Source organism: Petaurus breviceps, unplaced genomic scaffold, assembly GCF_028583685.1.
Source record: "Petaurus breviceps papuanus isolate PSGF00001 unplaced genomic scaffold, PetGlider_PUasm1.0 90752, whole genome shotgun sequence".
Lineage (NCBI taxonomy): Eukaryota > Metazoa > Chordata > Mammalia > Diprotodontia > Petauridae > Petaurus > Petaurus breviceps.
The window spans coordinates 7,422,247-7,566,425 of NW_027187336.1; the positions used below are offsets into that span (position 1 = coordinate 7,422,247).

The 144,179-nt window shown below is 37.0% G+C and overlaps 1 protein-coding gene and 1 pseudogene across 1 annotated transcript; both read right to left on the minus strand.

Moving 5' to 3' along the window:
* Positions 1-2,980: 2,980 nt before the first annotated feature.
* LOC138146099 (actin-related protein 3-like) lies at positions 2,981-83,703 on the minus strand. The gene is given in 14 exon segments (XM_069067779.1): positions 2,981-4,180; positions 7,874-7,957; positions 23,731-23,856; positions 24,217-24,309; positions 30,195-30,368; positions 32,748-32,891; positions 37,108-37,215; positions 39,583-39,678; positions 40,804-40,914; positions 43,974-44,098; positions 50,064-50,119; positions 83,198-83,309; positions 83,312-83,493; positions 83,495-83,703. Coding segments are annotated over 14 exon segments (1,701 nt in total). The 5' UTR covers positions 83,689-83,703; the 3' UTR covers positions 2,981-4,084.
* Positions 83,704-129,577: 45,874 nt separating this feature from the next.
* LOC138146059 (large ribosomal subunit protein eL18 pseudogene) lies at positions 129,578-130,111 on the minus strand (annotated as a pseudogene).
* Between the last annotated feature and the right edge of the window lie 14,068 nt (positions 130,112-144,179).

Genomic DNA, 144,179 nt, shown 5'->3' on the forward strand with positions numbered 1-144,179 from the left:
CTTAGCCCATTAATATATCAACTACTATTATTACTGACCCTCAGATAAATAAAAACTTGTCTAATCTACTATATTTAGTCAACCCTAGGCAATGTTCCAAAATCCCATCCACTTTACAGACCAGGCCTATATGGTACAGGTATTTGTTACTTATCCTGTCATTAATTCCCCATTCTACATATAACTTTAAGCAATGCTACTGAAAATGCATTAGTAATAGTGTTCTAAGGTTGCTTTTGGTTTTGCATATGCCTGATCTTGACTTGGTAACCACTCCCAAAGTGTTGCATCCTTTTATTAGAAAGTACACTCTATAAGGGCATTTTCATGTGGGTAAGTTCAGCAATGAACACAATGCCTAGTATACAGTATACACTTTTTAATAAATGCTTGTTGATTGACCAAGATTAGCTATATCTGAGATACATTTAAATTCAACTACTGACTCCAAACCCAATGATCCTGATTCTTCAACCCACTCCTATAAAAGCCCAAATCAGTCCCTAGACTGAATATTTCAAAATAACAAAATGTCAAAGCTTAAAAAAATACTAGGAACATCTGAAAATAGGCATGATTGATTACTCATTCACATTAAGTAGTGGAATAACTTCCATTTTAAAGTAAGATTCTGGTGGGAGATTTTTTTTCCAGTGGTAGATAAATTACAATATATTATCAGCTTAGTAAAGAGTTGAAGTAGTAAAAAATACATTATCCATCAGAGAGAAATGAAGGCATGGAAGGGAGGGGTCAGGATGTATTCTGTTAAGAAGCATATTCACATTGACTAGATCAGAGATCAATGTAAGTTAATTTCACATTGAAAATTCATCAGTTTTAATTGGAGGCATATTGTATGAAGAAAATCAACTACTAAAGATTTGAGTTCTTTTTCCTTAAAATAAAAAGTCTAATTATAACAAGATATATTGAAAGGCAACTCTTCATAAGCAATGCTCCACTCAGATGCATAGAAAGCCCCTTTTACTAAAGCAGAAAACTGTCCCAGATCAAAGTTGCCCCACAACAGATCAAAAAAACATCAGCTACAGGGTCAACTCCAACATGGGGCTTGAAGGCAATATTTTCAGCTCCTACTGTCACCACCTTCATGCTGCATGATGTCACAATCAAGAGTATAAATGGACTTTCCTCCACATTTAAAGGATTCTCTATCCAAATAATATGGGAACAGCAAAAGTTATCATCTAGATATGTTTACAAGTATCCCAGCCTATATGGTTGGATTTGAAGTATCTGTGCCAGCATCAGGGAGAGAATCCCACAAAACCCAGAGAAATGGCATCAGGATGAAACTCACAGAAGAATACATAAGCTTTTGATGGAAATATATATATTATCTAAGAATACAAGCCACTATAGTCAAAGTTGTATGGACAAAAATAAAATGTGAAATTTCCTGGGTATGTCTGTGTGTAGAGATATAGGTATATGTTTGTGAAGTGTTACACAGTTCATTAATTTTTTACATATATTACCTCATTTGAATTGGATATTTAGGGATACTGCTTCATACAATAGCATAAGGAATCCTAACTACCTACATAAGTTATTCCCTGATAATTTTAAAAACACAGATATCATTTTTTAGTTTATTTAAAAGAGCAAAGTCTATTTTTCTAAGTTAATTTACTATTAAACAAAAACAGATACTGAAAGGTTCATAATAAAATCAAATATAAATGAGATATAGAGGATCTTTAACATGTTTTTAAAGATGACTTAAATGTTTCATTTTCTATAAATATCTGGAAGAACGGCTCCTAGATCTCCATCATTTCAAACTCTACTGAAGCAGGTTTTTACAAGTAACAGATTCTTGGTCATGTGAATATATGCCCATCTTATAACTCTTTATCAGAAGGTGCTAAGGAAAGAAATAAAAGAATATGGGCTGTATTTTGGATAGGTTTTGTTTTCTAAATGGACTCACAAGTTTTCCCCATATTCTCAAATTCCATCTATTCTGAGAAAGGAAATTTAAATTACTGCCAATTTTTACTGAGAATGAAATTAATGGAAATAATGGTTTACTTTCTTACATTCAAAAGAACATAGAAGGAGGAGGTGGTAAGGAAAAGGAAAGGATGGAGAGGAAGACAAGGAGGGAAAGGAACAAACTCCAGTGTTCTTTTCAAAAGGCCACTGTAAATATTGTGTGCAATGAAATGGATTTGTTCATCTTGATTCAACATTTGCAATAGTTATCAAACAGCTGATTTCTGACATGGTTTGGTTTTTTTTTTTTTAACATTCTAGAGAAATTTTTTCCCATAAAAACATTCACTTATAATCAACAACTTAGTAATAAAACATGTAGTTCCAGTTCATTTCCCCAAATTATAAAACTAGTCCTGAATGAAACAAATTTAGGGATTTAAACAATCCTTAAGTGGAGGGGGAGAGGGAGAGAATTCTTTTTCCACCATTTATCCAATTTATTTCTAAACCACAGGATCTTTGAAAAATGATTGCTACAAAGGATACATGACATACATTCTATTAGCATTTACTCCCATTCTCAAAGAATGAAGTTTCACATATATTTTTTTAAATTCTCACATTTCAGAATCATTCCAAATGAAAACTAGCTTTTTTACTCCCAAATTCTGTACCTAGACTAAAACATATTGCAACTTTTAGAAAAATTGGTCTTCATCTTTTGTATAGATTTACTTTAATGTTCTAACTATATATTATTTTCAAGGATAACACATTTTACAGTTCAAATATTGACATTACTGATGCAATCATACGGTAGAACAAAAAACTATCTAAAAGATTTCCCTCTGGTGGTCTTTTGTACATAACAGGTATAACTGAGTTCAAGATAATTTTTCCCACCACACACACATTATAAAGATTTTGATTTCCACAATTTCAATAGAATGTAGAAGAAATCACATCTAATATACATAAAATGAAATTATATTGCTTTTTAAAAAACATTAGAAAAGGTAGTTCAGTTTCAATTTATTTTTTTTTTGTATGATCCAGAGATTTAAAAATGTAATGAAAATCTAACTTGCATGATATTGTTGGTGACTGGGAAAAAAATTCAAACTGTGAAAATTCATTATGCAAATGAAAATATCAAATGTTGGTACAATTATCAAAATGAAAGCAGTCAATATTTTAGTTCTAAAATTACACACTTGTTTGTACAAAGCACATAAAAAAATTCATCTTGCTAAACCAACTGTTGATTGTGAGGTCTTCAGAAAAGATTTATCATTCAGCTTGTAAGGAGATTGAAGAGCTTCAAACAAACATCAAAAGAACTTTTTTGTCTTTATTGGAATGGTGTTAGGCTTAATACACCAATTTTGATATCCAGATTTGATTTTTCATCAGAAATGACACTACATAACTGCAATACTGGTCCAACAATCTTGTCTTTACTTTTCTTTTAAAGCAAGAAACAGAATGAGAGTATTCAGAAAGCACTAGCAGGCATCAGTTAATCCAACATACTAGCTTTAGTTCCAAAAAGCACTTGCAAAGACAACCGATTTTTTTTTTTTGGATGGTTGAAAATTTTAATAACTAGAATAACATGAGTGTGTAAGCAAGTGTCATGAGGCTTTTTTTTAAATTTACCTTAGAGTTGGTCTCTCTTTTCCTCGAATATGACAGTTTTTCTTTGACATTTTTTTCCTCAAAGTATAAAAAAGTATGAAATATAAACAAGCTCTTGCATTATACACTTGGAAGTGTACAATTCAAGCATTATAGAGCTATCTACATACCGTTAAATTCCATCAAATCTTGGATAATCCATTAATATACAAAATATCCAGTCACAGAAAGAACTAAAACCCACTTCTTTTTGTTACACACAGATTCAAACATTATCTAAAGAAAAACACTTGTAATCATTTTGGCTTTCTTCTACATTCGTATGTTGATACATTTATTAAAATATTCCTGTTGAATTATGTTTGGTCTTTTTCTTGTCAAGTCAGTTTGCTATCTTAATATCAGCCATCCAGACAAAACAGGTAATCAGAAAGGTGAGCTCTTCCTCACTTCCCTAACTGTCATAACTATGAAGTCAATTTTAAGACATGACCCCAAACACTGGGTTGTGGCGGCAAATACTAGGTCCAATTTCTTCATAATCCTTTTTGGTGTGGCATACTTGGTAGAACTCAGGCTGGAAAAGAAAATACAAAAACTGTCAGCATTTTGTTACTATGCAATATATTTTTAAATGAATGTATTTTTATCTACATCATCTGGCTCAACCAGGTCAACTATGATTGCTTTGGGGGAAAAAAAATCTCTGAAATCGAATTATTAAAAGTACTACTATGAAAAGATTTACATCATAACCTTTATTTCACAGATGATGAGTCTAGGTCAAAAAGAAACATAGCTCAAAACATTTTGTTGCTGCTGTTTTTTAATAAAGGCTTATATTCACTGTCTATCTCCAAAAACTTTTTCTAATTATTTTTCAAATTTTATTTTTACAAGCATTTAATATCTATCCCACTATCCCCCTTCCTGCTATGGACAATTAAAAACAAAATAAAATTCAAAGATAATACTCATAAGTCCAATAAAACAAATTCTAGTATTGGCCATCTCCAAAATTGCTTTCATTCTGGATTTTAAATACACCATATCTCAAGTTATGCACTCAAAGAATTATAAAACTGACACAGCAATACCACTCTTAGGACTGTTTCACAAGATGATCAGGGAAAAAAGGAAATAATTTATACATTCTAAATATTTATAGCAGCTCTCTTTGTGGCGGCAAAGAACTAGAAATTTAGGGTAAGCCCATCAACTGGGAAATGGCTAAAAAAATTGTGGTACCCAAGGTGAATAATATTTGTTTCATTTAAGGTCAATATTGCTTAAAAAAAGAGTTGTGGTATACTACTATGATGTAATACTACTGGGCTATAAGAAATAAGGGTTGATTTAAGAAAGACATAAGAGGAGCAGCTAGGTGGCCCAGTGAATAGAGAGCACTGGCCCTGAAGTCAGGAGGACCTGAGTTCAAATCCGACCTCAAACCATTCAACACTTACTAGCTGTGTGACCTTGGGCAAGTCACTTAACCCTAATTGCCTTGCCTTCCCCCCTCAAAAAAAAGAGACAAAGAAAGCCTTGCATGAAATAACAGAGTGAAATGAACAGAACCAAGAGAATATCGTATACAGTAATAGTAATATTATTCAAAGAACAACTGTAAATGACTACATTATTTTGAGTGTTAGAAACACTCAAAATCAACTACGAAGAACCTATAAAGGAAGATGCATCCACCTCCAGGGAAAGAACTGATAAATAGAAGCATGTATGGTATGGTTTTACTTATACATATACACAAACATGTTTAATAGGTGTGTTTGCCTTCTCTAGTGTAAGGTGGGGAGGGAGAGAAGAAAAAAAGTGCAAAGCAGAGAACACAAGAAAACTAAGAAGGAAGTAAAGAAAAGTAAGGTAGTTGTGAAAATGATGTGTAGTATTTTATTGCATAGTTGCTTTTTTAAAGTAAAAAGTGAAAAGGAGATTCAGAGTTTCATATTTGAATCCTCTCTTTGTATTGTGTTGTGTATATGGAAATTTTTCTGTATTTAAATTCAACATGAATTTTAAAAAATTAAGCCCACCATCTCTCTGGAAGGAAATGGGTGGCATGATTCATGCTCAAATGTTCTGCAAGTATCAATGCCGAGACAGCTGAGGCATAGGTTTTTGTTTTGGGTTACTTTTTTAGGTTTGGCTTTTTTGCTTTTTTAATTGACATAGTAAACTAAGAACATGAAATATTTTAGATAAGGAAAGTGAACTGCCTCTTAATATTTTCTGGCTATACTGACTGAAGGTCACTTCCTGAAACCTCAGCTGAATCAGGGAATGAATGTGAAAGTGGAGACAAACCTGAAATCTATATACTAGCACAACCAGCTTCCGAACTTCTTAGTCTGACCTCCAATTAGATAAATATCTCTAAGGGCAATGGTAATTTGAAGATCTTCCCTGCCCCTTAATAAGCATAGGGAAATTTTGAAGATCTTCCCAGCCCCCTAATAGGCCAAATATAATCACATGGAGTCTGTGGTGGGAGGAATTTGCTAAAGGGTGGGGCAGAGCCCATGGGAAGCTGTAAGTAGGAGCAGTTAAAGCTAGAGGGAGGAGAAGACCCACCCAAGGAGACAGCTAGTGTTGTGAGTGTTTGTTCCTGGAAAGGGTAAAGGATGATGTGCCTATCTGTTGTGTTATGGTATATTAACTTCTTTGTTGCTATGACAGATTCAGCTTTCTGGTTTGGGGATTTGGTTTTCTGGTATCTGAATAAATCTTTTGCTTCTGTCTTCTATATGGAGAATCAGTTATATTTTGCAATTAAAAACTATGCCAGCATATCCACAGTCGCCATTGGCACTGTTTATATTGTGTTGGTGCTATTATTTCTCTTTGACAGAAATAATACTGGATACTCAAGGCCAGATAAGTGCAAATGTCCTCTTTGCTTCCCTATTTCCTAAGTGCCAGAAGAATGTTGGTTGGGTTATATCCCAAATGAAAACAATCTGTAAAATGAGAGGGTTGGAACATATGATTTGAGGTCCCTTTCTATCAATAAAATTTTATAACCTATGACTTGAAATCTCTCATGGAAACAAATTATGTTTTTCCTTGCAGGTTCTTAGCATGCCTGAAAACAATATGAAGACATTTTTTTATAAAAATTGTTTTTCTTTATTTTACTTTGCCAAAATTTATATTTCATAGCATTATATATGTAGAGCTGAAAGGGACCTCAAGCGCCAACAAGTGCAAACCCCTCATCTTCAGATCAGGACACTGAAGTCTAAGTAGTGACTTGCCCAAGGTCAATGGTAATAAGAGACAGGATTTGAACCCAAGTCCTCTGGCTCCAGAACCAGTGCCCTTTCAATGCCATACTTTGATATGGAGTGGTGAAGAATATTTGTTTTAAGATATTTCCCTCAATGTCATGGATAACATTTTTAGCCTCCTGTTTATAAAAGTAAATGAGTTTTTATTTATTTTGATTTTCCTACTGACTAAGTGGGGAGCTGAATTTGTTGTGAAAAGCAACAATTCAGAATAATTTCATGCTCTATCCATAAAAGTTAATAATTCTCATTTTTTATTGTAATATGTTAAAGCAGCTAACGTTGCTACTGTCATATGTCTGAGAGGAAGGCAATCTTATTTAATTTTGTGGGAGATAACTCGGTCAAGTGATTTGCCCAGTCACATGGCTAAAGTATGTTTAAGTTGGGACTGAATTCAAGTACTGTGCTTATTCTGCTACACCATGTTCCCTTTCAGAAGAGAAAATATTGACACATATGTCCTTACACTTCCACAAAACTCAATAAATGAATCTCTCCTGGGCTCACTGAGATGTCTATCCTTGAACTTCCATATAACTCAACAAATTCTAAATAAATCTTTCCAGGGCTATAGAGCAACAAGTTATCAGTTACTACAACAGAAAACTGTACCTTAATTTTTTTTTTTTAAGTAAAGAAATAATGCCAAACCTTATCCTTTTAAAAGTACATATGGATTGGGCAGTAGGCTCGTTATCTTGGGGTGGGGGTAGGGAAAGATGGGGAGAAAATTTGTAACTCAAAATCTTGTGGAAATGAATGTTGAAAACTAAAAATAAATAAAAAGATTATTTTTTAAAAAGAGTACATATGGAGACAAGTGGTATATGAAATTAAAAGGAATTTACCTAACTAGTAAGAATTTATAGTATATTACTGACTGTATATTAAATTGTACCATCATATTTATATCAAGAAGAAAAGCAAATTAAAAATAAGGATAATGTTTGTTACAAACTTACTGTGGAAGCCAGCATTGATCCCCCAAACCATACTGCATATCGCTGCATGTGGTGTGTAATGACCTGCACATCAATAGGCTTGGGCTGAAACAGGAAAAAAAAAGTATTTTAGGTATTAAAGCCAAATGAGAATATGTTTAAAGGTCAACATATGTTCTGAAACAGATGCAATAAAAAGTTAATGCTTACAGTTGATGGAGGAGGGGGAAAAAGGAAAAATGATAAATCCATTTTACAAGCTACTTTTGTGGACAATGGGTCTAAGATGGTGACAATCTATATATTTTATATACAGGAGATAGTCACAGATTTATAAATCATCATATCTTAAGATATGAAAATGAAACAAAATTAAAAAGCTTTTCCAAAACTATCATTGGGAGAATTAATAATGCAATGATTTTTTTAAATTCTAAACTTTAAAAAATCTTATTTAAGCAGTTACCAAGAAATAAAAAGCTTTCAAAAACATGTCAAAAAATATTACTGATTTTTTATGTGGCTGAAAAAATATAAATATGGCTTTTAGGGAGATTCATTTTGATTTGTTAGACCTCCAGAAAACAAGTTGGTAAGAACTAAAATCCAGTAACTAAGATCACTTACTGTTACGCTTCAGTATTAAAAAGTGGTATGAATGTAGAAATTACACATGTCAATTATTTGGAATAGCAGAAGATCAATCAAACAATCATTTACTTAGCAACTCATATATGCCAAGGAGCTAGAGTTCAGGGAATACAAGTACAAAAAGTTAAACAATCCCTTCTCTCAACGAGCTTACATTATAATGGGGAAGACAACAAGTACATATAGAAATATATTCAGCATAAATATAAAGTGGAGAAATACAAGTATATACAAAGTAGTTAAATATAAAGTGGTTTGAAAGGGAAGGCACTAGCAGTTGTAGGGATCAAGAAAGGCTTCATGTAGAAAATGGTGAATCTTAAAGGAAGAGAGGGACTCTGTAAGGTAGGGTTAAGAAAATGTGGGACACACCAAAGCCTCAAAGAAAAATATGAATTGGTCTCAATCCATAGAAGAGATTAAAAATGATTTTAAAAATCAAGTAAGAGGGGTAGAGGAAAAATTGGGAAGACAAATGAGAGTGACATGAGAAAATCATGAAAAAAGATTTAACAGCTTGGTAAAGGAGACACAAAAAATACTGAAGAAAATAACAGAATAGATCAAATGGTAAAAAAGGCACAAAAATGTAATGAAGAGAATAATGTCTTGTAAAAACAGAATTAGCCAAATGGAAAAAGATATATAAAAATTCACTAAAGAGAATAACTCCTTAAAAAGTAGAATTGGCTAAATGGAAAAAGAGATACAAAAGTTCACTGGAGAAAAGAATTCCTTGAAAGTTAGAATTGGGCAAATGGAAGCTACTGACTTTATGAGACATCAGGAAACAAACAAAATCAAAAGAATAAAACAAAATAGAAGAAAAATGTGAAATAACTCATTGGAAAAAACAACTGACCTGCAAAATAGATCCAGGAGAGATAATTTAAGAATTATTAGACTGAAAGTCATGATCAAAACAAGAGCCTAGACATCATCTTTCAAGAAATTATCAAGGAAAATTGCCCTGATATTCCATAACCAGAGGGAAAAAGAGAAATTGAAAGAATCTGCCAGTCATCTCCTGGAAAAGATCCCAAAATGAAAACTCACAGGTATATTATAGCCAAATTCCATATCTCCCAGATCAAGGAGAAAATATTGCAAGCAGCCAAAAAGAAACAATTTAAATATTGTGGAGCCATAATCAGGATAACACAAAATTTAGCAGCTTCTACATTAAAGGATTGGAGGACTTAGAATATGATATTCAAGAGGGCAAAAGAACTAGGATTACAACCAAGAATCACCTACCCAGCAAAACTGAGTGTAATTCTTCAGTGGGGGGAGGAATGGATATTCAATTAAATACAGGGCTTTCAAGCATTCCTGATTAAAAGATCAGCAGAATAGAAAATCTGACTTTCAAATACAAGATGAAAAAGAAGCATAAAAAAGATTGACACAGCTCCTTTGCTATCTTTTCCTAATGAGAAGATAACCCTAGGTTCTCCAAGACCACGGGCAGTAAGTGGGAAAAAAAAGCTCTGTTGAGTCCTACCATACTGGAAAGACTTTGGTTATGGGCCAATGAAAGGTTTTTTTGTTGCCCAAGCATCAGCTTAAGTATTCTGAGATTCACCATCAAAAATCACTAGCTATCAGTGTCTGAACTTTGTTTTGGTCTCAATAACAGAGTGTCTTCTAAGACATGAAGAGGCTACAATCTGTGTTGTTGAAAGGAGCGACCACTTTGAGGAGAACCATAGATCCTTAAAATACGACACTGCATAAAATACAAGTTATAATTACTTAAAAGAAAAAAAAGAAAATGTGGGACACAGGCTGTGAAAAGGCAAAAGAGCCGAGTGTCGTGCATGAAGAACAACCCAGAAAAATAGGCTGAAATCAAGTTGTGTAGGGCTTTAAAAGATAACCAGACTGAATATAGTATGGCAGAAACTGGGCATAGACCATTATCTAACACCATATACCAAAATCAAGTCTAAATGGGTGCATGATCTAGGTATAAAGGTTGATACTGTAAGCAGTCTCATAAAACAAGGAATAGTTTACCTGTCAGACTTGTGAAGAAGGAAAGACTTTATGACTAAACAAGAATTAGAGAACATTATAAAATGGAAATGGATAATTTTGACTACATGAAATTGAAAAGCTTCTGTACAAAGCCAATGTAACCAAGATTAAGAGGGAGGTGGGAAATTGGGAAAGAATCTTTACAACCTATGTCTCTGACAAAGGACTCATTTCTAAAATATACAGAGAATTGAGTCAAATTTATAAGAATACAAGTCATTGGGGCGGCCAGGTAGCACAGCAAGTAAGAGCACCGGCTCCAGTGTTGAGAAGATCTGGAGATCGAATCCCGGGCTCAGACACTTAGCACCCACCCAAAAACACCTGGCCGTGTAACCTTGAGCAAGTTACTTAACCCCAATTGCTTAGGGGTGGACAGGTGGCTCAGCAAGTAAGAGCACCGGCTCCAGTGTCGGGATGACCTGGATCAAATCTGGGCTCAGATACTCAGCACCACACCCAGAAATAATAACTGGCCGTGTAACCTTGAGCAAGTTACTTAACCCTGATTGCTTAAAAAAAAAAAAGAATACAAGTCATTCCCCAATTGATAAATGGTCAAAGGATTTGAACATGCAATTTTCAGAGAAAGAAATTAAAGATATCTATAAGCACATGAAGAAATGCAAATCAAAACAACTCTGAGGTACCACATCTCACCAGTCAGATTGGCTAAGATGACAAAACAAGAAAATGACAAATGCTGGAGAGGATGTGGGCAAATTGGAACACTAATGCATTGCTGGTGGAGTTGTGAACTGATCCAGCCTTTCTGGAGAGCAATCTGGAATTATGACCAAAGGGGTATGAATACTTTCATATCCTTTGCCCCAGCAATACCACTCTTAGGGTTATATCCCAAAGAGATCATAGAAGTGGGAGGAAGACCCATATGTACAAAAATGTTTATAGCAGCTCTTTTTGTGGTGGCAAAAAACTGGAAATTAAGGGGGTGCCCATCAACTGGGGAATGGCTGAACAAGTTGTAGTACATGCATGTTATGGAATACTATTGTGCTATAAGAAACGAGGAACAGATGGTCTTCATATTTACCTGAAGAGGCTTATACAAACTGATGCTGAGTGAGAAGAGTAGAACCAGGAGAAATTTGTACACAATTACAGACACAACATATGTGTGATGACCAACTTTGATAGACTAGACTCTTCTCAGCAATGCAGTGATTTCAGTCAATCCCAAAAGACTCATGATAGAGAGAAATATGTGCATCCAGAGAACTAACTAGAAAGAACTTAGTTTATATCCAGATGGAAGCAAAATACCTAATCTTTTTCCTTCTCTTGTTTGGTTTTATGTCCTCTTTACCATTTTTCATTTCACCTGATACAATCTGTCTTTATAACCTGACTAATGTGTAATGTGAAAGTATTTACAGATTCTATACTTGACTATAAGCCGCCATGGGGGGGGGGGGGGGGGGAGTGGAACAAAATGTGAAACTCAAGGAATTGTGGAATTGAATCCTGTAAACTAAAAGGAAACAAAAAAAATTAATTAAAAAAAAAAGCTAACCAGACTATATAAGATTGCATGCCGCCAGGGTGGCCAGGTAGCACAGAGAGTAAGAGCACCGGCTCCAGTGTCGGGATGACCTGGAGATCGAATCCCGGGCTCAGACACTCAGCACCACACCCAGAAATAACTGGCCGTGTAACCTTGAGCACGTTACTTAACCCCGATTGCTTTAAAAAAAAAAAACTGCATGCCGCCTTGGGGAGGGCAGGGGAGGAAGAAAATTTAGAACTCAACATCTTATAAAAGTAAATGTTGAAAATTAAAATTAAATAAGAAAATAAAACTTTGGGGGAAAAAAGGCTAACCAAAGGAAGCTAGAGGTACTAGAATGCCACTGGAGTCAAAGATGTGCTGAAGAAAAATTACTTTGGTAGTAATGTCTAGGATGGCATGGAGTAGTGAAAGACTTGAGAGAGGGAAAATACTTAGAAGGATATCACAAAAAAAAAAATTAAGCAAGAGATGATATGGGTTTTCTTAAGAGAAGATGATGGATGAGAGTGATATGGAAGTAGAAAGATCAGTATCTGGCAAATGACTGACAAGGAGGGGAGAAAGGAGGGAATCAGTCAGTTAATAAACATTCAATTTTGAGGTTGTGTTATGAACCTGAGAAAATGGAATGATGGTAGTACCTAAAAATCAAATACAGAAATTTGGAAAGAAGTAGTGTTTGGAGGAAAAGACAATGAATTCTGATTTGGACAGGTTAGTTAGTTAGCATGACTAGTATGTTTCCCAAGTCAAAGAGACACACAGATGGAAAAAATATTTTTTGTACAAGACAAAAGCTGCCTATCACAAAGAATAATGAAACTGGCTGAAATTTCAGGTTATGCCATTATGGCTTCACAGTTCAATAATAATTAACCTCTGCCATGACTCCACCATTCACTTTTCCATTCCACTGCACTAAAGGGAATATGTTTACATGAAATAATGAAATGTCAGATAATAAAAGTTATCAGCTATCAAGCATTTCTCTCACTAAACACCATACCCCAGAATGCTTTAGTTTACATTTAAATAGACAACTACTATTTGTCTCAAGATCCCCTTATTTATTTTCCAAGAGAATAAATATAAAATATCATCTATAAACCAACAAATGTAGAAACATTTATATTTTCTTATATATTCATTAAATAGTGCATATTTTGTAAGACAGCCACTGTTACAAATAACTTACAAGTTACCAATATCTTCATCTGGCACTCTATTTTCTACAGATATGTAATGTAAGTAAACAATCTGTATTTTAAAGAACAAGAATTCATGGCAGAGCAAAGATGGTGGAGTGAAAGCAGGAATGCACTGAATTCCTCTGTGAATTCTTTCAGTAACCTCTAAAAAGTGAATCTGAACGGATCTTAGATTGGCAGAATGCAGTGAGAGATTGAGTGTAGTAGATTTCCAGTCTAGTGAAGTGTGGTCAGTAGGGCCGGGCAGGAGATGCTCAGAGTGCAGAATGTGGGGGTTATACCAGCACAAACCAGACCACTGTGGAGCCAGAGTGAGCTAGCCAAGTTGATTCACTCACCACAAGGGAGAATCCCAGAACTCTCACCTCATCTGCTGGAGCTCAGTAAGAGACAAGGGCAGGGCCTGCAGCAGCAAACAGGTACTCCTGGGGCTATCAACCCACAGTCTGGATGTTTAAAAATTACCTACCTGAACTTCCAGGAGCAAGATGGTGGAGTAAACCACAGCTGTTCTAATCTCCCTCTCTGACCCTGTAAACCCAGAATATATTGCTCCAGTGTAAAATCCTGAAATAGTGGAACCACCTGGAAGTTTGGGAGTCCTAGAGGATGGGCATGGCTATAGCTATGCTGAGGCGAAAGTGCAGGACATGAGGCATCCCAACAAGCCCCATCTCAGCCAATCAGCAGGAGATCCTGAACCCCAGGGGAGTGGAGCCTGCAAGCGCTGACACCAGAACTCCAGGTGTGGCTTCACACAACTAGGGGAATCTGCAGACACCAGCAGCTGAGCCTGCCTGAGCTCTAGCCCTGGGCACAGAGGCAGAATCCTGAAGTGTCCAGGTCAGCCCTCCCTGACACATTACACTGTGAGCTTCAGTATAACTCCAGGGCAATGCAGAAAGTCTTGGCCTGGGCCTCATTCTAGGCACTCAGAGTTCACAGCACACAAAGCCAAGAACCAAGTCCCTAGTACCCAACATAAGAAGTGTGGGTCCGGGCGGCTAGGTGGCGCAGTGAATAGAGCACTGGCCCTCAAGTCAGGAGGACCTGAGTTCAAATCCAGCCTCAGGCACTTAACCCAAAAACTAGCCGGGTGACATTGGGCAAGTCACTTAAACCCAACTGCCCTCCAAAAAAGCAAAAAAACACAAAGAAAAAAAAGAAGTGTGGGTCACAGTCCTCTATACACCAGAAGCAGAGAGCGCTGTTAAAAGCCAGGAAATAGGCAGTCACAATGGGGGAAAATTGGAAAAACAAAATCCTTAGAATACTATCATGGCAAGTGCGAAGAACCAAATTCAGAAGAGGACAACAATGAGCCTACACACACATCTGCAGCCTCAAAAGGTAATACGAACTGGTCTCAAGTCCAAAAAGCATTCCTGGAAGAACTCAAGAAGGATTTTAAAAGCCAAATTAGAAGTAGAAGGTAAATTGACCAATTATTTTAAAATTACTATTGCCAAAATGGAAAAATAAATGTCACTGGGGGCGGCCAGGTAGCACAGCGAGTAAGAGCACCGGCTCCAGTGTCGAGATGACCTGGGGATCGAATCCCAGGCTCAGACACTTAGCACCCACCCAGAAACACCTGGCCATGTAACCTTGAGTAAGTTACTTAATCCTGATTTCTTTAAAAAAAAAGTCACTAAAGTTTATTTAAAAAGTAAAATTTGTGAAATGGGAAAGGAGGTTCAAAATCTTTTTTTTTTTTGGCCTTTTGGAGGGCAATTGGGATTACCTAACTTGCCCAACGTTACACAGCTAGTTTTTTTGTGTGGGTGTTAAGTGTCTAAGGCTGGAACCGAACTTGGGTCCTCCCAACTCTGGGGCCAACACTTTACTCACTGTGCCACCTACCCACCCCTCAAAATCTAACTGGAGAAAATAATACCCTAAAAATAAAATCTAAAAAAATTGGAAAGGGAGCTTCAAAAATTAATCGAGGAAAACATTTCACCAAAAATCAGAATTAGTCAAACTAAAGTGAATGATTCTGTGAGACATCAAGAATCAGTCAAGGGGGCGGAGCCAAGATGGCGGAGTAGAAGCACTACTAGAAGAACTTCCCGCGGCTCCAGCTTCCACCTTCCCCAATCCATGTAAAAAGGGGACTCTAAACAAACTTTGGAGTTGCAGAACCCACAAAATGACACAAAGAAGCTAACCTCCCACTGAGGACATCCCGGCAGGCCAGCAGTAATCAGCCAGCACAGCGCTCTGGGAGCCAAGCCCAGCCCCACACAGAGGCTTTTAGCCCCAGGGCAGGCTTGACCAGCCTCGGCCAGAGGGACTCCAGAACTGCAGCAGCTGTGGCTGTTTCCAGATTTATCAACACATACATGCGAAGGACAAAGTGACAGGCCATTGCAGTCTGGACTTTGGGACCAGTAAGTGGAATTGGGGGCTTTTACCCCGGGGGCGAGAAGCCGCTGAGACGCTAGCACAGTCAGCCAGCACCACACAGAGGCTTCAGCTCTTGGCCTGCAGAGTGTAGGGGGACCAAGCACCAGTCTGAGGGGTAATCGCTCTTCCTTTCACCTGCTTGGATCTGGATTGCAGTCTAGGGTGGAGGTCCTGGGGTTTGTGTACAGCTTGCCACAATGTGTAAGACCTCAGAGAGGGCACCCATCTAATACCTCCGGCCGCGGAGAAAACCCCAGCGTTTGGGACAAAAGCTCCCCTGTCTGGTGGCAGTCCTACTGTGGCAAAAAGCCCAAAAGTCAAGTAATTGAATGGCAAAATGAGCTGGCAAAGGAAACGAAGCAGACAGAAGATTCCAACATTACACTCCTATTTTGGGGACAAGAAGGAGCAAGGCATGGAACGGGAGGAAAACAGTGAAGTCCCAACTCCTGCACCAAAAGCTTCAAAGGAAAATACAAGCTGGTTACAGGCCATAGAGGACCTTGAGAAGCAGATAAGGGAAGTGGAGGAAAAATTGGGAAGAGAAATGAGAACAATGCAAGAAAATTATGAAATGAGAGTCAACAGCCTAACTGAGGAAAATAATACCTTAAAAAACAGACTGACTCAAATGGCAAAGGAGGCTCAAAAAGGCAATGAGAAGAATGCCTTAAAAAGCCGAATTTGCCAGATGGAAAAAGAATCTCAAAAGCTCAATGAGGAGAATCATGGCTTCAGCATTAGATTGGAGCAAATGGAAGCTAATGACTTCAGGAGAAATCAAAATGCTGTTAAACAGATCCAAACAAATGAAAGAATAGAAGGCAATGTGAAATATCTCATGGGAAAAACCACTGACCTGGAAAATAGATCCAGGAGAGATAATTTAAAAATTATTGGACTACCTGAAAGCCATGACCAAAGTAAGAACCTAGAAAGCATCCTTCAGGAAGTTTTCAAAGAAAACTGCCCTGATGTTTTAGTACCAGAGGACAAAATAGAGGTTGAAAGAATCTACCGATCACCTCCTGAGAAAGATCCCAAAAAGAAAACTCCTAGGAATATTATAGCCAGGTTCTGGAATTCCCAGATTAAGGAGAGAATATTACAAGCAGCCAGGAAGAAGCAATTTGAATATTGTGGAAACACAATCAGGATAACCCAGTATCTGGCAGCTTCTACACTGAGGGATCGAAGGGCTTGGAATATGATATTCCAGAGGTCAAGGGAACTGGGATTAAAACCAAGAGTCACCTACCCAGCAAAACTGAGTATCATGTTTCAGGGGAAAATATGGTCATTCAGTGGAATAGAGGACTTTCAAGCATTCTTGCTGAAAAAACCAGAGTTGAATAGAAAATCTGACATTCAGATACAAGAAGCAAGAGAAGCATGAGAAGGTAAACAGGGAAAAGAAATCATAAGGAACTTATCAAAGTTGAACTATCAACATTCCTACATGGAAAAACAATAATTGTAACTTATGAAACTTTTCTCAGTAGTTGAAGGGAATAGAAATATATATGTCTATATATGAGGGTATATGGGCATATGAATACATATGTGAATGTGTGTATATATGTTTACAGGTATACATAGAGGGCACAGGACCAATTTAACAGGAAGGCATGATACTTAAAAGGTGAAATTAAGATGTGAGAGGAATATGAGAGGAGATGGGGAGAGACAAATTGGGGTAAACTATCTCATACAAGGGAAAATGGTTACAATGGAGGGGAAGAATAGGAAGGCAAAAGGGAATGGGTCAACCTTATTCCCATTGAATCTGGCTTGAGAAGGGAGTGAAATACACACTAAATAGGGTATCTCACCCTCCAGGAGAATAGGGGGGGAAGGGGATGAGATGGGGGATGATAGAAGAGAGGGCAGGCTGGGGGGGAGGGAAGCTGGAAGCACCCACTTTTGAAAAGGGACTGGATCAGGGTGGAGAGTGGAGTGGGTGGGAGGTGGGATGGGAGGGAGGGAAGTGTAGTCAGTCTTTTACAATATATCTACTATGTTGTTGTTTTGCATTAGCCACATATGTACAACCTGTATTGAACTGCTTGTCTTCCCAGTGGGGGTGGGTGACGGGGAAGGAAGGGAATGAATCTGGAACTGAAAGTTTTAAAATCAAATATTAAAAAAAAAAATATATATATATATATAAAGAATCAGTCAAACAAAATCTGAGTGGAAAAAGTAGAAGAAAATGTAAAGTATCTCATTGGAAAAACAACAAACCTGGAGAAGAGATCCAGGAGAGGTAATCTAAGAATTATTGGTCTACCAGAAAGCCAAGATGAAAAGAGTCCAGACAACATGTTTGGAAAGAAATCATTATGGAAGACTGCTCTAAGGTCCTAGAATCAGAATGAAAAATAGTTATCAAAAGAATCCACAGGACACCTCCTGAAAGAGATCCCAAATTGAAAACTCCAAGAAATATTGTAGCCCAATTCCAGAATTATCAAGTCAAGGAGAAAATATTGCAAGCAACCAAAAAGAAACAATTCAAATATCGCAGAACTACACTCAGGATCACATAAGACCTAGCAGCTTCTACATTAAAAGATTGGAGAGATTAGAAAATGATATTTCATAAGGTAATAGAGCTAGGTCTACAACCAAGGATCAACTATCCAACAAAATTGAGCATAATACTTCAGGAAAGGCGATGGTCATTCAATGAAATAAGGGACTACCAGACCTTCCTGATGAAAAAGCCAGAGCTCATTGGAAAATCTGATCTCCAAATACAATACTCAAGAGAGCTATAAAAAGGTAAACAGGGAAAACACACACACACACACACACACACACACACACACACAACTTGTTATTCAATAGGAGCAAACTGTTTACATGCCTATATGGGAAGCTGATAACTATCAATATTGAGAACTGTATAATTATCGTGACATTTAAAAGGGATATACATAGATACAGGATGTGGGTATAAATTAACTAAAGTGATGACAAAAATCCTTTGCACCTCTTAATAGAGGTATTGTATAAGGGATTGTAACAGGAGAAAAGTAGGAGGTAGAAAAAAAGTAAATTATGGCACATGAAGAGGCATAAAAACATATTATACTAGAAGGAAAGAAGGGAGGGGGAAGAACATTATATGAGATTTACTCTCATTGGTTTTGACTCAAGGAGGAAATAACAGTTAAATACAGACTTCTAACATGAAGAGACACAAATACTTATTACAGTAGAAGGAAAGAAGGGAGGGAAAGGAGCATTGTTTCAGATTTACTCACAATGGTTTTGGTTCAAGAAGGGAACAACATGCTCTGTTAAGTATTAAAATCTATCATGCCCTACAGGCAGTAGGAGGGGGAAGGGAAAAGAAAAGTGGGGAGAGGGAAGTGGGAGTTAGAAGAGAGGGAAGAAGTAGTAAGGGGAAAGGATAGGAAAATGGAGTGGGGCTAATAGGGAGGGAATACTGAGGGAAGCAGTGGTCAAAAGGAAATTTTAAGAAGGGGAAGGGAGAAATAAAAGCAAAAACAGGGGAGAGAATAAGAAGGAGGGAAAGACACAGATAGCAATCACAACAGTGAATATGAATGGGACGAACTCTCCCATAAAACAGAGGCTTATAGCGGAATGGATTGAAAGCCATAATCCTACAATATGCTGTCTACAAGAAACACATCTGAAACAGGGGGATACACACAGGTAAAGGTAAAAGGTTGGAGTAGAATGTATTATGCTGGGGCAACTAGGTGGCCCAATTAATAGAGCACCAGTCCTGGGGTTTGGAGATGAGAGTTCAAATCCAGCCTTAGACACTTAACACATACTAATTGTGTGACCTTGAGAAAGTCTTTTAATCCCTATTGCCCTGCCTTCCCCCCTCAAAAAAAAAAAAAAAGAATATATTATGCTTCCACTAAAGTAGAAAAAGCAGGGGTAGCAAGCAATCCTTCTCTCAGAAAAAGCAAAAACAAAAATAGATCTAATTTAAAAAGATAAGGAAAGAAACTATATCCTGCTGGAAGGCACCACTGACAACGAAGCAATATCATTACTAAACATATATGCACCAAGAGGTATAGCAACCAAATTCTTAGAGAGCTTAAGGAAGATGGGGAAAAAATAGATAGCAATACTATACTAGTGAGAGACCTCAATCTCCCCCTCTCTGAACTTGATAAATCTAACCTCAAAATAAACAATTAAGAAGTTAAGGAGATGAACAGAATTTTAGAGAAGGCAGATATGGTAGACCTCTGGAGAAAACTGAATGGAAATAAAAAAGAATATACCTTCTTCTCAGTGGTACATGGCACATACAAAAAAAACTGACCATGTACTAGGGCATAAAAACCTCAGAATCCAGTGCAGAAAGGCAGAAATATTAAATCCATCCTTTTCAGATCATGATGCAATAAAAATTATATGTAATAAGGGCCATGGAAAGACAGACTAAAAACTAATTGGAAACTAAATAATTTAATCCTAAAGAATGAGTGGATCAAACAAGAAATCATAGAAACAATCAGTTACTTCATTCAAGAGAATGACAATAATGAAACATGTCAAAATACATGGGATGCAGCAAAGGAAGTTCTTAGGGAAAGTTTTCTATCTCTGAATGCTTACATGAATAAAATAGAGAAAAAGGGGATCAATTAATTATTAGGGCATATAACTGAAAAAGCTAGAAAAAGAACAAATTGAAAATATACAATCAAATACTAAATTAGAAATACTGAAAACCAAAGGAGAGATTAATAAAAGTGAAATTAAGAAAACTGTTGAACTAATAAATAAAACTAAGAGTTGGTTACATGGAAAAAAAAAAACAATAAAAATGATAAACCTTTAGTCAATTTGATAAAAAAAAAAATGCCAGTATCAAAAACGAAAAGGGTGAATTTACCTCCAATGAAGAAGAAATTAAAACAGCTAGGAATTATTTTGCCCAACTGTATGCCCATAAATTTGACAATCTTAGTGAAATGGATGAATATTTACAAAAATATAAGTTGCCCAGATTAACTGAAGAGGAAGTAAATTACTTAAATAACTCCATCTCAGAAAAAGAAATCAAAGAAGCCATCAATGAACTCCCTAGGAAAAAATCTCCAGGGTCAGATGGATTCACAAGTGAATTTTATCAAACATTTAAAGAACAATTGATTCCAATACTTTATAGACTATTTGACAAAAATTAGAGGAGTCCTACCAAATTCTTTTTATGACACAAATATGGTACTGATCTCTAAATCGGTAAGAGCCAAAACAGAAAAAGAAAATTGTAGACCAACTTCCCTCATGAATATAGATGCAAAAATTTTAAATAAAATATTAGCAAAAAGACTACAGCAACTTATCATAAGAATAATACACTTTGATCAGGTAGGATTTAGTCCAGGAATGCAAGAATGGTTTGATATTAGGAAAAATATCAGTATAATCGATCATATTAACAACAAAACTAGTAGAAATCATATGATTATCTCAAGAGATGCAGAAAAAATTTATGACAAAATACAACATGCATTCAAATCTATTAAAAACATCAGAAAGTACACGAACAAATGGAGTCTTCCTTAAAATCACAAGCAGCATCTATCTAAAACTGTCAGCAAGTATTATATGTAATAGGGATAAGCTAGAAGCATTTCCAATAAAATTGGGGGTGAAACAAGGATGTTCCATTATCACCCCTCTTATTCGATTTGGTACTAGAAATGTTGGCTGGAGCAATAAGAGAAGAAAAAGAAAATGAAGAAATCTGATGAGGCAAAGACGAGACTAAACTATCACTCTTTGCAGATGATATGATGATATACTTGGAGAATCCTAGAGAATCAAGTAAAAAACTACTTGAGATAATAAATTTAGCAAAGTTGCACGATATAAAATAAACCCACATAAATCCTCGCATTCCTATATATCTCTAATTAAGAGACAGCAAGAAATAGAAAGAAAAATTCCATTTAAAGTTACTTTAGACATTATAAAATATTTGGGTATCTACCTGCCAAAACAAACTCAGGAACTATATGGACATAATTACAAAACACTTTTCACACAAAGTCATATCTAAATAACTAGAAAAACATCAGTTGCTTGTGGCTAGGTCGAGCTAATATAATAAAAATGACAATTTTACCTAAATTAATTTGCCTATTTAAGTGCCATACTAATAAATCTACCAAAAAATTATTTTACAGAGCTAGAAAAAATAATAACAAAATTCATCTGGAAGAACAAAAGGTCAAGAATATCAAGGGAATTAATAAAAAAAAAATGCTAGGGAAGGTGACCTAGCCATACCAGATTTTAATCTGTATTATAAAGCAGCAGTCATCTAAATTACTTGGTACTGGCTGAGGAAAAGAGTAGTGGATAAGTGGAATAGACTAGGTACACGAGACACAGCAGTCAACAACTATAGTAATCTACTGTTTGAGAAACCCCAAGACTCCAGCTTCTGGGATAAGAACTCACTATTTGACAAAAACTGCTGGGAAAACTGGAAAATAGTATGGTAGAAAGTGGACATAGGCCAACATCTTACACCATATACCCAAATAAAGTCTAAATGGCCGTATGATCTAGATATAAAGGCTGATATTATAAGCAATCTGGAAGAGCAAGGAATAGTTTACCTATCAGATTTATAAGAAGGAAAGAATTTATGACCAAACAAGAAAGAGAGAATATTATGAAATGGAAAATGGATCATTTTAAACTGAAAAGTTTTCGTACAAATAAAACCAATGTAACCGAGATTAAGAGAGAAGTGGAAAACTTGGAAAGAATTTTTGCAACCAGTGTCTGATAAAGGCCTCATTTCTAAAATATACAGAAAACTGAATCAAATTTATAAGAATACAAGTCATTCCCCAATTGATAAATGGTCAAAGGATATGAACAGGCAGTTTTCAAAAGAAGAAATTAAAGCTATATATAATCATACTATAAATATATAGTATACTATATATTTATATTATATATAGTATTTATATTATATATACCACATCACACCTATCAGATTGGCTACCATGACAAAACAGGAAAATGATAAATGCTGGAGAGCATGTGGAAAAACTGGAACACTAATGCATTGTTGGTGGAGTTGTGAACTGATCCAGCCTTTCTGGAGAGCAATCTGGAACTATGCCCAAAGGGGTATAAAAATGTACATACCCTTTGACCCAGCAATACTACTTCTAGGGCTGTATCCCAAAGAGATCATACAAGTGGGAAAAGTTCCCATATGTATAAAAATATTTATAGTACCTCTTTTTATAGTGGCAAAGAAATGGAAATTAAGGGAATGCCCATAAATTGGGGAATGGCTAAACAAGCTGTGGTACATGAATGTAATGGAATACTATTGTGCTATAAGAAATGAGGAGCAGACGGACTTCATAATAACCCGGAGAGACTTTTGTAAACTGATGCTGAGTGAGGAGAGCAGAACCAGGAAAACTTTGTACATAATTACAGACACATCATATCTGTGATGACTAACTTTGATAGACTGGATTCCTCTTAACAATGCAAAGTTATAAGACAACTCCAAAAGACTCATGATCAAGAAGGCTACCCACAAAAAAAAAAGGGGGGGGGGGGCCCTACCCACATCCAGAGAAGGAACTAGAGTCTGAATGCAAATTGAAGCAAACTACTTGATCTTTTTTTGTTTTGTTTTGTTCCTTCTCTCTCATTCATTCCATTGGCTATAATTCTTCTTTACAACTTGACTAATGTTTAGTATGCAGGTATTTGTAGAACCTATATCGAATTGCATGCTGCGCAGCTGGGGGGGAGAAAATTTGGAACTCAAGGGATTGTGGAACTGAATGTTGTAAAGTAAGTAAATTTAATGTGAAAAAAAGAATAAGAATTCATTATATGGTTCATAGTTCATAAAAATTAGTCATAACTCTTCTAACAATCTTAATGATTATGAAGTTTAACCAGGATATAAATAATCAAGTCATATGATTAACCTATTCGTTAATATCATGTACATATATCCCACCCAAAATGTAATTAAGAAAACCAACCTTCAGTCTACCACCACTTAATTCTTCACTTAGTTTCAGCCTTGCATCAACAGTTCTTTTCAAATCCCGTTGTAGTCGACGTCCAAAATCCCTGAACATAGTTGAACCCCCAGAGAGGACAATATTCTATAGTGGAAAAATTGAAATAAGTTTAAAAACTTATATTAATGAGACCATTTTAATACTGAAAACTCTATTGTGTACTTTTCCCAAAAATGTTTGCATTTTAATGACGTTAAAAACACTTTTTTTTTGGAGGGTGGAAGGCAAGACAAGTGGGGTTAAATGACTTGCCCAAGGTCACATGGCTAGTAAGTGTGTCAAGTGTCTAAGGCCATATTTGAACTCAGGTCCTTCTGACTTCAGGGCTGGTGCTCTATTCACTGCGCCACCTAGTCACCCCTTAGAAACACTTTTCAATATTTAACAAACTGATTATCAACATTACAGGATCACTCTACATGAAACTTTCACTAAAACACTAACCTTGTAGAGAGGACGTCTGACATCGATGGGACAATTCTGAATTACTTCATCTACTACTTCTGAGATAGGTTGTGTGAAATCTGGATTAGCAAACTGAAAAATAAATTGCACAAATCTAGTAATTATTGAACTTACTCATTAAAGTTAAGAAAACAAAGTTTTTAGTTTCAAAATAATAGGAATTTTATTAAACAAAAGTACAGTATTTGATCAATAAATAATAAATACAATAGCTGTTGGGTGAAAATATATCAGACTAATTACAATGAGTTCCCAATTTTGTTTTTTTATTTGTGAATATGTTAACACCCAAAAGTCACATTAAGTAACTAGATATTCCAGAAAATAAATAAACCAAATGTCAGAGAGAAAATGCTGATTATAGGTTAAGTTATTATATGGAGAGAGAGAGAGAGAGAGAAATGGAAATTATTATGTTGAATTTAAAAAGAATTAAGTGAGAAATAACTAATGAATGCTTGTCAATATTTTCATTCAAAAGAAAAGCATTAATCAATACTGATATAAGATGGAAGAAAAATTTTAAATCATTTGTTACCTAACTAATGAGGGACAGGTTCCCCTCTTTTCCTATGTGCTTAAACTATAAACTGAAAAAATAATAATTATTTTACATGTTAGCTCTAGGAACCAGATATAATCAGCAAGAGAATGGGAATAAGTATTTATTAAGCACCTACTATATGCCAAATACTGCACTGTTTTAGAAACTGGATCTCAGTTGACCTTCACAATAATCTATAAAACAGGTTCTATTATTATCCCTACTTTACAGTTGAGGAAACTGAGGCAGACATAGGTTAACTAACTGCCAAAGTCATTCAGTTAGCAAGTATCTAAGGCTGAATCTAAACTCAGGTCTTCCAGACTTCAGGCCAAGCATTCTATGCATCGCCTCCTAGCTGCCTCTTTAAGAATTCCACAGAAGTACAAAGATAATCTCAATTAGTTGAGCCTTTGAAAAAAAGATACATTCAAGTGGTCATATATCCTGATCTATACGAATTAAAAGGAATATTGCATTTTTTAAAGGCTAAATTTTAAAAATTAAATGTGAAGACTGTCTTATAAATGAAATTGATCAAGTTCTATTCCACTTTTCATTCAACAGTAGATCTACAAATCAGATTGGCACTTCGTAGAGAACTGCCAAAAACTCCCAGTCTGCTGCCAGAGAACATTTTACTGATCATAGAAATTTTAGAACTATTTATTATATGGTGACAAAAGGTACTAAATGATACAGCTTCTTCGACTATTAAGCATAATGGGTAAAATGGTTTTATGTGAAATATAACAGTTCTAATTAACTTGAATTATATAGTACTCTGTACTACGATATTAAAGGAGGGTGGGGAGAAAAGGAAATCACAGAAGTGATATGTAGTAAGAAAAAACAAGCTGAATGGGTGTCTCCCTAGGTCTTTGCCAGCCCAAGTTGCTGGGATGCCCATGATAGAAGCAAACCACATTGTATCCTGGATAAAGAAAAAAGAAGAGGATGAAACCTGGACTGAGTTATCTCACTGTATATCAAAATGTATCACCCAACTCAGATAATAGGGAAGGTTCACAGTATGGCTATCTTCCTCTTTCTTAGGGGACTTCAACATTCACGATACTATTCACTCAAACATCTTCTCAGTTCCTCAGTATCCTCCCAAGTCTGTGATCTACTTACTATTCCACTCCACCTCAACCACTTAGGGATGGATCAAGCCCTTAATCTGACTAACATTCAAATGTTTCCTCCTTCCATCAACAAAAACTGACATTTCTGTAATCATATCGTTTCATTCAATTTCTCCTTATACCTTACCCTTTCAAAACTTATTCTTCATCTTCCTACAATACTGAATACCTCCATCCCTCAGTTTTTTCTCAGGACACTACCTCTGTTCTTGTTTTATTTTCTTCTCTTCCCAATCTCAAATCTAGACCTTATCAGTCCAACTAAACTCTCCTCTCTCAAACTGCTTCTGCCCTTTTTTGCTACTCTTCATTTTCCTAGACATCTAACTCTTTAAGTTTCCTTTGCTTGCTTATAATCCATATCATGTACCCTAACCCTTACTTGAGACTTTCTCCTCTTCTCTCTCCATATATGATCTCACTTTATGACCTCATTAGTCCCCATTGGCTTAATTATCTCTGTAATGATGACTTCCAGATCTAAATATGCAGTTTACGTTTCTCTCCTGAGCTCTCTTTCAGTGGATACTTCAAACGGGATAGACATTTCAAAATCAACATGTCTAAAGAGAACTCATCGGGGTGGCTAGGTGGCACAGTGAGTCAAGTGCCAGCCCCAGAGTCAGGAGGACCAGAGTTCCGTTCCGGCCTCAGACACTTAACACACACACACACAAAAAAATAGCCGTGTAACCCTGGGCAAGTTTCTTAACCACAATTGCCCTCCAAAAAAAAAGGCAAAAAAAAAAAAAGAGAGAGAACTCATCTTCCTATTTTTTTTATTTCTACCAATCCTTTCAGTCTCTCAAGTTTGAAACCTTGCTATCCTCATTCCTTACTCACTACAAATAACTAATCAGATGCCAATCCTGAGATTTCTACCTTGACACCATCTTTCACATCTACCAATCACACAGCCACCACCCCAGGTCTTCATCATCTCTCACATGACCTACTGAAATGTCTTCCTAACTGGTCTGCCTGCCACAAGTCTTTCCCCATTCCACAGAGCTGCCATAGTGATTTTCTAACTATAGACAAATGCCCTATTTTTGTTAAATTTATTAAATTCCAATGGGTTTCTACTGCCTCTATGATAAAATATATATTCTTCCATTTGGCTCTCAAAGACTTTCACAACCAAGCCCAAAACTACCCTTCCAATATCATTAGGTTAATTCATGAACTCCAAGACCCACCAAAGCGACCTTGTGGTTCCTCATTCACAGCTCTCTATCGCCTATAGGTAGGCCTCTCTACTGAGAATTGTCCATGCCTATAACACATTCCCCTCTTCATCACAAATCCTAAAATCCCTTACTTCCTCCACTACTCAGCTCAAGGGAGCTGATTCTCCAATTGCTAGTTCCCTCCCTTTTGAAATACTTTATATTTATTTTGTATTTATTTGATATATTTTTTATGTATGTACACACTGCTTTCTCAGACAGAATGTCAGATCTGAGGATAGGACTCAAAAGCAGATAGAAGAGGGGCATCTAGCCTGAGGAAGCCTCTAAAATTCACAATAGGAAAAAGTACTGAACTGGGAACAGGAGTCCTTAGGACCTAATTCTGCTTCTATCACATAGCTATTTGACTTCTTAAAATATGCAAGCTATTTAATATCTTTAGACCTCAATTTGCTTTTCTATAAAATCTAGAATTGTTATTGTTCAGTAATGCCAGACTCTTCAATGACCCTGTGGAACACAACATGTTAATACTGTCCATGGTGTTTTCTTGGCATCTTGGAGTGGTTTGCCATTTTCTATTCTAGTGGATTAAGCCAAAGAGAGGTTAAGTGACTTGCCTAGGGTCACATAGCTATGAAAAGTCTAAAGTCAAATCTAAATTCAGGTTTTCCTGACGTGGTAGTGGTAGTGGTAGTGGTAGTGGTGGTAGTAGTAGTAGTGGTAGTGGTAGTGGTAGTAGTAGTAGTAGTAATAGTTGTAGTAGTAGTAAAATACTGAACCACTAAACTATTTCTATATAGGATTAAATTATCACCAAGGACCTTTTTAAAGGTCTAAAAAAAAATTTTTTTTTTGCTTTGTGGAGGGCAATTGGGGTTAAGTGACTTGCCCAAGGTCACACGGCTAGTTTTTATGTTAAGTACCTGAGGCCAGATTTGAACTTGGGTCCTCCTGACTCCAGGGCTAATGCTCTATTCACTGCATCACCTAGCCGCCCCTTAAAATTCTTGATACTGTCATAATAACTCAGCCAGGACAAAACTGATATCAGCTCATCTCTCCAAAACAAAAAGTATGGCAAGAAAATGAATACTCGGGGCGGCCAGGTAGCACAGCGAGTAAGAGCACCAGCTCCAGTGTTGAGAAGACCTGGAGATCGAATCCCGGGCTCAGACACTTAGCACCCACCCAGAAACACCTGGCAGTGTAACCTTGAGCAAGTTACTTAACCTCAATTGCTTAGGGGCGCCAGGTGGCTCAGCGAGTAAGAGCACCAGCTCCAGTGTTGGGATGACCTGGATCAAATCTGGGCTCAGATACTCAGCACCACACCCAGAAATAACTGGCCGTGTAACCTTAAGCAAGTTACTTAACCCTGATTGCTTTAAAAAAAAAAAAAAAAAGAAAAGAAAATTAACACTCCATCTGGAAATATTTAATTTATGAGACAAGCTGAGTATTTTAATAGTCATTAATTTATTTAAATGAACTACTGATTACAAATGAATCTAATCTGTTCACTAAGTTCAGCCTTAGATTCTCTACTTGTTACCAGTATTAGTGGTTTGCTCTGATACATGCTTAACAATAAATACAGAATGTATTTTTATTAAACAGTTAAACTCTAGCAATAGTACAACTACATGGATATTTTAAATGACTGACTTTCCATAAAGGTTATGAATTCTACTTCAATTTAAAAAAAAAAAGCAACCTTTGCTTCTGACAGTTTCATCACCCTCTTTTCCTTGATAACTCTCTTTTCTCTTGGCTTTTGTTACAAGACAATTTCCTGGTTCTCCTACTTAACTGATCTCTTTTCAGTTTCCTTTGTTAAAATTTCAATTCAGGTTAAGTCTGCTTACCATAGAAACAAAATGTCTCATATGCCCTTTTCTCTTCTCCTTCTATACTATATGCAATATTAACTCTTCACTATCTCTCACTACTCCCCCTAACCCATTTAAAATTTGTTGCCCAGGCCTACCAATTTGAGCTTTGTGATATCTTATTAATATGCCTGCTTCTCTCCACTGACATTGCCACCATTATAGTACAAGCATTCTACTCACTCCTGGACTGCTAAAATAAGACTCTCCCCCCACTCCAATCCACGCTTCAGTTGCCAAAATGATTTTCCTAAGTACAAGTCCAAACATGTCACATCCTATTCAGAACACTCCAGTGGCTCCCTTTTACCCCCAGGATCAAATTCAAAATCCTCTGTCATTCAAAGCGCTTCATAACCTAGCCTCCTCCTACCTTTCCAGTCTTATCACATCTCACTTCCCACCATGTAATCTTTGATCCAGTGACACTGGCCTCCTCACCAACCAAGGGAAAAAACCCTCCATCTCTGGGCTCCAGCATTTTCTCTGGTTGCCCTTCATGTCTGGAATTCTGTCAGTCCTCATTTCAGTCTCCTAACTTCCTTGGCTCGCTTCAAAGACCAACTAAAATCTCACCTTCTACAGGAAGCCTTTCTGATCCTCTTAATTCTAGCACCTTTCCTCTACTGTTTATTTCCTACTTATTTTATATATATATATAGCTTGACTGTATATAGTTATTTGCATGTTTTCTCCCCAATAAGGTTGTGAGCTCCCTAAGGGCTGGGACTGACTTTTGCTTTTCTTTATATGTTCAGCCCTTAGCAGATTGTCTGATATATAGCAGACATTTAATAATTTTAATAACAAAGGCACAGTAAGATGTATACTGTCAAAATATTGTTTTGAAATGTCAAAAAAAGAACTGCAATATAGGAAACTTTTCTTACATAGAAGTATTTCAAAATCTTTATAACCTTACAACAATTAGACATTATCAACAATTATTTCAGAAAGTAACATACAGTTTCTAAAATTGTAACAAAATAAATCACATCCATATCTTCATATTTTTACTCAGGTGCATTTATTACAAAAGTGTGACTGATTTGGGTTTGTTTCCCATTTAGAAATAATCCTCTCCTTAAAAGAAATCTTTGTCAAATTAACTGTGAATATCTAAAACTAAAGTTAACATTTTCTTACATTTAGAAGCATGATTCAATCTAAGCAAACTCACCTCTGGGTGAAAGAAGATTTCTGGACCCAGGAACCGTTCATAACCAACATCAATGGAAAATTCTTTTTTTGAGATTGCATTGATTCCAGTATATTGTTTAATCCACTTTGACCCATCTGTATCATACTTGTTAAATTCTTTGACTAAATCTGGGCAGACATAACTATAACGTTCCTAAATCAAAAAAAAAAAAAAAATTTGATCTCCAAAATAAGAAACATAACGAAAAGGAATAAAGACAGGCATTTTCAGTGAGCTAGAAACAGGTAAAGAAAAAAAACTACTTTGGAGAACAGTTTAGGATGTAGGAAAATCAACAAGGCTGCTAGATAATTTCATAATTGAAGTTTATAAATTTAAATATTTTATTTTTCTACTATTTTATTTTCATATTCCATGGTATAAATGAAATACAGGAGAAAAATAGTTTTCTTATTTCTCTTTTTCATTATGAAACATGCAAACAGTACTAAATTAAACCACTCTACTATCATGAAAGCAGTCAGTATAGTACTGTCTTCCTTTTGTAGTACTCATTAGTAATAAGTATAAATGTTTATAATACAGAAAGGATGAAGTATATGCCACGTATTAAAGAAAAAAAAATCTTCAAAATTCACCAATCCCTTCACAATAGGTGAAAGAACAACATAAATCAGCACAGATCTTTGAGTTCTAGTATGAACAAAATCAAGAACATAAGCTATTGGGCAAACAAATTTCTTCTAAAGATTTTATTTTCCATTTTTCTCAAACTGGGTGGTTGAGGGGAAAATGAATTGTGGAGAAAGAGAACTATGAATAAAGCTGCATCCCTAATAGAGGAAAGAAACCTATTTTGAAATACTTCTAAGTTTTTTATGAAATACTTAGGAGAAAGCCAAAAGGAGTTACAAAAAGTAACATACTGAATCTATTATACTTAAAAAGAAAAGCAAGTTATAAAGAATAGAGATTTGAAGTTATAAAGCCCTCTTCTGATATACTATTGTGTGCTTGTTTTAGTTAATGCTTGCTAAGTTCAAAATTTTTTAAATGAAGAAAAACATTGCTTAAACAAGGTTAATTTTTATAAAATTTTAAAACAGGAAATGATTAAAACCAATCTCTTTAGGCTACTCATGAACAAGAAAAATGAGTTTATTTATTTTCAGTGGCAGTCTACTTCTTGGTATTATAAATACTAGTATAATGCATGCTAAAATGCAGTTTTTTTTTCCTTCAAGAAAAATTCAATCTAGGAAAAAATACAAAATGATGACATTCAAACAAAACTGCTTTTAAAAGGCTCCACAAAGACTTTATTTTAAAGAAAGAATGCAGAAGACACATTTACTTATTATTTTCAGGTCCCTACCCAAACAACTTGATGTGACTATCTTTATAGAAGGTAAATAAAAGAATGAAGACAATGGACTGATGAATGGTGATATGCCTTACAACATGTCCCCTAAGGATATAGATGGCTAGCCTCTATGCAGATTAAAGTCTCACAAGGAGATGGAGGCTCATTTAAAAGTTTAGCTTAGTTTTGCCCTGATCATTTGTCTGCTCTAAAGTGAACCTGATATATGTAACTTTTCTGGTTTCCCCACACAGAGTTTATAAACAGGAATGACATAGGCCAGTCACAGTCACCATAAGTAACAGCAAACAAACAAGACTAAAGTTGGCCTACTCATACAATATACTTGGGGCAGTTTCGTGGATAATTTATGAAAATTTTCAATGCTCCCAAAATAATAAGCACCTGAAAAATGATGAAAAAACAGAAATGATATTTATATAGCTTGGATTATCTTCCATTTGTGACATATGGGGTGGAATAACAGAAGAACTTTGTGATATACAAGAGAAAGGGGAAAAAAGAAGGGAAGGACATTCTGCTCAGGTAAGAGAATTATTCCTTAGCATTACTGAAGTGTATGAACATACCTTAGATATGCAAATAAGTGCCATTTTTAGGGCTTATTAATTTATAAACATGATGCAAATGTTCACATAAATTAAATAAAATGTGTATTCTAAGAGAGACTTATGGTAAATGAAAATATTTAAACCCGAATTGATTTTTAGCTTCTATTTGCCAAAATACTTAAACTGATATAACTTCTTCAATTTTAAAATCTACTGAAGAGTACAATATGGCATCAATCAAGGCAACGTGTAAAACAATGTTAGGGAGAACACAAGGAATTTACTGAATCAGATGAGAAAGAATTTGCATTGAGATAATTATTTTTACTTTTAGCAAAGGAATACATATAAACAATGTGCAATGACACAGTTGTATAAATGTTTTCATTTCCAAGTTTTGCCAAATGCTTCATTAAAAGAATGTACTCACTTAAAATGCAACTATTTTAGTGTTGAGAAGGACATAAAGGTGCTAGTAACTTTCAAGGGTAAGTAATCAACAACAATTTGGTGGATAGATAACTTAAGATGAACAAGCATTATTATTTAATTAGGAAATTTTTATATATTATAAATTTAATTTTCAGTTCCTAGGTAAGTCCTATCCTTACCCCAATCAATAAATTTCTACTTTACCTTCACTGCCTTAGCTGTTTCCAGGGATTGTTCAGGAGGAATTCCTACTTCTCGTTCTCTCAATAATTGCTGAATAAAATAGGTTATATCTCTCCCAGCAATTGGAATGTGCTTGATACAGCTGCCAATAACATATCCTTCAGCCTAGGAGTAAAAAAAAACAAAAACCAAAAAAAGGTCAATTCAAATTAAAATAAATACTTATTAGGCACCTTTTAGACATAAGATCTGGTGATATGAACTGGGGAAAACAAAAAGACAAAAATCATAACTAAAAGATAAAAAATCATACCTCTTGGGGCCTAATAATCCAATGAGAGGTAAGATATAAAGACAACCAAAACAAATGACATTATAACACAAAAGCATTACAGGGATGCAAAACAATCTGCTACATAAGGGGAAAAGTTGTTATTAACGGAAAACATCAGGAAGGTGGTATTAGAATAGGGCTTTAAAGAATGGGCACAAATTCTCTATTAACAATTTAAAAACAAAGTTAATATCTATTATCTAACTACTGGAATTTCATCTATGCACCCTCTAAATCCGAGAAAACTTTCTTTTTTAAAAAAAATTACGTCATTCTTAATTACTACTTCTAATAGTAATAGTAATACTGAAAATTAAGACAGCAGAAATGAAATTTTCCTACCTAGGTAATTAACTATTATTTAAGATTTTCTTCCATTAATATGTGCAGAATTTACAAGTATACTTCAACTATTCAAGAAAGAAAGTAACAAGGTTGAAAGAATGAATGTTAAGCATAATTAAGCTTAAGGACAGTCCACTTACTATCAAATAGTATACTTTAAAAAGCTCTTGGAATGAATATACATAGCTTCAGTAAAAGGCACTAATACTTTTTTATTCAACCAAAGGCAAAATTATTTGCCTTTTTAAAAATAAACTAAACTTTTCACAATACAACAGAGGTAGCCTCACTCCATCTGTAAAGTCTATAATGTCATACAGAATGCGACCAAGTCTACTTTCAATTCCAAGTTGCCAGAAATAGTAAAATTTGTCCAGTTTATTAAGTCAATACTAAAACAAATATTCAAAGGAACAAAGAAAAAACATATAAGATTATCTATCAATTTGTGTGAAACAACCTTAAACTTTGAAGTATCTATTGAAATTATGATTGTTTCAAGTTAAACATTAATATAATTTCCCTATCTAAATTTTTTTTCACCTCATAAAACATTAGTGCCATATATTTGCGTGAACAAATGGTTGCATCATGCATGCTATGACTTAGAGATGGAAGGTCTAGTCATTTTGAGGTACCAAGCTGTAGATTATCAGTGTATTTTTTGTTGTATTAAACCATAAACATCTTTAACCCTCCCACCCCAAATTTTTACCATGTTACACTTTTAATTTCAACTTTACCTTCTATCTATATGGTTTTGTTTTTTTCTCCCAGCTGTATTTTCTCTAGAACTGTTGTTGTCCTGACAACAATTCTGTTTACTGCTGGTTCTTGCTCAAATCAACAAATCATTGCTATGATCCTATTTTTGAAAGTAAAGGTTCTTAACCTTTTCTGTGTCATGGACACCTTCAGAAGTCTGGTGAAGCCTATGAACCACTTCTCACAATGTTTTTAAATGCATCAAATGCACAGAATTGCAAAAGATACCAATTATACATAATTTCTTTTAAGTTTATGGACCCGAAGTTAAGAACATTTGTTCTAAACTGTTGGCAAGTCTATCCATTTACAAGTCACCTCTAAACTTAATACACATCCTACAGATAATAATCACTGGCCCAAATTAGACTCTTATAAATGCCATTTTTAAATTCTAATCCAGTGATAGTAACCATCTGGATATATCCAGACTCTTAAGTCATAGGTTGCATTAATACAGAACCTTAAGATATGCAAAATATTTTACATACATTTCATTTTATCCTCACATAACAACCTAGTGAGATAGACTCTTGTTACCTTCATTTCACAAATAAGAAAACTGAGGCTCAGAGAAGTTAAATAACATGCCTAAAGTCATAGAGCTAGCTAGAAGTTGTCTAAGACATAAGCTGATTTCCCTAAATCAGTGTCTAACACGCTACATGCTATGCTTCACTGCCTCCTTTTGGAATACAATATAAAAATGGTATTATTTTAGGAATATTATTAAAGCAGCAGCATTAAAAATATAAATGAGGATAACGAAGTAATAAAATGTAAATGGGAAAACATAGTAATGTCTCAATACTCAAATTGCTCTGTGATCTCTTGATTCTGGAGTTCCCTCCCACAGTGAAGATCACAGCTCATTCATGTCTCCCCATCCTGAACAACTCTTCTTTCTAGTCTCCCAAAAGTTCACTACAGAAGTCCACCCAATTTGCTAGAGGCCTTTCTCACTTTATCCTAATATTGCAAGGTTGCCAGAGGAGCATTCTGACTTGTCCATCTGTCCTTCCCTCCCATTGCCACAAGACCAGTTTAACTTCTCTTCCTATCATACAATCCCTGATAAAATCCTTTATCCTGTTCTTTGGAGTTTCTCATTGGTTACACAATGGAGCTTGCTCATATTCACCATCAGCCTGTCTGTTGCCCTGGTTATTATTCATCTTTTCTGCCATAAAGCAACATCAGTAAAATGACAGTACTGAAAAGGCAGACCTTTGCTTTCATGAAAAGCTTGGAGGGGCAGCATAAAACTTTGAAATTTCCAGAAAGCAATCCAGCCCACTTTCTTACTTTTTTTCAGCTGTGGGCACAGCTCAAGGCCCAAACTATACAGTGTCCATCTAAATGAATACTGCTATCTGGGCAAGAGATATTCTACTGGGTCTTTCCTAGATGGATGGATAAGTCAAATTCCTTTGAATGATGATCTCTTTTGCTCTCTTTTTTTCTTTTTGGAGGGCAATTGGGGTTAAGTGACTTGCCCAAGGTCACACGGCTAGTTTTTGTGTAAAGTGTCTGAGGCCGGATTTGAAGTCAGGTCCTCCTGATTCCAGAGCCAGCGTTCTATTCACCGCGCCACCTAGCCATCCCGAGTGATGATCTCTTGAAGAACATTCTGCAATGCCTTGGAACTTGATACAATCAATACAATGTCTTCCACAAATAGGAGCAGCAAGAGAAACTCAGCATCCACAAAGAATCCCTCCTCAACCCAGATTCTGTATTAGATTTTCCTCCATCACAGTGGCAAATACCTTTGATGTATACACATCTGTTTCATATCTAACCTGATGCTTAGAATTGGGTAATTCATTGAACAGTAAAAATCTTCTGAGGAATCTTGAATGATTTTGATATATGAGTGGAAAATAACTTACTATAAAAGAGCCTCTATCAAGTCAAATGCTTGATTTTTTGCAATCAACAATAAGCCCCATGAGATCTTATATTCTCTACATCTTTTCAGTTAATTGTGACATGGTAAAGATTTGTTCTATTGTTGACTATAACTAGAAAAAGTCTGTTCCATCCTTACTAAGAATAAACTCACTGAAAATTCCCTCAGTTCATGAATAGATGACCCTTATAAAAAATTTTTATAGACAGCAGAATAGGTACATGGGTCAGTACTTATTCATGTGCCTTTGGTCACGATTTTCAGTCACGTCCTAGATTTTTTCCCACATTTTTAGAATCTTTCCCACATTCAGATACCTTGTATATCTGTCCCTTAGTGCCCCCACAACTGTATTTTAATGAAGTAATTATCTATGAAAAAAACTGTTTCTTTAAAAGATTACTTCAATTCCATAAAAATATTAAAACTATAAAGGTCCTTACTAAGCTCAGTCATTTTCAGCAGTCATTTTAAATCCACTCAGCACAATAAAAAAACAATATAATTTACCAGTAAGCACTGGAAACTCAATGGTTTAATAAACAATCATAACTAACATGTCATTTTGATAAAAAATAAATCACTATGAAAATTCACTTACATTGATATGCTTACAATTAACTGTAAAATATCCTTTGGTTCTTTAAATTGCTAAATTATGAATGGAAAGTCATCAAATAGTTACAAAAATATCTAAATATAAAACAAGCTAATTTCTTTGCTGATTAAGGTAAGAAATTACATATTTTAATTACATATTTTGCAATGTGTAATAGTCTAAAATGCAATGCCTTCTTACAGCAAGAGTAAGGCGTTTTTTTAAAAACTTATTTTGGCATTTTTATCTGAATATAGCAGCAACTGAAAAAAAATTTTCAAATAATTATATAGTACCTAAAGGAGCATTTGGGGATCTTAATAAAGTCAATTTTTATATTCTAGATATACCAGATAGGCTTTTGCTTATGCCATATGGCCTTTTAAAACTAATATTCTCTTATTCAATATTTTAAAAATATTCTTACCACAGGTATGACATGAGTGACACCATCTCCACTGTCTATAACTGTACCAGTCAGTGTCCGCTCTCCTACCTGTCTTGATGTCCAAGATGCAGCTAAAGCAAGGACAGCCTTGAAAAAAATATAAAAAGAGAAACCAATTAGAAATATCAACAGGCATACTGTTTTTATTTACTTTATAATCTCAAAAGCAAAATCTTCCAAAAATGAGAAAATTCAAAATTGCCCATTATTTTCATTTCAATAAAGGAATTTTAATTCATACAATCTTACTGATTTCTCTATTTCTTTTTTAAAAAACAAGGAAACAATTACATTTAAAATGCAGAGATTTCTCATGAAATATTACATGCAAAAGAGGCTAGATTTTTTTTTTAAATATTTAGATGGGTTGTGCTTACAAAAAATTTGGTGAAGGGAACTCAGACAACTATGTGAATTATTCAGGTCATAAATGTTCTAATTAATTAGTCATTCCCTTACAGAAAGATCAACTTAAAAAGAGATTTACAGATTTTAAAGAGTTCCATTACAAAGGGCCTTTGAGAGAAGGAGGAACTGTTTCTTGGGAAGTCATTGTGTACAAGAAAAAAGTAACAATTTTTAAAAAACAGTAAGATTAATGACTATAAGGCGGAAAAACTCCTTTACATGTCTCAAAATTATCACTATGGCTTATTCAATGGCCAAATTACCCTTTCTTTCCCCTGAGGAAGGACATGGAAGAGCTAATACTAAAACAAGGCTCATAAAATTCAACCTGGGAAATGTATGTAGATATTACTTAATTTTTAAATTTTCACAATTTATTCACAACAGTTTAGTGGGATGTTATTCACAATAGCTTTGTGGGAAAAACACAAGGATAACACTTGAATAAGTCTATATGAAATATGCAATGCCATTAAAAGTTAGCATCTACTTTGTTTTATTCATTTGCAAAACATTAGCTGAGATGAGAAAATATCCTCTATTTCAATCCCTATCTTTAGGGAGGACCACAAAAAAAAAATCTTTGCAGATAGATAGAGACCTATCCTATCATTAAAATTCTCAAATGAAGAATACTTATGTTTCCACATTAACCAGTTCCTCCTTAAACTACATTGTACCATAACAATAAAGTTCCTTTCTCTGTTAATTCCTTCAATTATAATCATGGGATGTGATTGCAAATGTTTAACAAGTCTTTTTTCACATGTATACATTCATATATTTTCAACTAGAAGGGTAGAGATGATGCTATTTCTTTATTTTCCAATAGTTCAGTACTCTGTGAAAGTCCAAAAGTTATCGTTGCCTGACTTTCACCACAAAGGTGCTAGGTGATAAAGTTAATAACATTTATAACTATCACTAAGAGTCAAAAGGATAGAAAATTACGAACCTCAAATTATCAGGGGGGGGAATGCTCAATTTTGTGGATATAAAAATTAAATGGACATTTTAGATCAACCAGAACTAACAGGGAATAATACCTTTAAAGATCACTTTTAATTTGAAAAACAAATATATTTTCCATTGGCACATTGACATGATACTATCTCTCCTTCAACACAATTACAATTGAACCAAAAAGCAATGGAGTGATGGATGTGATAGGACAAAAAAAAATTTATTAAGCACTTACTTTGTGCCAGGTACCATGCTAAGAGTTTTACAAATAGTTTCTCATTTGATTCTTGCAAAAATCCTGTGAAGCAAGTGCTATTATTTTCCACGTTTTTACAGCTCAGGGAACTGAGGCAAAAAAAGGTTACATGACTTGGCAAGGGTAGCACAGCTATTAAGTTTCTGAGGCTACATTTGATTCCGGTCTTCCAGATAGCAGGACCAGAGCTCTATCCATTCCCCCTAGCTATATAAGGAAGTCAAATTTGCAATGACTCTGGCTCAAAAAGAGGCATAAAAGTTATTCAGGCAATGAATGAAAGGAAAAGGAGGCAAGCCTGTCATTAAGTACATCAGGTGGAGAGCTAAGTACCCCAGATAAAAAGACTTACAGAAAGGCCTCCAACCCTCTAGGAGGGTATAATGGAGAGGATTTATAGAAGAACACAAATTGTACAATAAATATTTAGGAATGAAAGCATGAATGGGTTGAGATCTGTACCAATGGAAGAAGTTCTAGGATCTAATGGTATATATAACACTTTTAAGCAAAAACTCTGAAATAGCTAATAGACAAGTTTTCAAAATAAATTATAATTATAAAAAATTTTATATATAAAGGATATTTTAAAACCAGTTAGAAAAACAAGAGATTTACAAAACAACAGTACATTATAAAAACACAAGACAGACTAATAGCTATAACTTAAAATTCACAAAGGATACTATGATCAGAACTAATTAACATCTATTATGAATTTAATTTTTGCTGTGAAAAATACAGGGAAACTGACATTCCAAAAATAAGATTTTAAATGTTCAAAATTCTCAAGATTTAGATTTAAAGAAACATAAGTACATGCTTACCTGTACAGCTATGTATAGGCCTGGAACATTAAAGGATTCAAACATAATTTCAGCTGTATATTCCCTGTTTTCTGGCGTATTTAGAGGAGGTTCAGTCTATTAGATAAAGAATATTTTAAAATAAGTCAAATTAAAAAAAATTTTAAGTCCCATTAATGAAGAAATTTTTTTAAGCAAATAAATACAAAAGAGAAAGAATTTATTACTTTGCACAAAACATCACTGACTGATTTAATTAACTTCAACTATTTGGCAGAGTTATGGAATAGAGTATTTTAATTACCCAGATATACTGATTAACAAAAAGTTACCATGCATGAATTAAAACATTCTAAACCTTTGGAATTCAATTAAATATGCTTATTACAAATAATAATAAAGATAATAGCATGTAACACACTGATATGTTACTTTGTTGGACATAGGTTACAAGAAAAATAAATCTATAAAATGTGAGTTATTATTCACTCAGCAAACATTTAAGTGCTTCATGTTCAAGCCACTGTACTTAGCACTGAGGGAGATAAAGATAAATAAGACACACTCATTATTTCAAAAAGTTTATAATCTACTATAGCAGGTATGACATGAACATATATAACTAAAATACAAAATAGAAAAAAGGTTTAGGAATTAAGAGCAAGATTCTAAGATTCTATGAAAATTCATAGAAGGTAAGATGAGGGTGAGGTAAGAAGGTGAGAGAATAATAGAAGACTTATAAGCCAGAGACAGTTTTTTAACTGGGCCTTAAAGAATTAGAATTTCAACAGATGAATATAGAAAAAAGGAGAGAAAAATAGTCATGGAAGAGAAACTAGAATGGAAGCAGTAGAAATGAAGAGTAGATGAGTAGAAATAATGCAAGAAATAGTGCAGAGGTAAAAATGACAAAATTTTTTAATAAATGGATATGAGACTTAGGAAAAAGAAGTCAAGAATTATTAATGTTCATGCAAGTCTTATTTTTGTTATCACCTCATAATAAATTAAAGTACCTAAATTAAAGCTTCATTATAACACTACTCTTGTGATATAAAATATCAAATTAACTTATAGGTAAGACTATTTTAATGCCTCTTAAGTCCAATCTAAACTGAATTTACTCTGAAAGAAACTTAATACAAAAGAAAAAAACAATGTATCTTGCAAACTAACTAATAAAAACTTTCATGAAATCTTTTCTAAAGTGTACTCAAGAAAAGTGTTATTTGAACTCACCAAAAGAAAATAATGATCTTCAGGTTCTGCCCTTAGGTATTTAAAGATCACTTGTTCCATAAATCTCTCCATCAAGTCCCAATCTTCAACTATACCGTGACGGATTGGCCACTGTCAAATAAACAAACAAAATAAAATCTTGCTCTAATTTTAAAATAGCACCAATTTTAAAAGAATAAAAAATTCATCCAATTGAACTCTTGTCTACAAGAATAATCCGTGGTAATACTCAATTACAAAATTGTATTTAGGTATTTTGTTAGATCATTCATCCATTTAATAAATTATCTCTTTAAACAATTACCATGCACGATGCACTTTGATGTTAAAGAACCTGAAAAATCATAAACCAAAAATACTCCTGCAAAACCATGAAGTACAAACCCTTTTTTACATTTTTAAAAAGAGTCACAACAGCATTTAATATGTACAGCAGTTACTGAATATACTTTTTTTTTTGAAGCAACAAATGACTAGTAAGCTGTGGTCATGATTCATTGCTCATTTGTGCATACACACTCCTATTTATTTCATTGTAACTATCCTCCATTTTCTCCAATTCTCAACTCCTAAAATCATTTCCTGGAGCTAACACTTCACAATTCATTTTTCCCTAGGTATTTTTAAAATTATTTTCTCTACTTTGTTTAATACTTAGACATAACACATTTTATAATTAGATACCTTCAGGGAAAGAAAACGCTTTTCTATATTATTATACTTTTAAAAAATAACATTTTTTGTATTAACACTGTATTAACATATATTAATTTTTGTATTAACATTCCTTTCAACTCAAAAACCATTTATTAAAGTATTTACTAGTTCTAAACACTATGAATTGAAATAGATTAACATAGAAAAATTAAATAGTCCCTGTCCCTGAAGAGTTTTCATTCTATTAGGAGATATGAGATATAGGTAAATATAAAGTAATTTAAGGGAAGACAGAGAGCTCCAATAAGTAATATTGGCTAAGCCTACACACAAGAAGGTAGCACCTCAGTTGAGCTTTTAAGGCAACAAAGGATTTAGAGAAATGCATGTATTTTGAGGTGAACCTTGGATATCACCTAGTATAAACTCTTCATCCTACAGAAGAAGAAACTAAGTATCAGAAAAGTTAAGATAACCAAAGCAGTTAAGACTTAACAGGCAGGGGGAGGAGCCAAGATGGTACAATAGAAGCACAAACTTGGTGTGGGCTCCAGCTCCAACCACTTCTAATACCTGTAAAAAAAGATGACTCTAAACAAATTTTAAAGCTACAGAACCCACAAAGTGACAGAGAGAAACAAATCTTCTGTTGAAGACAGCCTGTAGGCCAATAGGAAAGGTCTATCACAGCACGCTGGGAGCCAAGCGCAGTCCCTCAGGAGCCCCAAGGTTCCAGCCCCAGGTGCGGCCCAAACAAGCGCTGGCCAGCGCAGACTTCAGGAGGGTGAATCACCAGAAGCTGTAGGGCTTTTCAGACTTTTCAACCCATAAACACCAAAGACAAAGTAAAAGGTCAGTGGGGAACTCTTTTGGAACAGAGGGGGAAGAAAGAACACAGTCTGCCCCTGTCCCTGGGCAAGAAGCAGCACATGGCTGCCTCAAGAGCTCCTGGCCTGCAGATTGTAGGGGGGACCAAGAGACCATTCAGAGGGTAATCACTCTTGCTTTAACCTGCTTAGATCTGGATCACAGTCTTAGGTGGTGGTCCTGGGGTGTGTGGCCAGTAAGCCAAAATTTTGGGGGGCTATAGAGATGGTACCTTCCTAATAGCTCTGGCAGCTGCAAAAACCCCAGTGATTTGGAACAAAGCTCTCCTCTCTGGAAGCCAAGTTCTACCGTGGCAAAGAGTTCAAAAGTCAAGTAATTGACTGGCAAGATGAGCAAGCAGAAGCACAAACAGACCATAGAATCCTTTTTTGTGGATAAAAAGGATCAAGGCATGGAGTGGGAGGAAGACAGTAAAGTCAGAACTCCTGCATCAAAAGCATCCAAGAAAAATATGAACTGGTTATAGGCCATGGGGGAGCTCAAGAAGAATTTTGAAAATCAAGTAAGAGAAGTAGAGGAAAAATTGGGAAGAGATATGAGAATGATGCAAGAAAATCATGAAAAGCAAGTCAACAGCCTGTTAAAGGAGACCCAAAAATACAATGAAGAAAATAACACCTTACAAAATAGACTAATTCAAATGACAAGAGGCCCAAAAATCCAGTGAGGAGAAGGATGCCTTAAAAAGTCAAATTTGTCAGATGGAAAAGCAATTTCAAAAACTCACTGAAGAGAATAACTCCTTAAAAATTAGATTGGAAAAATTGGAAGCTAATGACTTTATGAGAAATCAAGATACTATAAAACAGATCCAAACAAATGAAAAAATAGAAGGCAATATGAAATCTCTCACTGGAAAAACCACTGACCTGGAAAATAGATCCAGGAAAGATAATTTTAAAATTATTGGACTTCATGAAAGCCATGATCAAAAAAAGAGACTAGACACCATCTTTCAAGAAATTATTGAGCAAAACTACCCTGATATTCTAGAATCAGAGGGCAAAATAGAAATTGAAAGAATTTACCAATCACCTCTTGAAAAAGATCCCAAAAACAAAACTCCTAGGAATATTATAGCCAAATTCCAGAGTTCCCAGGTCAAGGAGAAAATACTGCAAGCAGTCAGGAAGAAACAATTTGAGTACTGTGGAAATACAATCAGGTAACACAAGACCTAGCAGCTTCTACATTAAGGGATAGAAGGGCTTGGAATATGATATTCCCGGAGGTCAAAGGAGCTAGAACTAAAACCAAGAAGTACCTATCCAGCAAAACTGAGTATAATGCTACAGGGGAAAATATGGTCATTCAATGAAATGGAGGATTTTCAAACATTCTTGATGAAAAAAACAGGAGGATGCTATAAGAGATAACAGACTGGGGGAAGGGATATTCAGTAGGCTTGCTATTTTGGGGTGGGGGTAGGGGAAAGATGGGGAGCAAAATCTTGTGGAAATGAATGTTGAAAACTAAAAATAAATAAATAAATTTTAAAAAGAAATTTAACAGGCAGAAAGTGACAGAGACAGAATTTATGACGGTAGAAAACAAATACTCTCAGAAATACCATGAAATTTTTTAATAAAAATTCTCATTTATCTTGACTAACCACAGGATCATACCTTTGTTGCATAAGTTGGCTTTTCTATTGCTTCATCCCCAATAAAGAAGTCTAGATCATCAACACCCTTCATCACCCTCCTTTGTGCTTGATCTCCTACTTTTGCAGACTCCTTGATAGCAATACCTTTTAAAAAGGAACACAGGTACTCAGACATGTTAGAGGTTAGCATTCCTCAAATTACACTTATACAGTATCTTTTATCACTCCCATCCTGGATATATATACCAAAGATAATTTTTCATTTTATCACAAACACTCACATCTGAGACTATATATAAAACTTTAAACAGATAAGTAATATCATGAAAAAAAAACTTTAAATATAATAAGAAGCTGTGATAGTAATGGCAATTAAAGATTCCCCTGTATTGGCTTGGTTTTCAAATTGATTATGTTAAAACCCAGAGTTTGTTAATCCCACCTGTGGGATGGACTTTTTGATGTGAAAAGAAAGTCCTGAACTGGGAGGAGCTGGTGATGTAGATTTGGAGAGACAAGAGAGAGGCGGAAGATTTTTTTGGAAGCAGCACCTCGTGGAGAGAGAGAGACTAAGAGATTGCTGGTGGCCGCTTTGAATTGCCCTGGACTTTTGAGACCTGCCCCCTGAGCTGCCAAGGACTGAGGAGACATGGCTGTTTTGCTGGTACTTTGTCTGTCTGTTTTGATGTTATTTTGCCAGATTTGTCCACTGGTGAAAGACTGTCCTGTTGAAGAAGTCCTTGAACCTGGCATTTGGTTAAGAAGCCCTGAGACTGTCCTGCAGACAGAGAGTGAATACTGTCCACTGGTGAGGGACAGTGCTGTTGTTGCAGGGGTCTGGGAGCCTTTCTGTTGGTTGAGAAGCCCTGAAGAAGGATTTTCTTGTTGTATGTTTACAGAAATCCTGGGAGAGGGCTTTGCTAATGTGTTCAGGGGTTCTAGGACTGTTCTACAGACAGAGGATAAATTCATGAAGGGACTGGCAATGTATCTTATGGCCTTGCTAAGCCTTGTCTCCCCAGGAACTAAGATTGCTGAGAACTTGCCTCCTGTCAAGATGAAGAAAAGACCTCCATTTGGGTATTAAGTGCTGTGTTTAAACTTGATGTAACTCTGGGGTAGATTCAATTGTGATCCAGGGGTGGGGAACTTTTGACCTTATTGTGCTCTGTGATTGACAAATGAAGGTACTTTACCTATGTTTGGAAACTAATCTCCATTTGAGAAGAGGGGTTTTGTGGTGGACCAAATGAAGGTATAGCCTAGGGGTGGAGAAGTATTTAGAACAGGGACTTTGTAATTGATTGAATGATTGGAAGGTCCTGGGGTGGGGTAGTACTTGGAGATTATTTAATCACATTTAGTAAATGCTGTATTTGGAATGATGTCATGTTTTGATCTTCTCTGTTCTTGGTTGGTCACTGAATAAAATGGAGAGCACCTATGCTGGTATTCTGAACCTTGGGAAGTTGCCTTTCCTTTGGCATTATATTACAGAAGCTAAAAATGTATTATGCAGAAAGATTATTTTTAAGTATTTCAATAACCACGAGATTCATTTCAATTTTAAACAGCAGACATTTCACCACCTCAAGTCATCTGAAAGCCCAGAAAGATAAAGGTGAAATATACTGACAAAAAAGAGCTAGAGGAAATGCAAAAATATTTTCCCCTTCAAACTTTTCTATCCTATTATTTTGTGTTACAAATCATGAACCAATGACTTAAACTAAAAACACTCAAAGGATTTAGTTGTAAATGTCATTTAAAAAAAAATAAAGCTATTTTTCAAAATCAACAATAATTCTCAAACAACTTAGCAAATTTAACATACCACTTCACAGCTAAAACTTAAATTATAAAATTTCTGAATTCTTCAAGTTTTAAACAGTTCTTCATTCAAAATAGTTCTTATCTGAATGTATTTAGGTTGATCTGGAATTCAACTATGGTACCATCATTTTTTAATAGTTATATTCTTTTTTTTTTTTGCTTTTTGGAGGGCAATTGGGGTTAAGCAACTTGCCCAAGGTCATATGGCTAGTTTTTGTGTTAAGTGTATGAGATTGGATTTGAACTCAGGTCCTCCTGACTTCAGAGCCAGTGCTCTATTCACTGTACCACCTACCTGGCCCTAATACTTACATTCTTACTAATTTGGGCAGAGAAGACTGAAAGAGAAAAATTCTAAATCCACAGTCAGTCCCTTCTAACTTTTATATTAACACCTGACTATTAGAATTAGGAAATCTTGTAAATATGAAGGGGACAATATGTCCAAGATTCCCTACAAACCTGCCCCAAAATTTGCCCAAATCGCTGTTATTTAGAAAGCCAAGTGAAGAGAAGCAATTATCTTGAATTTATTTCAGTATACATTGTTTGCTAATATATGTATAAAAAGGAATGTTACAATTGCATAGTCTAAGGTTTAGTATTTCTGGAAAATATGGCAATTCAAGAAGACAGGTTAAGTTGGATTCAGGGTTTGAATTTGCCAAAAGTCAAGTTCATACTTATCAAACCAATAGTATACAGCAAAATAGAGAGGTACTACATGACCTGAGAATAAAATCTTAAAACCCATGAGGGCAGAAATGGTGAAAATTGTGTAATTAGTAAACTTCTGAAAGCTATAGACAAAACTCTCAAATGGTATTTAATCAAAAATGCCATGCAATTCTGTATATTCTATCATACAGACAGAAGCTAAAAACTACCAAAAATTGCTAACGGTATGAAAATAAAAAATTGAGAATACCATTTAAAATTCAAAAAGCAATTCATCATCTAGGTCATAGTACTTTCATACCTCTTAAAAGAAAATGGTGCTCCAAAAGATTGGCATTATAAACAAAAATGTGTAGCAACAAGGCTTAGCTTACCAATGTTTTCTGAGTGTAATTTTTCAAGTGTAAGGAAGGGGAATAAACAATATGGTGCCAAGCTTATTACCATATGAAATATAATAGCAGCTATCACTTCTACTACAGTCTTATAAGCCCTTTAACTATGTATAATTTTTTTTTCATTTTAATCCCAACTAAAAACTTTTAAGAAGACAGAAACAGGAAAATCTTTATAAGATATAATTATCCTCTAGAATTCCCTATATTCCTTCAGCAACTCCAGTGATTTATGAAGAAGATCTGTACCATCAGTTAACATGCTTTACATTCTCACAAGCAATATATTTCTAATTTATAATGACATCTATGTGGCTCAAAATAAATTAAGTTATTCCAAGTATTACTAACAGGCTTTCTTTGAAATACTCTGATTAAATGACAAAAATAATTATAAACATTTTAAAGTAATTATAACACTAAGTCAGCAGCCTTAGAATTAGTTTGGTGAGAAAGACTTTTGAAAATTCAATTGTTATTTGTAGGAAATAAAGAAATTATAAATATTTCATATCCTCATAAGAAAAAAAAGAATAAAAATCAAGTCTGGACTTTGATATGAAATGAAGCAGCAAGAACATGTAAGACCAGAAATGGGATGCAAAGTCTAAAAGATTACTTCTATGAAGCTTTCTAACAAATTAAACCTTCTAAATCCTCAAAGGTAGAAGCCTATCTAATGCCACTGGAGTTACTTAGGAACAAAAGCAGGAACTCCATGGAGATTTTAGTATTATAGGATTTACAGTTCAAAGGAACCTTAAATTATCTAGTCTTATCCTATTTAACAACTGAGGAAACAGAGCTCCAGAGAAGTTAAGTGATTTGCCAAAGGTCACATATGTAAAAGGAGCTATTCCTGTTAATACACTTACAACCATCACATTAAACTCAATGGATCATAGAATAAGACTTGGAAGAACCTTTAAAGGCCATCTAGCCTACTATCCTCATTTTATATTTGAGGAAAAGGAGGCACCCAGAGGTTAGTGGCTTTGCCCAAGGTCACACGGGCAAGCCACAGTAGAGATTTCAACACATTCAGCAACAGAAAAGTAATCTATAACAAAATTAAAAGATAATATGACAGGCACGGCTAGGTGGCGCAGTGAATAGAGCACAGGCCTTGGAGTCAGGAGGACCTGAGTTCAAATTTGAACTCAGACACTTAACACAAAAACTAGCCATGCGACCTTGGGCACATCACTTAACTTCAACTGCCTTGCCTTCCCCCCTCCAAAAAGAAAAAAAAAGATAATATGATATATAAAAGTATAAACAAAGAAAACTAGGGCATCTTTTGTTAAAACTTAAGACCTGACACCAATGAAGTACAGAAATAAAGTTCTAAAAAACATTATTAGCATCAAAATCAGAATAATAAATCCAGTTGAAAAGACAATTTTATTAGCATTCAGTCTGCAACCATAGCAGCTTAGTGGTGCAGTGGATAGAAAATTGGGCTTGTAGTCAGAAGACTGATCTTCTTGAGTTTAAATCTGGCCTCAGATACTAGCTGTGTAGCCCTCACTTCACCTTCTTTTTATCTCAATTTCCTCATTTGTAAAATGAGCTGGAGAAGGAAATGCCTGAAACATAGAGGGGTGCTATATCACAGGATATGTTATAGATATCTTTGGGGCAGCAAGGAGGTACAGTGGATAGAACACTGGGCTTGGGATCAGGAAGACTCATCTTCATGAGTTCAAATCCGGCCTCAGACATTTACTATGTGATTCTGGACAAGTCACTTAACTCTGCCTCAGTGTCTCTCTCATCTACAAAATGAGCAGGAGAAGGAAATGGCAAATCACTCCAGTATCTCTGCCCAAGAAAACCCCAAATGGGGTTGGAAAAAGTTGGACACAACTAAAAGTGACTCAACAAACAACTTCAAACATCATTAAATTTAAGTCATCTTTAAGATTAAATGGCAATACATTGTTCAATATTACATAACACTTCATCACCATAATGGCCCTGGTATACAAACTATCAAAATTCAAGGAATGCTTCTTGCAGCACTGCTCCACAAGGCTATAGGGGAGGACGTAAGAAAGCAGGACAGCTGAGGTGCTATAAGCACAAAAGAGACAACAAATATACTTTAGAAACATAATGATAAACAACTTCAAATAATCAGCAAAAACCTGTGGTGGTGGAAAATATATCAACTGATAATGAAATGGGATACCTCATTTGAAATAAATGGAGCCTAAAATGAGAGATAAAGGAATGACAACAGATACAAGTTCTGCAAAAAAGTGGTTACTTAACCATAAACCAAAGGACAGTCCTCCATGTGTCTGTAATGGAAAGGAATAAGCTGCCCATACCCATGAAGAGCAATGTCAACAGTCCTGGAGGAAGACAACCCAAATACGATTTTTTTTAAAGGAGGTTTTTTCCCCCCCAATTTAGTCTGTTTCTTCTTTCACACATGATTAATTTGGAAATATGTATTACATGACTGCACATATATAACCTATATCAAATTGCTTACCATCTTAAAGAGGGGGGAGGTGAAGGGCAGAGAGAGAAAATCTGGAACTCAAAATTTTTAAAAATTTGTCTTTAATGTAATTGGGAAAAAAATATTTAAAAATAAAAATTTAAAAAATTAATAATAATTAATTATATAATAATTATATTATTATATATTGTATATAATAATTATATTATAATAATTATTATATAATAATAAATAATATATAATAATTAATAATAAAAAATAAAAATATTTAAAAATAAAAACAAAAAAGAGGTGCTCAGGAAAGGAAACGTGGGAGACATTTTGTCTAAAATTTTCCTTTCTTTTTGGAGGCCAGGGCAATTGGGGTTAAGTGACTTGCTCAAGGTCACAAAGCTAGTAAGTGTTAAGTGTCTGAGGCCAGTTTTGAATTCAGGTCCTTCTGATTCCAGGGCTGGTGCTCTATTCACTTCACCACCTCACTAATATTTTCTAACAACTATTAATCCTATCCTTTCTTCTTTTAGAAAAACTTTAATTCAAATATATTTTAATTCTAAATGTATGATTTGTAGTGAATTCCTTTATTCAGTCAGAAATATGTAGCACACTTCAAATATGGCAAACTATATGCCTATTATTCTGGCAGAATTATTTACTAACTAGACAGAAGTTTACTACAAACAGGAACAATATTAAATCTGTTTATGCATTCATTTGAGGGAGTACTTACATGACGGGATGATAAACTGTGGTTCTGTATTTCCAGCATATCCAAGTTTTGTATACCTGAAAAAACAGACAGCATTCTGTAAAACCCTTCATTAGCATATGAAACTAATTCACTACAATACTGAAATTTAATAGTCATCTCTCCCTGGGAAAGAAATCTATATAATGGCATGTACTACAAAGTGTGTGAAAAGTATCATTTTTAAAAATTTGAACCTTGCTGTAGTGGATCCCTTATTATCATCCTAAATATTTTAAACAGGTCTTTCTTTTGACTATTACAATTTAAAAATGTAATGGCTGACATTTAATAAGCAGCATGCCTTGAAACTGTATGCCTAAGGTTAGAAATTAATTGTCTTGGGGTCAATGTCTCATGAATCCATCCAGGATAATGGGTGTTGGGAGAAGAAGCTATTCTCCTCAACCCCTTCCTTGCCTATCCAGAATCCACCGGGAATGTCAAGCAGCAGAAGCCTCTACCACCAGGGTTGGCCTGCCTCCTTGTATTTCTCCTTTGTCCCAAACTCCATTTTTTTCCTTATAAGAGGAGGACAACTAGGTCTTACTATCTGTCTTACTACTGCCTCCTAAAATCATTCAAACCTTATCATCTGTCTTGCTTCTGTACCCTGAAGTACCCTGCCACTATCATTTTAATTACTTACATTACATAATCCAAGGTCTTTGGAGCCTTTCAATGCACCAAGAAGCTGAACTTTCTTACATATATATATATACAGAGAGAGAGAGAGAGAGAGAGAGACTTCCCCCAATAGGGCTGTGAGCTGCTTGACAGCAGAAATTGTCTTGCTTTTTCTATCTTAATCCCCAGCACTTAACACAATGCCTAGAACTGAGTGTCTGATAAATGTTTTTTCGCTCATTCAAAGATAAAACAGATTTTCACCTGATCCTGAAATAAAGCTGATGCAATCTTATGAGGCAGTTAAAAAAAAAAAAAGCCTATCTTGGGGAGTGTACTGGGAGGGGATGGGGTGGGGGGAATGCTAGAATCGAAGTGAATTTAAACATTTATTAAGTATGTTCCATGTATGTACATGGCACTGGAGACACAAGGATAACAACACAAAGTTCCTGCCCTCAGTGAGTTTCTATTCATATTGAGAGATGTGAGATAATTTTGGGAGTGGACAGAGCTTTCAGGAACCCTTTACTTTCAAATGGTGGCACACACCAGAGTCAAGCCTTGAAAGAAGAGGAAGAATCTCAGACAGACATGAGGAAGGAAAAACTTTGCAGGGATGGGAGAGTCTGAACAAATTCTCGGAGGCAGAGAAAAATAACTAGTACAACTACTTCAGTTTGGCTGAAATGTAGAGTAAGTGAAGGGAAACAAGGATAGAAGATTAGTTAGAACCAGATAAAGGACTTAAATTTCATGCTAGAATCTGTATTTTATCCTATAAGCAATGGGGAGAGCTATGCAAGTTACTAAATCACAAAGTCAGACCTATGCAATAGGAAGTGTTTTTGGCAGTTGTATGAAGGATGGATTAGAAAGGAAAGAAATGTGAAGACAAGGTGACAAAGTCAAAAAGCTATAAATACTATTTTCAATCTCCTCCCCCCTCCGTCTCCCCAGTGATTCCTTCCACTCTGCCTTCAAACATGCCGAGAATCAACTCTATCTTAAAAATGAAAATTTAAAAAAAAAACCTCCAAGAATCCTAAGTAATTACCCTATTTCTCACCATTCTTATTTTTCTCAATGGTGCTAACTAGCAATCTCTTAACAAATCATCTTATACTCATTCTTCTTTCTTTTCCTTCACATGCAATACACCAGAATCCTCTGTACTCTTCCTCAGCTTAACCCTGACATCATCATAGTAGTTAATTGTTCAATAATTTTAGTCATGTCCGACTCTTCATGACTCCATTTGGGGTTTTCTTGGCAAGGATACTGGAGGGGTTTGCCATTTCTTTCTCCAGTTCATTTTACAGGTGAGGAACTGGGGCAAACAGGCGGGAAGTGACTTGCCCAGGGTCACTCAATGGTTAAATGTTTGAGGCCAGAGTTCAACTCAGGAAGATGAGTCTTCCTAAATTCAGGCCCAGCACTCTGTATACTGCACTACCTAACTGCCTTCATTATAGTGCCTCATTAAATCAGAATTATTGTAAGTCTCTTTTTCAAGTACCTGTCCCTCCCTTTTTACTCTATCCTATGTACCACTGTTACTAAACTATAAGTTTCATGAGTAGACAGGAGTTGTATTGTATATCAATATTTTTATATCAATATATTATATAACAATAGTCTTCCGGTGATACTATATGGTAAGCTTTGAAATACCAAAACTCTCAAATTAAAATTTTAGGTCACCTAAATAGCAATGAAGAAGTACATGGTAGTTTTAAGTAGCCAGTACCATATTATCAATAAAAAACTCCAATAGACCTAAGTCATACTACCAAAAACAGAGAAGTCACATAATATGAGCAAAGAATAACCAATGGTCAGACCCTAAGCAACATGCCCATATCTAGAGATGCGCAATATACCGAATGAATCCCCAATGGTGATTTATGAGAAAGCATGGGCAAGATTCACATAGGATGAGACATAAACTTTACCATAGGAAAGGCAATTATACTCATATGAGATCAGAATCAAAGATATTTCAAAGTATTCTCTCTAGCAACTATCACAGTGTTCAGTATAGGGTAAGAGCTTAATGAAAGCCTGTTGAGGGAATAAATGTTAAATCTCCCTAAAACATTGTAAGGTACTCCAACCCATTCAAAATCCTGCAATAGCCCCATATGGGCAAAAGTCATTAGTTTAGCATTCAAAGAAATCTATAATCTGGTCTCTCTCTGACTTTTGTCTCCCACTATTTCTCCATACTACCCTTTTGCTCCAACTGAAACATTCTACTCATTTTCCAAAAACATGATGAAATGATCTAGAAAACTGTGCTATGTTTCTTTGTTTCATTTTCTCCATTTGGAATTTAAGTTCTACTCTTCCTTAAAAGGACCATATGATTACTGAACCTTAGATTTAGAACTAGAAGGGGCATTAGAGACTCTCTATTCCAAGATTTCACTTTATGGAAAAAACTAAGGCCCAAGAGTTGAGGTGACTTGCTCAAACTCACACAGTCTCAGAGGCAGCTTTAAACTAAGGCCTCTTCATTCCAATCTAGTCAGTCAACATTTATTAAGCATCTACTATGTGGCAGGCACTGTGCTAAGTAAGTACTGGAGCATACAAAGGAAGGCAATAGCCAGGCCCTGGTCTCAAGAAGCTCACAATCTAACGAAGGAGACAAAATGCAAACAATTATGTATAAAACAATATATGGCATAAATTGGAAATAGTCAAAAGAAGGAAGTCAATGGAATTAGAAGGATTGGAAAAGGCTTCCTATCTATAGAAGGTATGATTTTAGCTGAGACTTGAAGAAAGTCAGGGAAGCCAGGGCAGATGAAGGACAGCATTACAGGCCTTGGGGGGATTGGGGCAAGGGTGGGGGTGAGGGCAAACAGGACATGTAAGAAGACTGGAAAAGTAGGAGGAAGTCAAGTTATAAAGGGCTTTAAACACCAAACAGGATTTTCTATTTGATTCTGGAGGTAACAGGATGCCACCAGAATTTGTTGAGTCACATGACCAGACCTATGCTTTAGGAAGAACACTATGACTGCCAAGTGGAGGATGGTAGTAAAGTGGGAAGATTCTTGCAGCAGGCAGACCAAAGAACAGACTATTCCAACAGTACAGAAGTGAGATATGAGGGCCCTCACCAGGATGCTGGCAATTTCAGAGGAGAAGGGAGCATATGAAAAAGACATTAGTTACAAAGGTATAAAAATCCACAGGTCTTGGTAATAGATTGGATATGTGAGTGTTATGAGAGGGAGGAGTAGAACATGACCCCTAGGTTGCAAGCCTGGCAGGCTGGGATGACTGTAATTGACAACTGAATATAATTGAGAATTTTGAAATGCAGGAAAGGGATTGGGTAGAAAGACAAAGGCAGTTTGGGATATGCTGAGCTAGAGATATTTAAAGGACACCCAGTCTGAGATATCTAATAGGCAGCTGGAGATGTAAGACTGAAGGTCAGCAGAGTTTGGGCTGGATAAGGTGATCTGAGAATCATCAGCATAGAGATGATAATTGAATCCATAGGAGATAACCAAGTCAAAACGTATACAGGGAGAATAAAAGAGAGCCTGGGACAGAACTCTGACACACACAGATAATAAAAGTGACCTGGATGAAGATCTAGCAAAATAAATTGAGAAGATATGATCAGATAGATAGAAGAGAACCAGAAGAGTACTGTCCCAAACACCAGAGAAATAAGAGTATCAAGAAAAAAGTGAATGATAATGGCAAAGGCTGCAGAGAAGTCAAGAAGGATAAGAGTGGAGATGTGTCAATTAAGAGATCCTTAATTGTACCTTTTCCAATGTACCATGGTTCTTCTCAAACGGAAGCTAAGTCCCACTGACCCAGTCTCTTCCCCACCAACATACAATTCATATTGCAGGAAAATAGTAAAGGGTAACATATACTATTTATTTTTATGTATTCCAACTAGACCTAACGTTCCAAAGGGCAGGAAACCATCTCTCTGAAAATTCAGATCAAAATAAGAGCATCTTACAAATAGTAAGTGCTCAGTGAATGGGCTATTGTTTGTTTTGTTTTGTTTTTAATGATTCTATGGAATAATTTTTTTATTCAAGTCAGTGAATAGCTGGGGAAATTACCATGAGAATTAATGATGATAACTGAAAACTCATACTTTTTGGCTTGGAGGTGTAGCGGGAAAAGTATGGGAGTCAAAAAACAAATATTCCACATTAAAAATTCAGCATTACAGTGCAGAGTATTAATATGGCAGCATTCTTAATATGTAAAATGACTTCTTATAAAAATTAGAGCTTAAAAGAACCTAATAAGTCATCTAAACCAAGCACTTTGCTCCATCTTTCAAACATAAAAATTACAAATAATAGCTATTTTTATTCTTTTTTGTTCCCAATAGAAAATCTTTAGAAAATCATTTTCAGAAGAGTATAAAATGTAATCAAACATTTCATCTGAATGAGAAAAGTAGTCTAAGACTATATTTTAGTTTAGAAAAATAAATTTAACCAAAGTTTAATGTGGTTGTTATTATGCTAATACAAAAGACAAAGACAGAAACAAAAATTTTATAGTTTCATGGCCACAAATCTGTTTTATAAATGAAATTTTTAAAGCTGGAAACTGTTCTAAGTTATAATTTCAGCTACAAAAAATCTCCAGTTTACAAAGGTTCAAGTAGCAGCACTCTCATAAAGAAAATTAAAGTATGTTTTTAAGTTCTATAAAATTTAGCTGCTCAGAAATACAACTCTACTAAAACAGTAGAAGTACAATTAAAATAAGGTCAAACAATTCCCCAATGAAATATATGCTAATCTTCATGAATACAGGGAGTCTCCCTCACTTCGAAGTTCCCTATACATAGGACCAGTTGATATCCCTATCCTATTCCCCACTGCAGTCAGAATCTCAATTTTATGTAAACAAGCAGCTAAAAAGCACAATGTCCCAATTTACATAAAAAGAAAAGATAGTGTAAGTGATTTTGATTGATTCCTGGAACAATTCTAGAATGCAATATTAAAGCTATAGTAAACATATTGAAGAGAAAGCAGTAATGACAAAGACAGCAAGGCTCTATCAAGAATAAACTCACACCAGATTACCTTCATTTCATTTTATAAGAGGGTTATAAGCTCAGTACATCAGGCAAATGCTTTGGATAGAGTTTACCTAGATTTTAGTAAAGCATCTGACAAAACTCTCATGCTATCCTTGTGGAAAAGATGGAGAAAAGGAGGCTGTATTATAATACAAGTAAGTAAGTTCAGAAGTGCTTGAATAGCAAAATTACAAGGGGGAAAGAAGTCTCCAGGGGACTGCCCTAAATAAAGTCATAGATGTTGTGCTTATGATATCTGTGGATCACACAAAGTTGGAAGGGCAGTTAATATACTTGGTGATAGGATAATAAAGTATGATGATAGGCTAGAACCAGGCCAAATCTACTAAACTTAAAAAGGATAAATATAAAGTCTTACACTTGAGCTCAAGAAATCAATTTCACAAATATGAGATGAGAGAAGTATGACTACAGAGCAGTCTGTCTGAAAAAGACCTGTACGTTTTAGTGAACTATGAGCTCAATGAGTAAATAATATGATAAAGCAGTCAAGAAAAAGAACGCACTTAGGCTGAATTAAGATAATGCCTAGGACTAAGGGACAATAGTCCTGCTGTACTTTGCCCTAGTCAGATCCCTATCAGAATGTTATGTTCAGTTCTAGGAATCACATTTTAGAAAAGATATCAGTAAGTCTGAGAATATCTAAATGACAGCAACACAGAAAGTGAGGTGCCTTAAGTTCAGGTCACATGAGAATCCACTTAGGGAAATAAAGATAATATACTTCCAAGAAAAAAGATTTGGGTAGAATATACTGTCTACAAATATCTGAGGTGCAATTGTGAAGATGAGGGGTAAGACTTGTTCTGTTTAGATTCAGAGGCAGGATTAGGAGGAACAGATACAAAATGACAAGACAAATTTGAGCTTTGATGTAAGGAAAAAATTCCTACAAATAGTGTTCCAAAAGTAGAAAGGGCTGGCACAAGAAGCAGCAAATTACCCTCTCACTTGAAATCTTCAAACAAAAGCTAGATGACCACTTACTAGTATGTAAGGGTTCATGACCCCACACACACACAAAAGAAAAACAAAAAACCCACAATTTTTTTGGACAAAAGCCATCATACTTTCTCTAATGAGCTGTATAAAACTTTTTCAAAATCTGTGTACAAAGATGGCAAAAGCATATGTAGAAAAATGAATCATATATATCTATATCTATATATAGATATATATATATATATAGATACATATATACACACACACACACACACACACACACACATTAAATTGCTGTTGGAAAGGCCAAGCATTTAGTACGGGTAACATCTTGCATTTAGAGGAGAAAAAAAACGAAGTATGAGTTCATAGTGCTTTTCAACTTATATAAAGTCAAGACATAGTCGAGAAAGGGAAGACTCTGAGGACATGGAGCCCACTTAGAAAAGTATTACAACAGGCCAAGTAAAAGACAGTAAAGGCCTGAACTAAGGTTGTCACAGTGGGAATGTAAAGGAGAATACTATTAAGAGAAATAATAAAGAACTAGAATTGACAAGACTTGGTAACAGAATGGAAGTGATAAGAGCAAAGTGAAGAGTCAAAGATGACTATCAAAGTTTGGGGCCTAGGTGACTAGGAAATAAAAGTGGAACCATCCACTTATACAGATACAGATAAATAAGAAGGACAGAGCTACCAGGTGGAAAAACTACCAAGTTTATATTCAACTTTTCTTTTTGCCATTAAAAAGTTCCTATCAAATAGTTTCCTAATCAAAATATATGCTAAGTGGGGTGGCTAGGTGGCACAGTGAATAGAGCACTGGCCCTGGAGTCAGGAGGACCTGAATTCAAATGCAATCTCAGACACTTACTAGCCATGTGACCTTGGTCAAGTCACTTAACCCCAATTGCCCTGCCCTTCCCCCTCCAAAAAAATAAAGGCAAAAAAAATACACGCTAAGCAATTCTTTCCTATATGATGGTGGTTATTTCTGTGATCAATAAACCTTAGACTTTTTTATATCCATGAATGAAAGAGAATCTTCTTTTGTTCACTGACTCAAAATATTTAAACACGATTCGCTAAATAGTGAAGGGATACCAAAGAAATACAAAATGCAGTTCCTGATTTCCCAAGTACTTGTGATCCAGTTATAGACGTACAATTGCTAAGTGGAAAAAAAAGAATGGAAAATTATACTTGTGTTATAAGATACTGTCCAGAATATACAATGTCACAAAACTCTTAAGCAAAGGGTAGCATATGATTTAAGTGACAAAATGAATTACATAGTTAACAGGTAAAATTGGAGTTCAAAGAACTCCTGACCAGAGTAACTGGAAAAAGCCTGAAAGACAGGATTTAGAGAGGAATAAGGAAAAGAGGGGAGAGCCCACTAACTGCATTTCTCTTGGGCACACTGCTGTCTAGTCAGGGCAAACAGCAGAAAAAAGCCCTGGAAAGAGCAGGGTATATTTAGAGATAATGAAAATTCCAGAAAGGAAAAAGGAGGTTAAATTTATTGAAGACTAGGGAGATAAGGTTGAATCTTCAATCATTCTCACTTTTTACCAAAGGTATGGCTATAGCAAGCAAACTGGTAGTCTGTAGTGAGGAACATAGGAATACACTAGGCTGTAGATACTATAAAAACCCTAACTTTTAAGCTCACTTGTATTGCACAGTAAGTACGTGAAGCATTAAGTGCTAGATTATCAAAAGATTTAAATTCACTGAAAGCAGTATCTACTGTCTATTACAAAACTGAGGCCAGAACTGAAACAGGGAAAGAGAGGATTTGAGAAAGAAAGGATTTGAGAAACTATATAGCACTTTAAATGATCCAAACTGCACCCTAGAGCAAGATAAGCTAGAAAGATAGATAGCATTAATGTTCTCCTAGTTTTGTTATAAGGCTGCAAATCATGAAATGCCTTTCTCCAAAGAATCAAAATTTTAGGTGATCCAAAATGAAATGAAGAGAAACAGTATGTGTAAGCAAGCTGCAAGCATATAGCTGATTTATGCATGAGAAATGGAACAAAGATGTCACAGAGATATATAACTTAAAAGAGTAGGTGGACTGATCATTCAAGGAGTATGAAGGATAACAAATGCTGACTGAAGTGCTGTATTATTACCTACAAAATATTAAAAGGTCCAGGTAAAGGTCTCCAATCTACTGGGTAGATATTATTTGGCTGATTTATGGGAAGTCATATACAAGAATACGCAGGGTAAAAAGGGAATAGCTGTAGATCACTGCTACTTGTACTTCTATCTGAAACACAGTCATATATTTTATTTCCTAAAATGTGGTATAATAGATAGTGAACTATACATGGAGTCAGAAGACGTGAACTCAAGACAAGACTTCTTATCTGTGTAACTGAACAAATCACAACACTGAGTCTCACTTCATCTAGGGTTAAAATCAAGTATCACTTTGTAAACAAAATATATGTAAAGGAAGTATTATATAAAGGTGAAATTTTTGTCCAAGGTAGTGTAATCTCTTTCCAACTTTGTTTGTAAATCTCAGCTTCAAACTACTTTTAATGTGGTAACAAAAAAACTTCTTAATTTCCTCTAAGCCACTGATAAGCATTATGTTAACTTCAATGCCAAATTCAAACATTACAGTATTTGTGACAGCAACCCACTCTACATACCCCAGCAAAACCACAATAATTATAATAGGTCAGTAATAGTTAACATTTTACAGCTCTGTAAAGTTTGCAAAAAAAACTTCACATAAGATTTATCTCATTTGATTCTCCTAAAATTACTGTAAAATAGCTAATATAGTTATTACAACCCTATTTTTACAGATGAGGAAATAGGTTCAAAGATATGACATTAACATTCTAGTGTACTAGAGAAAGGATAAGAACTTGGTTCTGCGTAACTTCTAGTCTAACACTCTTTGTACCATGCCACTAAGAATATAGGCTTATAACACGTGAAAGTACTCAAAATAGTTTTTGTGAATTTTTATGAATATGTGGGTGGGCAAAACCTGGTTTAACACATTTTAAAAGCTACTTAAGATAAAAAAAGAAAAAAATGCAGCATAAGACACAATTCCAAACTATATTCATATCCTTAAAACTGAAGGGAAAAAAACTTGCCATCCCATATTAGATAATTTTTAAAACCTTTAAAAAAAAGAATAACTTAAAAATTCACACATAGAAATGAGCAAATTTCAAAATACACTTTACTTCTACAGAAAAAAGACTCCACTAATAGAAGAAAATAAGATCATTCTCAAATTTAGAAACTCTTCCCAACAACTTTAGCCTTTCATAAAACCACAGATTTTGAACTAGAAAGGACCTGGCATAGCAAGTCATCTAGTCCAACTCCACCATTTTCTGGCTAAAGAAACTAAGGCCTAAAGATTAAGTCACTTGCACAGTCTCACGGGTAGTTACAGAGTTGGCATTTGAATGCAGGTCTACCGACTCTGTTCCTGAGACTGTTATGAAGGAAAAGCAAGTTTTTCTGTTAGCTCCATTGATGTCAATCACTGCTTTAACGAAACTGATTTAGAAGGATTAAGTGGTCCATATCCTTTGAATGATAAACTCCATTACTGGGTTTATAACCCAAGGAAGATAATAAGAAAGATCCAATATACACCAAAATATTTATAGCAGTATTTTTTGTGATAGCAAAGAATTAAAAACAAAGCTATTGGGTAATGGCTAAACAAACTGCAGTATATGAATAAAATGGAATGTTACTGTGTTGTAAGAAATTATGTGTGTAATGAATACTGTACAGAAAAACCTGGGAAGATCTACATGAACTGATAAACCCTGAAAGACGCAGTCAAGAAAATAATACACGGGGGCAGCTAGGTGGCGCAGTAAATAGAGCACCAGCCCTGGAGTCAGAAAGACCTGAGTTCAAATGCAGCCTCTGACACTTGACACACTTACTAGCTGTGTGACCATGGGCAAGTCATTTAATCCCAATTGTCTTGCCTTTCCCCCTCAAAAAAAAAAAAAAAGAAATAATACACAATAACTACAACAATATAAGTGGAGGGGCAGCTACGTGGCGCAGTGAATAGAGCACCGGCCCTGGAGTCAGGAGGACCTGAGTTCAAATTCAGCCTCAAACACTTAATACTTACTAGCCATGTGACCTTGGGCAAGTCACTTAACTCAAATTGCCCTCCAAAAAGCCAAAAAAAAAAAAATATATATATATGTGGAAAAACCATACACCAAAAAAATCAAAAGTGAATGTAACAAAATTATACTGATTAAGCAGTAATTAAATGAAGAAATGAGGGGACACTCACAACCCACCCCTTTGTGGGTTAAAAACCCCCACAAGTTTTACATATTGCACATTTTTTGGACTGTTTTAGCCTATTCATCAGTTGTACTTATTTTTTTCCTCTTTAAACAATACTACTTGTTATATAGGATGGCTCTCTGGGAAAGGGAGTAAGTACAATTGTTTAAAAAACAGAAGACATCAATAAAAACTTATTTTAAATAAATGACAAATTATATTTAATAAAATATATAAAATAAAGTATACATTTTGTAGGCAAAAAAAATACAATCCTGTTCATAATATTTTAGACACCAATTAAACAAAAATATTCAAGCAATGTCCTATTTGAAAATGGGTGTACAGGTAAAAAAGGCAATTTAAAACAATATTATATTTATTTAAATATTATATATAAGGTATTATATGTCTAATTATAATTATATGTTAAATACTACATTTATTATATATTTAAAGCAATGTTATGAAAATATGCTTTTAATAACAAAAAACAAATCTTTTAAAACTCAGATTTTCCAAAACAAATGTAAATTAATTGTTTACTTAACAATGGAAAATTATAAGGTTAAAGGAACTATATAAAATTAATGCTTATAAAGTTAAAATGCAAACAGTAGTCTGTAATATATATATGTCCATTCAATTAGCATTAATTAAGTACCTAAAACAGAATCTCTAGTCCTCAAAGAGTGAATTTCATTCAGCAATATTTATTAATTACCTACTGAGTACAGAATGCCTTGCTAGAGCTGAGGGAAAACACAAAACAAATAAAATGAGATTCCTGCCCTCACAGAATGTATAATAGACAGTTAGGTGGAACAGTATATATACCACTGTACTTGGAGTCAGGAAGACCTGAGGTAGACCCTTAGTAGCAGAGAGACCCAGGGCAAATCACTTGACATTTCTTTGCCTCAGTTTCCTCATCTATAAAATGGAGATAATAATAGCACTGTTTATAGTAATAAATGTAGCATATAAATAACTCCTATATAAACAATATAACAATAACCACATTTTAAAAGTGCAAATAAAGTATCCTAAGTTTAAAGGGAGAACCAAAGCAATCAATAAAAATTAATTTTAAAGGAAAAACAATATTCAAGAAGGTTGTGAGTGAAGGGTGGAGAAGCTTATTTCTAATATAAAGAATTTGAAGTTTCATTGAAGGGGTGGCATTTAAAGTTGTTTTAAGGGAATTCACCTATTAACTTTAATTTTAAGGAAACATAAAGAAGACAAAAAGCAGCACAGGCAACTGATGTTGTTTTGGAAGTACAGTTCAAGGTGAACTGAGTCTGGCAAGTGAAGTATGTTTTTTTGTTTTTGTTTTTAACTGGAGAAAAGAGGAAGATTAAAGAGAATAGCATTGCTGCTTAGTATGAACCAGACAATAACAATGCCACCAGGGAGAAAACAACTCAACCTTTATTTTGCTTCTATTTTCTCTGCCAAGGAGAACAACTTTTGTCCTGGAAGAGGCAGAATGAAAAATAGCTAATAGGTAGTTGACACCCAAGACAGGCAAGAAGATAAGAGAACACCTAGCTGCTCTTCACTAATTCAAGTTACCTAATCCAAAAGAAGAATATCCTAGGATTTTTTAAAGAATTGGCAAATCTGATTGCTGATTTAAGTCAGTGGTATTTGAGAGAATGGGAATACCATAGAAATGGGGGAAAAAAGTCTTGATTTTCAAAAATGGGAAAAAATGAAAATGGAGTCTGAAAACTATAAGTCAGTGAATTTAACTTCAATTCCTAGCAAAATTTAGAAAGCATTACTAAAAAGATAATTAAAAAACATCTGGAAAAGGAAGCAGTGTCACAAAGAGCCAGTATGGTTTCATTGCCAACTCATGGCAGGCTAACCTCAATATCTTTTTTATGTCCTGGATACAAGACTGGTAAATCAAAGGAATGTTACAGATATGGTTCCCCTAGCTCCGTAGTCAAAGGACCTAAACTGAAATTCCAACTCCCATACTTAGATTATTACTAAAATTAGGTGACCTTGGTCAAATCCTTTTTTTAATCTGAGTCTCAGTTTCCTTATCTGTATAGTAAAAAAAAAAGTACTCAATGATCTCTAAGGTCTTTCCCAGTTATAAATCCTAGTCTATTTTCATGGCCACCAACCTTTTTAAAGTGCTCATCACCTCACACCTAAAAAACTATAACAATCTTACCTCCCTGCTCTAATCTCTTTTCTTCAGCTATCCACCATACATACTCCACAGCTACACTTATCTTTAAATACCACTTTTGTTCTGTCATTCCTCTAGTACTTCTAAAAACTATTTTATTGGTGTTATAAGGAGCTCCCAGGGAAGAAGAACTCCAAAGCAGATGGCACCTTCTCTAACTTCTCATTGTTTTGAACAGAGACCCACCCCTCCATTCAGATTAATCTCCTTAGTGTCCCAACAGGTCACATATTACTACTGATAGGTCAAAGGGTTGTCATGAAGCTCAAATGAGGTATCCTTGTATATATAAATGTAAGTGTATATGTAAATGAAGTAAGTTTGTATCTTAAGAGCACTGCAAACTTTAAGAAGCTATATAAATATCACTATTATATCTTCTCCCATTCTTTATAATAATAAGCTTGAAAATTTTTCCTTTTTGTCACAATGTATCAACCTCTCATGACCCTGATCTAGTTCTATCTACTGTATGAACTTCTCTATTTAACTCCAGCCCTCACCTATATTCCTGTTCTCTGAATTCCCAAATACCTTGTCATACAATTAAATATTTACTAACAACCACCATTTATTGTTTGTTATATGTACTAGAATTCATACCTGAAGACAAGAAAACCTGAGTTTAACCCCTGTGCCTCTGACACCTTAAATAGCTTTATGTCTCACTTAATTCTCTCAGCATCGTTTTCCTCTTCTGTAAAAGGGAATATACTACCCATCTCAAAGGACTTGGTTGTAAGGATCAAACAAAATAGGAAATCATCACAATATCTGTCACTTGTATACCACCTTAAAGTTGACAATCTCTTCAGTTTATATAGCACATTAGTCATACAATAACTGTGAGATAAATTCTATAGATTTTGTTATCCCAATTCTACATATGAGGAATTTGAGGCTCAACAATTAAATGACTTGCCCAAGGTCACACAACTATGCATTAAAGGCGGATGTGAACCCAAGCAAAAGGCAGTCTGGGTAGAATTAAAAAAACTGGAAAACTGGGAATTTAATTTGCAAGTAAAATATGCCAGAACAAAGTAGAGAAATTCAATGAAGATAAGCATACAGGGAGCAGAAAAAGAAGACCAGCTTGATAAAAAGCAAACACAGCAAATTGGACCTCCCAAGGTTGAGAGAAGCAGATAATCCAGTGACATTATGACCAGAAAAAAAAAGCAAAAAACTTTTTCCCTCAAAAATCTCTTTACCTCTAGATTAAGATCTACCTGGAGATAACTGTTTATCCCTCCAAAAACTCTAAATTCATAGCTAGGGAAGTCATAATCAATCTAACTAAAGGAACAGAACAATGAAAAATGATAAGCCTTACACTAGCAGGTGCAAAGAACTCTTTTTTTGCAGGTGCTGAGCTCAAGAGCAAATCTCCCAGATTCCTATCCAGGCCTTACATGCCCTCCTTTGACTTTCTTCAAGAGTTTTAAGAATAGCAGCAATGGTCATGCTGAGATGCTGGGCTATTTTTTTAACCTTATAGATACAGTTGAGGTCCATCTCCCTTTCCCCATACTCCTACCAAAATTTCAGAGTTGAAAGGGACATCAATCTTTAATCAAGCTTTCTAAAGGCTTTCAAAAGCTAGGTGGAATAAATAATTTGATAATAATTACTGATGCTAGCTAGCATTAATACAGCACTTTAAGGTTTGCAAAGCACTTGACAAATATATCATTTTATCCTCACAACTCTGGGAGGTTATTATCCCCACTTTACAAATGAGGAAAATGACACTGAGAGAGGATGACCTGCCCAATATTGCCTGACTCCAAGTTCAATATTTTATCCACTGCACCACCTAGCTGATTTGATGACTGTCTTGCAAAGGATAATTATACACAGGGGCACTGATCTTATCAGTAAACTAAATGAATAAAATATTTAACATTTCTCTGTGATTTTTTTTTGGAGGGAGAAGGCAAGGCAGTTGGGTTTAAGTGACTTGCCCAAGGTCACACAACTAGGTTAGTGTCAAGGGTCTGGCGTCAGATTTGAGCTCTGGTCCTCCTGACTCCAGGGCATCTCTGCAATATTTTAAAACTGGAGTAATAATACACTAAGACTCCAACTGTGTACAGGTGCTAAAATGGGTTCAATTCCTAGGACTGATTGAAAGCCCTTCCTCACAAGATCTTGTTTAGTGTAAAATTAATTATAATGTGTTAAACATATAAGTGTGAAATTATATTGGTCAGGGAAATTTTTAAATAGATGTAATGCCTGCCTAAATTCTGAGTCCTAGAACAAAAAGGCATGAAATTTCCTGGGCCAAAGTTAAATTTTGAAATTTTCAATTTGTCTTTGGCAACCTCCTATACCCTCAGGTCCCCTTCCCCAATTAACATCTTTTTTTTAATGGGACCAGTTTGTTAATCTGCTAATGCAGATCTGTAATTTCAATCTCAAAACAGTTGCCTATTGCACCGAGTTAAGTGACTGGCTCTATAGAAAAGTCAGTTAAGTGTCAGAGAGGTGCCAGGTCTTTCTGACTAAAAGTCTAGCTCTCTCTCTATACACTCAGAGAGAAAACAATTTCACCAAACTAGTTATAATGCCCAAACAGCTATTAGTTCCATAACCTTCCCAGGTGCATACTTATACACATACATACACACACACATATACACAATGCTATATTAACTCAGAGGAACCTCTGGTGGCATTTTAGTAAGATATCAAAATAAAATGAAAATTTTACTCAATATGCTAAACTCTCATGACCTATTCGTCCCCTCCAACTTTCAGTTTATAATACATAAAGATAGGGATAGCTTGATCTTGCTATCACACATAAATGTTCTACTTCCATGCCCAAAAATACCTAAAATTCCTTTATCCTATCATAATCTTTGGTCATTCCATCTCTCCTTCTGCTTTAATTGCTCCTAAATCTACCTTCTGTCCTCATCCTAACCTCCAATCCCTCCTTCCCACAGTATTTTCCAAGGTCATCCATCACCTTTGCTCCTGGTTACATTCTCTTTCCAATCAAATTCTTGGTGAAGCAATTCAATTCAACACCATTCTCTACTCTAATCCTTTTGCTCTTCTGTCCTTTTATAGATCATACTGTACCAAACTCTAACACTAGATTACTCCCAATCACATGCTAGTAGTACAGAGCTGGAAGAAAACACAAAGCCATAATGACTGAATCCACCACAAATTTATGTTATGTAGTCTCCACTAGGTTCTCACAGCAGCAAGATAATCCTACTTCTCCGGAATTGATCTTTTATCTCACTTAATGAAGTGGCTTTTCTAAACCTCTCTTCTCAAACCCCCTATTGCATTCCCTCTCTCTACCTTCTTATTTAAGGATCTTACCTCACTGAAAAAACTGAGACCATTCCACTGAAACTTCCTCTTCTCTCCTCTCCTCTCACATTCTCTTGATACCAGTCCCTACTTATCTCCTCCTTTAATTTAATCTCTGAAGAAGTGATTCATATTGCCAAGACCAATTTCCCTACTTGTACCTTTAATATTATTTACTTCTCAGCTTCTCCAAGCTGATTGCCCCCATTACCCGATATATCCAATCAGTTGACAAATATTATTAATTTTCTCTCCACATCTCCCAGAAACATCTTAGTCCAAGGGTGGGGAACCTGGGGTCTTGAGGCCACATGTGGTCTTCTAGGTCCTTGGGTCCTTTTGGTTGAGTTCAAGTTTTATAGAACAAATCTTTTTTATTAAGGGGATTTGTTCTGTGAAGTTGTGGCCTCAAGGTTGAAGGTTCCACACCCCTGTCTTAGTCTCTCCACTATCCATCAGTAACAACTGTTGACCAAATGCCACCAATAGGCAAATCAACACAAGAGCCCTGGGAGTGCCAGCACCCTCAAGACTACCATTTTGCTTTTAGTTCTACTCTCATAGCCATCATCCTAGATAGCAATTTCTGTAGAAACAGGATAAGCCATCACCCCCTAAATGCCACTCACAGGGCAAGGTTCCCATGGGGATGGGGGGTTGGGGAAGGAGGGAGCACTACGTGCCAGGCAAGTCAATCTACCACCACCAACTTCACCACCATCTCTGCTCAGACAATGATGGACCCTGGACCTGAAATCAAGAACCTTAGAAAGAGCAACACTTCCAAGTCCAGTACCCTCAGCCCATCATCCTGGGAAGTGACCTATGTGGAGACATAGCCTGGCAAAGGCTCCTACAGGTACTGAAGCAAAAGCTACTGAAGACTGAGAAAAGAAGTTCATGCAAATAAAGTACATGGCTCTGTCAAATGGTTAAACATCAGAAAGTGACATGATTTCATCAGCAGAAATGACATTAAAGAAGCATTACTATCTGCTTTGCCTCTATACACTAAAGATCATCACCTTTCCATCTGACTTGAAGCTGAAATCTTCCATATGTGATAGAATTCTATTAGAATGTGAACTCCTGAAAATAAAGATTGCCTTACTTTTCTATTTGTACCCCTAACACTTAGTAGCAGGGCGCTTTGAAGAGATTAAAAGTTTAATAAATTTTTTTTTAATTCATTCATTCATACAGCCACCACTTTAGTTCAGGTCCTGGAATACTGCATTAGCCTCCTAACTGGTCTCCCTGCCTAAAGTCTCTCCCATGCTAATCCAGCCTCCACAGTACCATCAAAGGAAATTTTCTTAAAAGCACAGGCTGACAATGTCCCATCCTTCAAACTCCAGTGGCTCCCATTACTTTTAGGAACAAACATAAACTCCTATTTGGCACTTAAAGTTCTTCACAACCTGGCTCCTAACTTTCCAGTCTTCTTACATATTATTCCCCTCCACACACTCTACAATCCAGTCCTACTTGGTCTACTTGTTGGTCCTCACTCGCTATCTGGTGCTTTTGCACCGGCTGTCCCCCACACATATTATCCCTCTGCACTTCAACCATTCAGAATCCCTTGTTTCCTTAAGACTAATATCAAGAATCATTCTTTTACAGTCCTTCTTGTAGTTCTTCCCCTCCACAATGAGACTCTCTCCACCCCAGCTGCTTGTATCAGCTCCACTAAGGTTACACAATAATAATGAAATAATAATATTTATATAGTGCTTTAAGGTTTACAAAGTACTTTACATATATTATCTTATTTGTTTCTTATAATGACTCTATAAGGCAGGTGGTCTTATTCCCATTTTACAGATAAGGAAATTGAGTCTGAAGCCCAGGGAGGATCAAAACCCAACAGCCAATAAGTAACCGAGGCACAATTCTTAATGTTTCCTAATTTTAAGTCCAGTGCTCTATCCACTACATCATCTAGCTTCCTCACAGGGATGTTTCTATCCACTAAGGCTTAATCTTAAATATACCTATATATGTTGTCTCCTCCTTTAGAATGTAAGGCTTCTTAAGGTCAAATAATGTTTAAATGTGGTCCTTGCATCCTCGGGGCTTAGAAGTGTCTAGTACATAGCATATGCTTAATAAAGACTTATTGACTGTATAAGAAAATTTAGGAATACCCCCCCAACACCCACAGCTCCTCTGAGTTGTTCCTGTCTCCTATATTTTCTTTCCTCCCCTGTTTGAGCCCCAGAACTTCTCTACACCATCAAGAAGTCGCTGCCTCCTCCCAGCCCCTTTGGCACTCAGCAAAAGGCAACAGAGACTATTTCTTAGTATTTTTAAGGCAGTAATTTCCTGTCCCTCATTAGTATTCTTAGTGTCTTGGACTGTTGCAATTGCTTTATGTCTTATGTCTAATTCCTAGTTTCAGAGGTCCTAAGGATCCAAGAAATTGTCCAATCTTCTAAATTGTTTGGTCATGTAGTGCAGAAGTCCCTGGTAATTGCCAGTAAATCCTATTTCCAATACAAACAAACTAGAAAAAAGATTTACAATTCCATCATCTATATCCAAAACCTATGAATCAGTGATCAAACCACCTCTGAAAGGTTAATAAGTATGAATATTTCTAATTAATCAGATTCAGAGCTAGAATGGACCTTAGAGGCTACTTGATTCAATGACCATCGTTTTACAGATCAGTACTAGAGAGGTTAACTGACTTGTCCAAAGTCATACAAGCATTCTCTGATTTCAACTTCAACCTAATTTCCACTATATCATGTCTTCTCTCTAGTCTTAAATCACAACGGCAAATTCTCTTGGAAAAGGTAAACACTGCTCTTCTCTTCCTTTTCACTTTTGACTTCTCACCTCCTAGCTAGTGGACTGAAAAATAAAAGTATCCAACAGAGAATCTATGTGTTAATAAAACCTGACCTTGTAAAAGCATTCAAAATTCATCATAAGGAATTTACATTTTAAAAAGTTACCTGGGACTCTTGGAGGAAGCCCAGCAAGATACATTTGAAATTCTGCATTATATCTGTTGTAAGAAAGAAGCATATTGTTATGATGCAAATGAAAAATGAATATACTCCTAGAAGGCCTGATAATAATCACATCAAACTATTTTCTTAAACTAGTCATCCCAAATTCCACGATTAAGCTTCTGATATCCCTGATAGGTCATTGATACTATAATCATTACAATAGTCTTAAGAAGAGAGCCAAAGCCTATGGAAGAGTCAGAAAAAAATGTGGGGAAAATAGGAAGCTCCTAACAGAGAAATGCGGCATATTGAAAACCAAGATAGTACTCTGCCCACCACAACCCCACAGTACTACACAATCCCTAAAAAGAAATCATCCTACTGTTCTCATTTTGAATACTCATTACCAATTTCACCCAATAGATTCATTTTTTTTGTCCAAAGTAATACCATATAGCAATCAATAAAGGAGCCACAATGAGTGATAAGAAATGACACTGACAAAAGAGCATATCCTTGAAGAACTTAAGTACTAGTCAATGTCATTTTGTCTTTATAACCTTTTTCAATGTTTGAGGATGTCCACTTGATGAGTGGAAAAAAAAATTCAGATCAAAATTAAAGGTGTCAATTTCCTTCATTCAAAATGCTCCTTTATAACTATCCTTTATTATACTATATTAGTTCTTACTGCAATATTAACAACTAGCAATGCTCAATTTAACTAATACTTAGTTATTAAATAACTTCTCAATGTTTAAGTTGGCAAAACTATCCTAACAACTCAGGAGACAAAATTAATAAAAATTATCCTAGTGGTGAGTAGGCTTCCCTATATATTCTATATTTGTACTAAATCTAGGTCTAAGGATAATGAGATTTTTAAAAATAATTATTCAAGACGGGTAGTCACTCATTACAGTTGGCCTACAATTTTAACTGTTGTTAGAAATACCCAAAATAACCACAAATAAAAGTCATGCAACTTTAGATTGCCGTTAAATTTTCATACAGTATTTTGAAAACTGCTCTTATTCATTTAACACTGCTTGTTAACAGATGTATAGGGTGAAAAAATTCCACTATATTAAAAAATTATGAGATTTAAATCCTTGAGATAAATAGTACATTTGCTTAAATAGCAGATTTATTTTTAAAGGAGACTGTCCTAGAATATATAAAATGTTGCATTTCTTATTACCCAATCTTCTGGGAGTTCAACAGGAATTCATTTTTCATTTGCACCATACAGTACACTTCTGTATTACAGCAGATACATAATACAGAATCTCAAATGTATCACACTGAGCTTCAACCAAGCTTCCTTCTCCTATATGTAAATATCACCAACTAGCCAAGCAAAAATTTCTACTACGAAGTGAAAAGTTTACTGAAAGAAGCATAATTATCCTGAAGAAATTATACTAAAGAGCATCTTATTTCTATGTCTTGTTTCATCTATGAAACAAGACTAAAAATGATGTCTAAAGTTACTTCCAGATTTATAATTCTATTAGCTATTAGTTACATCTACAATTTGCTGAACCAAGGTTCACAATTTATACATAGTAAATGGTATTTTAACACCTTTTACCATGTCAGATGCATTATAAAGTTTATTCTTAGGAAAAATAAAAAAACATTTTTCCCATATTTCCTGTATCTGTGATTGTATTAATAAACCCTCTTACTTAAAGTGACAGGAAAAGTCTTACAGAATTAACTTCACTTAAGCATTAACTTTATAATGTTCTATCAAGTTTCATGGTATATGGAATCAATGCTGAAAAGTATTCCTTTTCTTTAACTTCCCTCCCTCCAGCTGTAGGTACCCTCCCTTACCCAAACTTTCATGTCCTCTCTTTGTTGTGGAATATCTGTTAAGTGCCTACTAGGGTGCCACATTATCCCAAACTTCTTGAGAAAAGAGGCTCTACCATAGTCTGTGCAGAACTGACACTTAAATATGCAATCAATTAAATTGTAGAGTAAGCCCTAAATTCTAAAGTATGAAAGAAGTGTCTCCCCTCTCCCTCACAGCACATTCATGAATCGTCAAACCTTATAGCTCCCACCTCTACAATACATCTGCTCCCCTTTCTCTTTTCATGTTGCCAGTACAAGTATTCAGAGCTGTCCTTTCACAGCAGCCCCCTAACTGAACTCCTTGCTCCCAGTCTCGACCCTCTCCAACATGTCCTCCACACAGAAGCCAAAATACTCTACCTAAAGCACATGTGATCCTGACATTCTCCTGCTCAAGAAGCTTCAGGGGTTCCCACTGCCTCTAGGATAACATGAAATCCTGTTTGACATGTAAAGACTTTCACAAACCAGTTCTTACTTTTCAAGGCTTATTTCATATCATTCCCCTTCATACACTATGTTCCAGATAAAGTGATTGTCTTGTCATTACACACACACACACACACACACACACACACACACACACACACACACATATATATACCTTATTCCCAACCTCTTCTCCCCTCTCACCACTACAATGTTTGGTTGAGTCAAATGCATACTGGAGGAGCAACGCATTAAATTTATCGTTCAAAAGAGATCATTTAAAAATCCATTCATGAAAAGTCAAATAGTCAGTCAATAAACATTTAAGCGTCCACTATGTTCCAGGCATTGTGCTAAGTACTAGATATACACAAAGAAGAAAAAGATAGTCCTTGCCCACAGGAGCTCACAACCTAGTGAGGGCAGTAACAAGGAAATAAATATGTACAAACAAGCTATATAAAGGATAAATATGAAGTAATTTAGAGAGGGAAAGCACTAGAAATAAGGAGGGCTGGAAAAGATAGGATTTTAGTTGAGGTTTCAGAGAAGCCAGTAAGCAGAATGAGTGTAAGCATTCCAGTCATGGAGGACCAGAGAAAATGCCTGGAGCCAAGAGATGTGAGGTCATGGAACAGCAAGGAGGCCAGTTTCACTGGATCAAAAAATAGTACCTGGTAGGGAATAGGTGTAAGAAGACTAAAAAGGTAGGAGGAGGCTAAGGTATGAAGGGCTTTGACAAACAGCAGTATTCGATCCTGGAGATGATAGAGAGTTGTGTTTTGTTTGGGGTTTTTTTTTGGGGGGGGAGGGGGGACATTTACATAGTCAGACCTGCTCTTTAGTAAAAATCACTGGGAGCTGGATGGAAGATGGATTGAAGTAGGGAGAGACTTGATGCTTGCAGATGCACCAACAAGCTACTGGAATACTCCAGCCATGAGGTGGTAAGGGCCTATACCAAAGTGTAAGAATTATCAGAGAAAAAAGAGCAATCATTTTAGAGATGTTGAAAAGACGCAATTTGCAGGTCTTGGCAATAGCCTTGACCAGAGGGCACAGAATAATGAAAAGTCAAGGATGAAACCTAAGTTTCAAGCTTGGATGAATGGGAAGATGGTGATACCTTCCACAGTAACAGAGAAACTTGGAAAGCGGGAGGGTTTACAGGTAGAAATAAGTTGTTTTAGACATGTTCAGCTTAAGTTGTCACTGGGCATCCAGTTGAAGTCTAAAATACAGCTGAAGTTGTGAGATTGGGTAGGGCAGGAAAAGTAGATTTATAAAACATCAACCAAGCAATAATCAATCCATGGGACCTAAGGAGATTGTGGTAGTATAGAGGGAGAGAATGCTTATAGTTAGAAAGTAATCTGAATGAAGATCCAGCAAAGGAGACTGAAAAGGCTCTGCTTGCTGCACAGACATTCAGTTGCATGGGCAATCCACTAAGTCAATCTATCAGTATATCCATCCTGGATAGTCAATGTAGAAAGACAAGGATTGAGTCAATGGATAATTAAATAGAAGATTTAAATAGCAAGCTGAAATGCATTTGGGAAATTGTACAATACTTTCAATGATGAAAATCAGTCCATCAAAAAGCATTTATAAATCAATTTCTATGTGCCAGGCCCTATGCAAAGGCACTGAGGATATAAAGGCAAAAACAATCCTAAGCAACTCATACTCTAATGGGAGAAACAACATGTAAACAGCTAAGTACATACAAAATATACATATAGCAGAGGGTGAGCAATCTCAGAGGAGAAGGAAGCAGCAACTGAAGGGACTTAGCCTCCTGCCGAAGATGGTATTTCAGCTAGAATTTGAAGGAAGCCAGGGAAGATAAGAGAAGTATCTAAAGAAGGAAGGAATTACAAGCAAGGAGGAACAAGTTGTGCAAAGGCACAAGGAAAAGAGATGGGTCTATTATGTGTGAAGAACACATGTAGACTAGTGTAGCTGGATTATAGACTACCTGAAGGAGAGAAAAACACAAGAATGGAAAGGTAGAAAGGGGTCAGTTTAAAATGAGCTATAAATAACAAGAGAGGCTTTTATATTTGAAGCTAGAATAATAGAGAGTTACTGGAGTTTACTAAGTAGAGAGATGACATCGTCAGATCTAAACCACTTGAGTGAAGGATGGATTGGAAAGGGGAGAAACCTGAAGCAAACTGCTTCCCAATGCAAAACCCACATTTTCAAGACCAGTGTTTTCCCATTATGGCTTCAAATAAAGAATACCACAGTCTCTGAATAAAATCTGAGGTGACCCAAAAAACAATGGAGAGATTTAAGGTGGGTAGAGAAGATCCTCTAATGAATATTTAAGAAAGATATAGACAAAATCATTTAGGTAAGTTCCAATCTACATTGCTGGAGAAGTAAACATGTGGGATCAAAAGTCCTCTGAAATATGTTGCCTAGAAGAACTAAATTTAAAATAAAACACATAGCTGCGAAGGATAAAGTGAAAGGTCAGTGCAGCCTGGACTTTGGGACCCAGTAAGTGGGAGTGAGTAGCTTTTGCCCCCAGGGCGAGAAGCCACTGAGCCACCAGCACAGCCAGCACCATGCCAGCACCACATGGCAGCTTCAGCTCCTAGCCTGCAGAGTGTAGGGGGACCAAGCACCAGTCCGAGGGGTAATCACTCTTGCTTTAACCTTCTTGGATCTGGATTGCAGTCCAGGGTAGAGGTCCTGGGGTGTGTGTCCAGCTTGCCAGAGCATGTGGAGACCTCAGAGAGGGCACCCATCTAATACCCCCGGGCAGCCAAGAAAACCCCAGCGTTTGGGATGAAAGCTCCCCTGCCTGGTGGCAGAGTCCAACTGTGGCAAAAAGCCCAGGGGTCAAGTGACTGAGGGGAGACATGACCAGGCAAAGGAAACAAAGCAGACAGAAGATTCCAACATTAGACTCCTATTTTGGGGACAAAAAGGAGCAAAGCATGGAACAGGAGGAAGGCAGTGAAGTCAGAACTCCTGCACCAAAAGCTTCAAAGGAAAATACAAGTTGGTTACAGGCCATTGAGGACCTTAAGAAGCAGATAAGAGAAGAGGAAGAAAAATTGGGAAGAGAAATGAGAACGATGCAAGAAAATTACCAAATGAGAGTCAACAGCCTGATGAGGAAAATAACACCTCAAAAAATAGACTAACTCAAATGGCAAAAGAGGCTCAAAAAGGCAATGAGGAGGGGCGGCCAGGTGGCTCAGTGAGTAAGAACACCGGCTCCAGTGTCAGGATGACCTGGAGATCGAATCCCGGGCTCAGATACTCAGCACCACACCCAGAAATAACTGGCCATGTAACCTTGAGCAAGTTACTTAACCCCGATTGCTTTTAAAAAAAAAAAAAAGGCAATGAGAAGAAGAATGCCTTAAAAAGCCAAATTTGCCAGATGGAAAAAGAATCTCAAAAGCTCAATGAGGAGAATCATTGCTTCAGAATTAGATTGGAGCAAATGGAAGCTAATGACTTTAGGAGAAATCAAGATGCTATTAAACACATCCAAACAAATGAAAGAATAGAAGGAAATGTGAAATATGTCATGGGAAAAACCACTGACCTGGAAAATAGATCCAGGAGAGATAATTTAAAAATTATTGGACTACCTGAAAGCCATGATCAAAGTAAGAACCTAGAAAGCATCCTCCAGGAAGTTCTCAAAGAAAATTGCCCTGATGTTTTAGAACCAGAGGGCAAAATAGAGGTTGAAAGAGTCCACCCATAACCTCCTGAAAAAGATCCCAAAAAGAAAACTCCTAAGAATATTATAGCCAGGTTCCAGAATTCCCAGATTAAGGAGAGAATATTACAAGCAGCCAAGAAGAAACAATTTGAATATTGTGAAAATACAACCAGGATAACCCAGGATCTGGCAGCTTCTACATTGAGGGATCAAAGGGCTTGGAATATGATATTCCAGAGGGCAAAGGAGCTGGGATTAAAACCAAGAGTCACCTACCCAGCAAAATTGAGTATCATGTTTCAGGGGAAAATATGGTCATTGAGTGCAATAGAGGACTTTCAAGCATTCTTGCTGAAAAAAACCAGAGTTGAATAGAAAATTTGACATTCAGATACAAGAAGCAAGAGAAGCATGAGAAGGTAAAGAGGGAAAAGAAATCATAAGGAACTTATCAAAGCTGAACTATTAACATTCCTATATGGAAAAACAATAATTGTAACTTATGAAACTTTTCTCAGTAGTTGAAGGGAATATATGAATGTCTATATATAGAGAGAGAGAGAATATATATATGTCTATATATGAGGGTATATGGGCATATGAATACATATGTGAATGTGTGTATATATGTTTACAGGTATACATAGATAGAGGGCACAGGACCAATTTAACAGGAAGGGATAATACTTAAAAGGTGAAATTAAGAGGTGAAAGAGGAGTATAATGAGAGAAGATGGGGAGAGACAGAATGGGGTAAACTATCTCATATAGAAGAGGTAAGGGAAAATGGTTACAATGGAGGGGAAGAATAGGAAGGCAAAAGGGAATGGGTCAACCATATTCCCACTGAATCTGGCTTGAGGAGGGAATGAAATCCACACTAAATAGGGTATCTCACCCTCCAGGAGAGTAAGTGGGGAAGGGGATGAGATGGGGGATGATAGAAGGGAGGGCAGGCTTGGGGGGAGGGAAGTTGGAAGCACCCACTTTTGAAAAGGCATAGGATCAAAGTAGAGAACAGAACATATGGGAGGTGGGATAGGAGGGAGGGAAATATAGTCAAGTCTTTTATAATATATCTACTATGTTATTGTTTTGCATTAGCCACACATGTACAACCTATACTGAACTGCTTATCTTCCCAATAAGGGTGGGTGACAAGGGAGGAAGGGAATTAATCTGGAATTCAAAGTTTTAAAATCAAATATTTAAATATATATATATATATACTATTATTAATACTATTTTACATATAATTGGGAAATAAGATATACAGGCACTGGGGCATAGAGAGCCACTGGAAAAGTCGAAAGGGGTATGGGAGAAAATATGGGAGAGAGCAGATTAGAAGAGGGATATCCTGTGGGACTGCTATTTTGGGGCAGTGGGTAGGGGAAAATCGGGGAGAAAATTTGTAATTCAAAATCTGGAGGAAATGAATGATGTAAAATTTAATTTTAAAAAAAAAGGGGGGGAATTAGAGAATCAAGTTGAAAGGGACTGACTGGGTAATCTAGTTCAACCCCTGCCAAAAGCATGAATTCCATCTAGGATATCCCTTGTAAGTGATCTTCTAGCCTACAATTAAAGACTTTGATTGACATAGAACTTGAAGCCATTGCCCAAAATAGATCATTCATTTTGGGACAACTCTAATTGGTTGGGAAGAACATTTCTCTAAAAAGAAAAAGTAAGCAAATTAGAAAGATTACTTTGCTTGGAAAGATAAAGATATGTGATAAGATAAAGAGAAATGTGACATCTTCCACATGCTTGCCATAAATTACTTGTTGGGGCACCGTCTCAGGAAAAAAAAAAAAGAATAGATTTCTGCAAGAGACAATTTCTCACAAAGCATTATGTGTAAGTCTTGTCTTCTCAATGAGATTATAATTTTACGGAAAAGGTACTATTAGATGTTTTTTTATCTCTTCAGAGCAATTAGCAGTATTTAGCATACACTCAATTCAATTTAACTTTAAGCTTACTGCCATTTTTGCCAGCTGTAAGCTTGTAAGCACATCAATTGGGCATTATTTGCAAATATTAAATTACTTACATAACTAAAGAAGATCTATTATCAATTTAAAATCCTTTCCCAAAATTCCATTCTTTTATTAACAAAACTGAAAAAAGAAAGCTAAGTAGGGGGTCACAGTAACAAATATTCTGAGGAGTCACACATCCAAAATATCAAGATCCAAAACACTGTACAATTTGATAGTATGTCATGGAAAGACTACTCCAACCAAATTAAGTCCCAAAAAACTAAGACATCAAACTCTTAAAAATACTCATATTTTGATAAAGTGGTAAAATGGGGCAGTTGCAGTCTAATGGTCATCACTTCCAAAAATTTTTTAAATAACATGTAGAACTCTATACAAAAAAGTTCCTTAAGTGGGTTCCAGAGTAAAGTAATATTTATTTACTAAACATATAGCTAATCTAAAATAATACTTTCTACCTAGGGTGGAAGAAAGAACAAGAGTATAAAGAACTAGAAAGTCAGAATGTAAACCAGAGAGCAGATGACAACACTCTAAACTTATTTATATGCTAATTGGTACAACAGGAACAACAAAGAGCACAGGTACAAATAAGCACTAATAAATACATTTAATGATGACAACAAAAGAGACTACAAATGTTTCAGTCCCTTGGGATGGAAGGAGAGAGCACATGACCATTCATTCAATAAACATTTACTAAAGTTTACTAGTAATCTGTATTAAGACTGAGACAAACAAGCATTTCTTTTTTCAGAATCCCAAATTGTGCTCACATCACCCCATACACCGCATGAACTTCCACCACACAGGACAGGCAAGAAGACTGTGGCAATACAACCAGGGGAGAAAAAAAAGCCTTTATGAATTTTTTCTTAATGCTTCACCCTATCACGAAATGTACATATTCTCATATGTTAAATACATTTGGAAAGTTTAACTGTTTATCGAAAAAAACTTTGTCTATTCCAAAGAGTCCCACAGTAAGGAGACAGAGTTCTGGCATTAAACCCAATGAAAAAATATTTTTACTAATACAATTTTTAAAATGACACGGAAAAAGAAAAATTTAATAATTAACACTGAGGATATCTAAAACAAGATTTAAATGTTGGAGAATCTTGAATGCATACAGGAAATAATTTAAAACTTTACAATGTTCTACAGCTTTAATCTTAATTCTTTATCAATTAAATTTTGGGTAATTGAAAAAATTAGCCTCAGACTAGGGAATATTTTTATGTTCTAATTTTAATCTACAATGAAAAAGTACAGAAGTTGATTTTTACTATTATGTAAGATGAATTATCTAACTTTTTTCTAGGTGGTTTAAAAAAATGATCATTATAATAGATACAACTTTAGGCTGGTTTGAATCCTGGCTGCTCATTTCTTAATGTAGAAGGTCAGAGTTACTTCTGCTTAAAGTTCCCAATTTTTTATTGTTAAGAAAAAGGAGCTGGGGGGTGGCTAGGTGGAGCAGTGAATAGAGCACTGGCCCTGGAGTCAGGAGGATCTGAGTTTAAATCTAGCCTCAGACACTTAACACAAAAACTAGCTGTGTGACCTTGGGCAAGTCACTTACCCCCAACTGCCCTCCAAAAAGCAGGGGAAAAAAAAAAATAAGGAGCTGGGATTGTTGGTACAAGTCTGTAATCTCTGCCATTTAGGGAGCCAGAGGCTAGAGGATCCCTTGAACCTGGAGTTCTAAGCCCCAATAGAGACAAAACTGATGGACTTAGGGTTTAATATAAGTCTGGCACCAATATATATAGTTATTTACATATTGTCTCTACATCAGAATATAAGTTTCTTAAAAAAAAAAAAAGGAACTGTATTTGCCTTTCTTTGTATCCCCTGCACTTAGCACAGTGCCTGTCACATATGTGCTTAATAAATGCTTGTTGATTGACCAATATGGTGAACTCCCAAAAGTAGGAGGCCTCCAGACTGCCTAAGAAGGGAGGAGTCCACCCAGGTCAAAAACTAAACAGGTCAAAACTTCTAAGATGGTCAACAGTGGGATAAGGCAGTAACCCCCACACTTCCATCCTAGAAGAAATAGAGAAATACAGTATTCAAAAAAAAGGGGGGGGGGGGGAGAAGTGGCATGGTACTTGCTGCAACTAGCAAATTTTGCTGAAACATTTTTCAATCTCTAAAAACATTAAAGTTCTCTCTCTCCTCTCTTTTGATTCAAGCTTTGCCCAACTAACAATGGAAAGATGGATTTGATTCATTCGTATGTTTTATTTCTATCAAATGGTTTAAATTTATTTAAGTCTCTAAAACTAGCAAATATGTTACAAAATAGGCAAAATTTGTCCTTGACAACTCCTTTTAAAAAGAGCATATTCAAAATGTTTTGTTGCATTTCAGCAGTCTTATCCTCAGATGAAAACTAAAATGTGAAGAATAGCAAGGTTTTCCACTTCCCAGGGGGAGAGGACCCAAAGAAATGAATCACTAATGGTATGTCAGACACCTGAGGCAGATTCTAGGGTAATTTTTGTTCTACTCATATCCATATTTCGTTCCACTAGGCCAATATCTACTTTCTCTTGCTGTCAAATATTAGCTAAACAGTAATAATATATAGACACATTGTCATTTGAACAGTATATTTATATAAATAATATCTAGTATAGGGACTAGAAAATATGCCCTGGAACTGAGAAAACCTGGATTGAAGTTCAAGATTTGACACATCCTAAGAGGCTGTAGATAGATCATAAGATCATAGAACTAGAGAACCTTAAGGCTTTAGACTTCTGAAATGCAACAAAAAAAAATTTCGCCCAGCCCTCTATTTAACAGAATAGGTTATAGTATCCACTACCTGTTAACTATGTGGATGATCTGCTCTAGATGTTGTTCAAAGTCCCTGCTCTCATTCTATGAGGTTAAATGACTTGTTTGAAATCAGAGTACCATAGGTGGAATTTGAACCCAAGTCCTCCATTTATGGAATCACAGCTCTTTACTGTATCAGCTTCTCAATTCTCTAAAACTAAGTTTCAGAGGAGTTACAGATGTGATGGAGACAGTTTCAAAACTGGGTGTTCCAAAAACAATGAAAATACAGAGGTGTACCTCAACCCAGCCATGCCAAAAAAATCACTTAAATATAATACATTATGAGAACTGTCCCAAGAGTTATATGAGATGCCTCTGGAAATGATGGATTGTCCTGCCCCACCCCTAAAAGTTTTCAAGCAGAAATGGAATAACCACTTGTGAGATATGTTATAGATTTTCCTTTCATTTATGGATTGGGTGAAATGGCCACTGAGATTCCTGTCAAGACTCAAATTCTATGATCCAATGAAGATAGAAGTCTTGATTTTGCATTTCATAATTCATAAATATAAATGAGTCCTAATTACTAAGGTTCACAAATGAGTTTTCTATGAAAATTTTTCTTTAAAATTAAATTTTAATTAAATATTTTTGCAATTCAAAACAAATGGACTTTTTCTACTGAGCACACAGGTTAAATTCAAGGAAGCCCCCTGGAAAATGGGGTCATATGAGGACACAACTTCAGCCTCATTATACCAGGATAAAATAACCAAAAAAATTATTACAAAGAAAATAACAAATAGACTAGGACTATGTCTAATTTGAAAATGCCGTAGTTATTTCAACAATGATATAAAATGTTCTACAAACTGTAGTACTTTTCATTCTGAAAGAGATTTCATCAGAAAAAGATAAAAGATAAATTCAGATACAGAACTCCTATGTGCCCACTCAGTGTTAGGAATTCTGCTGTTTCTCTGTAACAACAGTGTAACTTCTGAAAATGTCATTAAAGCAGTCACTGTGGACATCAGGGTAAAGAAATTTTATGTTAGTGTAACAGGAAATATATAGGAAAGGGATCAACACTTTGCAAGAAAAGTAAATTTTAAAGAGGAAAAAATACTGGAAACCAAAAGTTCAAGAGAATGTTTGGAATTCAATGTCAAGTCAGACAGATGAGAAATACTATAAAATGGGAAATAGAAATGGACTTGCCCTAAGAAGACAAGACTCCAAAATAGTCTACTACAGGCTCCAAAACGTACTTTGCCCTGTTCCTACTTTGACAAGTCACTTACCACAGGGCCTTCAGTTTTCTCTTCCATAAAACAGAGACAAAAATACTTTGAACCACTCTGGCTTGCTGGGGGGAAAATAGGGCTTTGAAAACCATGAAGCACCATACAAACAAATAAGTATAGCAATAAGAGCTTATTTTTCTTTGACATACCACAACTTACTAAAACTAAAAGATGTTTAATATATGAGGTGCTCTGTAATCTATTTTCTAAAAACTCTCACAAATACTGGCCAGGTTTTCTTTATTCCAAATTTTAGTAAATGAAACACTTCCGAGTTTACCAAATTTATTGTACCATCACCTAGACAGCTTCTCTTTTTAAAAAAATATTGCAACAGAGACAATTACTAAAGAAAATGTTTTCTGTTACTTTTTCTAGGTCACCGATGCATTTTATTTTAAGTTCATAAAAATGTCTAACACCTGCAACTCACTCCACCGTGTATCTAAACTTGCTTAATTAAAAAAAAAAATCTAGTAGATTTGTTCAGGTTTGAAATCGAAAACTACCTTATAAGGATATAAAAGATTTAAAGCAGGAAGAGGCTTTGACAAAACTAAGGAAGTTGCTTCGCGCTTGCTCATTCAGGGACTTTTTTCTTTCAGACAAGAGAAGTAATACATGACATCTTTCAGTCTAAATTAAAAAGTGACTTGGTTCCCTTACAAAATATGTTAAAGGGAATGGAGACTGCTACAACAGACTAGATTGGGGGGGGGGGGGCGGAGAGGGAGATGATGTTTATAGCTTTAGTAAGCGAGTTTTGATTCTTTTTTTCCTTAAACCCTGCTCTCAATTCCCATGAAGGAAGCGCATTCCTCCCTTTCCCCAACCCACACCCTGGGCATGAGTCTTGTCAGAGCAACCTTGCAAAACCCACAACGTGGGCTTGCCTTCCCCTTCCCCCCCCCCCCCCCCCCGTCTAGTCCTCTTCCTCCGGTCCCCACCCCTCCTCTCTCCAGCTCTCCCCGAAGAGACAGAAGGGAGGGTTGAGAGAGACACAGAGAAATGGGTGTGGGCTTTTGATCCGAGAGAAGACCCTCCCCCCAATCTTTGAGAAGCAAGGGGGTCTGCAGGTCTTCTAAAGCAGGAGGGGGGGGAGGGGCAGGCTCCGGAGGGGGGAGCGGGTGGGGGGGGGGGGGGTCCTCACATTATCTCTCCACTGTACCCCTGACCCTGAACCCCAGAAGAGTGCTCGTCCCCTCCATCTACCCCCACACTTAGCCTGGGCCGAAAAGGGCGAGGTCGGAGGGAGCCGAGGGAGGGTCCCTCTCTCTGGGGCCCCACCCCTCCAGAACCCAGCAGAGCCGGTGACTGACACCCCGACCCGCGGCGGCGGCGGCAACTCCCCACGCCATTCATCTCTGCCCCCACACCCTCTCTCTGCCTCTCTCACACATCCTCGCCCCGCCATTTTTCCTCTCTGCCGGAGCTCCCCCCGCACCCCCTTCGGCGCTGCTCGGTCCCCGAGGGGGCCCGTCCTCGCCGCTCACCCGGTGCCACAGTCCACCACACAGGCCGGCAGCCGTCCCGCCATCTTCCGCCTCCTCCTCCTCTTGCTGCAGCCGCCGCCGCCGTCGGGTCCGTGCTGGATGCGTGGAGGACGGGGGGCTGGCGGCGGGGGCTATCTAACCATCCACAGCCGGGCCGGCCTCGCGCTCCCGGGAGGCAGAGAGGAAGCTGAAGCAGAGGCGGGCGGGCAGGGAGGGAGGGCAGCAGCCTCAGCCAGCGGCTTCCACTTCCGCAACCCAACCAGTCAGTCAGGCCGGCAGTCCCCGCCCAGCCCGCCGCGGCCGCCTCCCTGCTCTCCTCGCTCTCTCTCCCCGCCCCACTCTGGCCCTCCCCCTCTACAACTTCTCCCCTCTCAGTTCCTTTCTCGGGGAAACCAAGATGGCTGCCGGCGCTGACGCCCAAGGCCGGCCCCTCCCCGCGGAGAACCCTGCCACAGCTTCCTCCCACCCGGCATGAGGAGGCCAAGGAGCATGCGCGCGTCCGGCGGAGGCGGTGGCAGCTTCCCCACCCAGGTCCCTGGCTCCGGTCCGAGCTTGCTCGGTCTAATTCAATGCCGGGTTTTCCAGGGGAGGCGGAGCTGGGAAGTCAGCAAACGTGAGGAGCCGCCTCCTTTTCTTACTCCTCCTCAATTATCTGTTCTCTGGGTTTCGAGAGCTTCCTGGTGCGAGGTTGCACTTACTGCGACCAGGGGTGGCTCTGTCTTAAAAAAGCAAGAGGGGAGGGAGGGCTGGGGGAGAGAGGCGTAGGTTTTCTTGGGAGTCCAAAGGAAAAAGTATTCTAATAGAAAATCATCTGCACGTGCTTTCCTTGACTTAAGTTGCTACTTTTCACATTGGGAAAAAGAATATTGAAAGAGACTCTGGGGGCGGCCAGGTAGCACAGCGAGTAAGAGCACCGTCCCCAGTGTCGTGATGAACTGGAGATGGGATCCAGGCTCAGACACTTAGCACCCACCCAGAAACACCTGGCCGTGTACCCTTGAGCAAGTTACTTAACCCCAATTGCTTAAAAAAAAAGAGAGAGAGACTCTGGGTGAGAAACGGATGAGGCAAAATGTGACTTAAACTCTGTATTTTAAGTGTTTCATTGTCATTCGTGGGTTTTTATCTCTTTTTTTGTGTCAACCCCCCCCCTTTTGATAGTCTAGTGAAGCCTATGGACCCCTTCTCAGACTAATGTTTTTAAGTGCATAAAACAATGGACGTACCAAGGACATAAATTATATTGGAGTAGTTATTAAAAAAAATTTAAGTTGACAGACATCGCTCTGCCTCCCCCCCCCCAGGTTAATAACTCCTTTCTAAATTCATCTGAATTATTGTTTAAAATAGCGCCCTAGAGGGCAAGGGTCTGGCCAGATCGGGTACACAAGTTGGACAGCACCTTCTGGCAAAATTGGGCACTTAAGGCTTTTTGAAGGTGATGACCACCACCACCATGACAAGGATAAATTTCATGTTGGAGTGAATAATTAGACCTTCCTGATAAGGAATTTTTGTCCATATAAAGACAGAAAAGGGAGAGGAAGAGAAGTGCAAAGAGGAGGAAGTAAAGAAAGATTATTAAGCAAGCATTTTATTAACGGTCTACTATGTGCCCAACAGGGTGCTAGGCATCCTGGATACAAAGACAAATGAAAAAATTTATCCTGGAAGAGCTTAGAATACATAAAATTGATACAAGGTAACATGGAGGGAAAACACCAGCAATCGGTATGCTGGCAAGGCTTCATGTATAAGGTAGATAGAGCTGGAGCTGAGACTTGAAAGAAACTTGGGATTCTGAGAGAGGAAGTGAGGAAGAGTGTATTACAGGGCTGTGCAAAGTCAAAGAGATAGGAGATGTATTATAATGTTCCCTAAGAGGAAAACAAAGTAAGAAGGCCAGTTTGATTATACTGTAGTGCTGGGGGTTGGGGGAAGTTTCTAGCATTTAATAAGTGCCTCTTGCTTGGGTAAAAGAATAATAAGCCTGAAAAAAGTAGGTTGTTGCAAGGTTGTAAACAGCTTTAAAAGCCAAACAGAAATTTATCCTTTGTTCTAGAGACAGTAATGAGCTAATGAAGTTTATTGAGTAGAAGAGTGACATAGTCAGACTTGCACTTACGGAAATTTTATTTAGAATCTATGTAGAGAAAGAATTGGAGTGGAAAGAGGAGGCAGAGAGACCGATTAAGGTACTATTGCAATATTTCTGAAGTGAGGTGAGAAGGGCCTGAATGAAATCTGTGATTGTACACAGCACTAGAGTTCCCACCCTGTAGCTGTGATCTGTCAGGTTGTTACTTACTCAAAATAATAGGACTCAGATGCTTAACATGCTGTAATTACGTAGTTTATTAAATATAGCAAAAATGAAAGCAAATAAATCAAGTGCCCATGTACAGAACCGTTTTATAAACCATTGACCTTGCCTTCTGTTTCACAGAAACACTCAGGAGGCACTGGAGTTTTGGGACTACAGCCTCTAACAAGTTCACTCTTCATCTGTTGAGACAGGCAGATACTTTCAGAGGGGTTAATAATCAGCTGTATTCTAGTCTAGTCTTCTCAGAAAGGTTTTGGATAATGGGAGCACTAATTCCTACAGAATTCCCTAATCATCCTTGGTGGGGGGGAAGCAAAAAAAGCAAAAAGAGGGGGCAACTACCCCTACCTCTCAGTGGGGTCAATTGAGACAGGTACATCTTGTGCACTCCCTTAAATCCCCTCAAGCCTCAATGGAGGCCAGTTGAGGCATATACATTCCTCTCTGCATTACCTGTAGTTTTCCCCATGGGTTCCCTGCAATTTTTCCCTCCTCATTGACCAGTGCCTACCTGCTTTATAGGACAACAGACAAAGAAGGCATCTTGTCAACATTAAGCTCACAAGTTAACTTTAGCAATATCATCACTCTCCACAAGCATAGTAAATATCAATTGTCATCCCTGTATCTCATGGTGCAGCCTCCATAGGACTGCCTATCACTATGATTCTAGAAATTACTATCCTGAATCCCTGGAACTATTCTGGAAGTTATCTAACACCTGGAAAGTAGACATTGCCATGGCCATGGATCCTGAGAAAGTAAACTAAAAAGGATAACAAAATTCTCCGTATATATGCCTTCCCAGATCTTCATCAGTGACAGAATGAAATTCCACTCCAGGTTGTTGTTATTGTCATTTGCCAGATGCTATCAGTGAAGGAATCAAACCATCAAAGTCCAATGGAAGAGAATTAGGTAAAGCTAAAGATTATTATAATTTTTTAAGGTAAACCCAGTTCTGTCTATATATCTAATCAAAGAGCCTCCTATTAATCATATGGTTGCCAGACCAGTACCAATTATAAAATATGTATCTATGCTCAAAGGCACTTCCATTACACATCATCATGACTCTTCCAGAAGCAGGTTCTTCACCAGCCTCTCCAAGTAAAAAGGCAACATCAGTTCTAGTTATATTAGTATAAAATGGGCAAAAATTATTGGCCCAAGCAATCTTATCTCTTCCTAGCCTATATGGTTACAAAGTAATCTTCATTTTTGGCAAGAAAGCTAAGAACCCAGAAACTCAAGTCCTCTGTCCAGCAACTCCCATAGGAAAGTAGCAATGTATCTATTTCTAGACTTTCCCATTTAAAATCAAACTTCATGGAAGAATAAGTGTCCACTCCATTTTACTCAGGTACTTCTACTGGTCTCACTTAAGGTAAGAAAGCTAAGTGTATATCACTGAACTCTCCTCTGCTATCTCCATTTGTGATGTTTAAAAAGTTTGAGAGACATAGTTTCTGGGTACTTAATCATTTTATTAATAATGCTAGCATATTATTAATAGAGGTCAATGACACCCTTGAACCCTCATGGAACCTATTTAGGGCTTATATGCCCTTGGAAGGGTAGGTGTTCCTGAGGGTGGCAATTGACTTTGATTGGTTAACAAATAAAGAGGTGGACTTAGTCTAATGATGGATTGGGGAATGTGACTTTGATCATGTCATTTATTTTGAAATCACCCCTAGCCTTGGCCAATTTAATCAAAGAATTTATCCCCACTCCAAATTAAGTACAACACAATGGGCAGGAATTCACCTAGATAAGATGGTCTAGGTGGGGTAAATTTTTGGCAGAGGTCAGTAATGTCCTTCAAAGACTGAGCTTCTAACAAGGAAATAGGACATGGAAAAGGCCTGGATCTCCCCCATAACTGGTTATTAATAATCACTTCTTTCATATTTGTTGCTGCTTACTGATCTAAAATTTTAATATAAGCCAATTAATCTAAGTTGATTTGTCTATATAATCTCCTAGAAGTGTATGTAAAAAAGCTCCCAGTTTTAGCCAAGTGGCTGCCACCTATAAATTTAGCATATCCACAGCAGTAGAAGAAACATGGCTTTTTCCCATCCAGTTCCTTTTCCTTTCACCATCAAAGGCTCTACCATCTTTTCTTTATTATTCGTGGTAAAGATTCTTCTTGGTAAAGTTCAAGTCACAAAATCTTTTGTCTTCACATCATCCCTGGTACTCAACCAGTCCTCTTTTTAAATGCATCTTCCCCTCAGTTTCTTCCACCAATTCATATCCACTCATCCATATTTGTGCCCAAGGTACTGCAAGTAAGTGCTATAGAAGAAAAGAAGAAAGCAATTAGCTTGAGTTCCTTTCCTCCCAGACCAGAGAAAATTGCCATCCTGGTTCCCTGGTTGAAACCAGCCTGGCTAATTCTTGCTGTGACCCTACTGCCCTCTTTTTGGGGACACTTTTTTAAGATCATTGATAACTAACCACTGAAAGCATCTTAGAGAGGAGTGACACCAATTCTCTACAATATTAACAAGAGTCAAGTCTAGAAAATTGGAAATGTGCAAGTAGAAATTCTTCACTTCCTCATCCTCATGAGATAGTTATAATAACATTAAAATATTTTTAAATATATAATTAAATTGTAAACCAAACAAGCCTGATTGCCTATTCAATGTCAGAGAAGTCATGGAATGATAGGCACATTAATACATTGCTAGTAAAGTTTCAGATAATTGTATTAATGTAAATAATTTGGAATTATGCAAACAAAATGATTAAAATATTCATGGCCTTTGAAGAGAAACTCATTATTGAGATTATAATTTAAGGATGCTATCAATAAGGGGAAAGTCCCCAAATACACCAAAATATTTTTTAAAAAATTTTTTCCAATTTATTTACTTATTTTTAGATTTTAACATTCATTTCCACAAGATTTTGAGTTACAATTTTTTTCCCCATCCACTCCAAAATAGTGAACCTACTGAATATTCCTTCTCCCAATCTGTTCTCTCCTATATCCTCCCCAACTCCCCCCCCCCCAACTTACTAGTAGGGCAAAATGGGTTTTTATACCCTAGTGCCTATATATCTTGTTTCTCAGTTACATATAAGAAAAATTTTTTATTTTAACATTTATTTTTAAAACTTTGATTTCCACATTTTTTCCCTTCTTTCCTCCTCGCTCACCCCCATGGAAGATAAGCAATTTAATATAGGTTGTACATTTGTAGTTACGAAAAACATTTCCATAGTAGTTATATTGTGAAAGACTAACTATAGTTCCCTCCATCCTATCCACTTATTCCATTTTCTCCTTTGACCCTGTCCCTTTACAAAAGTGTTTGCTTCTAACTATCCTCTCCCCCCATTTGCCCTCCCTTCTATCATTGCCCCTTTTGTCCCCCTCTTCCCTATTTTCCTGTAGGGTAAAATACCCAATTGAGTGTGTATGTTATTCTTTAAGCCAAATTCAATGAGAGTAAGGTTGAGCCATTCCCTTTCATCTTCCTGCTCTTCCCCTCCATTGTAACAGGTTTTTCTTGCCTCTTTTATATGAGATAATTTACCCTAATCTATCTCTCCTTTTCTCCTTCACCCAATATATTCCTCTCTTACCTCTTAATTTTATTTTTTAGATATCATCCCTTCACATTCAACTCATCCTGTGCCCTCTGTCTACGTATACATGTGCATACATATGCACATACTCACATATATATTTATACACACAAATACCCTCCTATACATACATATATCTGTATGTATACATATATATTCCCTTCAACTATCCTCATACTGAGAAAAGTTTTATGAGTTACAATTATCGTTTTTCCATGTAGGAACATATATAATTCAACTTTAATAAGTTGCTTATGATTTCTTTTTCCCTGTTTACCTTCTTATGCTTCTCTTGCTTCTTGTATTTGAAAGTCAAATTTTCTGTTCAACTCTGGTTTTTTTCATTAAGAATGTTTGAAAATCCTCAATTTTATCCTGAAGCATTCTACTCAATTTTTCTGGGTAGGTGATTCTTGGTTTTAATCCTAGCAAGAGGCAGGCCCAGAAGGTGCAGCCAGCAGAAGCAGGCCCGGAAGGGGCCTGATCAACTCAGAGGGCAAGTCTTCCCACCAACCACAAGGTCCACTACCAGGCCTATCACCAAAAGGCTGGGACTGGAAAGAGCAAGGTAAGAAGCAAATACAGGGGCCCCTGTCCTGAACAGCAAACACTCCTGGGGCTACCACTTCATAGCCCAGAATTTTTTTTTTAAAGCCCCTTTCAGGACCTCCAAAGACTAGGATGACAGAGTGAACCTCACTTGCTCCAAACACCCCCCTGACCCTGAAAACATAGTAACTCTTGCGCCAGGGTAAAACCCTCTACAGCAAAGGCTTGGGATCCTAGAGGAAGGGCCTGGCTAGGACCCTGCCTCAAAATGGGTAGAAAGCAAACTACAAAGACAAAGACTCTGGAGTCCTACTATCCTCAGAGGGAGGAACCAGCCTCAGAGGGAGACAATGTGGACTCCACACCCAAAGCTGAAACGTCAACAGGGAATGGGTCCCAAGCACAGAAGGCTGTCCTAGATGAGATCAAAAGGAACTTTGAAAACAAAATGAGAGAGATAGAAGACAAAATGAATAATTCTCTCAAAACGAAAATAGCAGAATTAGAAAAACATTATAATGAGGAAAACATCTCTCTAAAAAGAAAAGTGTATGATATGGAAAAGGAGCTTCAAAAATTAACCAAGGAAAATGATTTGCAAAAAACCAGAATTAAATGGAAACAAATAACTCTATGAGGAACCAAGAATTAGTCAAGCAAAACAACAAGAATGAAAAATTAGAAAAAGAGGTAAAATACCTCAAAGAAAAAATAACTGACCTGGAAAACAGATCCAGGAGAGATAATCTGAGAATCATAGGCCTGCCAGAAAATTATGATGATAAAATGAGCCTAGACAACATTCTCCAAGAGCTCGTTAAGGAAAACTGCCCTGAGATACTAGAACCTAAGGGTAAAATAGAAATCGAGAGAATCCACCGGACACCTGCTGAAAGAGATCTCAAACTGAAAAGTCCTCGAAATGTTGTGGCCAAACTCCAGAACTACCAGATAAAAGAGAAAATACTTCAAGTGGCCAGAAAGAAACAATTCAAATATCGAGGGTCCACAGGGAGGATTGCACAGGATTTGGCAGCCTCTACACTGAAAGATCAGAGGCAGTGGAATACAATTTTCCAGAAGGCAAAAGAGCTCAGGTTACAACCAAGGATCACATACCCAGCGAGACTGAGCATATTCTTCCAGGTTTTAATCCTAGCTCCTTTGACCTCAAGAATGTCATATTCCAAGCCTGTCCATCCTTTAATGTAGAAGCTGCTAGGTCTTGTGTTATCCTGATTGTGTTTCTACAATACTCAAATTTTTTCTTCCTGACTGCTTGCAGTATTTTCTCCTTGACCTGGGAACTCTGAAATTTGGCTATAATATTCCTAGGAGTTTTCTTTTGGGGATCTTTTTCAAGAGGTGATTGGTGAATTCTTTCAATTCCTATTTTGTCCTCTGGTTCTAGAATATCAGGGCAATTTTGCTTGATAATTTCTTGAAAGATGGTGTCTAGGCTCTTTTTTTTTATCATGCTTTCAGGTAGTCCAATAATTTTAAAATTATCTCTCCTGGATCTATTTTCCAGGTCAGTGGTTTTTCCAGTGAGATATTTCACATTGCCTTCTATTTTTTTCATTTGTTTGGATCTGTTTTATAGTATCTTGATTTCTCATAAAGTCATTAGCTTCCAATTGCTCCAATCTAATTTTGAAGGAATTATTCTCTTCAGTGAGCTTTTGAAATTCCTTTTCCATCTGGCAAATTTGACTTTTTAAGGCGTTCTTCTCCTCACTGATTTTTGGGCCTCTTTTGCCATTTGAGTTAGTCTATTTTTTAAGGTGTTATTTTTTTCAGTGTATTTTTGGTTCTCCTTTAACAGGCTGTTGACTTGCTTTTCATGATTTTCTTGCATCATTCTCATTTCTCTTCAAAATTTTTCCTCCACTTCTCTTACTTGATTTTCAAAATCCTTCTTGAACTCCCCCATGGCCTGTAACCAATTCATATTTTTCTTGGATGCTTTTGATGCAGGAGTTCTGACTTTGCTGTCTTCCTCCCACTCCATGCCTTGATCCTTTTTGTCCCCAAAAAAGGATTCTGTGGTCCTATTGTGCTTCCTTTTCTTGCTCATCTTGCCAGTCAATTACTTAACTTTTGAGTTCTTTGCCACAGTAGAACTCTGCTTCCAGAATGGAGAAAGCTTTTCCCAAATCACTGGGGTTTTCAGAGCTGCCAGAGCTATTATGAGGGTGCCCTCTCTACAGACACCACAAGCTCTGGCACACTGGCCACACATCCCAGGACCCCCACCCATGACCATGACCCAGATCCAAGCAGGTTAAAGCAAGAGCAATTACTCGCTCAGTGGTCTCTTGGTCCCCCTACAATCAGCAGGCCAGAGCTCTGGAGGCAGCCATGTGGCAGCAGCTGCAACTTCCATGCCTCCACCACTTCTAGCCCCGGGGGCAGGGGACAGACCATGCTCTTCCATCCCCCTGTTCCAATAGAGTTCTCCACTGACCTTTCACTTTGTCTTTTGTGTTTATGGGTTGAGAAGTCTGGAAACCACCATAGCTACTGGTGATTCACTCTCCTGAAATCTGCTCTGTCCACTGCTGGTCAGGCCACCTTGGTGCCAGAACCATGTGGCTCACATAGGAGTGCTCACAGCTCCCAGCATGCTGCAATGGACCCTTCCTGTAAGCCTGCCAGGCTGCCTTCAGCAGGAGATTTGTTTCTCTCTGTCATTTTGTGGGTTCTGTAACTCTAAAATTTTTGTTTAGAGTCATTTTTTTACATGTATTGGAGGTGGGTGGTACCAGAACTATGCAGAGGTCCTGTTTTTATTCCGCCATCTTGGCTCCTGCACCAAAATATTTATCAAAGCATTTTGGGGAAACAAATCAGATGCTTCTAAATTAGGGAATGGCCAAACTAATTGTGGTACATGAATATAATTAAATATTACAATGCTATATAAGAAATTATATATGTAATGAATACAGAGAAGCATGGAAATATCTACATGAACTAATATGGCATCATCAAGAAAACAATATATACATAATAACTACAACAATATAAATGGAAAGAACAACCACACACAAATCAAAAGTGAACATAAAAATATTATAAAGATTAAGTGTGAAAAGTATAATCTACATGACATGTATAATGAATATACTAATAGATTTGATTTTCAGAATTGCCTTTTCTAACTTGTGAGTTAGATTTACAATGTAGCTTAAAATGATCAGTCAAACCTTTGACAGCTCTCACAATCACTGGCATTTTTTGTGGCTATGTACCTTAAGTGAAGCAAATCAAAGATAATTGAACCTGTTCCAATCACAGAACTCTGTTTCTATGCCCTATGGGAGATGATCACGACCCCCAAAAACTTGACTTCATAACTGTTGTTTTGTGGGATTCTCCTGGAAAACCACTCAAACCCTGGCCTTCCCTTCCACCCCCCTTCCCAACCTGTGATTTAAATATATAACCGTTGCTTTTACTTCAGCTTGGAAAACATTTCTCACTCTGAATTTGATTAATCAAACTACTTGATTACTAGCACTCCCATATCCAGACCTGCTTTGTGGGACCAAGTATTCCCAAATTAGAGACTGGCTCAGTAAAAATCCTATTAAGAATACACATTCAGTTGTGTATAGGAATCCATCCTATTCAAGAGAGAAATAGTAAGGAAAGGGATAAGAGAAAAGTGGGGGATGATAACAGGGAAGGCAGATTAAGGAAGGCTGTGGTCAAAAGCAAAGCAGACTTTTGAGAAGGAACAGGATAAAAAAAGAAAGAGAAGAAGAAACAGGAGAAAATGGGATAAAAGGAGATACACAGTAATAATAACTGTGAATGTAAACTAAATGAGCTCACCCATAAAAAAGAACCCCAAAGCGGAATGGATTAAAAATTAGAATCCAAATATATATTGTTTACAATAGATACACTTGAAACAGAAAGACACACAGAGTTAAAACAAAGGATTGGAGAAGAAACTAATATGTTGCAACTAAACTAAAAAAGGCAGGGGAAGCAATCATGATGTCAGACAAAAGTAAAAATAAACTTAATTAAAAGAGATAATCAGAGAAACTACATTTTGCTAAAAGGTACCATAGACGATGATGCAACATCAAAAAATTTTATAGCAAGTTTCTCGAGTAAAGGCTTCATTTCTCAAATATATAGAGGTGAGTCAAAGTTATAAAAATAAGAGCCATTCCCCAACTGATAAATGGTCAAAGGATATGAACAGATAGCTTTCAGAAGAAGAAAGCAAAGCCATCTATAGTCATATGACAAAATTATGTAAGTCACTTTTGATTAGAGAAATGTAAATTAAGACAGCTCTGACTTGTCACCTCAAACCAAAAAGAAGTGATAAATGTTGCAGTGGGGGTGGGGGTGAATAGAGGAAATAGTTATACTAATGCACTGTTGGCATAGTTTTGAACTGGTCTAACTGTTCTGGAGAACAATTTAGAACTATGTCCAAAAGGCAATAAAACTGTGCATAACATTTGACTGAGCAATGCCACTACTAGATCTGTACCCCAAAGAGAACAAAGAAAAAAAGAAAAGAACCTGTATGTACAAAAATACTTATAGCAGCTCTTTTTGAGATGGCAAAGAATTGGAAATCAAGAGGATGCTCATCAATTGGGGAATGGCTGTGGCATATGATTGTGATGAAATACTATTGTAGCTATAAGAAATTACCAGTGGTTGGGGAGAGGAGGTTTCAAAATAGGTGGCAAGACCTATAAACTGGTGCAAAGTGAAGGGAGATGAACTAGGAGATCATTGTGCTTGGTAACAGTAATGTTGTAATGTTGACCAACTTGCCTACTATGATCAATTCAATGATCCAAGATAATCCCAAAGGATTCCTGATGAAAAAAATGCCATCCACCTCCAGATAGAGAAATGATGAATTCTTGAGTGGAAATTGAAGTATAATTTTCTCATTTTATTTTTCTTACTTTTTTATAACAATATGACTAATATAGAAATATACTTTGCATGATTTCACATATAAAATTGCTATCATATTGTGTGCCTTCTTAGTGGATAAAGGAGGTGTGAGGAGAGAAAAATAAAATAAAAAACTAAAATACTTAAGAAATCTAATCAATGCAATGACCAACCACCACTCTAGAGGCCCTATGATGAAACATAATCCACCTCCTGACAGAGAGATGATGAGCTAAAGCTTTAGAAAAAGACATCCAATTTTAAACCTGACCACTTCATGGATTAATTTTTTTGTTGTGCTTTTTAAAAAATTATTATTACAATGTGTTTCCTTTCTCACTTATTTTAAGGAGGAGAAGGAAAAGAACAGAAGTTCAGAAAGAAGCAGAGTCAAACCGAGCAGTATTGAAGGTAATGTGTGGGATTTCTACCCTTATAAAATGAAATAGGGAGCCAAGATGATGGTGTAGAAGCAGGAAAACTCTGTCCACTCCCCCCATAACCACCTCAAATACCTATAAAAAATGACTCTAAACAAACTTTAGAGTTACAGAAACCACAAAGTGACAGAGAGAAACAAATCTCCCACTAAAAGCAGCTAGGCAGGCTGGCAGAAAGGGTTCATTGCAGCATGCTGGGAGCCGAGCCCAGCCTGAGAGAGACTGAGGTTTTAGCCTCAGGGCAGCCCCGACCCTAGAGCAGACTTCAGGAGAATGGATCACCAGCAGCTGTGGCAGTTTCCAGAATTATCAATGCATAAATTCCAAAGATAAAGTGAGAGGCCAGTGTGGACTTTGGGAACAGGGGGTCCAGGAGTGTGATCTGGCCTCTGCCCCCGGAGGCAGAAGCAGCTGAGGTGTGGCAGCTGCCACAGCTGCATAGCTGCTTCAGAGCTACTGGCCTGCAGATTGTAGGGGGACCAAGGACCATTCAGAGGGTAATTGCTCTTGCTTAACCTGCTTGGATCTGGATTACTGTCTTGGGTGGAAGTCCTGTGGTGTGTGACCAGGTGCCAGAGTATGTGAAGGCTTCAGAGAGGGCAGCCAACTAATAGCTCCAGCAGCTTGAAAACCCCAGTGATTTGGGACAAAGCTTTCCTCCCTGGAAGCAGAGTTCTACTGTTGCAAAAAGCTCAAAAGTCAAGTAATTGAGTGGCATAATGAGCATGCAAAGGAAGCAAAGCAATCCAACTTTAGGTTCCTATTTTGGGGAGAAAAAGGATCAAAGCATGGAACAGGAGGAAGACAGCAAAATTAGAACTCCTGTACCAAAAGCTTCCAAGAAAAATATGAATTGTTTACAGGCCATAGAGGAGCTTAAGAAGGATTTAAAAACCAAATAAGAGAAGTGGAGGAAAAATTGGGAAGAAAACATAATGAAATAGCAATTAATGGTTTTATATAAAATCCTTTTTGTGTGTTTGTTCTGCTATGGATATTAAACTTTTTTTGTTTAAGTTCAAAATTTTTAGAAATACAGTAAATCAACTGACCAAGATGATTGAACAGAGGCCAAGCAAGATAACAATGCAACAAGCAAAAGATAGACACTGAGAGAAACACAGTGGTGGCTAGGTAGCATCTGTGACCCCATCATTGTCAGAATTAAATTTGTTACAGTCAGAAGGTACCCTTTGGATGGTAGCCAGAGGTGTTGTGAGGCTCAAATGAGACAATGTATGTAAAGCACTTTGCATACCTTAAAACACTATAGAAATGCCAGTTGTTGTTAGCTTGAAGGTCACCAGGTCTCCAGTACAGTGATTCCTTCATTCCCTGAGCCTTCTACTGCACTCTTGCTGAGCGCAAGCAATATTTATAAACTATTAGAACAATACAGAGGTAAGCTAGTAAATGTTTAACAACTAATCTGTTAGTTGGGGAGGGAGAAAGGAGGGAAGTTGAAAGAACATTTATGCAAACAAGCCTATTAGATTTGGCCCCAGCATGGTTTTGGTGCTAGCTATGCCCAGGTTGTTCAGTGAATGGAGTGCTGAGTTGGAAGTCAGGAAGATCTGAGTCAAATGCATCCCCATGTCAAGTCACTTAGCTTTTGTTTGCCTCAGTTTCCTCAATAGTAAAATAAGCATAATAAAAGTAACTACCTCCCAGGGTTGTTGTAAAGATCAAATAAAATAATATTTGTAACATGACTAAGTGCTTTGCACACTATATCAGCACTGAATAATGTTTGTTTCCCTCTCTCCTTCCCTCCCATTTCAGTGTTGGAGGTTTTGCAGTAGACAATAGAACAGAGATAGGAAAACTATCATAGGATACTAAGGTCTGAGTTCTTTTTCTCTTATAATGCCATGCTGTAGCTGAGAAATGGACTCCAGTCTAAAATGTATTTCTGCCTTGGGAGGAGCTATATCTAGGAACTGAATGAAAGGCATAGTTTATGCTATATGTACCTGATGCTTCTTCAATCACTATACTCTTGCTAATTTAATAAAACTGTTTAAGGTTAAAAAAAATGTTCCATTTGCTGGATTTCTTTCTTTTTTCCCCTTTTTTATAAAAAAGAAAGAATAAGGAGCATTTTTTATTTTTGACATTCTGATTTGGTGTATTTTTTTGTTTTGTTTTGTTTTTGTGTGTTTTTGGAGGGGGGAAATCAGGGCAGTTGGGGTTAAGTTACTTGCCCAAGGTCACACAACCAGTAAGTGTTAAGTGTTTGAGGATGCATTTGAACTCAGGTCCTCCTGACTCCAGGGCTGATGCTCTATTCACTTGGTCACCTAGCTGTTCCTGTTTGTTTGCTTTTTTATTTGGTTTTATTTTTTTTATTTATTTATTTTTTATTACAACTTATTAGTAGATGTATATACTACTCTGGGGAGGTTGATCACAATTTACTGATGCTTTCTCATCTTGTGACTCTTGTGCATGTCTTTCAATAGATCCTCCACAGGGAGTTTTTCAAAGATGCTGTAACTACCCAGCTTATGAAGGGGAAAACCAGCCAGAGTAGTCTGGATAGAGACGAATTCTTTTGTCCAGATTGCTGGAGGTGACCAAGTCTTATGATAATCAGGTCATGTTCTCGGCAGGAGGAGTTGAAGCCTTTTTGCCTACCTCCCTATTAATATGTCTACCCCTTCATTGATTGTTAGCCAATATTCTTTAGGGGGTGTCTTTGGATTATGAGAGGCTAGTGACTTAATTTTATTATTTGATAATCATAATTAATAAATTAATTATAAATTACCAAGAAACTATTTATCTAGGAAAATTTCATTCATCACACTATTATTATTGTCACTCTACCAAACCCTCTTCAAGATCAATAATGAACTCCTATTTGCTAAATTCAATGGACTTTTTTCTGTTCCCTTCCTCAACTTGAAAAATAAATGGTATTTTAATTTTTACTAAAAAAAAAAGATGGTGGGAACTTTCCTCAAGAACTCTGAGATTACTGGACGTTGCTTAGGTGTTAATGGAACATGTAAATGGTCTATCCCTCATTCTCTCTACATGACCAGCCTATCTTCTCTTCTGGTCCTACATATTTTTAATGTCTCTGACTTGGTTTTGGTTCACAGTTCTTCATTAGCAATATACTGCAGATTATTCACACCAGTTAGTTATATGTCTTTTCCCTGCATTTTGGTGGCCTATAACTTTAATTCTCTATTCCATGATTCACAGATATGTAGTATCACCAGAAGGAGAAGTGAAGAGAATGTGCTTTTATTAAGTATTTGCTATGAGCTAGGCTCTGTGCTAAAAACTTTACACACATTATCTCCCCCAATCCTCACAGCAACCCTGTGGAGTAGAATCTATTGCCATCTCTAGTTGAAGAAACTGAGGCAAATAGATGTTAAGTGACTTTCCCAGGGTAATTAGGCCCAGTTCTTTCCACCTATCTTCCAGAAGAATATATATTAAAATGATAGGCCTTTGTTTCAGTGAAAATTTGGGGGTCATTAAAAACACTGAACAATTTTTAAATTTCCAGCCTATGCTCCACCAACAAATCTTCTTCTTCTTCTTCTTCTTCTTCTTCTTCTTCTTCTTCTTCTTCTTCTTCTTCTTCTTCTTCTTCTTCTTCTTCTTCTTCTTCTTCTTCTTCTTCTTCTTCTTCTTCTCCTCCTCCTCCTCCTCTTTCTACTCCTCCTTTTCCTTCTCCTCCTCCTTCTTCTTTTTCTTCTTCCTCTTTTATCTTCTTCTTCATCATCATCATCACCATCATCTACCTAATACAATTCAAACAAGTCTACTGATTTGGATCTTTTGTGAGAACAAGTTCTTTTCTTTCTTTCTTTTTTTTAAAATAAGTATAGTCTCTAGCAAACCCCTCATACATAGATTCCCAGAAAGTTATCCCAAATTTGAGTTACTTTATGGGGCAATGTCCACTGAAAATCAAAACTGAAAAATTTTTTCCACAAATGTTTATTTTTACTAAGCCAACCAGAGAACACATTAGTTCAAAAGAAATTTAATTACAAAGCATAACAAAATAAGTGGTAAGGAAGTGCTTTTCCCCTTCATAGTGGGTACAGTACACTCTCTACTAGGTTATCACACACCCTGAGTGGGGGAGAGGAAACAAGGGAACACATATGGCCAGAGAACATTCATGAAGGGGGCATGCGTGGGCAACATGTTCCTCCCCAGCATGACTCCAGCGAAGCAGACATCCTTCTGTCTTTTGGTGGTATTATCAGACCAACTGCTTTCTCCACAAAATGGGGGTCCTTGGCTTCTCTGTTCTCTCTGTTCCACTGCAGCTGTTATGACCTTCTTCTTCATGGAGGACAGGGACATGGTCTCTTAGCTCTTTAGCTATAGTCCTGGGGCTCTCTCCTTAGCCAGTTGGAAGTAGACTCCACTTAGTCTCACTCAACCGATAAGCTACCTTTAAAAACCCACAGTTTAAGAAGTGAGGAAGGGATATCAAGTGGAAAAAAGTTTAAGAAGCCCTGAGGTAGAGAAACTTTCAGGTATTTTAAGTTTATCCTTTCAGTTCCCTTTCTCCAGCTGCAGTACAGAAAAGTCTCTCCTTCTCAATCCTTATCTGAGTCATGGTCCAAAGTTCCTTTTAACTATGGCATCTCTGGGTCAGAAGTTGATGTCCCTTTCAAATCATACCAGAGATGCCTCTTAGCAAAAAGGGAGCTGGGTGGGGCCAGAATGAGAAGGTTATTTCCCAGCCTTGTGGAAGACACTAGTTACTATGCAAATCAACTTCAGAGAGAGGTGAAAGAGGGCAGGGTGGAACCGGTAAAGCTGGTGACCTTTGCCCTCTTTCCAACCAGGAACCAAATTGTTGTATTTCTTACACCAGTGTTTTTTCCAAGGCTCCAGTTTTTTAAAACTGCTCACCAGTTTGAGAAATAGAGGAGTTTGATGTTCATGGAAAACATATTGAATTTGAATAAAAAGATTCAGAAGAGTTTGGATCCCAGCTCTGCCAAGTTATTGTCTAGGTGACCTTGGGCCAACCCCTTTTCTTCTCTGGGGCTCAGATTCCTTATATGTAAAACAAAGGAATTAGAATAGATTATCTCAAAGAGTCACATCAACTCTAATATTCTGTGAGTTTTATTAAGAACAAACCCTGTGTTTTGCACCTTGTCTGTTTCCTTCCTGCACCTCTCTAACCCAACTCTGGGTGCATGTCTGAAAAATGTGAAAGTCTTTAGTATCAGTCTAAGAACTTGAAGTCAGTTTTAGTTTAGCATGGTGGGGGGAAGGGGAAACTGCCTTTGTGGATTGTGGTTGCAGTTTTTCTGACACATCTTCTATTTTCATCCTCTTGCAAACTGACAGCCTGCCGACAGTTGTTCTTCCATTTCTAGAACAAGTTGCCAAATCATGGGGGAAGCTAATGATGCTAATATAATAAACACTGGTTTTCTTTTTTAAGCTTAATGATTTTATTCCCACCCTAAAATGGAACTTCTAGGTGAGTTTAGTCCTTATATGGTATCCAAATCTAATATCTTATCAATGCTTTTTTTTAAAAAGAATTTTAAAATTAAATTTGTGCCATTTAGTTTATATCACAGAAAGTGAAACCTCATTCAGTAGACACATAATACTTGTAAAAAAAAAAAAAGCAAATCTTGCCACGCTGAAAAAATTGTGCTTGTAAACTAATAAAACTAAAAGTATAATTTCCCTGCACAGAAGAGTTTTCATATAAAACAGTTATTATCAATAGAATACAATGTGCTCAGACAACAAAGACATGCACTGGAAAATTTTGCTGGATTTACAACAATGATTGATGAACTATCTTTTTTTTTCCTCCTTAGCTGTTCCATATCATTAGTCCATAGACTCATACTAGCACAAAGACAAACTAAGCCTTTGGACCTTTTCCACACAATGCATTAAAGTAAGAATTTAATGATTCAATCTACCCTGAACTGGAAAAGGCAACTTCTCCTGACAAGAAGCAGTCAGTATATAATTACAGTAGCTTTTTGATTATTTTTGTATCTGCTCCCTCCACATTGCTTATGAGCTTGACCTACTCCTATCAGAGAAATTATATTAAAAGCTCAAAATTATTCAATCCATTAATTATAATGGCCTCATTATAAAGCCTAATCCTCACCATAGCATAGGGAAAGCATACTTATCTTTGGTCAAGCATAGGTATGTCTTACTTGATAAAATGGAAAAAACTGTGTATGATTTGTATAGAATTCATATAAATCAAAACATACTTTTAATTCACTGAGAGCATATACAACTTAGATTACCTAATGAATAATTTTTTAAGTTGAATAACTTTTTAAATTTGAAACAACCATCCCTTAGATAATTATATACTTTTAATATTAGATTTCAAAATGTTGATTTTTTTTTTACAAAGTAGGTCATCCTTTTACAAAATTCTAAATCTCTGTCGTTGTTGTCTTCATTTAAATAGCCAGCTTTTTTGATACATCCTTAATATTATGGAATGATAGAACCAGAAGGAACTTTAAGGTCATGTACTCAAAGGTCCTTATTCTAATCTTTATTTCTTACATCAGTTTAATAATTTTCCATACATATTTTCTTAAGCCCTTTGTTTAGATTCTATGTACATTTTAAGAAGGATGAGAAGAGACTAAGTCATTAGAATGATTAAACAATTTGAAAATAGGGTTTATGTGAGCAGGATGCTTTCAGAAAAACCTGGAAAAACTTACATGAACTGATGCAAAGTGAAGTGAGCAGAACGAGGAGAAAGTTGTACTCAATAACAGCGATATTACACCATTATCACCTGTCAGTGACTTAGCTGTCCTTAGCTAAGAAATTCTGAAGAACATAGGATGAAAAAAGCTATCCACCTTCAGAGAAAGAATTGGTTGAGTCTGAATGCAGATTGAAGCATACTTTTTAAAGCTTTCTTTATTTTTCTTGTTTGTTTTTGGTCTGTGTTTTCTTTCACAATATGGTCAATATGTAAATATGTTTTGCATGAGTGCCCATATATAATCTATATCAAATTGCTTGCCTTCTCAAGGAAGAGGGAGGGGAGGATAAGAAGGAGAGGATTTAACCTCAAATAATTTTTTTTAAGATGAAAATTGTTTTAACATGTAATTAGAAAAAATTTAAATATGAGAATTTTTACATAAAAAAAAAAGAAAATGGGATCAATGAAGAAAAGTTAGGGAGCATTTAACTTTTGTATAACAGAGGACTGGTCATGGGGCCTAGGCCCTATGAGCATGAGCAAATGCTGATCATCCAATTATTCCCTAGAGCAGTCTGGGGAGTCTGCATCATGGAAAGTCATGATGATTGTAATGGAGAGATTTGGGGCATCCTCAGGGGTTCTATAACTAATTCTGGTCTGCTGACCCTTGGTAAATAAGAACTTCTTTAGCTCTACTTGTGTAGTCAGAACTGAGTTACATTCAAAATGCATCAAAGCTTCAGCAATTTCTCTTTGTGTGACTTCTTCCTGTCTCATTGGATCTGGTAAGAGAAGAGAGAGACTATAATTCTATGAGAGGAGAGGCCTTTGATCTTCCACATCTGAGGCTTATATGGGGTCCATGAACATAGGCCTTGAGTTCCTTTGGTTTTCAAGGGTTTTTGCTTCTGTTTGTTTGTTTTGTCTTGGCATGTTTTCTTTTGTTCTAGGTAAAGAAGGAAGAGATGACTATGACTTTATAAGCTTTGGAAGGTCTTAAAGGGAAGCCACAAGCAGAAACAGGAGTGGAATCTCTTCCAGGAATTTGCAGAATGGCCTTGAAGAATAAGGAACAATATTCTAGACCCAGCCCACCAGCAGTTGAGAGACTTATCTAGCAACAGTGTTAAATTTGGATGTGAACTTGGTGGGATCAAAGTAGAAACTAAATTAAGTCTAAATCCACTCTTTTTAAAAATTATTTTTTGTCTTTATTAATTTGTTTACTTTTAGTTTACAAGATTCAGTTCCACAATTCCTTGAGTTTCAAATTTTCTCCCTCTCCCTGCCCTCCACCGCTCTCATGGCAGCATACAATAAAGTATAGGATGTGCAAATACTTTCACATTAGACATTAGTCAGGTTATAAAGAAGGATTGTAACCCATGGAATGAACAATGGGAAAGAGGAAACAAAACCAAACCAGAAAAAGAAAGAGAGCAGGTAGTTTGCTTCAATCTGCATTCAAACTCTGTTCTTTCTAGTTCTTTCTCTGAATGTAGACATCTCTCTCCATCATGAGTCTTTTGGATTTGACTTATAACCCTGCATTGCTAAGAAGGGTCCAGTCTGTCAAAGTTGGTTGTCACACATATGTTGTGTCTGTAATTGTGTACAAATTTCTCCTGGTTCTGCTCTTCTTACTCAGCATTGGTTTGTATAAGCCTCTCCAGAAAAATATGAAGTCCATCTGCCCCTCATTTCTTATACCACAATAGTATTCCATTACATTCATATACCACAACTTGTTTAGCCATTCCCCAATTGATGGACAGCCTTTTAATTTCCAATTCTTTGCCACCACAAAAAGAGCTGCTATAAACATTTTTGTACATATGGGTCTTCCTCCTACTTCTATGATCTCTTTGGGATACAACACTAGAAGTGGTATTGCTGGGTCAAAGGTATACACATTTTTGTAGCCCTTTGGGCATAGTTCCAGATTGCTCTCCAGAATGGTTGAATCAGTTCACAACTCCACCAGCAATGCATTAGTGTTACAATTTTTCTACATCCTCTCCAGCATTTGTCATTTTCCTGTTTTGTCATCTTAGCCAATCTGGGCGGTAAGATGTACCTCAGAGTGGTTTTGATTTGCATTTCTTTAATCAATAGTGATTTAGAGCATTTTTTCATATGCTTATAGATATCTTTAATTTCTTCCTCTGAAAACTACCTGTTCACATCCTTTGACCATTTATCAATTGGGGAATGACTTGTATTCTTATAAATTTGACTCAATTCTCTGTATATTTTAGAAATGAGGCCTTTATAAGAGACATTGGTTGTAAAAATTCTTTCCCAATTTTCCACTTCCCTTTTAATCTTGGTTACATTGGCTTTGTTTGTACAGAAGCTTTTCAATTTAATGTAATCAAAATTATCCATTTTGTATTTTATAATGCTCTCTAATTCTTGTTTTGTCATAAAGTCTTCCCCTTTCCATAAATCTGACAGGGAAACTATTCCTTTTTTTCCCAGATTGCTTATAGTATCAGCCTTTATACCTAGATCATGAACCCATTTAGACTTCATTTTGGTATATGGTGTTAGATAATGGTCTATGCCCAGTTTCTGCCATACTATATTCCAGTTTTCCCAGCAGTTTTTGTCAAATATTGAGTTCTTATCCCAAAAACTGGAGTCAAGTTTATCAAACAGTAGGTTACTATAGTCATTGACTGCTGAATCTCATGTACCCAATCTAATCCATTGATCCACCACTGTATTCCTCAGCCAGTACCAAGTAGTTTTGATGACTGCAGCTTTATAATACATATTAAAATCTGGTATGGCTAGGCCATGTTCCCTAGCATTTCTTTTCATTAATTCCCTTGATATTCTGGACCTTTTGTTCTTCCAAATGAATTTTGTTACTATTTCTTCTAGCCCAATAAAGTAATTTTTTGGTAAATTGATTGGTATTGCACTAAATATATAATTTAATTTATGTAAAATTGTCACTTTTATTATATTAGCTCAATCCATCCACGAGCAATTGATGTTTTTCCAATTAGTTAGATCTGACTTTGTGTGAAAAGTGTTTTGTAGTTGTGTTCATATTTTTGAATCAGTTCACAACTCCACCAGCAATGTGTTAGTGTTACTGGGCTAGTGTTAGTGCACCTGGGTTTGTTTTGGCAGGTAGATTCCCAAATATTTTATAATGTCTACAGTAACTTTAAATGGGATTTCTCTTTCTATCTCTTGCTGTTGGATTTCATTAGAAATCCATAGGAATCCTGAGGTATTATGTGGGTTTATTTTATATCCTGCAACTTTGCCAAATTTATTTATTGTCTCAAGTAGTTTTTTACTTGATTCTCTAGGATTCTGTAAGTATATCATCATATTATCTGTAAAGAGTGATAACTTAGTCTCTTATTTGCCTAATTTTATTCCTTCAATTTCTTTTTCTTCTCCAATTGCTACTGCTAACATTTCTAGTACCAGATTGAGTAAGAGGGGTGATAGTGGACCTCCTTGTTTCACCCTGATCTTACTGGAAATGCTTCTAGTTTATCTCTATTATATATAATACTTGCTGATGGCTTTAAATAGATGCTACCTATTATTTTAAGGAAAACTCCATTTATTCCTATACTTTCTAGTGTTTTTAATAAGAATGGATGTTGTATTTTGTCAAAAGCCTTTTCCGCATCTATTGAGATAATCATATAGTTTTTGCTAGTTTTATTGTTGATATGATCGATTATACTGATGGTTTTCCTAATATTGAAACATTCTTGCATTCCTGGAACAAATTCTACCTGATCAAAGTGTATTATTCTTGTGATAAGTTGCTGTGGTCTTTTTGCTAATATTTTATTTAAAATTTTTGCATCTATATTCATGAGGGAAATTGGTCTGTAGTTTTCTTTCTCCATTTTATCTCTTCCTGATTTGGATATCAGTACCATATTTGAGTCATAAAAAGAATTTGGTAGAACTCCTTCACTAATTTTCCCAAATAATTTGTAGAGTATTGGAATCAATTGTTCTTTAAATGTTTGATAGAATTCACTAGTAAATCCATCTAGCCCTGGAGATTTTTTCCTAGGGAGTTCACTGATGGCTTGTTGGATTTCTTTTTCTGAGTTGGGGTTATTTAAGCAATTTACTTTCTCTTCAGTTAATCTGGGCAACTTATAATTTTGTAAATATTCATCTTTTTCACTAAGTGTGAAATTTATGTGCATACAATTTGGCAAAATAATTCCTAATTATTGTTTTAATTTCCTCTTCATTGGAGGTAGATTCACCCTTTTCATTTTTGATACTCATAATTTGGTTTTCCTCTGTCTTTTTTTTTTTATCATATTGACTAAGGGTCCATCAATTTTATTGTTTTTTTCATGAAACCAGCTCTTAGTTTTATTTATTAATTCAAGAGTTTTCTTAATTTCAATTTTATTAATCTCTCCTTTGATTTTCATTATTTCTAATTTAGTATTTAATTGGGGATTTTCAATTTTTTCTTTTTCCAGCTTTTTCAATTGCATGCCCAATTCATTGACCTACATTTTCTCTAATTTATTCATGTATGCAATAAGGGATATAAAACTTCCCCTAAGAACTGCCTTTGCTGCATCCCACAAGTTTTGGTATGTTGTCTCATTATTGTCATTCTCTTGAATGAAGTTACTGATTATTTCTATAATTTCTTGTTTGACCCACTCATTGTTTAGAATTAAATTATATAGGGGCGGCCAGGTAGCACAGCAAGTAAGAGCACCGGCTCCAGTCTTGAGAAGACCTGGAGATCGAATCCTGGGCTTAGACACTTAGCACCCACCCAGAAACACCTGGCCGTGTAACCTTGAGCAAGTTACTTAACCCCAATTGCTTAGGGGCAGCCAGATGGCTCAGTGAGTAAGAGCACCGGCTCCAGTGTTGGGATGACCTGGATCAAATCTGGGCTCAGATACTTAGCACCACACCCAGAAATAACTGGCCGTGTAACCTTGAGCAAGTTACTTAACCCCAATTGCCTTAAAAACAAAGAATTAAATTATAGTTTCCAATTAGTTTTTAGTCTGTCTTTCCATGGCTCTTTATTGCATATGATTTTTATTACATCATGATCTGAGAAGGATGCATTTAATATTTCTGCCTTTCTGCATAGAATTGTGAGGTTTTTAGTGCCCTAGTGCATGGTGAATTTTTGTGTATGTGCCATGTACCACTGAGAAGAAGGTATATTCCTTTTTATCCCCATTCAGTTTTCTCCAGAGATCTACCATATCTAGCCTCTCTAAAACTCTATTCACCTCCTTACCTTCTTTCTTGTTTATTTTGAGGTTAGATTTATCAAGTTCAGAGAGGGGGAGATTAAGGTCTCCCACTAGTATAGTTTTACTCTCTATTTCTTCCTCTAATCCCCTTAACTTCTCATTTAGGAATTTGGACACGTACCACTTGGTGCATATATGTTAAGTAATGATATTGCTTCATTCTCGATGGTGCCTTTTGGCAGGATATAGTTTCCTTCCTTATCTCTTTTAATTAGATCTATTTTTGCTTTATCTGAGATAAGGATTACTACCCCTGCTTTTTTTACTTTAGCTGAAGCATAATACTTTCTACTCCAGCCTTTTACCTTTACCCTGTATGTATCCCCTTGTTTCAAATGTGTTTCTTGTAGACAGCATATTGTAGGATTATGGTTTGTAATCCATTCTGCTATCCACCTCCTTTTTATGGGAGAGTTCATCCCATTCACATTCACAGTAATGATAACTCTCTGTCTCTTTCCCTGAGTCCTGTTCCCTCTCCTGTTTATGTTTTTGTTTCTTCCTTCTCCCTTCCCCTCCTTAAGGGTTTTCCTTTTGACCACCTCCTCCATCAGTATTCCCTCCCTGTGCCCCCCCTTCTTTACCTACCCTTTCCCCTTACTATTATTTCCCTCCCTTCTAATCCCCCCCCTTCTTATTTCCCTCTTACCCATCCTACTGCCTATAGGGCACAATGGATTTTTATACTTATCAGAGTATGTTATTCCCTCTTTGACCCCAAACCAATGTGAGTAAATTTCATACAATGCTCATCTCCCTCCCTCCTTTCCCTCTATCATGAGTTTGTGTCTTTTCACATTAGAATCTTAAACTTAACTGATTATGTTGATCTGTCTTTGAACCAGAACCAATGAGAATGTTCATATAATGTTCATCTCCCTCTCTCCTTCCCCTCTACTGTAGTATGTTTTTATGCCTCTTTGTGTGGCATAATTTACCTTTTTCTGCCTTATCCTTTCCTTTTATCCCATTACAGTCCCTTTGTACCCCTTAATAAGTTTTTTTAATCATTCGATTAGTTCTTTTATACCCACACCCTCTATCTATGTAGTATCCCTTTTAAAGGTCATGATAATCTTATAAATTTTAATATTGAGCTTCTCATATAGGGATGTAAACAGTTTGCTCTTATTGTACCCCAAGTTATTTGCATGTGTGTGTGAGTGTGTGTGTGTGTTTTCCTTGTTTACCTTTTTATATCTTTGTTGAGTCTTGCAATTGGAGATCAAATTTTCCATTGAGCTCTGGCTTTTTCATCAGGAAAGTCTGGAAGTTCCTTATTTCATTAAATAACCATCTCCTTGCCTGAAAGATTATGCTCAGTTTTGCTGGGTAGTTAATCCTTGGTTGCAGTCCTAGCTCTTTTGCCCTACAAAACATCAAATTCCAATCCCTCCAATCTTTTAATTTAGAAGCTGCTAGGTCCTGTGTGATCCTTACTGTAGTTCCACAATATTTGAATTGTTTCTTTTTGGCTGCTTGCAGTATTTTCTCCTTAATCTTTTTTTTTTAAGCAATAGGGGTTAAGTAACTTGCTCAAAGTTACACGGCCAGTTATTTCTGGATGTGGTGCTAAGTATCTGAGCCCGGATTTGATCCCCAGGTCATCTCGACAATGGAGCCGGTAGGTACTCTTACTCACTGAGCCACCTGGCCACCCCTAAGCAATTGAGGTTAAATAACTTGCTCAAGGTTATATGTCCAGGTGTTTCTGGGTGGGTGCTAAGTGTCTGAGCCCAAATTCAATCCTCAGGTCATCCCGACACTGGAGCGGGTACTCTTACTCGCTGTGCTACCTGGACGCCCTGTTTTCTCCTTAATCTTGTAATTCTGGAATTTGGCTACTATATTTCTTGGCGTTTTCAATTTGGGATCTCTTTCAGGAGAAGCCCAGTGAATTCTTTCAATAACTTTTTATCTTCTGATTCTAGGACTTCAGGACAGTTTTCTTTTAACAGTCTCTTGGAGGATGTTGTCCAGGCTGCTTTTTTCATCATGGTTTTCCAGTAGACCAATAATTCTTAGGTTATCTCTCCTGGATCTGTTTTCCAGGTCAATTGTTTTTCCAGTGAGATATTTTACACTTTCTTCTAATTTTTCAATCTTCATGTTTTGCTTGATTGCCTCTTGGTTCATCATAGAGTCCTGAACTTTGATTTGACTGATTCTAAGTTTTAGTGAATTATTTTCTTTGTTTAGTTTTTGAAGGTCCTTTTTTGGGGAGGTATTTTCTCCAGTTAGATTTTGAACCTTGTGTCCCAGTTCACAAATTTTACTTTTTAAGGATTTGTTTTCTTCAGTGAGACTTTTTTTCCAATTTGGTCACTGTATATTTAGATTTATCTTCTACCTCTTTAATTTGACTTTTAAAATATTTCTTGAGCTCCTCCAAGAATGCTTTTTGGGCTTGAGACCAGTTCATATTTCCTTCTGTGGTCTCAGGTGTGAGTATAAAGTTCATGTTGTTCTCTGTATTTGGTTGTTCTTGCTTGCTATAATAAGCTCCGATGGATTTTTTTGCCTTTCCCTTCTCCTCAGCTTCCTTCTTTCCCATTGTGATTTCCTATTTCCTAATTTCTCAGGCTGAGAGCTAAGGGCCTGGTTGTTGACTTTGTGTGCTGTAGCCTCTGGGTGTCTAGACTGAGGCCAAGGCAAGAATTCTCATTGTTTCCCCTGAGTTACCCTGAGGCTCACAAAGTAACCCGTGGTGGAGGGGTGGTCTGCCCTCTTCAGATTTCCACCTCTATGCCCCTGGGCTACTGCTCAGGCAGGCTCAGCAGCTGGCAGCTGGCAGCTCTGATGTCTGCAGATTCCCCTGATGCTGCTAAGGTCCGCCTGGGCTTATATTGTTAGCACTTGCTGGCTCCACCACCTTGGGCTTCTGGATCTCCTGCTGTGGTGGGGCTTGGTGGGACCCCTCCTGTCCTTGATTTCAGACAACTTACTGCCTCAGTTACACCCTTTCTCTGATATATGTTTCATCTAACTCTTAAAATTAGCTTTCTAAGTTAAAGGATTGAGCACATCAATATCCTGTTCAAAAACCTTTAGTAGATCCCTATTGAACACAGATTCATTAAGTTGGCATTTAAGATCCTCTAGTTCAGTATTCCAGCTTTATTTTATATCACTCTCCTGCAAGCAATTCCAGCCATACTGAACTATTTGCTGTTTCCTCAACTCAATATGACATGACCTTCCCATGCCTTTGCATAAACAAGTCATTTATCTTTATCCTTAGAATGCAATCCCCTAGCTGTGTGATCCTGGGCAAGTGTCTATAACCTCACCCCCCTCTAAAAAAAATGGGGGGAAAAAGAATGCAATATCCTTTCTCTCCATCTTTCATAACTTGTATCCTTCTTCAAGGCTTAGTTCCTGTGGGTTTCTTTTGGGAAGCTTTCCCTGTTCTTGCCCTTAATCTACACAAAACTATAGGGGATCTTGGCTACCTCAAATATTCCTATCTATTTGCCCAAATCCTTCTTGATCCCTTCACTACCTACCCCAAATTATCTGTGTTCACTTTGTTTTCTCTCAGGGGAAAAGGGAGAAAGGAAGGAAGTAGGCATTTATATAGCATCTGTGACACACCAGGCACCGTGCTAAGGAAGCACTTTACAATTATTATCTCATTTGAGCCTCACAACAACTCTAGGAGATGTGTTTTTATTGCCCCCATTTTACAGTTTAGGAAACTCAGGCAAGCAAAGGTTAAGTGATTTTCCCAGGGTCACAATGCTATGTAAGTCTTTGCCTTTTACTAATGTCACTAAATAAATATTTATTAAATTGAACTGTGTCCACAATATGAAAACTCAAGAATGAAATATACTGACAAGTTATTGATCTTTTAAAAATATATAACAGAAGAATTTATGACCAAACAAGAGATAGAGAACATTATGAAATGGAAAATGGATAATTTTGATTACATTAAATTGAAAAGTTTTTGCACAAAGTCAATGCAATCAAGATTAGGAGAGAAGCAGAAAATTGGGAAAAAAATTTTACAACCAGTGTCTCTGATAAAGGCCTCATTTCTAAAATATATAGTGAACTGAGTCAAATTTATAAGAATACAAGACATTACCCCATTGATAAATGGTCAAAGGATATGAGCAGGTAGTTTTCAGAAGAAGAAATTAAATGTTCTAAATCTCTATTGATTAGAGAAATGCAAATCCAAACAACTCTTAGGTACCACATCACACCTATCAGATTGGCTACCATGACAAAACAGGAAAATGATAAAAGCTGGAGATGTGGGAAAATTAGAACACTAATGTATTGTTGGTCAAGTTGTGAATTAATCCAACCATTCTGGAGAGCAATTTGGAACTATGCCCAAAGGGCTATAAAAATGTGCATACCCTTTGACTCAGCAATACCACTTCTAGGGCTGTGTCCCAAACAGATTGTAAAAATGGGAAAAGGACCCACATGGACAAAAAATATTTATAGCAGCTCTTTTTGTGGTGGCCAAGAATTGAAAACTGATGGGATGCCCATCAATTGGGGAATGGCTGAACAAGTTGTGGTATATGGATGTAATGGCATACTATGGATAACATGCTATAATATACATAATGCTATAAGAAATGATGAGTAGGCAGACTTCAGAAAAATCTGGAAAGACATATGAACTGATGCTGAGTGAAATGAGCAGAAACAAGTGAACACTGTACACAATAACAGTCACATTGTGAGATGACTAACTTTGATAGACTTAGCTCTTCTCAGCAAGATCTAAGACTATTCCAAAAGACTCATGATGGGAAAATGCTGTCCACATCCAGAGAAAGACCTATAGAGTCTGAATGCAGATCAAAGCATGATATTCGCTCTTTTTTGTTTTGTTTTTTCTTTCTCATGATTTCTCCCCTTCATTCTAATTCTTCTTTACAACTTGACTAAGGTGAAAATATATTTAATAAAAACATATATAGAGAGCCTTTTATCAGATTGCATGCTATCATGGGAAGGGGGGAGAGGAGGAAGGTGGAGAAAATTAAAAACTCAAAAGCTTATGGAAGTGGATCTTGGAAACTAAAGTTAAATTAACTTAAAGAAAAAAATTATAAAGATACAAATGGAAATAAACAGAAAACATCAAAATAATTCTTGTTATTAGGAAGGTATCTACATTTTTCCAAGCGGTAATTTAATAATTGCCTAGCCAATATCTTTTTTTGTAGACAGAAAATAAAATAAAACTTCACACTAAAAGAATAACTTGGTTGTCTACATGAATTATATGAACCAGATTATTGACAAATGCACTTTCCACTTTGTAATTTGCATTACACAGCCTGAGTTTCAAAATACTGAAATTTACTCATTCATTCAATATACAACAAAGAATTATTAAATACCTCATACATGCTAGATATTGAGACCTGAACAAAGACCAAATAAAGCAGTTGATACCCTCAAGGAACTGAGATTGTGGAATTTTCTTTTTTGGCTGAGATATTTATTTTCAATGGATACTTTAAAAAATAAATATGTACATTCTTGATATTCTAAACTTTTTCCTATATGCTTAGTACCTTTATTATATTATTCTTATTTAGATATTCACTCCTTTTCAGAGTTGCAGGTAAACCATTGATCATTACAATTTTGGGGAAAGCTTGCTATTTCCTATCAATATTTAAGCAAGGTGTGAGACTTCTAATGAGATATCTCTCTTAACTCTATTTCCTATTTGCATAGTTTAGATGATTATCATTATAAATGAATCAATGATCATCAATGAATGAATGATAAAGCATTTAAGTGCATATATGTGCCAGGTACTCTGTTACGCAATGGCCATACAAACTTTTAAAGTGACACTGTCTTGACAAAACTTACATTATAATGAAGGAAACAACACAGAGAGAGAAGAATGGCATCCAGGGATGAGAACTTTGGTCTGGAAAGCCGCAAGGATGGTAAACTGATCCATAGCTTAGTCAATTTATATACCTTTCCCAAAGGAATGGTAATTTTAATTTGATTATTATGGAGAATGTGGGGATGGGGATGGAAAAGGAGAGGAAATTTGGGAGGATGGCTAGATGGAACAGATGGAAAGAATGCGTAAATCTGTACGTTCTCAGTCACTAATTGAGATGGCTTAGTCTGAATGGGAGTTCCAAAGCCAAATAGATCAATTTTTCTAGGAACCAGGGAGATTGATTTTGGAAGTCTCATGTTCAGGATTGTGGTATAGGGAGGAAGAAGGAAGGTTGCATCAGTGGCTACAAAAAATGGCAAGACGAAGGGTGGGTGGGGAGAAGGGAAGACAACTTAAATGTCTATATGCTCTTCCTAATATGTTCAGGTTTCATAACCAACTTCTATATTGCTATCCTCATCTTTTCTCCTTTTCTGGAAACATTCATTTTATATTTTTTACTAGTTTCTGATAGTCACAGTGTTTTTTTATATTCAGGAGTTTTTGGTTGAATTTAATTTTGTACCTATAAGGGACTCATGTTTGAGAAATTACACAATCATCTTTTTGTTATTAATGTTTGAGAGTAGTATTATACTTGGTGACAGTCTTGTATATCACCTGTATTTTGGTAAAATCTTGTATATCACTAAAAATTTATTCATGCTTACATAATTCCATATATTTCCACGTCTCCATTCCTATTCTCCATTCCATTCCAGGTTCAAAATACACATAAATTGTCCAGATAATTAGTCAAAAGATTTTAAAAGCAGTTTATTAACTAGTTAAAAGAGACTACTTAAATGTTAGTAATACTTCAAATAGTTCATTAAAAAAAATTATGTAGTTAGCATTGGGATTGCTTGAATAACAATCTCCACCAATAAAGATACATCATTCAAATGACTTTTTGAGCCAAGGGTTACACAAATTAAAATATAACATAAGTCTTACTCTCAATGAATTTACAAGGCTTACAATTATTCTGACCAGTGGTCAATCCATTACAAAAGATCTGAACTCACATCAGTTTAGGGAAGTTTTTTGGGTAGTTCTCCAAAATCCCTCTCGTATCTCATTCCTCCTGCCAAGGTCCTATCTAGGAACACCAAATTTCTGCACAGAAAAGGAAAAGGACTTTCAGCTCCCTTGAAAGTACTCAAGTTAATAAAACACTGAATCTGAGAGAAAAATTAAAGGACTTACACTAAGCCTCACAATGAATCAAGTTACTTCTCTTTCCTCTATAGTGAGTCTCTGCTTCCCACAGACTTATACAGTACCCCATACTCAACAGTACAGTTACCACTTCCACATCACAACTTTCCCCATTGAGGTTTTGATACATTGAAGGTCAGGATAAAAAATTAAATGGGAATTTTGGAGGACTTTTGTGGAAACTACGGATGACATGCAAAGGTCAGCAAAGGACACAGAAAAAGTTTAGAAACTCAGAAATGCATAAAATATATGTATAGTATTACATAATATTAACCCAATTTTTACAACAGGGTACTGTAAATACCCCATAAAAGAAAAAGAAAATGTTCAGACTTCTTCTCTGGTACAAAGGGAGGGTTAAAAAATCTTATGCAAATTTTCCAGATCTTAGGGACATTGTACCCCCGTGTAGGATAGAGACCACTACCAGATTTTTAAAATTTGAGTCTGAGTCCGAATGCATAAATATTCCTTTATTCTTTCTCATGAAAAAGGGCACAGACCTCCCCGTTTAAGCAGCATAGGCCAGGGAGTACAAATTGGAGAAGCTCCCAGGCTTCTGTTATCCTAATCCTAACCCGGCCCACTCCACTATCCAGTCTCACCATTGGTTGGTGAGGTGGGCTCACAATCTCTTCGTGAGTAGCTAGCTAATTGATACAAAGCATTCTCAATCCTTTATTACCATAATTATTCATGAATTAGTATCCTATCAGAGGACAGTATTTTCCAATGCCTCATTATGCACCAAATTTGGAGACAGCCAATGAGAGTTACAATTGACAATCCTTTATTATCATAATTATTCATTTGACCCTTCTACTCAATCAGAAGGAAACATCCTTCAATCCCTTACTTGTGCATATCTACACACCAAATTAGGGGGCAACCAATGAGAAGAAGGCTAGTGCTATTTCCTTTAAGTTTCATTACCTCCTTAAGGAACCTGTGGAAACTTAACCCTTTGCTATCTCTCACAAAAAATGAGACCACTAAACTGTACACAAGGATCTCAATGGACCACATATTGACTTAATGTAATATTGTCTCTGTTTAATTATATTTTTATTTATGCTGTTAAATATTTCCCAATAACATTTTACTCTGGTTCAGGCAGCACTCCAGGGTGTTGTAGGCTACATGTCTGACACCTCTGATCTAGGGCAGTGGTTCTCAAAGTGTGGTCCACAAACCTCTGGGTGTCCCTGAGAACCTTTTAGAAGATCCACAGGGGCAAATAATTAAGATATTATTTGCCTATTAAAATATTCCTCACTTTTTCAACTAAATATCCGTATAAGGCCAGATTTTTTCCATATACTTCAACCAAAACAACATAGCACAACAGAACACAGCTACAGATAGAGAATACAGCTGTCTTCTATTAAGCTAGTAATTAAAAAGATTTGCAAAAATAAGTAAAACAATGCCACTCTTTTTCCTAAATGTTTTTTTGTTTGTTTTGGAAAATATAGTTGGAGTCCTCAATAATTGTTAACAGTATAAAGAGGTTCTTAATAATTTTTAAATGTGTAAAGAGGTCCTGAGATCAAAAAGTTTGAGAATCAAAGGTCTGAACACCTTTCCTTGGTTAAGAAACACTGCAACTTGGTCTGGTAGGTCCTACCTTGTTCTACCACTGCTGTTCTGTTGCTATCAGCACAGTTTCCTAAAGTCACTGCTTCCTTTCCACTACCCCAGGGCCATGCAGAGGGGAATACATGGTTGCTCAGTTATCTTTCCAGGGAACCAAGCCAGACTCTCTCTCCTCTCTATTTAACCTCTCCAGCCTCTGTAGTCCATATAAAGACCCCTTTTAAAGTCCAGTATGAGAGTGTTGCTCAGGTGTAACTAACTGTGAACTTCAATATCAATACATGGTCAACAAACACATAATACACATCAGAGAATACAACTTTTCAGGATTTCAGTTTATCCATGAATTCCATACCTGGTTCAAGAGATAATAAAATGGAGTAATGGCTTAACCAACTTTTCTTGGGACATTCTGAATATATCTAATATATTATAACAATGGGACACTTCCAGGAAGGCCCATACCTTTGCTTCTTAATAACTACAACTACAATAATGATGCTGATGATAAATATGTGGTCCTTTAAGGTTTGCAAAGCCTTTTTCATGTTGGAGGATAACAATTTGCATAAATTAGGGATAATAATAGTAACTACCTCACAGAGTTGTTTGGGAGAATCAAATGAGCTTATTCAGGATGTCCCTAAGGTCTTGTCTCCATTTTACAGCTAAGGAAACTGAGGATTTGAGGTTAAGTGTCCTGGCCAGGATTACATAGGTAAGCATCAGAGGCAATCTTTGAATTCTGTTTTCCTGATTCCAAATTCTAAATTTTATATTGAAATATATATACCTATTATATACATATATGTATATATATATATAATATACCTTTTAAAATATTATCTATGCACACTAAGTGCATATAAACTAGGAAGAGAGCATGTAATCCTGTAGCTAAAAATGTTTATGTTGTTGAAGCATTGGATGGTAGTGGTAAGAATTTTTGCTGTTGGTGTTCAGTCACTTCAGTCCTGTATAATTCTCTGTGACCACCCTTGGGGTTTTCTTAGCTAAGATACTTGAAGTGGTTTGCCATGACTTCTTCAGCCCATTTACAGATGAGGAAACAGGCACACAAGGTTAAATGACTTGCCCAAGGTCACACAACTAGTAAGTGTCTCAGGCCATATCTGAACTCAGGTCTTCCTGTCTCCAGGTCTGTTGCTTTATCCATTGCACCACCTAACTGACCTAGAGGTAAGAACATTCACTGCTTTAAAGATCTGTTTGAATCCCAGCTCTGTTAACCTGTGTGTCCTTGTGCAAGTCACACAACCACTTGAGGCCTCACTTTTCTCACCTTTATCAAGAGCTTAGACCAAATGATTTTTTAAGATCTCTTTCAGCTCCAAATTCTATGTTTAGGACCTTTATATCTGTATCTGACCTTCTTAATGGGTACTAAATTTAGACCTGGAATGACCACTCTATCTTAACTAACTTTCTGGTCCCATTGCTGCACAGACCAGAATTATCCATCAGACTTCTCTTGTTTAAACAGATTCCAAATTTTGACTTTTTAGTTCCATTGTCACCCAGGGCAAAGTCAGAGCTGTGGACAACCCCCATGCAAATTATCAGCTAAAGAGAAAAAAAGCTCAGTGTTGCAACTACATAGGAAATTGTGGTGATACTGTGTGGCACAGGCCCACTGATGTCCTAGGGGGATGTAAAATTGCCTCATTTATACATTATTTCAAAGTACACATTAGAGGCACTTATAACCATTTTAATTTTTAAAAAATAGTGGGCCTTATTTAGCTATTCATTTAAGGCCTTGTCGACCTTCTGTGTACTTCCCCCATTGGTAGAAGAGCCACAGGGAATAGAACAGAGGGAATAGAAAATTATGCCCACGCTTACTGTGCCCAAAATAGTTCTGACTAGATTTACCAGTGAACATGAAAGATCTAATCATTTGTTCAGGGTAAGTCTCAGATGGAAGCTAAAGCATGTAAGGCAGCTTTTGCCTGCTGACCCTGGCCATTCTATGAGGGACCCAATCTTGCCAGACAGTTTTGGCCTTTCTCACCAAGTAAGAACTGTTATGGTTTATTTTATGGTGAGATCCAGAGAAGTTGTAAAATACCTAAATTGACTAGACAGAGTTTGCACCATTTGAGAGAGATGTCAAAAAATAGTCTTCTTTGCTTTCTGTAATGGCTAAAGTTTTATGATGAGTGTCAGGACATAGTACTCCATATATAATATACATAGCTAGGACATGGTACTACAGGTGTAGTTTTGATGCAAATACCATCTTTGCTTCACTGAAGCAAATCTGAGTTAGAAGTAATAGGCATAGTCGACCTTGGCTTTAGGCAGAATAATCATCTGCCATTCACATATGTAGTGTGAATTAAGAGGTGCATAGGAAGTCCTTACGTGTAAAAGATAGGCCCCTACTAAGGGCTAGCCACAGACAAAATAATGACAGAGGCAAAGTTTGTGTATTATTATCTTTAAATATTATCGACTGTGCCTATTGTTTTATGTCTCAAGTATCCTCTTTCTTTTGTCTTCCTCTTACCCTCTTGCCCAATGTACCCATGTTCTCTTTACTCTTTCTTCTGTTACAATTTATGCAGTAAATAACTGCTGTGGCTCAATATGTTCTTTGTCCCAGCAACGTTAACATTTTAATAGAGGACAAAGGACTGACTTTCTTCTCATGGAACTGAAGCCACGAATGAAGTTGGAGACGTAGGGAATATTTTGGGATAACAAGCTTTTCCTAGGCATTCATGAAACCAAACCATAGGAACCTACTTCACCTGTTTGTAAGGCTGGTCCTATCCACACTAATCTTAAAGAAAAGTCTCAATTACTTATTTCTTTCACTTAAAGTCCTGATGGCTGCTGCTCTAGTATAACTATTGTCATCAAATCCTTAATATGTTAGCTCAGATTGGTTCATTAGATTAGTTTTAACACTGAGAAGGACCATATTAGTGGACATTGAGTTAGATGAAAATTATAGAGATTTGGAAATTTCAACAGAAAGCTTTAGAAACCAGAGGCTTATAAATAAAGTGTGAATTAGGGAAAAGATAAACCATATTGGAATATGGAGTATGGAGTACCACTATATTATGTAGGCATAGTAGCACCTCCATAAATACCAATATCATAGTCTGTAACATTTATCCTGGTGTCCTGCATACCCTGCATGCCATTTACACCTTAAGTTTTGATCTTCCCCTAATATTCTATTTCCTAGGAATTTCTTTTTTTGAGGTCCTACAGCCTAATCAAACAACAAGTATTTAAAGTTTATTACATGGCAGTCTCAATGTTAAGTGCCCAGATTAAAAAAAAACAACAATAATGACATAGGTACTGCCCTCAAGGAATTTATACAAGGTAGAGGTGAAGCGAACAAGAGAAGATTAGTCCCAGTTTCTTCTGGCCCCTACTTTCCCCCTCCCCCCACACCATACCTTGTATAAGAACTCCCAGGAGAGGAATCATAAAGGTACTAGCAATTATTTTCCCTCAACCTCTCCTTTGGGGGTACAAATACTTCTTCCCAGAGTAAAGCTGCTCCCCAGAATGGCTCTGCTCAATATTGGGACAGTTTGCTGCTTATGGTCACACAGCTTTGTCTGCTGAAGCTGAAAGCACTTCTTGGAGTAGAGGGAGCTAAGGTTGTGAGCATCTGTGCTGCTATTTCAGGACTAAAGAGAATGAACCACTGGTTTCCACTTGATTCTATGTATTTTTCAGTATACAGCTCTAGCTTTTTCAATCTCTCTATCGTCATTTCCAGCACCTTGTAATTTGAACCCAAGTGCTGATCATCAACTGTTTTGTCAGAGCAGCTATTTTTTGACTAAAGACCGACTCTCTAATAACACAAAGTCAAGACGAACAAGGTCTGTTACCTCACCTAAAACTGACTCTGTTCAATGGTGCAATGATGTAACAGGGGCATTCCTTTGCCTCAGGAAGAATAGAGCCACAGACTAACAGAGCTAGAAGAGACCTTAGAAATCATCTAGTTCAACCTCCTTCACCTCACAGATAAGGAAGATGAGACCTAGAAAGGTTACAGACTCTTAGCTTCTCAGCTTGAGTGTATGCATATGTATATACATTATATATATATATACATACATAATACATATGTACATATACATGTGTGATGGGGTGCTTGGGATCTATATTTGTAACATCAATTTGTAATACCACTTTGTAACATCAGTCTGTAAAACCAGTTTGTAAAATCACACTTCACACCCCACCCCCCCAGTCTCAGAGCATTAACTCTGCCCCTTCTCCCCCCCACCCCTAGGTTCAGAGCAATAACTCTGCCCAGCAACTCAGCTTGGAACAATAACAAGCTATTTCTATGAATCCTTCACAAAAGCATCTATAAACATTCCAGCTTAGGCAACTATTATCTCCCCCTTGTATAGTGTCCTGCTGCCCCCATAAATCCTTCGGTACCCTATCTCTAGGTTGACTCCTTGGCTGCCTCAATAAATCCTTCAGGATCCTATCTCTGGGTTAACTCCTTAGCCTATTATCCACACACTGAGTCTCAGCCTTGGTTCCCAGACATCAATCTTGTCAAACATAACACTGATAGGTGGCAGACTGGGCAATTCTCAGTCATCCCTTGACTGCTAGCTGATTTAGTGATGTTTCAAGCCTAAAACCACACCTCCAGGTAGCTCCCCACCCTATCTTTTTCCCAGTGAATCATGGGCAATATGCCTGCGCGGTTACATAAAAATTGGATGTCCCTTTAAACACTGGCCCCACCTTAACTCCTCCCTAATCCCACCCTCTTCTCTCATGGTCAGCCTAATTGACATCTAATTCAGCCTTAACTCTTTAAAAGCTATGCCTGTGCCTTCTTTAAGCTTGGAGGTCCCCTAAGGATCCTTGCCTGCTGCAAGGTGTATAATAAACTTTTACAACTCTGACTCCAAGTTAGCCTGGGCCTACTGAATTCTTTCAAGACTGAATCGCAGGTTTTCTGGTCTTAGATAAGATCAGAGTTCCTGCTGAACCTATTGTGAGCCATCCCTCATCATGTGTACTTTATCTATTTATATAGGGATATGAATTCAGTATTGTGGGAAGCTCCCTTTCTGATGCTCCTGTGATTATTAGAATTTTCCCTTTGTCTTAATACTATACTTCCTACCTCTGCAATCTATAATCTTAGAGGATTCCCTAAAGCACTGAGAGACTATGACTTGCCAAGGGTCACACACACAGACAGTATGTATCAGAGCCAGAACCTGAACTCAAGTCTGTCAGGTTCCAAGGCTTCTCACTTAGATACCAAGGATACAATGACAAAAATGAAAATAGTAATACACATCTAACACTTATTGGAGAAAAGAAGAGGCAGGAAGAAAAACAAAATTAAAGAAACAAACAAACAAACTTTGATTACTTCATAATTTTGCCCTGAAGATAACCCTTCCTATAAGATCTAGGGTGGAATACAAAAGAAATAGGCAGTAGGATAAAGTTAATTTGAATAAACTTTGCTCTGCCTCTTCTTTTCCTTTTATTGAGGTCATTTGGTCTGCAAAGAAACTCTGAGATCAAGTTGTAGACAGCTGTTTGTGTGTTCTTAGTTAAGAGAAAGGAAATACAGTGTGTTTATAGTCTTTAAGGGATAGAGAGGGAGAGAGGACAACATATAGTTAGATACAAAACATATGAAAAATAAATTCAAAGAAATGTGGAAGGGAGCATTAACAATAAGAGTCAGAAATGCCATATATGAGCTGGCATTTGAAGTAAATTTTGAGATTTCATTTTTTTAATTCAATTTTATTTTTCCAATAAACAAAAATCTATTTTTACCTCCTTACCCACCGTTTAAAAAAAGAAAGAAAAACCATTAACTTTCAAACAAATATGAATTGTTAAGCAAAACAAAATCTTTTATTGGTCATGTCCAAAAAATGTTTATGTCTCATTCAGTCAAACTGAGTTCATGCATCACCTCTTTGTAGTTTTGTTATGTGAATTATTTTCCTGGTTCTATTCATTTCACTATGTATCACTTCATATAATTGTTCCCAGGTTACTCTGAAAATGTCCTCTTCATCATTTTTTATGGTACAATAATATTCCATTATATTCCTATGCCATAATTTGTTCAGGCCTTCTCCAATTGACAGGCATTATCCAGTAGCTAGGTCAATTTGATTGAAACATAGAAGGAAGGAGAGTAATATGAAATGTGTAGATGAGAAAGCTGTAAACTGGAGTCAGATTGTTAAAGGCTTCCCATGTTGAGGAGTTTGTATTTTAACTAGATGAAAAGCAGTAGTTGCTGAAGCTCTGTGAGCTTCAGGAACATCAGTTAAGGACTGGATTTGTTCTATTTTGATCCAAAGGTCAGAATGAAGAGCAATCCACAAAGTTGCAAAGAAGTATACTTGAATATAATGTAAGGAAGAAGTTCTTTCCAATTAGAGTGGTCTAAGAGTGGAAGAGGTTATACATTCCTTCTTGTAGTTATTTAAGTGGAGGCTGGATGGCTACTTGTTGGCTGTGTTATATTTTTGTTGTTTAGGCATGCTTTGGATTAGGCAACCACTGAGGTCCCTTCCACCTCTAAAAGTCTGTCATTCTGTGATATGGTAGCTGTGAGAATGATATAGTAGAGAAGGAGGGAGTCTAGAGATAGGAAAGCCAATTATGGGGCAATTGCAATGACTCAGAAGAGAGTTAGTTATGGTCTGAGTTAGGGTAGTGGCTGTGTGAGTTGGAGAGAAAGGGACAGATGTGATTTATGTTATGGAAGTAGTTTGACGAGTCCTAGTAACTAATTGGGAGCAAAGGGAAAAAGAAGAGTCAAGGATGACTCAAAGGTTGGAAAGATAGATGACTGGAAAGATAATGATGCCCTTGATAAAAAACAGGGAAGTTGGGAAGAAGATAGAGATTTTAATCCGATAGAAAAATATCAGTTCTGTATCGTAGAGGTCAAACAGTAATGGGTAATAGTAGTGAGATCAAGGATATGGCCATGCCTGACTGAAGTGATGTGAAGTTGCAAATCATGGATGGTGAGGAGGCTGATGGACTGGGATACAGATGTTTGAGGGGGTGTTATCATGTATAGTGAAATTCCCAAATATGAGGCAGAAGTTGGCGAGGAGAGAAAGGCTGTGAACAAATTAAGTGACTTAAGGGCAGATAAGTGATTACAATAAGGTTCTAGATGGGGGTGATATAAATGAATGGAATAAACTTAATGGGGAAGAAATTGCTGTGTAGACAAAAGGTTGTTTGGAAAAGACCATGAGATACAAGAAGTATGCTTGCTTTTCTCCTGGTCCACTGTGTCAGGGAGAGAGAAAGCAGATGCACTCAGTACTGAAGATGGCAACTAGGGATGTATTATCTTCTGGGAGAAGCCAAGTTTCAATAAGTACAAGAAGATAGAAGAAAAGTCAGAGGAAGAGGTATAGATTATCAATGATAGAACAAACTGTTCCTGAGGGTAAAGTGGAAAGGGAAGACAGAACAGAAAAAGGAACATGGGAGGAGTAGGGCTGACATGGATAGCAGAGGAAGGGATTGTTTGCCTAGGCAGCCAGTGAATTTGAATCATAGCAATTAGGAGAAGTGGGAGTTTGCTAATCAGAAGGAGGGGAAGTATCATTGGACTGGATCAGTTCCTTCCCCTTGTAGACATGGAGGGTAGCAATGGTATCAGTTTTTCCCCCTCTTTCAAACACTAAGATAAGAAAGAGGTATGGGCACTTGGGTCAGTAAATATATGATAATTAGGTCCCCAAAATCCCAATGGAACTCATTCAGCATCAGTTTCTGTGCCTCATTCCAAGATGGTAGAAGATGATGAACAGTCATAGGCTATGTTTGGCTCCTTGTTTGGCCTGGTGTCTGGGGTCTTATTCCTAGACAGAGTTCTGGCAATAAGAGGCCTAGTGTCAGACACTCTAGTTCTAAGTGGGATCCTAGAAGTAAGACACTCAGTTTCTGGGTGTTTGATGGTTATGAAAAACTGTGACATTGTTGCTTTTCTTTTTATTTTTAATTAAAAAAGAAAAAGACATGATTTATTGTGAAAGTGCTGTCTTTATTCCCAAAGAAAACAAACAGTTCAAATTGTCAAAAGGTCCATGGAGCATTATTAAGAGATTTGATTTCTGGAAGGTAGGCCTTGTATTAAAAGATGGAATGTTTCATATGAGGGAGTATTCAAATCATGGAAAGAGTTCTATAATAAAATGGTAGAGATAAGAATTCTGGATTTAGAGGAAGAGCTGCTTTAATCCTAGTTGTGTAACATCTTTGAAAGCTTCAGCTATGACCAGGAATCTTGTATTCCTTATATCTGTTCCTGTGATCTCTGTATTCAGTACTGTCATACTATATGAACCTGGGCTTCGTTTTTTTAATCTGGTGCTTTAGCTTTTCACCCCACTTAACTCTCATGGCAAAGTGGAAATTGACTAGATGACAGGAAACCCAAAAGTCTTTGTTGTTTTTCTTCATAATTTGGTGATAGTGTAATCATATAATCCTAAATTTGTGGTAGGAGGTTTAGGTTCCCAAATACAGGTCCTGGAAAGTCATTGGTACAGAAGGAATACTGATTTGTTATTGGGATACAGGGCAAAGTAGATACACCTTCCACTCAGTTTTGGAGTGAACAGGCTTTCAGTCCAATCTATTTAATTGTTTCTTGGATAGTTCCACTAATGTCTCAAAGGCAACACATTCAAAACTGAATTTATTATTATCCCCAAACCTGATCCTCTTTCCAACTGCCCTTTCTGTGTCACCATCATTTTAGTTATCTGACCTCAAAACCTTGAAGCTGTCTTTGAGTCTTCCCTCTGTGACATCCCCAAAAGCCAAATAGTTGTCAGTGTTCAATGGCTTAAGGAAAACACATAGAATATATATATCCTTGCATAATTTGATTCCATCTTTTATTTCCAGAATTATTTTATTATTCCTTTTCAGGCATTTAATGCTTTACTCAAAAAGGGCTACTTTCTGTTCCCTGAAGTTTATATGTCATCTCCCACCTTATATATTTGAATAGTTTGTCCTCCATTCCCAGAGTGCCCTCCTCTCTCATCTCTTTCTTTTAGAATGCTTACTTTCCTTTAAAGTTCAACTTCCTTCATTGCTTCTTCCTCTATGAAACCTTCCTTGATATTCCCAGCTGATTCTGTTTTCTCCTCGTCCTCGTCCTCGTCCTTGTCCTCCTCCTCCTTCTCCTCTTCCTCCTCCTCCTCCTCCTCCTCCTCCTCCTCCTTCTTCTTCTTCTTCTTCTTCTTCTTCTTCTTCTTCTTCTTCTTCTGAACGCAGGGCAATTGGGTTAAGTGATTTGGATTTGAAATTAGGTCCTTCTGACTCCAGAGCCAGTGCTCTATTCACTGCCCCACCTAGCCACCCCTGTTTTATCCTTCTTCAAATACTTCAAATATACCTAAAGCACTTTAGTTTTCTCCTCTTGTTCTATAGTTGTCTACTTTGATACATATCTATGTATACATCTTATCCTCCTTCCTTTTCTCTCCTCCCAATCCATCCCTGAGAATGTAAGCTACTTGAGAGCAAAGACTATTTTGTTTTTATCTATGTATACCCAGGACTTAGATAAAGTAGGTGCTGAAATGACTATGTTAAATTAAATTCTATTTCCACAACATCACTGAATCACTTCTTCTGCAACCACCACAGCAACAATCTAGTTCAGTTCATTTACCACTTCTTATTTGAACTATTAAAAAAAAATCTTTTAAAAAAACAACAAAAATCTCCCAATATATCTCCCTATCTCCAATCCATCCTTCATTCAACTGTCCAAAAAAATTTTCCTCTTGCATAAGCCCAGCTATATCATGATAGAATGAACTGTTCCTGGGGATAAAGTGGAAAGGGAAGACAGAACAAGAAAGGAACTTGGGAGGAGTAGGGCTGACATGAATAGCAGAGGAAGGGATTTTTTGCCCCCTCAAAAACTCCAGTGGCTTTCCAATGGTCTATGGGATAAGATATAAATTCCTTCCTTCAATAAGCATTTTGTAAGCTCTTTCTATGTTCCAGACACTGTGTGGCTCTAACCTAATTTTCTAGCTCTTTCATTCTGAGATCTAACCAAACTGGCCTTCTCCCACCTCCATACATTTGCATAGGTCATCCCTCATATTAGAATAAATTTCTTCAGTATCTCTGCCCTATTTTACTTCAAAGCCCATGTCAGGTATAACCTCCTCCATGAAGCTTTTCAAAATCCTCTCAACGGAAAGTGTTATCTCCCTCCTCAAATTTCTTATAGTACTTCATCTAGATATCTTAATTGCTCCGATCGCATCATTATCTTGTATTCCCGGACTATGTCTCCTCTGCTTACTCTTAGTCCTACCTCTAACCCTTTATCTCAAGTGAGGTAATATTTGTAAAGCATTTAGCTTATTTCCTTTTTCCTTCCTTCCTTCCTTCCTTCCTTCCTTCCTTCCTTCCTTCCTTCCTTCCTTCCTTCCTTCCTTCCTTTCTTCCTTCCTCCTTTTTTTCTTTCCTTCCTTCCTTCCTTCCACTAGATTGTAAGTTCCTTGAGGGCACGGACTTGTTTGTTTTTATCTCTGAATCCCCAGCATATAGAAATAGTCTTTGACCATAGTGGGCACTTGATAGCTACTTGAATTGGCTTAAAAACTAGCAGTGTTGGAAGTAAAGATTGCCAAGGTTGGGGGGGGGGGGGAGACTACTTTAAGAAAAATGAAAGATGCCAAGTTGGAGGGAACTTGAGAATAAGAGGTAAGAGGACTAAAAAGGGCACAAAAGAGTAAAGTGAAAGCAGTTTGAGTATTTACTAGAAGGGAAAAAAAGAACATTGATTTTTGTAAGTTAAAAAAATTTGCTAGCTAATGTCTGCAAATATATTATAAATATTTAATTAATATTACTTATCTTATTCATGCTCACTATGACTTTTTCCCAAAATACTTTTCTTTCAAAATCTTGCAAACCTTTCTTGGCACATATATTTTAAAAAATTTCCACTCCTTATGTTAATTTTGTTATGTACCCAGTCCTGCCAAACTTGGAGAAGTAATACAATTTGCTTCTTGAATTCAATTTAGTTGCTGAGGATCAACCTCTCAAGATTTCCCCAGTACACACACACACACATACACACACACGCACGCATGCACTCACGCATGCACACACGCATGCAAAATAACAATAATTCCAATGAAAGTTATGTTTCAGGAGAAAAGTCTCTTTTCCAGCAAATCATAAACTCTCACTTGAACAGTATTTTATACTTTTAAAAGTAGTTTCATATACATTATCTCACTTTATTATCATTTTTAAATTATAAAAGGTTTTCACAAATTGTGCATGTGTGCAATTCATCTCCCACCTCCCAAGTTTAAAGAAAATTGCATATAAATTTCTTGTAAATTTTATACTTTCAGATTTTCATTTCCCTCTTCACTTGTTCTTCCTTCCTCTATTCAACATTGTACTTTGTTTTTCTGTTCTCCTTACTGACATATTTTTAGGCTAGACACAAGAAAAATCTCTAGTGTGCTTAGTAGTTCCTCTGGGGGGCCTCTGCGTGTGGATGTAGACAGAAATCACACTGGATAAGAAAACGTGGATAGATAGGTTCTCATCCACACCATTTGGGAGTGCATATACCAATAAGAATACAGATCAGTATACAATCAAGTATATTTCTGTTACCACAGGGTATCTTTATTCCCAAGATTGTGATTCTTTATCTTTCCTCTTTTCCTATATCTTCTGAGCAGGTGGCATATAATTAAAAAAAAAAAACCCGTCAACATTTTATTTTAATGTTATTTTATTTCTTACATTTATTTCTGAACATATTCTTTGCCCCTCTCCATCACTTCTCACTCTTTTAAGTGAAAAAGAGTAAAAAATAAAAATTTAAAAACCCAGTCCAACAAACCAACCCATCAACCCTATCTGACAAGTGAGAAGACATGCAAGAATCCATACCCAAGTTGTAAATAAATAAAGCTCAGGATTTTTGGTTGTTATTCATTCCATTTACATTCTTGCAGTCATTGTATATATTGTCTTTCTAGTTCTGCTTATTTCATTCTGCATCACTTCATAGAAACCTTTCTGTGCTTCTCTGAATTCTTCATAATCATCCTTCTCATACAGTAATTCATCACATTCACATATAGTAATCTATCACATTCACATGCGACAATTTGATTAGCTTTTCATGAATCAATGGATATCTACTTTGTTTCCATTGTTTTGTTTTTTATTTTTTTGCTAGTACAAAAATGCTACTATGAGTATTTTAAGATCTTTCTGACTTTGACCTCGTTAGGAAAAATATCCAGCAGTAAAATGCCATTTATGTTTTTCTTTTTCATTATAAATTTAAGCATTAACAAATTTAAATGTTTCAGTGTATACAAAGAACAAAAATAAGATTTTATTTTAAACTTTGAATTTCTGTTATATATAGTTTTTAAAATATTTATTCAATATTTTCCCCAATTACATGTAAAACCATATTTTAACTTTTTTTAATTTTGAATTTGTACATTTTCTCCTTCCCTCACTGAGAAAGCAGGCAATTTGATATAGGTTATGCATGTTACATATAAATTTAATGTTCATATTAAATTTAACAGGATTCAACAAAACTGCCCTGCTTGACTTATGCCCTTCTGAATCACTTGTGTATTTCTTTTTTGTTTTACTGATGCTCTTTTCTTTCCTTTTTACATGGCTATCACTGTATTTCCTGCTTCCCAAAATTCTTCTTCTGCCAAATAAAAGTCTTTCCTTGTAAACAATATATTTGTGCATATATATGTATGTAATACATGTAATATGTATGCTTATGCAAAGCAAATTTACACATTGGCTATAATAGAAAATGCACATCTTATTCTGTACCTATAATCTATCACTTCTCTGCCAAAATGTAGGAAACATGCTTCATTATTTATCTTCTGGAGTCATGACTGGTCATTGCATTGAACAGAGTTTATGATTTTTAGTTGTATTTCCCCCTTCATCATATTCTCTCACCTCTCTGACCCTTGATCACTTCTTTACAAAGAAGAAAATGGAGTGGAAGTGGAAAGGTAAGAATAAGACTCATACTAGTAATCTAATGAGCTGATCTCCCTCTTATGACCTTCTTTTTGATCCATCTAGCCCAGAACTCTTAGATCTTTTAGTCAGAGTTGAATGGTAGGAGGTGGAATTTCTTGCATTGGAAAGGATGTTCACTGGTAAGAGGACCTGGAGATCCAGCCTGGTTTCTGGATTTCTTTGGAGTTGCTTGAGCTAGACTGGGTAGCCATTCCTGATTGGCATATCCCTTCAGAAACTGCCCTCTACATCACACCTTTCCATTCTTCTTACACCTTATACTTTACATTGTTCCCTTCCCCCAACTCCTTGATTTGGTGACTTGACACTGGCCACCTTGTTCCTCAAACAAAACACTCAATCTCCTGCCTGAATTCCCTCCCACCTCATCTCCACTTCCTGGCTTCCTCTGTGTGCTAGATAAAATTTCACCTTCTACAGGAAATTTTTCCTGATCCCTCTTTATTCTAGGGCATTCACTCTATTTTGATTATTTCTTTTTGATGATAAAGAATTTTGGTTGTCCAAAATTCTTTAATATAACAAGGAGAATGGGAGTTAGTTTTTGTAGTCTCAGGGCTGGCACAACAGTGCCAAGCATGCCCGATGTTTCCGCCCTTGGATCAGACATATGGTTTGGTATGACTGTGGGGAGTGCCCGGTGCCTTTCCAAAATGCCTGTACACCTCAAAGCCCTTCCGGGGACCACACATCAGGATAGTGCCCCGGCCCTTGGTTGAGTTCATGGCCAGCTGGTCAAAGGTGAGGATCTTCCCACCAGCCTTGAGGAGGTGATTCCAGGCATTACTAGTAAGACGAGGTGCACACACATTCAGCTTGGGGACATCCTGGACCTTCACATCATCTGTCACAGTCCCAACAACCATAGCTGCTTTGTTTTCCTGGCCGGTCGGCTTCATTTTCCCAATCAGGTGAAACAGGGAGTAGGGGTGAGGGGTGGCCGGTGGAGGGGAGAGGTGAGAGCAGTTGGTCTGGCTCATGAACAGCCTTTTCAAGACAACCTTGTTGAAAATTGAGCTGCTTCTGCCGGCCAGAAACTGGCAGAGCTTCACCAGCAGCCGTAGGTAGATCTCCTGACTCTTGGGCTCCTTGCTCCGGACTTTCTGGTCTTTGTTATGGAGTATGTCCACTTCCATGCTAGCACCCTACGCAACACCTGCCCAACCAGGAAAGACCGACTGGCTTAGCAGCCTGGGAAGAATTTTTTTTTGTAGGGGGGAAGGCGAGGCAATTGGGATTAAGTGACTTCCCAAGGTCACACAGCTAGCACGTGTTAAGTATCTGAGTTCAAATTTGAACTCAGGTCCTCCTGACTTCAGAGGGGGTGCTCTATTTACTGTGCCACCTAGTTGCCAGGCTGGGAAGTATTTTGAATATTTTCAATCGATCATAGCTGCTTATATGTTGTTCCCTATTAGACTCAAGAGCAGATCCTGTCTTTTACTTTAGTTTGTAATCCTCAATGCTTAGCACAGTGCCTGTCACATAGCTGACTGTTAATAAATGCTTATTACCTGAGTGACTGACCCAGCTGATCTGGTGCTGTTGGAGTATTATCACTCTTTTGTGAAACTGCCCAGAGAGAAAACACATTCTTAGTTTGGTAAGGCAGGCCTACCACACCCAGTCAACTCTGAAATGACTGCTGTAAGATCTCTTCTCCTTGGATACTTTTCTTTTCTGGAAAACCCCCTACCCCTCCCCTCCTAGCTGGGTAAAAGCATGTGAACTCCTTTCAGCTCCACCAGAATTTTGGCACCTAGTGAAGGTGTCAATGCAAATTTCATTGAAACTAAGAATTAAGGAGATACTTTCTAGGGCAAAGGTCTTTAACAAACCTTTTATATAAGTAAAGATCAAGTTCCTTGGCTGAAGGTCAAGATCATCTAATCAATCAACAAATATTCATTAAGCATCTATTATGTGCCAGGCAGCTCGGAAACCAACCTAGCTTTACAGCCTTATTTCACAGTATTCCATTCATGAACACTAACCTCTGGCCAAAAGTGATTTACTCCCTGGGCCCTGAACTCACTTAACATTGTCATGGTTCCATGGTCTTTATCATCCTGCTTCCTATTCTTGGAATGCTCTCACTCCCCTTTTCTGCTTATCAAATTCTTTCCAATTCTTTGAAATTTGACTTGACTTCAATTCAATCCAATAAATATGTATTAAGCACCCATTATGCTCCATTCAATGGGCTACTCGCTGGGTATACCAAGAGTATCCCTCCTCAAAGAGCTTACATTTTATGGAGGTAAGAATACAATAAATATATAGATAAGTAAATACAAATTAAATACTATAATTTGAAGGAGAAAATACTACTAATGAAGGGAATTGAGGAAAGTTTTTCCTGTAGGAGACTGACCATTGAATGAAGATAAGGATTCAGAGAGGTATAGATGAGGAAAGAGTGTATTCTACTTATGGGTGACATAGATAGGTGGGCTATGGAATACTGAACCTGGAGAACAGCTACTAGTCTGTCCACTTTGTCAAGAAAACTGAATTGTGAGGACAGAGTAGTATGAAATAATCCTGAAAAGTAGGTTGGAGTAATATTTTTGCAGGATCTTAAACACCAGGCTGTAGAATCTCGCTCTCTCTGTCTCTCTCTCTCTCATGTTAATAGAGACTGGGGATTTTTGATCAGAGGAATGACAAGAAGGAAAGAAAGGATGGAGGGTAGAAAGAAAGGAGGAAAAGAAGATAAAAGGAATGGAAGGAACAAAAGTGGAAGGAAGGAAAGAAGTGTAAGAAATATGTTTGTGGGGAATCACAGTGAAAAGGTTACCCATAAAGAGGGTTAGGGTTGCTCTGGAGACCCCAAAATACCAACACAACAGGTTGTGCTGAATGAATTCAACTCAAGTGTTCTTAGCCAAAGTAAAGTTTATTAAAAGTTCCCTTGTATTGGAAACAGAGTAAGCCTGTGCTAGGCCATTCTATGGCACTCTCACTATTCTATGGTGCTCTCTCTAACACAGAAGACAAGATGGGGTCTTATATACAGAAGGTTGGGGGAGGAGTCTAGGGATGGTCTAGAGGAGGAGTTTGGGGAGGGTCTTCAGGAGGAGTTAATGAGATCAATGTGATCAAAGTGATTAAGGGTGGGAAGTTGCTGGGAGCTACCTGGAGGCTACAGACAATGAAGGACAGTTCAAGGGTGGATTGATATTTTGATAGGGTCAAGGGTGGGAAGTCTAGTAACAGAGGTATGCCAAATAGAGGTTTGGGTCCACAATGTAAGGCTTATTGCCTCATGCAAATGCATCATCAAATGAAATGATTTAATCAGAGTTCAAGAGCCTGTACTTCAAGAACTCAAGGAGAACTAGAAGGAGCTCCCAGAGCCCATACCTCAGCATTCCCCCCTCAAACAAATGGGACCCAAATTCCTTTGGGGTAAAGGGTGAAGGTCTTGGCTTCTGAAAGTACTTCCTTCTGGCAAGGGGCACAGAGCTGTTCCTGCCTCTCTGGGTCCCCTTCAAGGGAGTCAGACTTCACATTCACATCCAGACTCTGGAAGGTGGATGATGTCAGGTACAGTGGGCTGGAGAACTTGGATTCAATCAGAGATTTACATAGCCTTAGTGGTCATCCAGAGGTGGATGGCTTGGACCCTGTTGGAGACAAACCTGGCAAAGAGGTTAAGCAAACAAAGACCAAACAGACACCAAAAAAATAGAGAAAAAACAATTTTGCTGGTAGGAATTAAAGATGACTTTGGCAAGGCCAGAATGCTGTCAGATATCCCTTTCCTTTCTAAATTGCTCCATGGACATTTAGCACATGGAAAGCAACAGCTGGCACAGAATCTAATAGTTTTCAAAAACAGGCAACAACTCCCAGAGCCTGTTCTCTCCTTCCATCATCATAGTAAAAGGTTTCTTCTAGATTGGGTAAAGCTGGAGTGGTGCTCAATTTAGTTTTCAAAGTCTCAAAAGCTTTCATCTGGTGGTCTGGGCCCCACTTTAGACAAAATGAGTCAGGGCCTTGAGTAGCAATTAATGATTGCAGTTCCTCCCAGGCCTTGGGCTTAATTGGATATAAACCACTCTGTGGGAACACTTTAGGATCTAGGAGTCAAACTATTGCTGGCATGGCAGAAATAGCTCACCCAGGAATTTCCTGATCCCAACTATTGGGATCCCAGCTATCAACTATCTCCCACACTTCTGAGGGAACATGGGGAGATCTGGAAGGCTTAAATAGAGAAAATTGGCTTCCCAATTTCACCAACAGGTCCCTTCCCAACAAGGGGACAGGATAAGAGGAGAGCATAAGAAAGGATTGTTCAAACAACAGATCCTCAAGTAGGCAGGGGATTGGGTATGTCTGGAGACATCCTTTAGTTTCCCCTTCCATGCCCTGACCTGACTGGTCAAGAGGAGGGCAGAACCAATTGGTTAGAACAGAGAACTTAGCCATAATAAAGTGGGTAACCTTACCTTTGACCTCGATGCTTGCCCAGAGTTCAGTGAGGGATATGGAGAAGGTGGGAGCACTGTCAAACCCCATGCTTCCCCTTCACTCCAAGTCTTGAGAAGACTGGAGGACAGGGTATTGGGAGGTGGCTCTACTACTTTTCCAACCTCAGGGACAATCCTTTCTCCAAAGTCCCTCCTGGTCAGATGGGCACAGTTCTAGAGGCATTGGTTCCTGGGGCTCCCTCTGGGGGGGGGTGCCCTGGAGGGGCACTCCTTGGACCAGTGACCCTCCTTGTGGCATGGAAAACAGGTTTCTCCCCTGCCCAAGTGATTGGGCTTCCTCCAAGGGGGTCCCCCCTGGAAGGGCTTTTCCTGGCCATGGCAGCAGCCAAGAATCAAGCATGTTCTCTGTCTCTGGTTAATTCTCTGTGTTCTTTCTCCTCTGCTGCAACCAGGTCTCTGTTATTAAAGACTCCAAAGGTCATCTCCAGTAATTGGGCCTGAGGTATTTGGGGTCCCATTGCCAATTTCTGCAGTTTCCTCCTAATATCGCCAATATGATTCTAATTGCAAGAGAGAATTATCTTTTAAAGTCCCCAAAAAAGGCCATGATTCATGGTCTTCCAAGTCCAAACAATGTTGACAAAAACACCAACTTTTCCTTTTTAAGGTCTCCAGAGAAACTAAATTTTCCAGTGAGCTGGAGAAGAACTTGAGATAAGCAGTGTTTCCAGTATCAGGGAACCATAAAAATGAGGAGGTTACCCATAAAGAAGGTTATGGTTGCTCTTGAGACCCCAAAATACCAACACAACAGGTCCTGCTGAATGAATTCAACTCAAGTATTCTTAGCCAAAGAAAAGTAAAGTTTATTAAAAGTTCACTCGTATTGGAAACAGAGTAAGCCTGTGCTAGGTCATTTTATGGCACTCTCACTATTCTATGGTGCTCTAACACAGAAGACAAGATGGAGTCTTATATACAGAAGTTTGTGGGAGGAATCTAGGGATGGTCTAGAGGAGGAGTTTGGGGAGGGTCTTCAGGAGGAGTTAATGAGATCAATGAGTGATTAAGGGTGGGAAGTTGCTGGAAGCTACCTGGAGGCTACAGACAATGGTGGGCTAGGCCAGTTCAAGGGTGGATTGATATTTTGATAGGGTCAAGGGTGGAAAGTCTAGTAACAGAGGTATGCCAACCAGAGATTTGGGCCCACTATGTAAGGCTTATTGCCTCATGCAAATGCCTCATCAAATGAGATGATTTAATCGGAGTTCAGGGGGGTTCCCAGAGCCTGTACCTCAAGGACTCAAGGAGAGCTAGAGGGGGCTCCCAGAGCTCATACCTCATCAACAGGACTTCCCAGGCAAAATCTGGGAGGTAGACCAACCTAGCTTCCACTGTTTACAGCTTCCCAGATCATGTGCCCTCAAGAAGATCCACGTGATAGACCCTTTCTCACTCAAAGGACTCAGAAACAAAGTGGCCAGAGAAAGGATTTAGTACACTTTGAAGCAGGTGTGGTGCTCACTAGGAACACCCCCATGAATACAGAAGCAATAATGAGGTTATACAGTTCTGTCCTTCCTGTTAGAGTTAGGATTAGTTCAAATTCCTCCCTTTATCTCCCTATATTTCCTCTTTATGCAGATTACATAGGCATGGTAGTGAGGATACTTGTGACCAGGTGACATTTAGGGTCTGAGTTGTTTGTCACATCCCACCTTTCTAGTTTCTCCTGATGCCAGGATGGCCATTGTCTTAGTAAAATAAGATGATCAAACTTCACCACAGCTATTGATTATCTCCCAATAACTTTTGTGGGAGCAAAACAAGATGCCATAATATCCTGCTATTTTCCTACCTCCAAAATTTTTCGTAATTCCAAAAGTCTTTTATTATGACTCATTCAGAGGCTTTGCTTGTTTATGTCTTCTCACATATTCATAGGATCATATAATCATGGATTTAGAGCTAGAAGAGACTTAAGAGGTCACTGAGTGAACCTCACTAATTTTATAAATGATGAAACTGAGGCAAACAGAGGTTAAGTGACTTGTCTAGGATTACACAGCTAGTAGGTATCTGAAGCATGATTTGAACCCAGGTCTTCTTTTTTCCCCCCTCACTTAATAGTATTTTTTTTAAACCAATTACATGTAAAGATAGTTTTCAACATTCACTTTTATGAGATTTTGAGTTCTAAATTTTCTACCCTTCCTCTTTCCCTCCCCAAGACAGCAAGCAATATGATATAGGTTATACATGTACAATCATATTAATCATACGTCCACATTAGTCATATTATGAAGAAGAAATAGAACAGAAGGTGGAAAAAACAATAAAAAAGTGAAAATAGTATGCTCTGATGTGCATTCAGAATCCATAGTTCTTTCTCTGGATGTGGATAGCATTTTCCATCATGAGTCTTTTGGAATTGTCTTGGATTGTTGTATTGCTGAGAAGTCTATCATAGTTGATCATTGAGCAATGTTGCTGTTACTGTGCACAATCTTGTCCTGGTTCTGTTCATTTCACTTTGTAGCAGTTCATGTAAGTTTTTCCAGGTTTTTCTGAAATTCACCTGCTAATCATTTCTTATAGCACAATAGTATTCATATACTACAACTTTTTTTAGCCACTCCCCAATTGATGGGAATCCCCTCAATTTCTAATTTGTTGCCACCACAAAAAGAAATGTTACAAATATATTTGTACATGTGGGTCCTTTTCACTTTTATATGATCTCTTTGGGATATAGACCTGATAGTAGTGTTGCTGGATCAAAGGGTATTCACAGTTTTATAGCTTTTTTGGGTATAGTTCTAAATTGCTCTCCAGAATGTTTAGATCAGTTCACAACTCCACCAACAATGCATCATTGTTCCAATTTTCTCATATCTTCTCCAACATTTATCATTTTCCTTTTCTGTTATATTAGCCAATCTGATACCTCACAGTTGTCTTAATTTGCATTTCTCTAATTAATAGTGATTTAGAGCATTTTTTTCAAATGACTACAGATAGCTTTAATTTCTTCATTTGAAAACTACTTGTTAATTTCCTTTGACAATTTGTCAATTGGAACCCAGGTCTTCTTGTCCCCACTGTTTTATTATCTCTGGGATTAGTGATTATGTTATGTTATATATGATTACAATAGAGATTATCTGTCTACTAGCAATTATTTATGTAAGCAATTCCATATGAACTCTCATATTTGTTTTAGTTCTCTTTCCTTTTGAGGGAAGAAGACAAGGTAGTTGGGTTAAGTGACTTACCCAAGGTCACACAGCTAGTACATATGTCAAGTATCTGAGGCCATATTTGAACTCAGGTCCTCCTGACTCCAGGGTTGGTACTCTACACACTACTCTACCTAGCTGCCCCTTAGTTCTCTTTCCTACAGCATATTAAGTATTTTTTTATAATATTCTCATTTTCAAGTCCTCCAATTTCTATTTCTTAGATATAGACCTCCTCTGAGATTTCTTTTTATAATACTTGTCTATTTTTCAGTTTTAGTTTCTTGGTCTTTATCCCTCATTCTAACTTCTTTGCTTTGTTCTTCTTGTAAACTGCCTTTTCTACTTAAAAAAAAAATCTTCTCCATTCAGTGGAACACTCCCTTCCTTCTAGTCTTTCAACATGGGTAGGAGCAGGTGAAATTAAGAGTTAAAGGAAAATTACTCTCCACTTTTTGCCATCTGCTTCTCTTAAAGTTGAAACTCAAAATCACTAAAACTCAGTTTTCCATGGATCTTGCATAGCCCTCATTATTCCATGGAGAAGACTTGAGACACCTTCTGACCACCCTGTTGCTTCATAGGACTGTTTAAAAAAAAGTCTATAAGCACAAGGGTTACAAGACTTGTTTGGGGGAGCTATTTGTAACTGATGTTCAAGGAAAACATAAGAAGATTGGAAAGGTAGGAGAGGGTTAGGTTGTGAAGGGCTTTGAATGCCAAACAGTTTTTGTTTGATTTTTTTATGTTTGATCTTGGAGGCAATAGGGAAACACCAGAGTTTATTGAGAGGGGGAATGATGGGGGTGTATGCTATGATTAGACCTATGCTTTAGGAAAATCACTTTAGTAGCCAAATAGAGAATGAATTGGAATGGGGAGAGACTTAAGGCAAGCAGACCTACCACCAGGCTGTTACAATAATTCAGTAATGAGGTGATGCTGGCCTGCACAAAAGTGGTGGCAGTGTCAAGAGGAGAGTAGAAGGCATATGGGAGAGATATTACAAAAGTGAAATCAGAAGGCTTTGACAACAGATTGATTATGAGGTGGTTAGAGACAATTCGAAGTCCAGGATGACTCCTAGGCCTGAAGGATTGGGAGGATGGTGTTAACCAGTACATTAATAAGAAAGGTAGGATGTGTAGGGGTGTAGCAGCAAGCACCCCAGCATCCCTAGGGTGGCTGCCAACACAGGTTCTCAGATCTGCTTTTCTAAAGGAAAGCGACTCAAAATGGGTTAACAATCTTGCTTTAATCAATCGAACACATCATTTACCTAGTTCAGGGGAAAAAAATCAGCACCTCGAACTTCAGAGTATACAGACAGAAGTTACAAGAAAACAGAAAAACAAACAGATCAAGCAGACAGGCCTCCACCTGTCCAACCATTACATCCATACCTAGTCAGTTACCAGAGAGGGAAGCATCAACATCTGGGTTTTTCAAAGCTGGGGGCTCTCAATGGCTGCCCAGAGTCTCATCTGGTCAAATCACACAACACTTCTCAAAGTAAGCCCCAAAGCAAAGCCTCACATCAGGATTTATATAGTCTTCTCCATGGTCAGAGAATGTAACAACCTCCTTGACCCACTGCCCAATCACAAAGTATCTCCTGAAAAACAAGCCTCCTGCCACAGGCTCCAGTTGCCCTTAAGCCTAATCAAAGTGTCTAGGGGCAGGGAAGATCTTAAATTTACATTCTATTTACATTCCCATTACAAGGGGAAATAATTTATTATACTGTGGAAGGGAGAAAGTGGGGGAGGATTATCATACTGTTTAAATCCAACCTTTTGTAATTGAAGGTTGTCCAAAACCAGAACTGTTGTTTGTCTCCAGTAACTCTCTATGAATTCCAGAAATGGCTATAAGGTATTTCTGATTCCCCCAGGTCCTGGATCCACCCAAAGCATTCTTGTTTGGTGTTACCACACCCAGGAAATCCTGAGGGGTCCAGCCCAAGCTTCTGCTTTGGGTTAGAGTTACTCATATCTATTTCAATCTACCTTGCTTTCAGGTTGCCCTCTTGGCAAAATTACTTAACTGTGCACATGTAAGATTCCTATGTGGTAAACCTTGTCAAAATCCTGTATGATGCAAATCTTCCAGCATCTGGGGAGAAAGAACCACTCTATTTCTAACTTGCTCTCCTCCACCAAATGACCTAATTAATTTCTTTCTAAAATTATTTGAGATTTTGGGATCTGTTCTTATGAACAACAGAGGGGTAGAGGGTTTAGGGAGAAAGGTAATGAGTTCATTTTAAATATATTGAGTTTAAGATGTCTGCTGGTTATCCAATTTGAGATGTGTCAACTCTGAAAACAAATGACCAAAGACTCACAGAGGCTATGTAACTGCTATTAACTCTGTGATAAGGTGTGGGCTCTTTGAGCCCCCTCCAGCTCTCCTTGAGTCCTTGAGGTACAGGCTCCAGGAACCTCCCTTGGACTTTTGATTAAATTGTCTCATTAGATGAGGCATTTGCATGAGCAATAAGCCTTACATAGTGGCTGGGCCCAGACCTCTAGCCTAGTTACTAACTGCTAACTACTAGCCTAGTTACTAGCCTAGCCCTCCATTGTTCATCTACTTCCCACCCTTGAGCCTATCAAAATATCAGTACATCCTTGAACTGGGTAGCCCACCATTGTCTATAGCCTCCAGCTACCTCCCACCCATAATCACTCATTGACTTCATTAACTCCTTCTGAAGACCTCCCCAAACTTCTGCTCTAGACCACCCCTAGATTCCTCCCACAACCTTCTGTATATAAAACCCCATCTCATACCATGTGGTGTGAGAGCGCCATAGAATAGTGAGAGTGCTGTGAGAGTGCCATAGAATGACCTAGCACAGACTTACTCTTTGTCTTATGCAAGCGAACTTTTAATAACTTTTACTTTTCTTTGGCTGAGAAGACTTGAGTGGAATTCATTTGGCAGGACCCAGCATGTTGGTATTTTGGGGTCTCCAGAGCAACCCTAACCCTCTTAGTGGGTAATGTCTTCATTCTGAAAATACCAAGGAGCTCACACAGGTTATCACAACCACAATTAAAGCTAAAAATAAAATAAAAACAAAGAGCTAATTGTGGTCATAAGCAAACAGCTTTCTTTATTCATTTCAGGAGGAGGGAAACTAGATACATGTGTCTGGGCTTTACTGAGGTCAAAACTTGATACATATATCGGTGGCTACATAGTGAAAGGAAGGGTAACAGCAACAATGAGACAAGTTTGATTCATAGCAGGGCTTCATGACTGGAACATGGTTCCTACAGGTGTGTGCCTGAGCTTAGAGACCACCTGGGGCTGGTGTGAAACAATTCTGGGATTTTGCTGTGGCTGAGATCATCTAGAGGGTGAGTGCAAAGGATTATTGGTATGCAAATTCAGGGCCCAGCTTGCTGGGCCTTAGTTCTGGAAAACAGGATGTTACCTAACAGTAAAAAGAGAGGAGTAGGCTTGGCATATGGATCCTGACATCCAAAAAGCAGCAGAGATATGAGATTTGAGGTTAGCAGAGAAGCTGGGGCAGAATAGATACGTTTTTGAGAATCAGTAGCATTTTGTTGTCATTTATTTGTTCAGTCATATCTGACTTGTGACCTCATGGACCAAAGAACAACAGGCCTGCCTTTCTGTTTTCCACTGTCTCCCAAAGTCTGTCCAAGTTAATATTCATTGCTTCTATGACACGATGTATCCATCTCATTCTCTGCCATCCCTTTCTCTCTTTTTTTGCTTTTTTTGGGGGAGAGGTGAAGGCAGGGCAATTGGGGTTAAGTGACTTGCCCAAGGACACACAAGTAGCAAGTGTTAAGTGTCTGAGGCTGGATTTGAACTCAGGTCTTCCTGACTCCAGGGCCAGTGCTCTATTTACTGTGCCATCTAGCCGCCTGTATCAGCAATGCCATATTCACAATGCCTATAGAGATTACAAATATGCTGATATAATTATCCATCACAAAATACGTCAGGTTTGCCATATGGGGAAATAAACCAGAAAATTTATTAAGATACCAAAAGACTGAGTCCCAAAACCAGAAAGTGAAAGCCATCAGAGTAGTTATGATATTGGCACAGGTAGATAAAGTAGAAAGCACCCACATTTTCAAGCCCTCAAAACAGAACAGGCTACCTCAGGCAAAGGTCCTCCTCTCCCCACTCACAGCAACCACCCAGTGTCCTGGAAGTGTGCTCCCAGCAGCTCCGGCCCCTGGCAGTCCTCAGCAGGAGTCCTTAGCAGAAAGTCCTGCTCCCAGCAGCTCCGGCCGCTGGCAGTGCTCAGCAGGAGTCCTAACTCAAAAAAAAAAAAAAAGCAACCGCCACCAACTGCCAACCGCAGGACCGTTAGCTCGGCTTTTCACTTTCTCTTGCTCTGCTATGTCAGCACGTCCATGGGGCATGGGAGATCTTTAAATCCCATAACCCTTACACCGCCCCTGATCATTGCTCCTTAAATCTGCCTTTTTTTTCTTTTTTGGTTTTAATCCCTTTCTCATTTTCCCTTCAATCTTTCCCAACATCAGGGTCTTTTCCAAGAAATTCTTAAAAGTCTTCTCCAGCACAATTCAAAATCATGAATTCTGTGATACTCAGATTTCCTTAAACCCATACATTGCTACTGGAGAAACCATAGTTTTGACTTTATGGACCTTTATCAGCAAGGTAATGTCTCTTCTTTTTAGTATACCATCCAGATTTGCCATAGTTTTCCTTCCAAGAAGCAAGCATCTTTTAATTTCTTTGATGCAGTTGCCATCTGCAGTGATCTTTGAACCCAAGAATATAAAATGTGAAGCTGCTTCCATTTTTTCTCCCTCTACTTGCTAGGAAGTAATGGAACCAGTTGTCATGATCTTAGGGTTTTTTTTTTATATTAAACTTCAAGACATTCTTTAATGTTTGTTAAGACAAACTTTAATATTAAACTTCAAGACTTTCAAGATTTTACACTCTCCTCTTTCACCCTCATTAAGAGGCTCCTTGATTTCACTTCACTTTCTGCTATCAGAGTAGTATGTCTGCATACCCGAGATTGTTGATTTTCTCTTGGCAATCTTAATTCCAGTTTTTGATTCATATAGTCTGGCATTTCATGTGTTGCGGCCTGCATAAAAGTTAAATAAGTGAGGTGACCATATACAGCTTTCCAGTACTCCTTTTCTAATCTCAAACCAATCAGTTGTATGTTTGGTTCTAATTGTTGTTTCTTGATCTGCATACAGATTCCTCAGGAGACAAGTAAAATTATTTGGTACTCCCATTTCTTTGAGGACTTGCCACATTTTGTTGTGATTCACACAGTTAAAGGCTTTAGTGCAGTAAATGAAGCAAAAGTATATATTTTTCTGGAACTTCCTTGTTTTCTCCATAATCCAGAGAATGTTAGCAATTTGGTCTCTAATTTTTCTGCCTCTTCAAAAAACAATCCTGCTTTTCTGGTATTTTTCAGTTCACATATTGCTGAAGCCTACCTTTCAGAATTTTAAGCATAACCTTGCTGGGGTGTGAAAAGTGTAATTGTTCAGTAATTTGGACATTCTTTGCCATTGTCCTTTTTTAGGACTGGGACATAAACTGATCTTTTCCAATCTAGTGGCCACTGTTGAGTTTTCTAAACTTGCTGACATGTTGAATGCCACATTTTTTGGGGGGGAGGGGGGAGTGGTGGTGGTGAGGCAATTGGGTTTAAGTGACTTGCCCAGGGTCACACAGCTAGTAAGTGTTAAGTGTCCAATTAGAGGCCAGATTTGAACTCAGGTCCTCCTGACTTCAATGCCAGTATTCTATCCACTGCACCACCTAGCTTCCTGAGTGCAACATTTTAACAGCATCATCTTTTAGGATTTTGAATTGCTCAGCTAGAATTCCATCATCTCTCTACTAGTTTTATTGTTTGCAATGCTTCTTAAGGCCCATTTGAGTTCATTCTCAGGTATCTGGCTTTAGATCAGCAACTATAACATTGTGGTTATCAACATTAAGATCTTTCTTATATAGAACTTTTTATGTTCTTGCCACCTTTTTGATCACATCTGTTTCTGTTGGGTACCTACCATTTTTGTCTTTTATCATGCCAATATTGCACATGAAACATTTCCTTGATATCTCCATTTTTCTTGAAGAAAATTCTTGTCTTTCCCACTCTATTGTTTTCTTCTATTTCTTTGCATTGCTCATTTAACAAAACCTTATCTCTCCCTGCTAGTCTCTGGAATTCTGCATTCAGTTGGGTATATCTTTCCCTTTCTTTATCACTTTTTGCTTTCCTTTTCTCAGCTATTTGTGAAGCCTCATCAGATAGACATTTTGCTTTCTTGCTCTTCTTTTACTTTATGATGTTTTTTGTCACTGCCTCTTGTACTATTTTCAACCTCTATCCACAGTTCTTCAGGCACTCTATCTACTGGACCTAATCCCTTGAATCTATTTATCATTTCCTCTTCATATTCATAAGAGGTTTTATTTAGGTCATACCTATATGGTCTGATGGTTTGCCCTGCTTCATTTTTATTCCAAGGTCAAACTTCCCTGGTATTTCAACTATCTTTTGATTTCCTATTTCAGCATTTCTATCCCCTATGATGAATGTGACATATTTTTTATTTATATTATTTCCAGAAGATGATGTAGGTCTTCATAGAACTGAGCAACTATGGCCTCTTCAGTATCAGCAGTTAGAGCACAGGCTTGTATTAGTGTGACGTTTAATGGTGTACCTTGGATTACAACAGATGTCATTCCATCATTTTTTTTAAATAATTGGGGTTAAGTACTTGCTCAAGGTTACACAGCCAGTTATTTCTGGGTGTGGTGCTAAGTATCTGAGCCCGGATTCGATCCCCAGGTCATCCCAACACTGGGGCTGGTGCTCTTACTCGCTGTGCTACCTGGCCGCCCCTATTCCATTAGTTTTGATATTATACCCCAGTACTGCTTTTCTCACTCTTTTGTTGACTATGAGGGCTATTCTATTTCTTCTAAGGGATTCTTGCCCACAGTAGTATATGTAATGATCACCTGAATTAAACACCCATTCTCATTCATTTAAGTTCATTGATACCCAAGATGTCGATGCTTAATCTCCCTATCTCCTATTTGACCACATCAGGTTTACCTTGGTTCATAGATCTTACATTCCAGGTTCCTATGCAATATTTATCTTTGCAGCATTGAACTTTCCTTACCTCACCAAATACATCCACAGATAAACTTCCTTTTAGCTTTGGTGCAGCCACTTCATTTTTTTTCTGGAGCTACTTCTTGCTGACCTCTGCTCTTCTTCAGTAATGTGTTGGACACCTTCCAACCTGAGAGGCTCATCTTCTGGTGTCATATATTTTCTTACTGTCCATGTAATTTTCTTGGAGGTTTTGTTTTGTTTCATTTTTTGGGGGAGTGGTTTGGTGTTTTTCTTCAATGGATCACATTTTGTCAGAACTTCCCACTGTGGTCTGTCCATCTTGGGTAATCTAGCTCATAGTTTCATTGAGCTATGCTCTGCCATGACAAGG